General features: G+C 42.9%; 1 protein-coding gene across 1 annotated transcript; it reads right to left on the bottom strand.

Moving 5' to 3' along the window:
• Positions 1-70,352: 70,352 nt before the first annotated feature.
• Positions 70,353-143,596, bottom strand: DICER1 (dicer 1, ribonuclease III). The gene is given in 30 exon segments (XM_045561362.1): positions 70,353-74,778; positions 75,149-75,224; positions 75,312-75,474; positions 78,124-78,392; positions 80,080-80,965; positions 83,980-84,135; positions 87,526-88,309; positions 89,324-89,499; positions 89,945-90,050; positions 90,321-90,503; positions 91,741-91,894; positions 92,100-92,313; positions 92,552-92,731; positions 96,459-96,598; positions 97,471-97,546; positions 98,375-98,507; positions 101,011-101,165; positions 101,736-101,978; positions 103,605-103,737; positions 109,894-110,366; positions 111,026-111,194; positions 114,296-114,456; positions 115,802-115,936; positions 116,892-117,022; positions 117,932-118,094; positions 118,718-118,837; positions 118,839-118,906; positions 127,717-127,817; positions 128,760-128,825; positions 143,395-143,596. Coding segments are annotated over 27 exon segments (5,772 nt in total). The 5' UTR covers positions 118,866-118,906; positions 127,717-127,817; positions 128,760-128,825; positions 143,395-143,596; the 3' UTR covers positions 70,353-74,612.
• Positions 143,597-144,179: the final 583 nt, after the last annotated feature.

The following is a 144,179-nucleotide window of genomic DNA, read 5'->3' as shown; positions in this document are numbered from 1 at the left end:
GGCTCCCACCCCAGAACCAAACCCTAGAGTCCCGGGAGGACAATAAACACGAAGGGGACCGTCTCCCACAAAGTGAGGGCCACATTGCCCTTGGTCTCCCTGAGCCTCCCTCCCCTGCAGTCTTGTGGCGCCATTCTCAAGACTGAGCTCCAGTGCTGCTTCTTCCAGGAAGCCCCCATGGGCTGAGTCGATCATTCCCTGCCCTGGTTCCTAGAGTTCTCAGTTTGAGGGAGGACGGGGGGATAGGAAAGGCCAAGGAAAACAGGGCTCTGCTGAAAGGCCGAAGATAAAACTTGCTGAGTCCTTCTGTAGAAATGCTTCCATAGAGACGCCCTCTTCTGTGCTTTCTTCTAGAAGCGTCCAATCCATTTGGTGGGCTTTATCTGTGAAAGAAGCCGTGGAAAATACTTATTTCACACCCCACTGGGCCATTTCCTATGTTTTCAAAACATAAGCCAGTAACGTCCCACAACCTCTGGCACGCGGCCATGTAAATTAGTGACTATTTAAAGCCATGAAAATAGCATTTCTACAAATGCTTAAGTCACAGCCACGCCCTGTCGGGCAGATCCCCAGCCACACTGGGTGTCGGGCTGGGAGGAGCATCCTGGGCCCACGTGCATGGTGGGTCCCGAAGGCTCAGCAGCCAGGGCGTCCGCGGCTGCCCTCCTGGCAGCTGTTCTCAGCTGCAGGGAGATCGGAGTGGCCACCCCCAGCGCAAGCTGGGCTTGAGGAGTAGGATTTCGCCAGCAAGACCAGAGTAGGCAGAAAGAAAATGTGAGTCAAACCTCGCGAGGGTACATGTGCACGGAGAGTTCACTCAGCAGGACTGGCGCAGGACGGTGTCAGGGGGCCGAGGCGGGGTCTGGAGGCTGTGCCAAGGAGCTTGGGTTTGGTGCGATGGATGAGGAGCCATTCAGAGATCTGCTCAGCTGGGGACACAATCAGATGGGTGCTGGGGAAGATTATACAACACATGCAGAAGCAGCAAGAATTGATAAATTTGATTATGTAAGAAGAAAATTTATGTAAAAGCAAAAATTTCTGCCTGGAAAAAAACATGAATAACATCAAAAGACAAACTACAAAGTGGAGGAAAAAATATTTGCAACTGATATCACAGAGAAAAGGTTGAGGTTCTTCATTTCTAAAGAGCTTCTATAAATCCTTCAGTGAAAGAACAAATTCTGGATAGAAAATTGAACAAAGAGAGTGAACAAATAGTTCACAAAAAGGAAAGAAAAATGGGTTTTAAACATATTAAAAGGTGCTCAAACTCACTTAAAATTTTTTTTTTTTTGGTATGAAGGAGGGAAATAAGTAGGAGGGTTCAGTTTCCTTTTTTTTTTTTTTTTTTTTTATTTTGAGACAGAGTCTCACTCTGCACTTGGGGTAGAGTGCAGTGGCATCATCATATCTCACTGCAACCTCCAACTCCTGGGCTCAAGCAATCCTCCTGCCTCAGCCTTCTGAGTAGCTGGGACTATAGGCACGCACCACCACATCCAGCTGATTTCTCTATTTTTAGTAGAGACGGGGTCTCACTCTTGCTCAGGCTGATCTGGAACTCCTGAGCTCAAATGATCCTCCCGCCTCAGCCTCCCAAAGTACTAGGATTACAGGCGTGAGCCACCATGCCTGGTCCAAACTCACTCTTAATAAAAGAAATGCAAATGAAAGTACAATGAGATTCTATTTTATCTACTAAATTTACAAATACCAGAAAGTATATTTTTATATATGTTGAGGGAGGTAATAATTCTCTACCTTTGTGAAGAACAGTTCATCAGTGTGAGTTCAAAGTCAAATGCGTGTACCCTTGGTCCAACAACTCTCTTCTAGGAACTCATCCTGCAGCTATGCATGTGTGTGGGTTTTCATCTGTAACAGGAAAAGAGCGGAAGCAAAGGGTAAGCCCGTTAACCATCAGGTGATGGTTAAGAGCACTGTTATGAGTTCAGATGTGTCCCCCCAAAAGATATGTGGCAGTCCACATCTCCCGTACCTCATTTGGAAATAGGGTGGTTGTAGATGTAATTAGGTAAGATGAGGTGGAGGAGGAGGCCCTTAATCCAGTGGGACTGGTGATCTTCTAAGATGAGGAGAGACACAAAGAGACTGCCGTGCAATGACAGAGACACACGGGGGAAGATGGGCACGTGACAACGGAAGCAGACATCGGGGTGATGCAGCTGCAGACGAATGAGTATCAAGAATCTCAGCCTCCACCCCAGCCAGGAAGGATGCTCAGAACAGTCTACCCAGCATCCCAGAGGAAGTGTGGCCCTAATCTGGGACCTCTAGCCCCCACTCACTTCGTGGGACTTCAGCCCCAGGAAACTAACGCAAACACACACTCTGCAGCTGCACTACCTGGGTTCACATTCCTTCTCTGCCACTGACTGGCTGGGAAGCCTCAGTTTCTTGATTTCTCTGAGCCTCTGTTTTCTCATCTTTAAAATGGAAACAACACGACAACATGTCTCATAGGGTTGCATTTAGTTCAAATGAATTAATACCTGAAAAGCTCTTAAAGAGAGCCTGGCACATAGAGTGCAAGTATATCAGGATCACTAAATATAAATAGATACAGTTTTACATAAGATATAGTACATGTGTATAGTAAAATACTGTATGGATCTTAAAAGAATGCTTGAGCGCCATGTGAGCTGACATGGAGTGATCTCTAGGCTATATTGAAAAGAGAAAGCAAGGTGCAGGGCGGCGTGTGTAAGTCGCTCCCGTTCGTGAAGGAAAAGACAAACAGTGACTGCAATGACATGCATAAGTCATACAGACTTTAGGGTAACTGTTGACTGTGGCTCAGGGACAAAGATGGAAAAGTCTCTAACTTTTCACACACTCTTTGCACTTTTTGAATTTCGAATCTTGTGCACGTATCACCTCTTCATAAATTAAAAGAATCAAAAACTTTAAAGAAAGACCATGTTGTCAAACAACAGGCAGGGAGGACCAGAGTTCAGGGGCTGACTGGGGTCCAATGTCGACAGTGAACTGAGAGATGATTCAATCCTGGATCGGGGCAGGGGGTGGGGAGGGAGAAGCATGAACGTGGAGACAGATTCAAGACGTGCTGAGGAGATGGACTCCCGGGAGATGGCGGGGTGGGGGGGCGGGAGAGGGAGACGTCAGGGCAGCTCTGAGGCTTCCGGCCTGGACCAGCTGGTGGCGGGAGGAACCACCTGCGGAGACAGACAGTATCTTTGGCCATTCAAGCTGCAGTAACAATGTACCATAGACTGGGGGGCTTATAAATCACAAAAATTCATTTCTCATAGTTCTGGAGGGTGGGAAGTCCATGGTCAAGGTGTTTGGTGAGCACCTGCTTCCTCTTAGATGGCCGACTTCTCACTGTGACCTTATGTGTGGAGGGACGAGACGGAGCTCGAGGACGAGAAGGTCCCTTGCGTAAGGGCACTAATCCTATCCGCGAGGGCTCCACCCTCATGACCTAGTCACCTCCCAACGGTCCCACATCTTAACATCATCACCTTGGGGGTAAGGATTTCGACATGTGAATTTTGGGGGACACAAACGTTCAGACCACAGCAGGGAGCGGGTTGTGGGACATGGACAGCAGGGCAAGGAGAGGGGTTCGCTTGAGAACATGCCTTTTGGCTTCTCCTACATCCGTATTTGGTCTGAAAGGCTTGTTTTCCACTCTCAGGAGCAGGGGCCACTGTGGTGTTCCAGAAGGAAAATTCAGTTTGGACAGCGCCAGACTCGTCTCCCCGTCCCACTGCTTCCTGGATGTGTGAGCTGCTGTAAGTCACTCGGCCTCTCTGAACCTCATTATTAAATGAAGCCCTAGACAGAGCAGGAAGGTGTGGGCTACACAAGGTGATCAACAGTGGTATTGACTCCGGTCCTAACTGTTGCCATAAATATATACACAAGTCGCTTTTTTCTTCTCTAAGAACTTCATATGGGTATGCAAGCAGGCTTCTTTTTAAATCTGCTTTTGTTACAGTGAAAATAAAAGTTGGCTTTTGCTTCTGTAAAAAGAATCTTTTGGATTCCAAATAAAGAGACTCTGGAATTCAGGGATTTGTTTAAAATTGGCAGATCCCAGGAGTCTGTGTCTGCTCCCAGCATCACAGGCAGGAAGTCTCACTGTGACCGCCATGCCAGGCAGGCAGACACAGGTTTTCAGACAGAAATGGCTGGAGCTAACCTACCGGTAGCAACAGTGCTAACGGTGCCACCACCCCTTTCCCTGGGTGTCCCCTATGCTAAAGAGCTATGCTGATATCGCTGCCATGATTTCCAGCTGCAGCTAACAAGATAGGGCATAATTCCCAGCTCACAGATGGGAGCCTTGAGGCTCAGAGAAGTTACACGGCAAATCCAAAGTCACACAGCTGGACTAAAGGGCTGAGGCCAAGTCTGTACGCCTGCATTATACTTCCTCCCCAGGTTGCTTCCTGTGCAACCGCTGCTGGGAGCCGGCCGTGCTTCGGAGGTGGGGCCAGTTTCCCGAGCCCCATTACGATATCATGGCAATAGACTGGGCAGCAGAGGTCTGGGGACAGCCCTTCCCAGCCCTGGCTTTCCCTCACACGTTGGACCCAGCCAGCAATTTGTCTGAAATGCAGAGGCTCCTGTATCCTTTCTCCATAGCAATGACATAAGCCAGTTTCCCCCGTGTGTGGCCCATGGAACACCAGCCCCTGCAGCTGTTTCCTAGGGGACCAAGAGAGAAGGAGTTCTGTGGACGAGTTTGGGAAACACAGCGCATTATATTTTCCTTTGGGAAAATCGTGACAAACAGTGTATCCAGGGCTCTGAGAAAGTCAGGAGGAAAAACAAAACATAGGAAAGCAGATTAACTGTGTTTAAAGCAGCGTGTCCCCATCTTATGCCACCAAGAATCCTTAAAATCAGGCTTCTGCAGAGCCCTTCAGGGAGACGCTGGCTCAAGCGACTGCTCCGGCCCTTTTCTGAGACACAGAGAAAGTGGCCACAAACATTCGGCTCTCCCAGGTGGCTGGGAGGGACAGTGAGAGCTGACACTGGAGGTGGGGTGATGAGACACCTGGCCTCAGGGGCCGTGGGATGCACATGGCTAAGGGGGTGCTGCTTCTGGTCTGGGGATACCACATGGGCAACTACTAAGAGGCAGGAAGCAGGGACAGAAAGGGAGGTGCGCCCCTGCCAGTGAAACCTGGCTGGCTGCCAGCGGCTTGGCAGAGGGCCCTGGGTGGACACTTTCCCAAGCTGTGAGTAAGCGTCACTGGGCCCTTGGCACACGGTGAGGTCACCCCGACCCTCTCGAGCCTGACCCAGAGGCTGGGCCCTAGACCTGCCTCTGCCTTCAGAAACACCAGTTTTGAATCCATCTGTGGCTTCATTTCATGGCCTGTACCACGTCCCTGCCCTTGAGCCAGTTGTCACCTCTTCCTGATTGCTTCCTCAACTAACGGGCTAAATCAAATCTGGTCGTTTCATATTTTTATATATATTTACATTTATCTTATTTAGGCTTTACATTTACAAAAATTAGCCTTTAACATCCCACTTACAAATGTCGTTGCAAAAATGTAAACAGAATACCAGCCCTTTTTTCCCCATTAATATTTTCCTCTTGATTTCCTTGAGCTCACAAAGTACTCTTTTTCACATCTTTGACTTACACATCTTGCTCATTGAATTTTGTTATTTTTTATTCCAAAATTAAAGGTATTTTATGCTATGGATTTGTATCTGTAGAAGGAAGAAAAATGACCCCCCCCCCAACAAAAAAAAAGTTTAAAAAAAATCTTTATAAACCACAATTTTCCAAGAGGCTTGCCTGCAAGGAAGAGTTTATGGATGTTGGGATCAAATAGAAGCACCCAGTTCAGCAACTGCGCGGTCGGCCCCCTGCAGAGGGAGAGAACCCTGAGAGAGGGAGTCCAGGTAGATGGCACGGACCACAGAGAAGGGTCCCCAAGACCTGGCCCAGCTGGTCCCTCCAGTCCCCGGCCCATCCCACAAGCCGACAAGGCTTAGCAAGGATGTGAGCATGAACCCGTCACTCCTTCTGCCCCGGCTCAGTCTCGTCCCCTCAGTCGCCGAGCCGGGAGGCCGGGGGGTGTCTCACCATCCATCTGTCTTGCAGACAAATCAAATGCATTCAGAGAACTTCAGCTTGAGGATGGAAATAAGGAGGCAGGAAAGAACAAACTTCACCCACATGTTCTCCACTTACCCCCAAATGTCGTTCCTAACAGGAGGTGCATTAGTAAATATTAGAGCTAACTGCTGCTAAGATTTTCTCTTTTTCTTTTTCTTTCCCCTTTTCCTTTTTTTCTTTAATCTGGTGTTTATAATTCCAATTGGTGTAAAATTTCCTGATGGTTAACACATCACATTACTGACACTTTTGAATGAATGACTCATTCCCGAATAATTGACTAGCTTTGTAATTTGGGAAGTAAAATCACATTTACGAGTCCCCCGAGTGGAGGGTCTATATTGTTGTGCATAAAAAGTAGATAAATCATAAAAGCAAAATCTGCAAACACTCCCATTAGCCTCTGTCCCAGCGTTAAGGCAGTGCCTCTTAAACGTGCACAGCTGCCTGGAATCACCAGAGCGCTTGGAACTCGGGCCCTGCTTTATCTTGATGGTAAAATTACATGTTGGTCATTGTAATCTTGTCTGTGTCCCTCTTCCAGTCCGGCGTCTCATCCCAGTTCAAGCCACCTAGGCCACACTGGCTCTGGGTGCTTTGTGGCCAGCTGTGGAACCCCATCAAGAAGAAACACTTCCCAATTACAACAGATTCGATTACAAGCAGCATCCACAAATAATAAATAGGTGCATTGCCAATTTAGGGCTCAACAAACCCACAGCATGATCCTAATAAGATCTGACAAGGGTTTTGTTTTTTTTTTTTCCAGTGGTTGGGAGTCAACTATTATTACTTTTTTAACTACATACATGCATGCGTTTTTAAGTGTATCTATTCTTAAGGGCCAAAGGTACACATCTAACTGCAAAGGCAGACTCAAGCCTGCGCTGTTTTGTGCTGGACTCTAATTGTGTTTTTATGTGCTGTGGATTTGAAATCTAGAAGTCTTGGGATTTTAAGCCTCAGGTCCTTTTCCCACTTTTCCAGAGTACTGTAAATTAGTTTAGTATGCTTGAAAGAACCCCTAATTGTAACTGCTCTTGTTGACATATCAACTTGAGGCCGCACAGAGCTGGCTTTGGGACTGTTGCCCTTGGTTTTGTAGTTATAGTGCATTTCAAGGGCCTGACAGGTCCGGTGCTAAGATGTTCTGAATTAGATTTGAATTACAACCGCTAAATGCCCTTGTCAAAGATTGTTAGTCCTGACACTGGCCATATACCTTGAGCTGACTATTCCGATGCAAGGCCCACGGCTTAAACAAAGACATGCCCCCGAGTTTCATTCCGAATTGTCAAAACGTAATTGAGTTAAAAAGAGCAACTACAGCATAAGAATTGCAATCTTTGCTGCTTCTTTTCGCTTTGAAATAAATCCAGGGGACAATTTAGCGGCATCATAGGCACAAAATGAGAAGAGTGTTTTCCACCAAGATGTGGGGTTCTTAAAAAATAAAAACCCAGACCCATCCCTGTATTTCTGGATTAGAATAGCCAAAGGCCTTCTCAAATGCCTTTCAAGTTTTGGACTTAGTCCTTCCCGAATGAAAGAAGTAAAAATAGCCAGCTAGACAATTGATCCAGCACAGTGCCAGGTACGTGGCTGTCACTCAGCAAATGTTGGTCATGGAAACGAATGAATGAATTTTAAGAACGATCGACAGATCATGGGTAGAAAGATAGGACGTCGGAGTCAGGCTTGAATCCCCTTCTTGCTGCTGGATGTGTGATGTGACCAATGACTTATCTTTTCTGAGCCTCTGTGTCCTCCTCTGCAGACATGGGAGTGACCATGCCTACTTCCCAGGGTATTGATGGAGATCGCAGCTGTTAAAGCCACGTTGGCCCGTCAGCATCCCTTGGCAAATTTTCTTTCCTTCTTCAAGACGGTACCCATAAGAGGGCTTCATGAAGCTGCAGTGGGAACTTCCAACCAGAATCCATAAAGGAGCAAGGCCTAGAAAGGCTGGGATGGGAGTGCCTGGCTCAGAAGCCGTGAAAACCAGGCAGCACGTACAGCTGGGAAGCTGCTGGTGTCACACAAGGAGCCGTGGGGACCGTGGTGGCTGAAGAGTGCCTGCTCCGTCTGAAAAAATCCCCCAATTCACATTTCAAACACATCATCCAAAACAAACTTAGCTGCTGGAGGTTTCAGCCAGGGTCCAACAGTTTGCACTTAGAGAATTTATACCTTGATATATTTAAGGGAAACCAGCTGGCGCATTGGAAATAGGGCTGCCAGATAAAATGCAGGATCCCCAGTTATATTTGAATTTCAGATCAATAAATAATTTTTTAGTGTACATATATATATATGCTCCAAATATTCCATGGGCATATTTAAAATTATTCATTGTTTATCCAAATTTGAATTTAGCTGGGTGTCTTTTTTTTTTTCCCCTGCTAAATCTGGCAATTCTCATTAGAAAGAGCCTAGAATTGGGAGTTAGAAAAGATGCATAAGTTGAAGCCCAGCTCCACCTTAGTGATGCATCTAACCTCCCTGAGCCTTGGAGTCCTTGGCACTGAAATGATCACATCGTCCCCACATCACAGGGGAGGGCAGGAGAGGATGAATCCCTGTAGCACTCTGGGTGCTGCAAAGCGCCCTACTCCTGTTCACTGTGCTTATTATTTCAGAACTGGCAAGTGCCATCCAGACGCCAAGTGCAAGAGGCTGTTTCATGACCGGCGTGAAAAGTCCCTCCCTCCCTCGCTAAGAAAAGTATGCAACGTCTCAACTACACATGTATTTCTTAGCAGGGATGGAAATAGCAAGTTATCAAATTGCACTGTTGGATTCTTGGACTTGGAACAAGGAGCACAAATCTGGGCAGCTTAACATGTAAAAAAATACCCCAGAGAAGACGTTCCAGTGGCTTGTTTGGGGGATCCCCCGTCCAGGGGCGAAGGAGTGTGATGAAAGATGAGGTTGTCTTTACACATCTGGAAAGACCATCTTGTGCTTCGTGAGGGAAAAGCCCGAGGCGCCCAAAGAATGTTTGCCCTGGCCGAGACAGCAGCCCAGAGGGCAGAAAGAGCAGGTAGCAGACAGGGACAGAGAAGTCGCTAAAACTGGAGATTGGGCCTTAAACTCCGACCTGAAAGACTGGGAACAGCCGCCCTTTCCTCTTCTAGGCGGCACAAAAATCTCTTCCATGCTCTCAAGTAAATAAATGAGAGGAAGAATAATCATTTTTGTGGGTCGTGCATAAAGCCAAAAGCAAAATATCCTCCTTAAAAAAAAAAAAAAAAAAAAAAGCTGACATGATGAAGTATGTGTCTGCAATTACCTACTGGACGCCCCGTGGCATAAACAGAGTTTCATGAAAGTAAATGATTTCTCAGTTCGGAGAAGGCTCAAGACTGACGAAGGAGAGACGCTTGTCCCCAGACCCGTCAGCTCTAGCATTTAAGCCGCAGGTTGGGGGGAATTAGCTCAATGCAGCACCCCTTCGCCCCCTTTGTGGCGCTGATTTCCGATTCCTCGAGCAGCTGATGTGCTCAGGGCGGCCCCCTCCCCTCCCCGGCCTGATTCCGATGCAAGTCACAGCCCGGAGTAAAAGCTGCTGCCGCTTAAGAAGGCCTATTTTGACACAGTAATTACAGGGCTTGAACGATGCTTTACATTAGAGTATAAAACACTCATTAAATTAAAATTCTTCCATGAAATCATGAAAATAAACAGTCTGTCCAAGCTGGCATCAACAAATTCACAGGGCGCCTCTGCGTTTTCTCAGCCCCGGCCAGCTACGGGCTGCATTTAACCACGAAGTGTGAACGGCTCGCATTCCTTTGAAGGCCACATTCTGCTTCTTTTTAAGATTATTGCTTTAATTGTTTTTACAATTTGTAAGATTTTAAAGCTATTAAGCTTCAAAGTTGGGGGAGGGAGCACTTGAAATGGGGCTCCCTGTACCCTGCCCAGGGGTGGGGGTGAGGGGGCCGGTTACCACTCCCAGCCCCCAGACCGTTCTGGGACAATTAAAATGCAGGGAACAAGAGGGGATGGCAATTTCTCCACGGCCTCTTGAGGGACAGAATATAAACCTCACATTTCAAAGGTTTTAGACAGCAGAGAGGCGGTAGGGTTTCAGGGAAAGAGCAGAGGGCTGAGAGCCAGCCAAACTGGGCATGAACTTGGCAGCTGGCTTCTCCAAGTTCACTTCCCTTATATAAAATAAGAAGGATAAATAAGTATTCAGTGGATTCTCATTATTGCAGTAGTTCTATGGTAGTTCCATAAGGTAGCCACAAACACCAAATTAGCCAACACCAAACCATATGCTCCTAGGAGAAATCCAGGGTTAGGTTCCTGCAAGCCTCTGGTTACATTTTTGTCAACTATTCAATACATAACTGTGTTTTATGTGTGTTTCTGTCTCAAGACACCTTATTTAATACATGCTGTTGATTTATTAACAATAAACTCAAGGCCAACAGCACAGCCAACATATGCCTGAAGGAAGCTTATCTAACACACGTATTTTGTCTCTAAGGCACATCGCAGCCTTGCTGTGCTTAGGAGCACTAGACAGCACTTCCGTATTGTGCTTGGGGCCATTTTAAACAGCAAAATCACCAAGAAAAAGTGCTAAAATGCAACCACAACAACAAAAAGGAATTAAATAGACTGCAATGAAGACACTTGTTTGCAGTGCAAGGAATGAAACAAGAAGGTAGAGCCTCACCTCGTCTGACCCCCGCTGGGAACAAGCAGAGACTCAAATTTTTCCCCACTCTCCATGTGGGGGGCTGTGAATGACTGTGAAAACTCCTCTACAAATAAATTTTATCGGGGAAGAAATTCACAGATATAGAATCCATCAACTGTACTTTATAGGCATGAACAAGGAAGTGTCTAAAATAAAAAAAAGAAATCCAAGGTAGCTACTTTGCTTTCCAAGCAGGAAGGTCAGGGAAGGGAGTAGAGATTCACATCAGGGGAGAATCAGTCTTGGTACTTCTCTGCTGCCCACGGAGACAGGAGGGAATGAAGTCACAACAAAGAGTTTGATCAAGTTGGAGGAAAGACAGAGGTTAAGACCCAGGTCTCTAACATTTTGTTTGGCACAACATGTTGATGGGCCAAAGGCTTTGTCCAAAGGGTGGTACAGAAGTTCTAGAAACAGAATAAAATTGAAGCAAAGATATTTCAAGGTTTCTGGGGTACTCAGAAAATCGAGGTGAGGGAGGAGGAGGAAGAGCAACAAGGAAGGACATTTGGGGCAGCCTCAGGCAGGCACAGCCCAGACCAGGGCCTCCCTTCGCACGTCTGATATTCCACGTTGGGATGTGTGCCTCACTGTGCCATCAGGGCTGCCGCCTCCCTGTGCTCAAGCTTCCAAACCTGCCTTTCTAGGAATCCAGATCAAGGGAGAGACCACAGGAATGGGCAGAGCATATGGAGTGAGAAGTAGGTAGGTAATGGAAAATCTAGTGAAAACAGGAGCTTAGAGTTTTCAAAGATGAACAGATATGTACACCCCCCACCAGGATTCTCCAAAGAAATAGAGTGGAGAGTGATAATAAGGTCTCACCACATATAGGGTAGGAGTTCAACCCAGTCTCATTTATCGATTAAAAGGAAAGTCGAGCCAAGCCAAGCAGGGTGGCGCAAATCTATAGTCCCAGCTACTCAGAGGCTGAGGTAGGAGGATCACTTGACGCCAGGAGTTCAAGGCTGCAATGTGTTATGATTGTGCCTGTGAATAGCCACTGTACTCCAGCCTGGGCAATATAGCAAGACCCCACCTCTAAAATTAATTTAATTAAAATATTTAAAAAATGAAAGGTGACCCCAAAGGCAGTATTAGGGAACACCCAAGAGGCTAGTACTTGGGACTTACTGAGTTGCTAAGAAGATTTAGGATAATTTACATGAACAGCTCAATAAATAGTAATGAGTGTGACTGTTACCATTAAAACATATTATTTTTTCCCTCTAATTCTTCCCCCTACTTCTCACTCTATGGTAACTCTTCAAAACAGGAACTTAGTCTTCTTTGGATCTCCAGGGCTTAGAACAAAGCCTAGCACATAGTAAGTGCTCAGGAAACATTTGCCAAAGAATAAAAAAAAATGAGCACAGATTTAATGAAGATGGGACTTGAACTCGACTTGAGTTCAAGTTCTGAGTCTACCACTTTGTGACTGTGTGATTGCAGGCAGCTCAGTAGAGCACCCAGAGCCTCAGGCTTCTATCAAAAATGGGTATAATAGTAGCACTGACCTTCTGCTAGGAGTATTTTGAAGTTCAAAGCTGAGGCATAGGAAAGTGGTTTGAAAATTACAATGAACTCTACAAATGTTATTAATATTTATTTTAATTGCTACCCAAAGGTTAGGCCTTTGCACTAAGCAGAGGACTGTTAAGCCCAATAAAACCATAGAATCAATTCTCAAACAAGTTCCCCCTTTACAAAGAACCAGTGCAGAGCAGAAAAGAAACCCACATTCCTATGGATGCCTGAGAAAGATCCAGAACGGTGGCCCATGGGAGCTGGAAGGAACAGCAAAGTCTCTCTCCTTCCTGCTTCTCACTGTACAGAAGAGGAGACTGAGGCCATTATTAAAACCTTGTCACTAGGAGTAGAAATGCTATCATGTATTTAGGAGGGTTAAATTAACCCCACTTTTAAAATAATCATTTTGGGCTTTTCCCATCTGGCTCACCCTGGAGCTCCTTGTACTGCTTAGCTGTCAACAAAATGCAATTGTGATTTTAAAAGTGGTAATGATGTTCAGGGCTGTCAAGCATAAAATCGTACAGACATGTGCATATCTTGCTGTCCTGTGCAGGAATCAGAACAATATTTCTGGATAGAGTTATATCAATATCTATAATATATCAGGAACTTTTGACCCAGTAATTCCATATTGGGGAAGCTATTTAAAATATTATATGTACCAAAAGTCATGCACATAGCTGTTAACCATAATATTTTATGTAATAATGAAAAATCAAAAGCCCTTTAAATATTCAACAACAGGGGACCAATAAAGACAAAGTGGTGAAGTATTACCGAGCCGTTAAAAATAACAGCAGTAAAGAGTTTCTAATAAAATGAGAATATGTTTCTGATAAACTGCATTTAATTAATTTCCTCAATTTTTATGTGAAGCTACTATGAGCCAGGCTACAAGTTGAGCTTAAAAAGTATTCATTCATTTTCTTATGCATTCATTCAACAAAGAGGTATTGATGGCAGGTGTGTGCTAGACACTGTCCTGAGATCTAGGATACAAATGATCCATTTACTTATCCATTTATTGAATATATGTTTGTCAAATGCTTACTAGCCAGGCACTATTATAAGCACTAAGAAGCAAAATTGTATGTAAGTATGTAAATAACACCAATGTGGGAAAAAAAGCTGGAAGGAAGGCAGGGTGCGGTGGCTCATGCTGGTAATCCTAGCACTCTGGGAGGCTGAGGCAGGAGGATCATTTGAGCTCAGGAGTTTGAGACCAACCTGAGTAAGAGTGAGACCTCGTCTCTACAAAAAATAGAAAGATTAGCTGGGTATCGTGGTGTTCACCTGTTGTGCCAGGTACTTGGGAGGCTGAGGCAGGAGGATCTCTTGAGGCCAGAAGTTTGAGGTTACAGTGAACTATGATTATACCACTGTATTCTAGCTGGGGGGACAGAGCGAGACTGTCTCAAAAAACAAAATGCTGGAAGGAAATATACTAAAATGTTCACAGGCATTAACTCTGAGTATAGGATTCTGGATTATTTTGATGTTTTTCATTTTATTGTCCAAATTTTCTGCAATGGACATTTATTGTCTTGAAATCAGAAAAACAATTGTTGACTAGAAGGGAAATGTTAAAACCAGAAGTAGGGCACAGTTGTAAACATGAGTTTGAGGAGAACCTGTTGTAGGGGACAGTGAGCATTGTACGATGGCTCCAAAACAAGTCACCATGGGCCTCTGCTTCCACCTTCTGAACACCGTGGCATTTTTTTTCCTGAATGAATGGAGTTTGCCTTTCCCTCCACACTGTAGCCAGGTTTCTCATTAAAGCAGAAAGATCATGGCCCTGCTAATTAGACAGATCTGGATTTTTGTCCTAGCTCTGCCGTTTGATATTCATGAGACATAAAAACATTTTTTAAGTTCCCTGGGCCCCTAATTGATCTGTAAAATGGGTATAATAATACCTACTTCATTAGATGCCCATGATAGGTGTCTTGGTCCATGTGTGCTGCTATAACAAAATACTTCAGACTGGGTAATTTATAAACAACAGAAATGTATTGCTCACAGTTCCGGAGGCTGGGAAGGCTGAGATCAAGGCACAGGCAGACTCAGTGTCTGGTGAGGACTCACTCCCTGCTTCACAGATGGCGTCTTCTAGCCGTGTCCTCACATGGTAGAAGGGGCAACAAACTCCCTCTAGCTTCTTTAATAAAGGCACTAATCACCTCCCAAAGGCCCTACCTCCTAACACTGTCACAATGGGGGGGTTAGGATTTCAACACATGAATTTGGGGGAGGACTCAAACATCCAGACCATAGCAATGGGTAAGGGATATACTGTATGTAAGGCACCTGGTGTATACCTAAAGGACGTTTAGCATATGTTATTTTTCTCCCCTAAGCTTCCCCCACCCTGCCTTCTCCCTGGGAAATACAAGGATTTGTGATATGGTATTCTAAAATGTCTTTAAGAATGATTAACTCGTTAGAAGTATTCCAGGAGCTCAGAGGTAGGGTCCAGGGCTGATGTACTATCCACAATGTTATTAATGGCCGGGGTCTTCATCACCATCTGCTTTTTCAGCCTAGCAGGTGGCTTCCATCCTCCCGCTCTCAAAATCGCTCCTTTTCAAACCAGAAAGCAATAGTTTTCCCAGTAGCCTGAAGAGACAGGCAGCTGTGTGCTCATCACTGAGAGAAAGGGCAAACACGAACTACAAGGGAATCCGGGAAAGTCATTTTACACTGAGGACATCGGTACCCGAAATATCAGAGGTTGTTTCTAAGGAAGAAGAAGAACGTGGTATTGAATAGGCAACTGTGTTTGTCTGCTGGGAGTTGATACCTGTTACCAGAAATGTGGCTTTCAGACTCTGTTCTAAAGAAACAACCCCAAAAGATTTTCATGCATGTATAAAAATGTTTATTGATGAATTATTTATAACAGTAAAAAGTTGAAAGCAACTTAAGTATCCAAAAATACCAGGGGTTAATCAAGTTACAGGGTATATCCACTTGTTGAAATATTATGTAGCCATTAAGATTATTCTTAACAAAACATGACACAGGATGGAAACGTGTATGTTAAGAGAAAAAGCAGAACGTAAAATCATCTCTGCTTATGGCTGAAACTATGTGAAATATGCGTGCCTATGGAAAAATACTGAAAGAGACTACGAAAATAGTAGCTCTGATGAAGTGTCGTATCATGAACAATTTTTTTCTGTTTCAAAATTTTCTGCAATGCTGTTAGATTATTTTTTCCAAGAAAAAAGCTATATGTAAAACACTAGATTATCCCCAAAAAGCCTAGCCAAAAAAAAAAAAAAGAGAGAGAGAGAGAGAATCAGATATTTCTTAGATCCTGAAGGGGTGATTATTTTCTAAGCTTTGAAGCCAAAGAGAAAATTTCAAAAGAAAAAACATGCAAGTCTGATGAAACAAAATATAAACATGCAACTAAAGGCAATCCTTAACCAATCCACTTTATTTAGCGAAAGAAATTGTTTTAACGGTAGAAAAGCTGCCGGCAAAATAGCTGACAATGTTATGTCGTAACCCCGGGCCAGTTGGCAGGGAGAATTGGCATGACCTTTTGGAAGGCAATTTGGCAACATATCCCAAGAGCTGTAAATAGAATCCCAGCTTTGCGCTAGTATTACCACCCTTGACACAGTGTGCCAAAGACGTAATTCAATAGAAGATAAAGCTGTGTGCACACAGATGTTCCTTGCAGTGTTGTCTATAAAGCACAACATGTAAACTGTCCCATTACATGCTAGTGGCTTAGGAGAGCGTTCACATGCTCCATGGAATGCTATTCAGCCTTTGGGTAGCAACACTTTGAAGACAGTATTGCAAACTGGAAATGTGGTTTGACATAATAGATGTTTGAAAAACAGAATCACAGAGCCACAGAGCCCACTTATTCAACAAATATTTATTGAGCACCTTCTGTATACAAGATAGTGAGGCTACACTAATACTGAGGGGGAGTGCAGGGTTCTGGGAAGACAAGTAGGGCTGAAGTCAACCTAGTGCGATGTGTAACAGCCTGACTGTGTGCATATGTGTGAGCACACCTGAGCAATGGGTGTGGTGTGGAGGATGTGTATGAGGCTTACACAGGAATATCCAAGGTAGTATTACGGGTGATTTTTTTTTCTACATTCAAGTTTTGCTAAAGTAGTTACATTGCTTTAAAAATAAAATTTTAAACTTCCAGAATAAAATAATCCTGTTCTTGTTCTCTAAGCACAGGCACTTGAGAAAGGATATGTGTCTGAATTATTAAAAATGTAATCGTCATTCCACAAGTTGGGCATGTAGACAACAGCAAGCAAAAGCTCAGCCACCACAGTGGGAAATGTGACCAGCGCTACTGAGGAACTGGAAGGTTAATTGTGTTTAATTTTAATTACATTTAATAACTCAGGCAGTGGAAAATATTCTGTATTAAATATTTTATTACATACCTTATATACTAACATTAATTAATATTCAAGTTAATTTTACCTGGGTTTTTTTTTTCCTTTTTTATTGTGGCTACTAAAAATTACGAGACTAAATACACCGTCCATTGTATCTGCATTGCACAGTGATGTTCTACATGCTAAGTTTTTGTCAATTGTGTTTTATAAAAATCTTTTATAGTTTGGGGCTTATCGTTCGACTTTCCATAAAACCTTTTGATAATCAAAACTTCTATATACCTTCATGACCTCTGAGTAGGAACAGATTTCTTAAAGATGAATTCCAAAATCACAAGCCTTAAGAGAGAAGACTGATAACTTTAACTTCATCAAAATTTTATCTGAAATGTTAGAATTCAATGTCACATTCAAGTCTATCAGAAATTATATTTTATGGTGTGGGGTTAGGACCGAGTTCTTTTTATCCAATATAACTTACCAGTTGTCTTAGCCTCATTTACAGACCAGGGCAACCTTTCGTTCCCTTGTTCTTCCTGCCAACTTGTCACATACCAGGTCTGTGTATTGGGTTAGTCTGTTTCCGGACGTCTTTTCTATTCCTGTAGTCTACTTATCTATCCTTGTACATACACCACATTGTCTTAATTATAATCATTTGATATCCTTACTACCAGCCAGGTAAGTCATCCTGACTGCTGTTTCTTCTTCAGTAAGCTCTTTGCTACTCTTGGTCATTGGGTCTTTTGCATAAATTTTAAAATCCGCTGTCAAATTTCTTCCATGGAAAAAAAAAGCATAGGAAAAAAAGAAAACATTTCGAACAGTTTGATAGAAATGACTTTGAATCAATAAATCAATTTGGAAAGAACTGATGTCTATAAAATATTACATTGTCCTATCCATACAAATGTTATGTCTCTCCATTTACTATTTTTAATGGTTCTCAATACATTTTTATAGTTTTCTGGTTTGTCTTGAACTATTTTGCTTATTCTATCACTCAGTTTTTTGTACTGTTGCAAATGGTATCTTTTTATTGCATTTTCTAACTGTTCATTGTCGATATATAGAAATGCAATTAATAGTTGCATATATTACTCTTATATCCAGTATAGTAGTCTGCTAGGGCTACCATAACAGAATGTTGCAGACCGGGTGGCTTAAAGAACAGGAATTCATTTTATCACAGTTCTGCAGGCTAGAAGCCTTCAGGGTTGGTTTCTTGGGAGGCCTCTGTCCTTGGACTGCAGACAGTTGCTTTCTCCTGTGTTCTTACCTTTTCTACGTACACGTGGCAAGAGAGAGAGAGCTCTAGTGTCTTTTCCTCCTCTTATAAGGACACTAGTCTTATTGGATTAGGGCCCCAGCCTTATGAGCTCACTTAACCTTAATAACCTCATTAAAGGGCCTATCCACAGTCACAGTGGGTGTCGGGGTTTCAACATACGAATTTGGGGGCCCTTATCTCTCCTCCCTTCTCTTCTCAGTGGCAACTCCCCGACCCATTTCTTTATGTAGAGTCTTTCCACAGTCCCTCTGTTCTGCCTTTTCTTTTCAGACCCGATCCAAGGCTGATCTGTCACATTCAAGTGCTTCTTTAAAATACCAATGCAATTTCCACCCAGGAAAGAGAGTGAGTTTAAATGATTTTCCCAAAGTCACACGGCTAGCGAATGCTGTCAGGGGACTAAAACCCTCCCCTGGTTGAGAGCAGGGGAGGGAGAAGGGGGCAGGATCTGGTTGCTGGGGACCTCAGTGGCAGTAGGAATGGCCATAGGCAGGGATTCCTGGTTCCTCCGGTGGCAGGCGGCCTCTGCAACAGCCCCAGTGATCCTGCCTGCTGGTATGTTTGCCCTGTGCAGCCCCTTCCCTGTGAGTGTGGGCTGGGTTCAGTGGCCCACTTCCAACACATGAAACACAGCAGAAATAGTGGGATGGCACCTCCAAGATTAAATTATTAAAAAAGACTGTGGCTATCACCTTGGGTATGGGGCTCTCCTGCTCTCTGGGTCATTTGATGTGGGGGCAGCCAGCTGCCCGTACTGCAGGGCAGCTCTGTGGAGAGGCTCAGATGATGAGCAGTGGAGGGGACCCCCGGCCCACAGCCAGGCAGAGGCAGAGTGAGCTGGAAGCAGGTCTCCCTCCAACTGAGCCTTCAGACGAGACAGCAGCCGTGGACATGCTCAGATTCCTGACCCACAGAAACTGTGAGATAATAAATGTTTATTGTTTTAAACTGCTAAATTTGGGGAGATTACAGGTCAGTATCAGAAATGCAAAAATCCTAAACAAGATATTAATGAACTGGATCCAGAAATGTATATAAAAAATAAACTAGACGTATTCCAAATATGCAAGGTAGAGTCAACATCAGAAAACATATTAGGAAAATTCACCACATTAACAGCTTAAAGGAAATTAGCCATATGGTGATCTCAATATCTGCAGAAAAAGCATTTGATTAAATTCAATTCATGGTAGAAACCCTTACCAACTATGAAGGGAATTTGCTTAAGTTGATAAAGAGTGTCTGCCACTAAATTGTAACAAGTATCCTGCCCAGTGATAAAATGCTAAAATATTTCACTTTAAAATATTTCACTTTAAAATAAAAAATGAGACACAAATTTCTGCTATGATTGCTCTATTTAACACTTACTGGTGGTCCTAGTCAAGGCAGACGATAAGAAAAAGAAGTAAAGGGAGTGAGTATTAGAAAGGAAGAAACAGGAGCACCCTCCTTCACAGATGATGTTCTAGTCCGTCTGGAAAGCCCAAAAGAATCTGTGCACAAATTTATCACAATTAACGAGGGAGTTTAGCAAGTTTGCTAGATGTTGTGGGCTACATTGTGTCCCCCCCAAATTCATATGTTGAAATAACTAATACTTAATTTTAAGCTCTTTAATATATGAGCAAATGCCACTCAATAAAATCTGACACACGTGAAGACCATGGGATGTGTGTTCGTGTGTGAGTGTGCACACATGTGTAAACCAAGGGAAAGGACTAAGGTCTGCAAGGGCCCCGCGTGCACGTGCAGAACCAAGGGACAGCCGCTAAACTGGGTGCTGTGAGCACAGGTACCAGCTCTGGGCCTGAAGGCGACGTGGGAGCCTATGCCCCCAGAACCCGCAAAACCCGAGGATGGGCACTGTGTCTACACAGAATGTGGAGGGGAACTTGGGCCCATTTTTGTGGCGCTTTAGGGCCATGGAATCCTGGCTGACATCGCAAATTTTTTTGGACATCCCAATGCTCCAGTGTCTGAAGACGGTGGTTTTTCACTGGCCTTTACAGTTTATTCATTATTCAGCCTTTCTGAGGTGCGAAAGGAAAGATATGTGTCTCTCGGCATGTCTTACGAAGTCCCCTTCTCCCTGAGGTGGCGGGCTCAGGGCCATGGAAGTCTTTGGGAAGAAGCTCTTCCCAGGGAGGCGCAAAGGGACTTTTCAACTGTCGGGGGGAAACTGAGTCCCTGCTCCTGACATCGTCTTTCCTTCTTTCCTCTCTTGCTGGCTTTGGTGATGTGGACAGTCCTAGGAACCCCAGTCTCTCTTCCCCTGTGACAAAGGTGGACTGGGTTGGTGGCCATGGAGCAGGCAGAGACATCCCAACTTGGGGCCATAGACAAAGCTCTGGAAATCCCAGCATGCTCTCTACAGCGGAAGCAGCTGCCCTGTGGTCGGAAGCCTCAGTCCGAGATCCCTGAGAGTGGGCTGATGCAATCGCAGTGGTTGGGAACATTCTTGAAATGTCTCTGTTCCATCGGAGTCCACAATTATGGCTGCCGGGGCTCCGTCTGAAGCCGTTCCAGGCGATGGCCCGCCTTGGCGATTGCCCCGTTTTAGCTCCACATGCAGATCTGGCGCTCACGCTCCCAGCTTTAGGAAGTTACCACCAGCATGATGCTTTTTCCATTTGCATAGAGCAAATCTGAAACATACACATGCATATATTTTGTCTTGAGCTTGTGAACATGTATAAACCCCAGCAACTCCAAGAGCACTAGTCTCAATGTCTATTTTATTCACCCAGGTTGTGCATTTCAGACAGCCTGGAGTTGAGGGGGAGTTGTTTCTGCATACTTGTCATTTCATGGGAATGTCTTTGAGGCATTGGGGGGCGGGGGGCAGGGTTTCCCACACTGGTTGATGGTGGACAGCCCTGGAAGACAGCCACCTCTCCCAAGCCATGCCACAGCCATTCTCACATGGGGTCCCAGAGCTGACTGCTCATAGCCACACAGTGTCCCCCTCCAGCCCAAGACCTTTATTTTTACTTCCTGCTCCACAAACTTGTGAGAACACACAGCCCAGGAGCAGCACCATGTAGTCTAGCACTTCCCAATCCTATTCCCAAGACCTGGATTTATAGGATATTGATTAGTGGGCTCCAAAACAAAACAAAACGAAGTACTTAAATGCTCGGTTAAATAAAGTGGTTTTAATTTCTGATCCTTTCCTGCAGGACTTCTCTGAGCCTTTACTATGCTAAGGTGCCTTGTGAGTTTGTAAGACAGAGATCTAGTATATAGCATTTCCCAAATGAGGACCGTAAAGCCCACAGGTGAGGAGGGCAGCTATTGTGTTTGCTTGCCCGGGCTTCCCTTCCCTCTTCTTCCAGTGCAGGGGCTGGATGTGGCCCTCCCTCATCACTCTCATCACGAAATTGAACAGGTTATTCAGGCCTGGCTCCAAAGAAACCTCCTTCGAAATTCTCCGCTGGCTCTAATTTATGAAAAATTCCTCTTTTTGCCAGGGTTACTGAGCTGAAAGGACATGGGTCTTGAAGCCAAGGGGTGCATCCTACCAATACAGTCAGGGTCTTTAGATCCAGCCATGCCTGAAGCCATCTCTCCCGCAGACTTGGGAATGGTTTTCATCCCCAGGAGCAGAGAGAGTCCTGACCAACACACAAAATATCCTAGGGGGCAATTGTCCATGGAACATATTTCAGGAAGAACTTGTGATGGCCAGGATGCTTCCAAACGCAAAGCACAGAAACCCCTGCTCAAAATGACTTCAACAAGGAAGAGCGTGGATTTTCTCATCCAAATAGAAGTCCCTCTAGAGTGGCTCTGGGTTGGTGAATTCAGCTTCTCAGTGATGCATCAAGGAACTGGCTTCTTCCCGGTTTCCACTCAGTGCATCAGTGTGTTCCTGCCTGGCCCCCCTGGGCTGCCACAGCCTCAGCCATGCCACGAAGGTGTAACAGCAACAGAGGAAGAAGAAAGTCTGTCCCTTCCTGTATGTTGTTTATTAGGGCCAAGGACCCTTTCCTGTATGCCTCTTCCCAGACCTCTCCTGGCTTCTCGTTGGGATTATCAGGCCTACATCCAGCCCTAATCAGTTACTGGCAAGGAAAATTAGATTAACACAACCTGTTTAGTGCCATCAGGATGTCCTCCTCATTCATCACCATGAAGCAAAGATACCAGAAAGGGGAGACTGGATTTGGTCCAATAGAGTCTGGGACAGTGCTCAGCAAGGTCAGCCTGACCTAAAGAGGATGTTTTCATTCATGCATACATTCATTCATTCATTCCTTCATTCAGCAAACATCTTCTACGGTCAAGCTCTGTCCTAGATGAGAAGCTACAACAGGGCACAAGGTGTGGGTCTTCCCTTCCAGGAGTGGGAGAGACGGACATGTAAACCTTCTACTTCAAGAGAGCAGGTGGGTGCTGTAGCTGAGATATGCTCTAGATGGTAGAGGACCCCATTGGAGGGGCTTCCTGGAGAAGGCAGCATCTCAGTGTAGCCCTAAGAATAAAGAGGACTAAGAAAGTGGAGGGACCACCAGGGAGGACAAGGGACTGGCACGTGCAGAGGCAGAGAGGTGGGGGGAAGAGTAAAGCGTGGTGTGAGGGGCCAGGGCTGGCGAGACAGGCAGGGTCCCCTCATGGGGGGCCTTGAAGCCTGGTGCAGGGAGGAGGCAGGGGCTTTACCCTGAGAACAAAGAGATCCCAGAAGGGTTTTCAGCCAAGGAAGGTTGTATCGGAGAGAAGGAATTCATTTCTCTGGGAAGGAGGAGGCGTCAGATGCATTGAGTGGCATTTTCCCTTGGCCCTGAAGGATGAGCAGGAATTCAGAAGCCACAGGGGAGGACCAAAGGCCTCCCAGACTAAGGGGTTAAGATTTAACCCGTTAAGCAAAGGCGGGAAGGCCAGGAGTGAGCTGAGTGGTGCTGGGAGCTACAGAACAAGGCACAGTGGAGCAGGCTGAAGTGGGGCCGTTTGAGTGAGAATGGTGATGGCTTCCAAAACCGTCAATGCTTTCTTGGGTCCAAGCACTTCTTGCCACCCCTTCCCGAGGGTGGCTGAGTGCAAAGAAGCAAAGAGCCCTCAGCAATAAATAGTTCATTCACGTTTGCACAGCACGTGAGTGTTTGCTGAGCACTTTCACAGGATCGCCTCGGTGATCCTGGGCAAGGGGGTTATTCTTAGCCAGTTGACGAGCAGGCTGAGATTCTGGGCGTTCCATGGTTATAGTCACCCTGCCGATGAGTCCTGGAGCCGTGATTTGAACACAGGCCTCCTAGAGGCACATGGCCTCTCACCCTCGGTAGCCTCCCACAGTGCCTGGGAGGCGTTCAGGAAGAGCTGAGTGGGGGGCTTGAGGCCCAGAGCTCAGGGGGTCTCTGCATACTGTGCTGCCTGGGGGCCCACGGGAGTCATTCCGAGAGGGCTCTGGGCGCTCAAAGGTGGGGAGGCCTGTCATATTCACGTTGGTGGCTGGGGTCAAAGGGCCCTGGCCCCAACAGGTATGTAGCTCCCTGAGAACCACTGGTGGAAAACACAGGTCCCCAGCCAGGCCCCCTAATCTCTGCAGAAACTTCTGGACTGAGGGCTCCTAGGACCATGTCCTCACGGCAGAAGCCATCTAGGACCTGCTGGGGGGGCTCCTGCCTTCCTTGTTTGGGGACACTTCGAGGCACAGGGAGGGGGCTGGAGAAGAGGAAGGGTGGGAGGGAGGGGGAGAAAGGGAAGGGGAGAGAAAGACAGAGAGGACTCAAATGTTGCTTCTACAGGGTACTGGCTATGGGACCCTGGGCCAGATTCTTAATTAAGTCACCTAACTTTAATATTATTTGCATAACAAAAGTTTGTGGAGCACTTCCCAAGGGCGGAGTCCTGGATAGAGACGGGGAGGCACAGGCCCTGCCCCTAGGAGCCCGCAGTCTGTCCAGTGGCAGAGTCAGACACACAGACGGATCGCCTAAGTGCAATGTTGTGTGTTCATCTCAGTCTCTCTCTCCTGCTGGAAGCTTCTAGAGGACAGGACGCTGGCTCTCCCAGCTCTGCATCATCAGCTGTGCTTGCTGCTGAGCCTGGTGCCTTTCCCAATGCCCAGCACACATTCGCTGAGTATAAACGAATTGAATTCATCTTGTGGCTGGAGGTGCAGATAAGTTTAGACTGGGCACATGCAGAGAGACCCCTCATCCTCTTTCTCCCCTCCTTCCCCCCAGGGGAGGGCTGGAGCCAGATGCTGGCAGGCTGGTCCTTCCCAACACTGTCCAGTTGTTAAGGCTCCAGGAACATGTGGAGCCCAGAAGCCTACCTCAGTTTCCCCAGCAGGGTCTTTTCCCTGGCTGAGGCTTGGTGGCCTTGGGAGAGCAGGAGACAGTGTTGAATGGACATGGCTTTCCCGTTTTCCCACTGACCACCACGCTTTCCATTGGCCTGGGCTGGACAGAGGCAACGTGCTCACTCTTCCACCCTGGTGGCTTTGGGAGTGTGAGCTGCAGCCTGACAGAGGGAACCGCGCTGGGATTCTGCTGTGTGCGGGGGCTGCTTTCTCAGGGTGCCCCTGGCCACTTTGTGCTCCTTCTCCAGGGCCCTCCTCCCCAGCTGTGGCAGCCTGGGAGATCCTGAAGCTTCACGCTTGGCTCATTTCTTGGAAGCCCTCTGGCCACAGTGAGCTAGACCTGCAGCACCCGGGGTAGAGCTCCCACCCCACAAATTGGGGCTGGGGATGGGGCTTCAACCCTTCAAATGAAGGAAGAAATCCCCAGACCTCTTGGCTGCTCTTGCCTGGAATAGTCTCTGTGTTATGGAGCTGCTGAGGATGAGAAATGCTGGTGGCCTGCCCCTGCTGGGAGATAGTGTAGCCCTCCACCAGGGGCTGGGGGCAAAGGGACCCTGTGTTCTTGGCTGCATCCGCCAGAGCGAAGGGTCTGTCATGCTCTGGGAGTGGAGAAGAGGGAGCGGATTGTGGAACAGTTGTCAAAGATTTAGTAGATTTCCTTGAATTAATGTTTTTTCATTTGCTGGAGGCACTTAGGGCAATTTCCAGAGATTTTAATCATTGCTTTTTAAAATAGTTTTCACCTGTTATGGTTGTTTCCTGGGAGAGAGAGTCCTCACGGCCCCTCACACTGCCTTCCCAGAGGTCCTCTCTTCTCCCGGGGGCTTTGCAGCAGCCTGGTGGCTGGGATCCCTGCTTGCACCCTGTTCCCCTCCACCCACCCTCCACCCAGCAGCCAGGGCAGCTCCAGAAACACAGCAGGTCACGTCGCTGCCCCGCCCACCACTTGCCCAAGGCTTCCCGTCACCTTCAGAAGAAGCATAAATGGCCTACCTATCGTCTGCAGAATGTTCTGGCCCTCTCCCCCACCGCCCAATGACATGTCACTTCTTGCCTTGCTCCAGCCGTAGGCGCCTTCTTGGAATATGCCAGACTCTCCCTCCCCAGGGCTTGGCACTTGCTAGTCCCTATGCCAGGAACACCCTTCCCTCCAGCTGCCCATGGCCGGCTCCTTCTTACCATTCAGATCTCAGCTTAGGCGTCACCTCCCCGGGGAGGACGTCCTGCTCTGCTCTGTCACATTCCCTCTCCTCTGCCCGAGCCTGCGTGCCGGGGCTCTCCCTCATTATCCCGTTCGTGTCCTCCATGGCCCCCCTCCCCGCCTGAACTCCCCTGGCTCAGGGACGTGGTCACTTGCTCACCACCGGCTTTCACCAGGAGGGTGTCAGAGTTTTGCCATCCCATTGCCACTTACCCTCCAGTTCCAGGAATGATGCTAGGCACATCGGAGAGGTTTCACCACTAGGTGGATTTTACACTCCCTTTTGGCTGTCCGATCAGAGAGATGGTTAATTTTATGTGCCAACATGTCAACGTGGCTAGTCTATGGTCCTCAGTTGTTCGGTCAAACACCAGCCTTGACGTGGCTGTGAAGGTATTTTTAGGTGAAAATAACCTTCAAATCAGTAGACTTTGAGAAAAGCAAATTACCCTCCACATCCAATCCTTTGAAGGCCTTGAGAGAAAAGACTGGGGTGTTCTGCTTCTAGACTGCCTTTGGACTCGAGACCGCAACATCGCCTCCTGTTAGAATTTCAGCCCGCTGGCCGGCCTGTGTGTGGATTTCAGACTCACCAGCCCCCACGATTGCATGAGCCAACTCCTTCATATAAGGTAAATCTCAGAAAAGTAGGGAGGAGGGGCATGAAGAGAGGTGGATTAATGGGGCCAAAATACATGACGATAGGAGAAATAAGACCTACTATTTGATAAATCAGCAGAATAATTATAGTAAACAATAATCTATTGTAAATTTCAAAATAACTAGTAGAGAATAATTTGTATGTTTCCACCATAAAGGAAAGATAACTGTTTAAGGTGATGAATATCCCAATTACCCTGCTTTGATTATTACACATTATATGAATGTATCAAAATATCACATGTACCCCCAAAATATGTATATCTATTATATGTCAATAAAACAAATCAATATATCCTGCCTTAATCTTAATCAATAGACAGATCTATATCAATCTTAATCAATAGACAGATATAGATACACACATGCTATTGGCTCTGGAGAACCCTGGGGTTACACTATGGATCAGCTTATTTTGGGAGGACGGCAGTTCCATGAAGGCAGGAACCTTGTTCTGTCTCTCTGTGCCTCCCCCAGCAGCCAGGTGACATTGAGCACAAGGAGGTCCTCTGTGAGGCCTAACCACCTCTGTCATAAGTCAGTGAATATCTCTGGGTCTCCCTGCAATTTAGACCCTTTGCAGCTGTGCACACAAGAGAAAAAGAAAATCTATCTGTGCCCGGAGTTTCCAATCTGTTTCCTTTAAAACCAATGAAGTTTACATTATACTGGAGCCTCTTAAAGACAGCAGGCTTTATCCAGTTGAAATTGAGTCTGTAAATGCAAAATATTTAAAAAAATAATGAATTGGTATTTGATATTCCTATATTTCAATATTCCTTTGATATTTCAAAATGAAACTTAAACTGCTGGGGTTTTATGCATTCTTCGTCTTTCCTTTGATTTGGCGCAATGCGGTGCTTTGAATATGTTTGCTTTAATCACTGGACCATGGAGCAGGAGGGACGCGCATCTTGGTGGGGGAGGGGCTGGGGTGCAGCCATCTGGGCCCGGAAAATGACTGCCTTCTGCAAATCACTGGATCTTCCTGCTGGAGCCCGGCCGCGGGGGACGGCCAGGCCCATGCAGAGGGGTGGGCTACCCTGGCTGTGCTCCAAGGGGGGACACTTGAGCCTCTACCTCACAGTTCAAAGGCAGAAAAGCAAAGAGAGCAGCTGCAGCCGAGCCCCCGGCAGGTGCCAGGACCTGGGACGAGTTCCTGGGACATCTGATGGGCATCTGATCTGGAACTCGAATGGTCTGAGTGTCTGCTGCCAGGTTCTGCACTGGATGGGGGGAGATATGGGCGAAGTCTACCCTCACTGAGATAGCCAGCCCTGGTCCTAAAGAGAGGACACAGCCTTGATGACCGCAGTGACAGTGAAGGTGACAATGTCGATGGTGTAAAGAGGGCAATGATGACAGCTGCACTGGCCCATACTGACAAGGCACTCGCTGTATGGCAGACATTGGTGCTGGGTGCTTTAGGTGGACTGTCTCATTTTGTTCTCAAAACTGTCACTTTCTGCATCCCCCAAAAGCAGACCCTGAGACCAGGACTTGGGTGCACTCATTTATTTAGATTGTCCCCGAAAGAACACATGAGGAACTGGGCGCAGAGATGAGAAGGGCCAGTAACGGGTGTGCTGAGTTGGTCACCGCTGTATGCAATTGCAGCTCCATGTTGAGGCGACCCTCTGGGAAGCCGTGGAAAGCAACTCAGAGTCGTCCCACGGGAGGAGGCTGGTGCTTACATTCACTGCCCCCGTCCCCACTGGGCCACATCCCCACTGGGTGGAGGGTTTCCCCTGGGGCGGTAACTCCCCCCACAATCCTAAATTGTAATTGCCAGCTGGGGACAACCCCCTGGTGACCAGTGAGCCAGGGAACAGCTTCAGGCAGAGCCACCCAGGACCCTGAGAGAGAAAACTGAAGGGCCCACTGCAGCTGCCTGTGAGCTCCAAGATGGGCCAAGGAGATACAGGGCTGCACATCGATAGAAACTTCTACAGTAATTTTTGGATAAGTATTTATCAACTCCATTTGCCATAAATGAAACTGAGATTTGAGAAATGGCCAGATCTTGCCCAGGTTTGCCCAGCTGTCCATGACCCTCAGTGAGTGTTTTCTCACCACCTTTGATGTGTGTGACACAGTGTTGAATGCCGGTGGGGACAGATGTGACTAAGACGTGGTCCCTGTCCCCGAGGATGTTATGCAAGATGTAAACAGGCAAACCCCAGTCCTGCATGATAAATGTCACCTAGAAGTAAGCATACAAGTAACATGGGGGAGGCCAGGCGCGGTGGCTCATGCCTGTAACCCTAGCACTCTGGGAGGCCGAGGTGGGAGGATCCCTCGAGCTCAGGAGTTCGAGACCAGCCTGAGCAAGAGTGAGACCCCATCTCTAATTGTAAAAAAGAAAAGAAAAGAAGTAACATGGGGGGAAAGGGAGCTCCTAACCCAACTGGGAAGAGCAGGAGAGGCTTCTTGCACATCTGTTTTGGGGGGTGGATTTTGCTGTACATCATTTTCTTTATGTGAAGTAGTCCTATTTGTTAGAGAAAAATCAGAAAATGTCTCTGAGCAAAATGAAGCTGGTACGACATCAGGCCTACCCTAGCTCGTCCTGAGCACCCCTGCACCCTGCCTGCCCAGGCCACGGTGGGAGCTAGGACCCCCCCCTACACCCCAGACCGGGCCCCTCCCCGACGTGGAGTCAGGCCACCCATTTCCAGGCACAGGCCACTGTCCGAGGGACGCCCAGCCCACCTGGCTGTGGAGGGGAAGGCGGCCCAGGCTCTGCCTTGGGTCAGGGAGGGGCCAGGAGGGAGTTGCCACGCTGCCCCCAGAATGCCCTGGTGGCCGTGCAGGGGCCTCTCTCCTGGGCCGGCAGGACAGGAGGGGTGAGGATCTGCAGTGCGGAGCCCTGAGTTCCAGTCTGGCTTCACCACTTCGCCAGTTACGGAACTCTCCTCTCACCAAGCCTGGCCACGCTGGGCTCCCTCGAGCCCCCACCAAAGTGCCGCGAGGCCAGGCTCCCTGCTAACTCCCCACGGTATTGCTCCAGGTGCCTTTGGGTAGCAGGGACAGAAGCCCCACCCAAACCAGTCTGGGTGGACGAGGGGCTGACGGTGCCCGCGAGGGAGTCCAAGGGAGGTTCCCCTCTGGAACCAGGACCCTGAGCCAGGAGCACCAGGGTGTCAGAAAAACGTGTCCCTCTGTCTGGATTCTACACCCTGTGTGGGTTCAGGGCTTCCAACTCTGGACTCACAGTCCACCAGAGCAGCCAAGCAGGCGGCCTCTTTCCAGAAAGTTCCAGCCAAGGGCAAAGCAGAGCTCCCATTGGCCCAGCTGGGTCACATGTCCATCCCTGCACTGTGGCCACGGCCAGACAGAAGCTGGCCTCTGTTTGTCTGAGTCTGGTCACTTCCTGGGACCAGGGTGGGGTCAGCCCGGGTGAACCCTATGGGCTGGGACCAGGGCAAGGCAGGGCAAAAGAAACTCAGGCTGCCGTTACAGAGAGGGAGACGCTGCCACTCTGCACTGAAACTGGGGATGCTGCATAGCAGGGCTCTCCAGAGAAACAGAACCAACAGGACACATGCAGATACGTATGGGGGGTTATTATGGGACTGGCTCACACAGTTCTGGAGACGAGGAAGTCTGGCATCTGCAGTCTGCAGGCGGGAGGACCAGGAAAGCAGTGGTGTAACTGAGCCCAAGACCACAGGCCTGAGAACCAGGGGCCACTGGTGTACGTCCTGGAGGCCCTCGAGCCAGGAGCGCTGGTTTCTGAGGGCAGGGGAAGCTGCACACCCAGCTCCAGGGGAGAGAGAGCAGCCTTGTTGTTCTGTTTGGGCCACACGTTGGTGAGGGTGACTCTTCCTTACTCTGTCTACTGGTCCGAATGCAAATCTCTCCCAGAAACACCCCAAAGACATGCAGAAATAACGTTCTAGCAGCCACCTGCGCACCCACAGCCCAGGCAGGTTGACATGGACGCCCATCCTCACTCTTCCCCAGGGAGGAGAGGGGTGTGTGTGCCGGTGAGGGGAAAGTGTGTGTGTGTGTGTACACGCATGTGTGTGGGTCTGAGCCTGTGCTTGTGGGAGCGCACAGGAGCACGTGGTCATCTGTGGCCCTGAGTGTGAGCTCACGTGTCTGTGAGCCTGTCAGGTGTGTTTGAACGGTGTGGTTGTGTGAGTGGCAGGGAGTGGGGGAGCTTGGGAGGGGAGGCTGGGTGTGATTGTGGGTGCACACACGGTGAGTGGGGTCTGGCCAGCCAGGAGGACACACACAAGCCAAGTCCTGCCCTGCCAGCAAGTAAAGCCAGTGTGGGGACCAACAGGCCACCCAGATGCCCCTCAATAAACAGGCAAGACGGACTACACTGCCTAAGCCTGCATGAAGGTCAGGAGATGCCACCAGGGCTGAGGGGCTCAAGGACAGAGCCCGGACCTTATTCAGGGAAACACCTGCCTACCCCAGCCCTGTGCCCACATCTCCTGGGACATGCCCCAGGACAGGATGCAGGTTGTCACACATCCCAAAGAGGAATCCTGGGAACGGGGTGGTCTCTCCGGCTCCAGCCGGGTCAGGCCTGGCCCCGGGGGGTACCCTCATCACTGACGGCTGCCACTTTCCTAATCCCACGGAGGGTTTCAGCCTCTGCCGAGTCCAGGCACCTACTGTGCCCTCGGGCTCTTTGAGTGTTTATCCGACAGAGTTAAAATCAAGCAAACATTCTAGGAAAGGAATCCAGCCCAGGCTAGGGCAGGATCTAGAAGCCTCGGCCTCCAGGATGGTTCGGGAGCCAGCAGTGTGTGGGGGGGTGGGGATTGCTGAGGGGCGTGGGGGTCAGGGCAGAGACCACCCCACCCCACACCCACTGGACCTGCTTCTCTGCCCTGGGTCTGCACCCTCCACATGGGACCGCTCAGAGGCTATGGGAACAGCCCATGTGCTGTCAGTCGGTCAATGTATCCTGCCTGGCTCAGAAACCATAAAGGGTTTGGGGCAACAGGAAAAGACACGTAAAATGTAATATAAAAATGATGTGAAGAGACCAGCTGGGGGGAAACTAAGGCAGGAGGAACAGGGTGAAGCTCAGAGTGAGGTGAGCAAACAGTAACGAGGCTGAGGCCTGGGCAGGCCGGGCCGGCCAAGCGGCCAGTGCTTCCCAGGAGTCGTCCCCCAGAACCACAATGTGGAACACAGAGGGGGACAGGCTGCCCTGTGGGGGCGGGGAGCCCTCACAGCCCCCCAGGCCCCAGGTCCCACAGTCCGGCACCCTCTGCGCTGCGCGATCCGGTCTCCTGTGGGCTAACATCAGGCCCTGCCAGGACTGAGGGGGCCCCGTCTGTCGGGGACTGAGGCAAGAGTCCCAGCCCTTGGGTCCCCGGCCACTTCCCTGTCCTGCGAGGCCCTGCAGCACTGTGTGGCCAGAACGTTCAGCCTCGTTTAATCCTCTCCATCTTGTGACATGGGCCCTCTGGTCACCCACACGTCATGGAGGAAGACAGTGACAGCCCGGCACTCAGACCCACTCCTGGCACTGCCACCCTATCCCAGCACCTCTCACCACTCTGAAGGGCTGACCCTGGGCAAAGCGAGGGGCTCATCCAGTGTGTCCCCAGCCCCAGACCTGAGACCAGGAGAGCCAGCCTTGCGGGCAGCTGTGTCCATAGACCCCCCCACAGATGCGTGGGTGTCCTTGGCAGGTGGTGAGTTCCTTGTCACCCAGCGTATCCGACACCGTTGACCTGGAACGGCACAGGGAAGGGGAGGGCCGGGCGGCTGCCACCCACCCCGAAGCCCTGCGCATTCAGAATCCGAAGGGTTCCTCCCTCCGGCACAACCCCTCCTGCGCTCTGTGCCCTGTTGAGCTGAGTGTGGAGTCATGTTTTGTCGTCCGCCAGCCTGTCTGTGGCCACATCTAGAGCCTGCACCCACATTACAGCACAGCAATGGCCACCACTAAGGGGAGGAGGTAGGAGGGAAAGTTGCCTTAGAGCAGACAGCTCGCTTCTGTGTCCTTTCTACAGTACACAAGTTATCGACTTGAATTCTTTCTCATTTAGTGGTTTGTGTTGTCAGAGGGTAAAATCTGATGTGTAGCAAATGTCTCTGAGTTCACCAGTAATAGCGCCCCAGGAGACCACGCTGAGGAAGTTGTACGCTACCAAATAATAAAATATCTCCCTGTACTTTCAGAAGCTTTGGACAGCAAAGACAGACCGCCAGGGGACTCCGAAAACCTTCAGACAGGATCTGTCTGGCTCGTCCAGCCCTATTCACAGTGACTTAATACATCACGGGGAGGGGTTGGCAGGGCCAGGAAGCCATGCACAGCCAGATTCCCTCGGTACGAAATACCATCAATCGAAAGATTTAACAACAGCATCTGGAGAGGGGTGAGTGAACAAAAAAAAAAAAATGCTAAATTCCCTCCACCATGCTAAATATGCACTCAGATATAAGATGGATCCTGACTTCAACAATGTTAAAAGTAGGAGGGAAGACAAGGAACATCCACTTGCACAAAGAAAACATGGGGGCTCCTGCCCCTCGAGACCTGCAAAGTCATCGTTTCCAGCCCCTTTCCCTGGGGCACGCTGTGTAAAGCTCCACAGACCAGCATGTAGCATGAATCACCAACTCTAAAAGAGAAAGAAAGAACACTCCTGTCCCATAGATCTCACAGTCCCGGACAGCTTTCTTAGCACACACCACAGTACTCTGTGCTGCACACTGTCCAGCCTGTCCCCCGAGCCCTCACGCAGTGTCCCCACGGCCACCCAGCACTGCCCACGTGTCCCTGGACAAGAAGACTTGCAAGGAAATTCAAGGCAAGGGAGGAAATTAACAAGCCTGTATGAGCCCCAGCCCTGTGTCGGCCTTTGCTAGAAACTGTCATGACAAGGCTAAATGAGACCAACCCGACCCTCAACGAGAGCAGACAGGAAGATGATGTGCCACGTACATGAGGTCCCATCTGATCCTTGGGGCAGCTGCCCCACATAATGACCACTGCCATGCTACTGATGGGGAAATAAAGGCTGGGTGAGGCTACTTGACTCCACCAAGGCAGGCAGCCAATAATGGTGGAGCCAGAATGCTAACTCAGCCTCTACCCCCAGGGCCTGTCCTGGCACCACCCCCCCATGCAGCCCTTTCTGCAGAACCCACAGCCCAGAGAGGTGTCTGCAGACAAGACAGGACAAGCACCCACTGCCTGCACCCCAGCCCTCGGCCCCCCTCCGCATGCTGCTCATGCATTTCCACATCCTGGATATCGGCCCCTCCAATTCAGCCAGTCTGTCACTTCTTTTAATTTCCACTGCCAAGAATTCAGACAGGCCCCATGGTCATGGTCATGGGAGCCCACCATGACCTCCCCACAAGCTCCCAGCTTCCCCTCTCACTCCCTGCTACGGTCTCCACACAGCAGCCAGTTCGCTCTTTGTAAAACACAAACCAGAAAATGCCCCTCCCCTGCTTAGAATGCTCTAGTGGATCCCCTCTACCCTACGAGGACCCAAATGATTCACCTCCCCCTGCCTGGCCGACTCACCTCAGACCACGCTGCTCCCGGGCCAGGAGCACCATGCCGTCCTCGAGCCAGCACTCTCCTCCTGTTCCCTTCCACACCCGTCCGCCCCCCCCAAGCTACGTTCTTTCCCAGATCCCTGCTCTTTTCCCTGGAAGTTATAATTATGTATTGTTCTCTGTTTATTTGTTAAATGTCTGTCTCCTCCAGGAACTCACAGATACATGGAACTGGGTCTGTTCTGCTCACGATTGTGTTGTTCATGCCACACAGAGCCGATGGCCAAATCAATGTGTCGAGCAAACGTGTGAATTCGTGAACAGGAGCCGCACTGCTAGTCACCAGGGTGTTTCCCCTGCTGCCTGGGCTGGGGGTCATTCCTCTTCACTGAGTCCCAGGCAGCCACTCCCAGCTCAGTGGCGTTGACAGCGTTGCTGGAATCCGGGTCCAAGCACACTGCGGTATGTCCACACCACGGCCTACAACTCAGTGATAAAAGGGAACAAACCATTGCTACATACAGCAGCCTGAATGGCTCTCAAGGGCATCATGCTGAGTGAAAAAAGCTGGAATCAAGAGCTAACACACTGGCTGATTGCATTTGTACAGCTTTCTCACCTGGCCAGGCCATCCAGGTGGGAAAAGGTGAGTGGTCACAGCGGTCAGGCCTGGGGAGGGCAGGTGTGTCTGCAAAGGGGAAGCGCTGGGGAGACCCTGTGTCACAACAGAACAATCTCGACCTTGACTGTGGTGGTGGTTACACGGGTCTTACATGGCACAAAATGTCATAGAACTACACATAAAGACACACACCCAAATGAAACCACATGATCACGCGTAAAAACTGGTGAAATCCAAGTCAAGTCTGTCGTCCTGTTAATTACACGGTGGTGAATGATGTCTGGTTCTGATGAAGCGCTAGAGCCATATCAGACGTCACCCCCCAGAGAAGCTGGGTGAAGGATACACAGGGCCACTTTGTACTACTTTTGCAACTTCTTGAGAGTTCATAATTATTTCAAAAGAAAAAGAAAAAAAAGTAAGATGGAATCCACGTGCCACCCCAGGCTCAGACTCTCTGTCCCTACCTTCCCTACCTCCATCCTTGGGACGCCAGGTGGTCTCTGCTCCTCCCACCGCAGTGCCCCCCTTAATACCTGCCCCGGCCACTTCTCAGATGGCCTGCAGACAACCCAGAGCCTTGGACCAGTCCCACAGGCTCCTGCAGCCGAAGTGACTGGCACCCACAGCCCCTGCCCCTCCAGCGTGGGGTTGCCGTGCCCGTGGACAAGTCAGGCGCCCAGCCCAGGAGCCTCATTTTGCACCGCTTTGGAGGGAGAGTCCAGAATGTTTCCAACCTATCCCCCTCCGATCAGCTGTTCAACCCAGGCTGGTGCCCTCTCTCTACGTCTCAAAGGAGGAATTCGCAGAGACGGCAGATGGGAAGCCTGTGTCGGAAACCTTCCTTGCAGACCCGTCCCCAACAATCCAGGGATGCGGAATCTTTAATTGAACCATTTTGTCCCAAAGAAGCTGAACCTTTCTTCCATAAGCTGTGCCATAGGCCACAGGCAGAGAAGACGCTGGTTTTAGTTAAGGGTGGAAACGTTGCCCGTGATCGCTGCATTGGACCCCAAGATAGATGCATCAGGAAGCCGGCTTGGGTTTGCGGCTCAGGGATGGGATGGCGAGTCTGGTTTGAGCTCAGTCCAGAGTCTGGTGGGGGAAAGCAAGAAAAAGAAAACAATTCCCAACTTGCGGCCACACAGCAAGCAGCAACTGCATCTACAGTAAGACAAGACTGTGTGGGCACAGTGTTGTCTTAACCCTTGTCTAGCCCCTGAACACGGACTGTCTACACAGGCAAGGGCTGGGGGCCACCGGGGGTGTCTGCGGTGAACCGACTAACTGGATTGGCAGAGAGAAATGAGCACCAGAGGAGGAGTCAGTGGGGTCCTAGTCTTGGCTCTGCCCCTAACTCACTATGTGACCCTAAGTAAGACCCTTTCCCTCCCTGGGTCTCAGTTTCCCCATCTTCAAAGTGCACGGACGGCCGCGGTCCTCATCAGATCTATGCCAGGGGTTCTCAGCCCTGGCACTGTGGATACTATGAGCTGAGAATTCTCTGTGGCGGGCTGTCCTGTGCGCTGTGGGGCATTGAGCAGTACCCCCGACCTCTGTGCAGCAGATGCTGTGAGCAAGCCCCTCCCCGCCCCACAGCGTGACGGCCAACAACGTCTGCAGACATTGCCAAACGTGCTCTGGGGGGTAAAACTGTCCTGTGTTAGACTCACGCACCCTCCACTCGAGGTGGAGGGAGGAGGAAGCCCCACACCTGCCTCCCATCCCTGCCCCAGGTTTGCTCGGCAAACCTTTCTAACAATGGATGGCTGGTTTTTAGCAACCGCTGGAGATCCTTTGACACGGCTGCTACTCCCTCTGAGCCATGACTTGACGTGGGAGCCCCCAGACTCTTCCAGCAGCTGCCCAGTGAGAACCAGGCCCCCGGCCCGCACCCTGTGCTGCAGCCGGCAGGCCGATGGCATCCCTGCTCCTGCAAGCTGGCTGTACCTGCGTGGACACCTGACCACATGTCCCCCGACCTCCCCTGGGCTGCCCTCGCTCCAGCCTCACACACCCGCCTGTGCTCCCCCCAGCCTTGGGTGGGCTGTTCCTCCTGCCTGGAGTCCTCTGTCCCCAGGTAGTTACACGGATGCTGCCCCCAGCTCTTGAGTTTTCACTCCAAGCTTAACTGTGATAAGCCTTGCTCGGCCACCTTTCCTAAAACCTTAACGTCCTCAATCCCAGCACCCCATCCCCTCCTTGCCTTGTTTTCTCCCTGGTCCTCATCCCAGCCGGCATCCATGCACTGAGTTAGTAAGGAAGCCACAAAGGCGGGGACACTCCTTTGGGACCCTAAAGGGGCTCCACGGAGCAGCCACTTCATGAGGAGGCTGCTAGCCGGGAACTATTAAGTCCCCACAAGGAAAATAGAACAAGATTTAAAAAGGAAAGGGGAAGGACAGAGGAAGGGGACTTTCCTGAGTGCCTGACACTTTCTATTATTTCATCCATTCCTCTCGGGAGCCCAGGGACAGGTGTTTTTACTCCCACATCACAGGGGTGAAAACCAAGGCTCGGAGAGCTTAAGCTCAAGGTCCCAGGATCATTAACCGCAGCGGCGGGACGAACCTCAGGTGTGCCCCGCTCCGAAGCCCGAGCCCTTGTCCTGGCCTCGCCTGCATCCAGGAAGCACCAAAGCACAGGACAGAAACAAACCCTCTCGGGAGTCTGGATCTTGCCTGTTGGAGAGAGGTTGGCAGCAGGGGCTCCTGACACTCCGAAGCTGCGGGCTCGTGTCCCCAGCGCCAGGAGCCAAGAGCCCATGCCCCGCCCGGGTCCCACCCGCCAAGCTGTCCGCTCCCATCAGGACGGGGGCCCCTGACATACAAAACCCAGGCCCTGCCTCGGGCTGGTTTCGGGTTTCTGCAACACAGTAAATCCGTGTGTTTTTATTTCTCCATCTGTAAACATCTCTCCATCTAATATGGTAACTGCTGTTTATACAGAGCTATAAAAACAGAGGTCAGAGCACAATAAGATTATAGTCTTACTTCAATACATCCAATCCATAATAAAATAAAATCTTACAAACGATCCAGAGGAGCCGTTTAGGGGTTCTTTAAGAATTAATGTCTGTCATATGTAAGGATTCTATTTGGGCATAATATTTTCCACAGCTGTCAGGACCTATTTAAAAGGCAATATCCTTTTGCTGGCATTTGATTTAGACTCTGTTTATACCGTGTGGAGGATTGTTAATTCTGCGATGTCTGACTCAGGGGTGTTTGATTACACGGAGGCCACCCCCAGCAGGGTGACACATGATGTCGTGGGAGGCCGGGGTGCAGGGCGGCAGCCAGGCCCCTGCCCTGATGAGGTGCGTCTGCGGGGATGGGACCCCACGGTGGGGAACCGAGACGTCCTGCTTTCCAGGCAGTGTGGGCGTGAGGCCAGGAGAGCTCTGGGCTGAGATGAACAGGACGTGGCCCGGCCATGTGCCGGCCGACACCGGGCATGTGTGTCCCGGAGACTCAATTTCCCAGTTAGTGGGTGGAGCACGAGCCCTGTGCCTCACAAGACATCCTGGGCTGAATTGCGCTCCCCCCCCCATGTTGCCATCCTAACCCCAGCACCTCCAGATGTGGCTGCGTTTGGCGATAAGGCAGTGATTAAGGTGACATGAGGTCAAGTGGGGGAGCCCTAAGGCAATATGACTGATGTCCTTGTAAGAAGAGGAGATTAGGACACAGACACACACAGACCGTCCAACCCAGGCTCACCAAAACCCAACTTCTGAGCTCCCTGCCCCCTGCAAGCCTCCTCCCGTAGTGGCTGTCACTATCTCAGAAATGGCATGTTTCATGGCTCAGGCTAAAAATCCGGGAGTGCCCATCTCTGCTCTGCCACAGCCAGTTCACCAGCACAGCCATCCCATCAGCTCCACCGTCACATGTGTCCAGAATCCAGCCACTCTCTGCCCCTCCAAGGTTCCCATCCTCATAGAGCCACCACCACCTGTCGCCTCCTAACCCCTGGCTGGGCTGTATTCGATTCCCATTGCCACTGTAACAAATGAGCTCACACACTCGGTGGCCTGGAGCAGCCACACATCTATTCTCCTGTAGTTGTGGAGGCCAGAAGTCCAAAATGGGTCTCATGGGTCTACACTCAAGCTGTTGGCAGGGCTGGTTCCTTCGGGAGGCTCCAGGGGAAAATCTGTTCCCTGGATTTTTCCAGCTCCCAGAGGCTGCTGCACTCCCTGGCTCGTGGCCACGTCCTCACTGCAGAGTCTGCGGGACAGCATCCTCAATCCCTCCCTCTCTGGCTCCACCTCCTGAGCCGTCACCTCTTTCCACCTTTCTGCTGACTCTGCGTTCACTCTGCCCCCTGCAATCTGTTCACCTCCAAGCAGCATGAATGACCCTTTAAAAATGCAAATCGGGTCATGTCACTCTGTGTGCTGCGTGTCTCGTGGCGGCTCCTTGTCTCAGAGGAGTCAAGAGAGCCTCCCACTGGCCTAAAGGCCCCTTGTGCTCCAGCTCCTGAGGCCTCTGACCTCCTCTCCTGCCATTCCCTCCTTGATAACTCTCTTCTCCTCACACTGGTCTTCTAGTTCTTTCTGGAAAACACCAACATGTTCCACTCTCAGGACCTTTGTCCTTACTGTCCCTCTGCTTGTGTCCCCCCCCAAAACCCTTTCAGCCTACAGGAGTCTGCTGAGATACCGCTTTGTCAGAGAGTCCCTCCCTGACCACACTGTCTAAATTATAGCCCAAACCTCCACCCCATGGCCCTAATTTCTCCATCCTCTTCCCTGGCTGAATTTTTCTGCATGGGATTTATCATTGTCTGATGTATATTTATTTGCTGATAGTCTGTCTTCCCATGAGGGTGTGAGCTCCACGGGAAGAGGACATGATCTGTTTTCTCCCCACTGCAACCCTAGCTCTGGCTGGCACAGGTGGACATGCACACACAGTCATGGTTGAATAGACAGGTGTACATTTTGAATAATCAGTTGTTGAGGTCACTCCCATGGTTCTTGAATTAGAAACTGTTACAGTTGGAAAGCCCTTCAAGATCATCCTGTCCTACCTAAACTGCACGAGAACCCCCTTGGAGTTCTGCCCAGCAGAGGGTTTACCTGCCATCAGGTTGAAGAGCTGAGCTTCATCCACTGCTCTACGAGGCCCCTGATGACAAGGACACCATCTTCATCTTTTGAGTTTCAGGATTCCAGTAAAAAGCCTGATATATGTTGGGCTCTCCAAACATGTTTGGGGGGGTTGTGGATAGATAGATGGATGGGGAGATGGAGAGGCAGACCAATGGAATGGATGGAAGAAAGGATAGATGGATATATGGATGGAAGGATGTATGGATGGAGGAAAGGATGGATGGATGGTTGGAAAGAAAATGGATGGATAAAAGGATAAATGGATGTAGGGAAAGCAAGATGATGGATGGATGGATGGATGGAAAGAAGGAAAGATGGATGAATGGAAAGATGGATGGATGGATGGATGGATGGATGGGCAAAAGGATAGATAGATGGGTGGAAGGAAAGAATGATGGATGGATAGAAGGATAGATGGAAGGATGGGTGGAAGGAAGGATGGATGGATGAAAGGAAAATGGATGAATGGAAGGAGGGACGGATGGAAGGAAAATGGATGGAAGGAAAATGGATGGAAGGAAGGGTAGGTGGGTGGATGGATGATAGATAGAAGGATGGATGGAACAAAAATGGATGGATATAAGGATAGATGGAAGGAAGGAAGAGTTGGGGTGGATGGATGGGTGAAAATCAGTGACATAGATCTCATCCCCTTCTAAGGCAGCCTGTGGCCACTGGGGAGAACTGATAGACAAAAAGCCCTTTCTCGAGTTCCACTGGAGTCCATTTCCTTGTGTGACAGAGCTGCTGTTTCCCAAGAACTGCCTTCTTTTCATTTTCTATACATTTGTGGGCAGAAGAAAAGAGTGACAAGATTTGTTTTCCCCTTGGCTCTGTGCTCCAACCTAATACTCTGGTAGATTCCTGCCGTGCCTACTGGGCTGCCACTGTGGGGTGCATGTCCCCCTCGACACCACAGGCTCTCCGTTTCTAGCAAAAGGCCCAGGACGCCAGGAAACATCTGCTGAAGGAAGACCAAGGTCATAAAGGACAGCAATATCACAGCCCACAGCGGGGTCCCCACACCTGCCCTGCTGCATTAACTCAGGAGTGACTCCATTCCAGAGGAAGACTTTCACGGGGCAGCCGTAAAGGAACAGCCCTCGTGAGTCCCTTAAATGAAGGCAAAGTCATACACTTCATGTCTGCCCACTGCATGAGCTCAGCAAGAGATCCAGTACTGGTGTGTGTTTTAAGCATGTATCGAGTGTCGCAGAACGAACCAGCTGGGTAGCATCACCACCTCCATTCCGTGGATAGGGGAGATGGAAGCTGAGTTAAAACTGGTTTGCCCAAGTCCACGTAACTGGTACATGATGGAGCGGGATGGGAACCCAGGTCTCCTGCCTGGCTCTGTCTCCTGAGCCCCTGGCAATTGCGTGAAGAAGGTGCCAGTGGCAGGATGACATGGGCCATCGCGGGGCTCTGGTTTCTCCTTCATTCCTCTGAAGGTCACTGAATATCCAAGGCAGGGAGGTCCCCAAAGACCATCTAGCACGGAAGGAGACCTGTGCAGAGGGGAAGCTAAACGGCAGGGAATGGATAGGCCACAGCCACAGAAAAGAACGCGGTAGCAGTGGGCCTGGTCGAGGGTGTCCTGTCCCCTTCCCTGGAGCCCATGTCACCCCTCCTAGCTCCCTGCTGGACACTGCCTCCCCTCCCCCCGGGGCTACACCGCATGCCCAGAAGGGCCCATTTGAGTCAGGTTCAGCATGCTCAGTCCTGGGCTCTTACTCCCACTGACGTTTGCTCCTGAGAAGTGTCTCGGTCCAGGTTCTCCAGAGAACAGAACCAATAGGGTGTGTGGTGTGTGTGTGTGTGTGTGTATGTGCGCGCGCGCGCACGCACACGTAAGAAGAGTCATTCTAAGGAACTGGCTCACGTGGTTATGGGGGTTGGCAAGTCCAACTTCTGCAGGGTGGGCCGGCAGCCCGGAGACCCAGGAAGAGCCGAGGTTGCAGCTCAAGGCCATCTGCTGCAGGGTCCCCTGGCTGGGGGACGTCAGTCTTTTGTTCTATTCAGGCCTTCAGCTGGCTGAATAAGGCACAGCCTTCAATCCAGAGGGCCGTCCGCTTGACTCAACGTCTGTCCACTTCAATGTTAATCTCATCCACATACGCCCTCACAGAAACATCCGGAACAACATTTCACCACATATCTGGGCACTGTGGCGCAGACACGTCGACACATACAGTCAACCGTCGCAGGAGGTGAAGATGTCCGTCCAGCGAGCAGCTCCTGGGGTCCCCACCACCTTGAGCTCCGCACCTGCCCGCAGCTCCACCCCCGCCAGCTGAGAGACTGTGGCACGTCACCATGCGGGTCCAGGCCGTGCCCTCCCTGGAGATGCGAGTCCGAGTCCTGCACCTCCAGGCAGGGCTGGGGATCCCACACGACGGGCAGCGCAGTAGGTTTGTTTCCCCTGCGTCACCTCAAGCATGTGCGTGATGCGCTGTGCTGTGGTGTCACAGGGGCCGCCACATCAGCAGCCACAGCACTCTCTCAGCTCCGTTGTTATCTCATAGGAACACTGTTGTGTATTTGGTTCATCATGGACCAAAGCATTGTTACTCGATGCATGACGATAGTTCTAAATATTATACTATTTTGTTCAAAAACTATTTACAGACACCTCCTTGAGCCAGGCCCTGCCCACGTTCCTGGTGTACACAGATGAAAACAGAAAGACGCAGCGTGTTCTCGACATCATGACATCACCTGCAGGGATGATGCCGGCTGAGGGAGCACACGGATGCCCGGCTCAGGCCCGGGACATCCCAGGAAAGGGGCTGGACGGCCAAAGAACGTCCTTTCTCCACCCCCGTTACTGAGCTCCAGAGTGGCAGGTGGGGGGCGTGACTGAGCCACCTGAGAGCTTCCACGCGAGGATGCTGCTGTCCTGGCCGTGAGCTGCCCACTGGACAGGCCCCAGGGCTGCCCTCCCCTGTCCCCACATTGCTAGGGCCCCAGCCCCAGACTCGATTGGTCTGTGACCCAGGGAACACTTCTCCACAGAGCCAGAGGGGTGGCTTCATGGCTCTCAGGGCAGCAGGACCCTAACTCCATGTCATCTGTCACCAAGCCCACGTGACGGCTTCTCTGTGCCAGGCCTGCGGACACTGAGAGGAGCCACCATGACCCTGCCCTCAGAGGGAGGATGATAGACAAACCCGCCCGGGGCTGAGTCAGAGGCGCACACCCTCCGCCCCCCAACCCTAGCACAGGCGTCCCTGCCGGGTCTGGGGGTCCAGCTGCCTCCAGCAGGCCTAGCACCTTCCCTCCCTGCGTCCCCACGGATCACAATTCCCCGCAGCGGTGCCAGGCCACGCCACGGGCTGGTGTTGGGAGCTGCATGTTAGGAACAAGGTGTCCCCTGGAGACCCCTCGGTGAGGCTGTTGCCTTGGTAAGCCCCTGAGAACTGGGCTGCGGGAGGGACAGTGGACTCTCCACGGCCAGCACCTCTCAGTCCCAGGCATCGTCCCTGGGGAGGGAGGAATCGCCTGCATTAGTCCAACTGGCTTTTAATCCCATTTGTCACTGAGTGCACGTGTGGAATGTGAATGCAAAATATCACAGAGTGCAACTCCACCCTAAGTCCACAAATCCCAGTTCAGAGGGACGTGCTTGTTCTATGACGCAGGATGTGGTTCTACATGGGTCTACCACACACGTGTTCTGTGTTGCTTTTGTGTGTAAACGTGCACATAAAGAGCTTCAGCCACGCAGCCACGCCACGTGGGCTGCATTTATGTAAAATATCTAACCTCCCTGAGCAAGGTGACAAGGACTGCCTTGGAGGCCATCGCCCATGGAGTGTGAGGACAGCTGTGTCACTACTCTCCTCTGAGCCTGTACAAGGAGCAGATGATGGGAGGCCATCTTCGAGGCCTCTCCCAGCTCTACCTCTCTTACATACAGGGATGACACAAAAAGCGTTGTCCCAGACGTGAATTAGGGCCTCCGTGCTGCACCACGGTGGCTGACGGCCCCGGCTCTGAACTCAGAAAGACCTGGCTTCTAATCCTGGCTCTGCTCCTTGCGGGCTGTGTGACCCTGGGGAAGTCACTCAGCCTCTCTGGGCCTCATTTTCTTCATGTGCAAACAGAACTGATGACAATCACACTGATCGCACAGGGGTGAGGGTGAGAATTGACCAGACAAGTAAAGAACGTTCCGGCAAACTGCCTGGCACATAGGAAGAGCTTCGTCCATGTTTGTTGTTATTGTTATGATTGAAACGCATTCCCGGGATGCAAGTACGCGGCCCCATCCCCGGCGGTTGCCGGGCCACAGGGCTGGGCAGCACACAGCAGCGTTTTGCCTGTGAAAACATTTTGGTGCAATTTTCTGACCCACAAAAATATTTTTACAGTGAAAACGCACGTCTGGCTTGGAGCTGTTCAGTCTCACTGGCTTGTTTAGCTTCTCCAGAAAATAAACAAAAGTGAATTCGTGGACACCAGGAGATGGATTCAAATCAAACAAAGGTGGCCTTCGCCAGCCCCCAGCGTACCCCTGCCCTGTCCGTCAGGGCAGCAGAACCTCAGACCAGCTCACCAGACCCAGCAAAGTAAATAACCTCCCCAGGGCCAGGGAGGCCTCTGAGCACAAATCCTTGCACCCTGGAGGGCCGCCAGGGCCTGGGGGTGCTCGCCCAACCCTCACTTCTCAGAGAGAGTGACAAAGTCCAGAGAGGGAAGGGGACCTGCCCAAGATCACACAGCAAGATTGTCATTTGTTAGTTTGTTTACACATCTGATATTACCGATTGAGCACATGCTAATTCTCTAAGGAAGCGAGCGCCATCATTTTTTACAGGGAGATGAGTGTGGTTTGGAGACATTACCTGCTGTGCCCAACGTCACCCTTTGAACCTCAGGCTTAGCTTCCTTCCCTCTGTGCTTGGGAAACCCTTTCCTTTGCTTCCTAATCAGCTGACTTTGTCAGGAAAGATGGTGGGAAGTTAAAGAACAGGCACAAGTCCTGACAGGACACAGGGTTCCCAGGATCACCATTTAGTGGATTTGCAACCATGGACATGCCATGAAATATCACCACGTTCCGCCGTTGTCCTCTGTAAGGTGACAGGCCCATGCAATGGAACTCCACACAGCAACAAACAGGAGCCACCTGCCCGCACACACCCCAACCCGGCTGCAGCTCACAGACATCACATGGAGGGAAAGCTGCCAGGCAGAAAAGCACTCTCTGGGCGAGCCAATTCATGTGAAGTTCAAGAATAGACACGCTCCTGGGATGACAGAGAACACAGCAGTGTCTGCCTCTGGGGTGAGATGGGGTCTTGGACCAGGCACCAGAGAGTGAGCCCACAAGGGCTGGAAATATCTCACCTCTTGGTCTAGGAGGTGGTAACCTGGGGGCTGCATCTGCAAAAATTCATGCAGCCATACCCCAGAGATCTGCGTGCTTTAGTATTTGCAAGCTGGGCCTCCATGCAAATAATTCAGTAAAATAAAATGACGGTGACAGAAGTGCCTGCTTCACAGAGGTGAGTTATGCTGGTGACACACTGTGGGTCCGAAGGCAAATGCCTTCTCTTTTTTATTATCTTGATCAGCATTTTGAAATCACACATTCTCCCTTTACTTACAGACAGACTGAATAACTAGGTAGATTCATTCACAACCGGGGCCAGTGGGCTGAGCGGGCTGGTCCAGCAGAGAAGAGACTGGAAACAAGCTCCTGGGCCTTCGGCTGCTTCTTCCTGCATCTCTCCAATCAGATAACCTATGCGCTGAGGTTTGGGCGTGTCTGCAGCTAGCCCACCTCAAGACCCCTGCAGCAAGCTGCCCTGGTCAGTGTTCAGCCACCCAGATGCTCACTGAAGTCTCCTCATGGCAGAGGAGGCTACTGAACCACTGTCAGCTCTTCCCAGCCCAAAGCCTGTCTCTTGTGCCTCCAGGTGTGTGGACATTTGGAAGGACACAAAAGGTCACCTTGGAGAAAAAGTGGACCAGCCCGAGGCCACTCCTGCATCTCACCAGGCTAGAGCCCATGGGGTCAGTGCCAGAGTGAAAAGCAAGCAGGGGGAGTCCCCCTTCTGTACAAACTATCAACCCTGGTACTTTCCTTTCTCATTAATGGAACATGCAGCAGTGAGTGTGCTTCCTTGGAGGGACAAGCCCCAGGGCTGGTGACCAGGCAGGGCTTCCACAAGGAGTGCCTAAGTAAGGATGAAAACAGGGCAGTCCCTAAAATCAACGCAGAATACCAGCATTTGCAGAGCCCGTTAGGAGTGGGCACCCAGCCCCTGTCGAAACCCCAGCTGAGCCTAGAAGTACTGAAGAGGTGAGTCCAGGCCCCTTGCCACCTTCCCCATCCCCACACAGGCCTTCTCCGATGGAACGTGCATGCAAGTTGCCTGGGCATCTTGGTAAATGTAGGATTTCATTATGTAGGCCTGGGGTGGGCCCAAGATGCTGCACCTAACAGCCAAGGCTGTCGGTCCTAGACTACACTTTGAGTAGCACGCAGTTATGCAAATGCCTCCCTGGCACCATGGCAGAGACTTCACCACCCCAAGCCTCCAAGCTAAGGTAGAGCCAGGAACACAGTCAACACCACCAATTTTCCCCTGGCCGGTCTCCACCCTCTGCTTCTCTCTCCCAATCCTGGCCTCAGCTCCCCGGGGGGTCCGGTTAAATTGTCATTGACATTCTCATGACCACATCTTCTGGGCCACCAGGTAGTGTCTGCTCCAGAGCCCTGCAGTTTGGGGACATGGAGGCCTCTGAGGCCTAAAGGGCCACCCCAAAGGATCCCCCAGGCCCTGCTGCAGTGACAGGCACAGGTGGACGTGCCCAGGTGGCACTAGGGCAGATGTGGGCCTGGGCGTATGTGGAGAGCCCTAGGTGGGAGGTGCTCCATGAACAGATCCTAGCAGAGACCCTGGAGGTGGAGGGGTGCATTCGTTTCCTGGGGATGCTGTAACAGAAAAACACAAATTGAGTGGGTCTGGGAGCTGGAAGTCCAAGATCGAGATGTCGGCAGGGCCATGTTCTCTCTGAGGCTGGAGGGAAACACCCTTCTTGCCTCTTCCGGCTTCCGGAGGCTCCAGATGATCCTAACTCCAGCCTCTATCTCCACCTTCCACAGCCTTCTCCTCTCCATGTGTCTCGGTGGCTTCATGTGGCCTCCTTACAGGGACACCAGTCAGTGGGTTTAGGGCCCCCCCTTAATCTGCTATGACCTCATCTTACCTTGAGTACATCTGCAAAGACCCTATTTCCAGATAAGGCCACATTCGCAGGTATCTGGGGTTAGGACTTCAGCGTATCATTTTGGGGGGGACAAAATTCAACCCACGACAATAGGGGAACCCAAAGCAAGGAGTGGCCAGGAGCCCCCCCCAATGGCCTGCTCGCCAGCGCAGCACCGGTGAGCCCCAAGCTGTCTGGGCCAGCTGGGGGTCTGCCCTCTGCAGAGCCTCTCAGGACCCTCGGTAGTGAATTCCTTGCCTGTAAACCATGGTCCATTGGCTGTAAACTGTTTGCAAGGTTTTAAATAAACACTCACAGCCCTTCTGAAGTCTGGTGACTCACCACTTACTCGGGGCTTTGGCAGTTGTCAGCAAACTCCACAGTCGCAGACCCTAAAAACAAACCAGAGGGCAGAGCCACCCACAGAGGCCACAGGGAGGGTTCCCGTGGCGACAGCCCAAACCAGGGCACCTCCCACCACCCTGCCAGGGCCAGGCCAGCCGTGGGGGTGCAGCCGAGGAAGCCAGGGAGGGGGATGTTTCTCTACTGGTTCAGACACTGCCTGGAGGGTGGGAGCTTGGCCTCCTTCCCTGGCCAGCCTCAGTTTCCCCATGTTGTACAGGGAGGTCCGGTTCAGTCCTGTAATGGGATAGTTCAATGAAAAGATTTCATCCCCTCAGGGGGTCTGGGCCGGGGAATGGGCCCTTCCTTTTGCCATAATGGAAGTCAGGGGACCTCAGTTTCCCTTTTGAAAAGACAAACAGCCGATTTATCCTCTGCGGCGTCCGGCCGATCGCTCTCACTCTACAGCCGGGGCACAAGGTGGCAGCCTGTGGGAAAAAATTCCGCCCCCAGCGGGGGTTAGTTGGGCTACCAAAGGGTGGATTTGAAATGCTTCTAAGTAGTGGCCAATATTTAAACCGGAGAAATTTCATATGAAAATCTGGATTTCAAGCTTTTCTTGAAAATCGTAACCGGCTGTGTGGGCATGGCATTGCCTTCGGGGCTGGGATCAGCACCTCCTCACCCACAAAGGGTGTGTGCCGGGTCCCCTTCCCCAGGCGGCGCCCTGGGCCCTGGGCCCGAAGGCCAGGTGTGCTCAGTTTTGCCCCCGCGCTGCTGTTTCCCGCGCATATCTGTCAAGGGTGCGAGACCAGTTAGAAAGGCAGAGTGCTCCCGGGGAGTGCTCCAGGGCTGAGACTCCCCATCTGCCGCCGGCCAGCCCGGCATCTGCACAGAGACCTCAGTCCACCCAGTGCTCGCCCCAGTGCCCTGCTTCTGGAAGGTTCCACCAAAGCGCACTGGGTTTTGAGTGTGGACTCCAGGCTCCCTTAGGAGCTGGAAGCCCAGCCTGTGCTTTTGCTGTGAGGCCGCAGCCATGTCATTTAGCCTCTCTACACCTCAGCTTCCTCATCTTCCTCATAAACAGCACCGGCCGCACAGGGGAAATGGGAGGACTAAGTGAAGGCGGAGAGAAAGACGATTCGCGTGCCCGTCGGCAGCTGTTTGCACCGTTGTCCTGCTTGTCCTCCCTGCCGCTGCTGTTGGTAGACGGCTCTGTCCTAGCTGCACACCCCCAGCAGCAGCTCCCGAGACCAGGACTCAGGGCAGGTATTTGTGGGGAGGCAGTAGGGGAGTGGGGACATGAGACAGAGAAGGGAAGGCAGCCAAGAAAGTCACAGCCACAGCTGCGAGCACAGCAGACAACCCCAGCCCGGGAGCAAGGGTCTGCAGCACTGATACCCCACTCCCGTGTTCAATAGCTGGAGGCTGCTACCAGGCCTTGTTACCCTCCTGGCCCTTCTGGCCAGCAAGGGGGTGGGCAGAGTGGGCTTCTGCCACCAGAGAAAGCCCCGGAAATGCTGGTGCTGACTTTGCAAGCTGGGCGATGAGCCCTGACGTGCCGGGGTGAGAGGTCTGGACAGGGCACCGAGAGCGTCTGCTGGACTCATGCTTATCTTTCACACTGATGCAAAATTTGCATTTGATTCAATAGTATGCCAGTGTTTGGTTTGATAAAAAAAGTATATTGGGCCGGGAGCAGTGGCTCACACCTGTAATCCCAGCACTCTGGGAGAAGGATTCCTTGAGGTCAGCAGCTCAAGATCAGCACAAGCAAGAGTGAGACCCCCTTCTCTACAAAAAAATAGAAAAATTAGTTGGGTGCAGTGGCATGAGCTTGTAGTCCCAGCTACTCAGGAGGCTGAGGCAAGAGGATCGCTTGAGCCCAGGAGTTTGAGGTTGCAGTGAGCTATGATGATACCACTGCACTCTAGCCTGGGCAACAGAGAGAGAGACCCTGTCTCAAAAAAAAAAAAAAAAAAAAGAAGTATATTGGCTCCTCCTCCCCACCAAGAACTGGGAAAACTGATGTTGGAAGAAAGTGCCTCATGTTTACCCTGAGCCTTCTTGTACTCTCTGGCACACTGCTCTACACAAACACCTGGGATAGCCGGGCCCTGTTTGTGAAAACTGTCCCTCATTTGAACCTCCTATGGGTCTTGGGCATTAAGCATGTATTATCCCCGTTTCACAGATGAGAAAACTGAGGCCGAGGGTGTTAAGTGACCTGCTTAAGCTGGTAAGGAGGTGAAAACACTGGACGGTGGCCTTCAGCAGCAAAGACCCCATGGAACACAGGCTACGGGACGGCTCCCCTGCATAGCCTACTCAAGGAAAGAGCCCAGAAAGATCAGAGGGCTCCCGGGAGAGAGGAGTGGTGGGAGAGACTTGCACTGTGGAAAGGCCACGGAGGTGACCGCTGTGGTGACTACACAGGGCATGGATCCAAACAGACTGGACAGGGGCCAGAGAGCAGCAGGGAGTCGGCTTCACAGTCCAGGGAGAGAGGGGGCCGCCAGCCACACGCTCTGGCCGGCTGAGGAGGAGGAGGACCAGACCAGGAGCTCTGATGGAGGAGGAATTGGCAAGGCTCGCTGCATGGAGGGATGAGGAGAGAATGACGGAGGTGACGGGCATGACTCCCAGGTTTCCAGTTTGGGCAGATGGGGGTGGCGGGCCCTTGACTGAGACAGGAAGCAGAGGAGGAGGAGGAGGGGCTCTGCAGGGGCTGCGAAGACATCAGCTCTCGGTGAGCTGGAGTGGGCCGCCCTCCAGGGGGAGAAGTCCGGGACAGATACCTGGGTCTGGACGTGAGAGGAGAGCCCAGGACAGAGCCTGGGGAGCCCCCGTATCCAAGGTCGGGCAGAGGACATGCCAGTGTGGGAGACTGAGCTTCTGCCACAGAGGCCGAGGGAGAACCCCGAGAAAGGAGGATGCGGCAGCCAAGGGCAGAGCGTCGGGCCCCCAGAGCCTCCCCGGGGGCCCACACACAGTGGTCGCTCTAAAAAGATGTTCTTGATGGAAGGACTGCACGGGTGAATTGCGTTCTCTTAGTGCTTTGCAGCATGCAAGTTCTACCATAACAGCGCCCCGTCTGGCCCTTGTGAGAGGTGTGCAGGACTGATGCACGCTACCAGCTGAACCCGGGCTTCAGAACCCTCAGCAGTCGGTAGAAAGCTGAGTGTGTAGGTGCTTCCCGAAGTAATTTCTCTGGCCTTAATCCTGCCCAATAGCCAGGCCCTTCCCTGGCTCCCCATGGTTCGGTCTGGCCCTGGGGGCCAAATAGGGCAACTAATTGGTGGCCTGAGGTTAAGCACTTTCCCAGAGCCCAGCACCCCTTCCAGTGCCTTTCACACCCCTGAACGCTGGGCTAGCTGCTTGCACCAAGCGAGATACTTGTGTGTGAGAGCTGATTGGTCTTTGACAAATCCAGCATGGCCTCTTTTTAGCACCTACTCATCCCCCAGGGGCTGGAAACCTGATATTTTAATGATTTGCTCCAGACTCTTTGGGGGATGGTGCAGAGGAGGTCGGCCTGGCCGATGCAATTAGCAGGTGAGAGGATTCCATGGGCTGGGAAATCAGGTGCTGTCAGCACAGGCGGGCAGTGCCGTTAACCCGCTTCCATCCCAGTGGGGGCCTCCGCAGTCCAGCGTGGGGGGACAGCCCCCAGTCCAGGGTCCAGCGGAAGACCATCAGGAGAGGTCTCTTTTGCCTCGTGACTGGACAGAGGTTTCCTCTTTGTTCTGGTTTGGTCCCAACTTCCCTATTCTCCACCCCAATCCTTTTTCTTCCTTTCCTAAAAGATTTTTCAACGTCCTTCTGATCCTTTCTTAGAATCACAGAATCTCAGAGGAGGAAGGAGGCTGAAGTTCCAGCTCTTTGTTTTATAAATGGAGAAACTGAGGCCAGTGAAGACAAAGAACTTACCCAAGGTCACAACAGTGAGTTAATATGATCATCACCACCAACGCTGTCATCATCGTCATCATCACTACTGTTGGCATTACCGTCATCATCAGTATTGTCATTACCATCCCCATTGTCATCACCATCTTCACCACCATCATCATCATCACCACCACCATCATCGTCATTTGTTTGTTTATATCCAACGTTATTCCCCAAAAAGCCTAGGACATCTCAGCTAGCACGAGATCTTGGGTCTCCAGACTCCTTCCTTAGGGGTCCCCCGTCCCCATTTTCCCTCCGCCTCTCTGCAGGCCCCCCACTGTCACACCACCCCTTCCTGTCTCTCCCCTCCCCACACAGGAGGTGGCTCCTGTCGTCTAAGAAGATTCCCTGCTGTTCTCCCACCCTGTCGCGTTCCTCACGCATGTACACTGCTTTTCAAACTCCCCTCTGTCCTTCCTCCTTCCGTGTGCTCAGGGGATGCTGAAACAGAAGGATCCCGGAGGGAAAGAACACACCACACGGAGGTGGGGGTGGGGGGAAGCAGAGAGAGGAAAGTTGCCTGTGGAACGAAGTCCGAAAGTCCTGAGCCGGCTGTTGCCTTGTCTCTACAGGAGGCAGGAGGGGCACGTAGGACAAGCCACGTCCCCTCTCTGCACCTCAGTGTCCTCGTTTAGAAAACAGTCTGGGCGAGGGAAGGAGGCCTTGCTGGGGGAGCTGCAAGCCCCATACAGCTCTCACACTCCTGATTCTGGCAGTGCGAGGACGAGGACGAAGAGGAGGTCCCTGGTCGGCATTCCCTGCGGAGGGCGGAGGGCAGACGAAACACTCATCATGGCCCCAGACCCTCAAGTGTGCTCAGCCCCAGCATCTGGGCTGCAGCCCCACCCTCCACAGGGGGGATTAGGGCTCCAGCCACCAGCTCTCCTGACAGGTCAGTCCTTTATCTGGGCGGCTGTCACTGGGGCCTCATTAGGCGGGGCCAGGCTGGCTCACACATGGCCTGCGCCAGCGCCCTGGTATCTGTAGGGACAGTCACACTGACAGTGCCATCCTCCAGGCATGTGCCCTCCTTGGCCAGCTCCTGCCCGCCAAGTCCCCAGCCTGTCCTCTTCCCCACCCTCTGTCCTCCCAGCCTGGCTCTTTGCCGCCTGACACTTTGAAATGCAGGATCGACTTCCGCTAGGTTTGGCCAGAAAATGTCCATCCATCACAGCCGTGTCTTTAGGAGGAATTTTAAGTTCAAAAACCCTCCTCCGCAAGCTCCCAGCAAGGAGGAAGCCCAGCTCCCCTCTCCTTCCCTCCACTCCCTCCCCAGGGTGATGAGCAAAGGGACATAGATGACTTCAAGCCGCCTAAGCGCCCCGGTGAGTCTAGGGCGAGAGACTCGGCCAAGGCCTGAGTTCTGCCTGGCAGAGCGAGTCTGACGACCTGGCCAGACCGCCTTCCCCAGGGCTGCCTGATGAGGCCCTTCCTGCCACCAGGCCAAAGCCACGAAGACATCCAGGGCCCGCTCTGTCATGGAACAACTGACCTGGCCACGCCTCGGCCGAGCGATGTTTTCCCGGCCCAGCCGGGCCGTTCCGGCAGCTCTGTTGTTCCTGGCTCCAAGGGCTGGGACTTCTGGGAAAAACGAATCCGAGGCAGCCCCCAAATAAGTGAGGGTGCAGCCAAGAGCAGTGCCCCTTCCCCTCACTCGGGGCTTGGGAGACCGCTGGTGGGGACGTGTCATCGCCTGCAAGACCCAGAATGTGACTTCGATAATAACAAGCACACTTTGATAATACTGCACACATGCTATGCCCGGCTCTGTGCTGAGCGCTTGGAGCAACGTGGCAATGGTCATGGTCACCTGGCCGTGAGAGGGAAACTGAGGCCCAGAGACACAGTCTCAAAGGTCACACGGCTGCTCAGTGGCACAAGGGGCCTCCAGCCCAGCCCTGCCTGGCTCTAGTACTATTTGTTTCTCCATTACGTTTTTCACCTGACCTCAGTCACTCGCTTCAACCAACCCCCCGATCTTAGCAACACTAGAATGAAGCGTGCACGGGTCAGTGGCCTGCCCGAGGCCCCACAGCAAACGGAGCAGCCCAGTCCTGTGTGGTCCACGTGGAAGTGGGCAGGGGCTTAGGGGAGAGGCGGGGGACAGCTGTGGGGGACCAGCCAGGGACCTGGGCGAGGAGGTGGGCAGAGGGGTGGGGGGCACGCAGAGGGAGGGGAGAAGACACCACATGACCAGGGGCTTGGGGTGATCTGAGCCGTGTTTTCTGTGCAAAAATCCTGGTGGCTGCAGGGGACAGGGGTGGGAGCAGAGAAAAGCTGGATTCGGGGACCTCTTGGGAGCTGTGGGAAAGGGAGCTACACAGAGCAAGGGCAGGACAGGGCATGGCTGGGGGGGATGGGACAGTGGGGGAGCCATTTCTAGGGCAGCAGGGGAAGGTGGCCTGCGGTTTGGTTTCTGGAGACAGAGAAGCATCCTCCAGCCAGGCAGGAAAAGCCGAGAAAACGATAGGTCCTAGGTCCGCCACGCAGGGCAGGGCTTGGGAGAAGCCGGGGGGGCGCTGGGAAAGCCAGGCTGGAGACGTGGATTTAGAATCACCCCACACATTCGTCATCCGTCTGTCCATTTCTTCCGTGAATCGCATTGAAAATCTCCTGTCTCAGGATCTGGACTGGACACTGAGGAAGACAAAGGTGACTTTATAAGGGTCCTTGCACTGCAGGAGTTCAGAGCGTGCCCACCCCGGGGGAGAGAGTGCGGAGTCCTCGCCTCCCCTTCCTCTGAGAAGGGACCCAGGAGACGCCTGTCACTTGCCCCACCGTCCCACCCCAGCCGCTCCCTTCAGGTCCCAGGGCTTCCTTAGCGTCCCTGACGTTGGCCCCACGTCCCTTTTGCTTTGATCAAACCCTTCAAAAAGCCCTCGCCATTGCCCTGGGTGCTGGCTCCCCCACCCCGGCCCCCCTCACTTCTTTGCTCTCTGCCCGGGTGCACCCCACCCCACGGACTAGGGTCACCTCCATGGCAGGAACTAGCAACCGCCCCACCCCCAGCCCTGTGCACTCAAGGTGCTCCCCAACCAAGTAAAAACCTTACTTAGTATGCTGAGTTACCTTATAAAAGATCAAATCATCACAAAACAGTTCCAACTTTTCATTTTTTATTGATATATAATTGTTGTACATATTCTGGAGGTACATGTGATATGTTGATACCTGTATACATGCCATGTTTTAATTTTTAAAAAAAACAAATTAAAGCAACCCAACTTCCCAAAACCATGAAGACAGTTCTTTGCAATCAATGCCTCCGTTCTGCCTTCTAGCCATCCCACCACAGACTGTGGCCAGCCTGGGCACTACAGACATGAGTCTGACACAGAAACCACCCCAAACAGCTCACCACGGGGCCCCAGGAAAGTAAAGAATAAGGCTGATAACATGGGATGGCTGCACTGAGGAAATGGCCAGTTCTATCCAGATGAGGAATCCAGGAAGGCTTCCCGGAGGAGGCACTGTCTTGAGAGCTGGACGGGGCCAGCCAAGTGGAGGGAGGAGGCCTTTCTGCAGAGCAGAAACAGAGAGGCTGAAGCCATGATGACGTATGGATCAGCCCATTTAGGGGCATCTGACAACCTGTTCATAACATGTGAACAAGCTGAGCTATTGGGCTGATGAGACGCTGGAGTTTCCAATCACAGCGTTATTTCAGATCAGAGGTCCTTCTTGGCAACATTCCCAGGCCTTAAACCATCTGGCATTGGCATCCCATCGACTTCCCAGGTCCCAGCTCTGCCTGGAACACCCTGCCCCCACCATGGCCCCAGAGTCCTGCCCAGCCTCAGGGACCTCCTCCCTTCCAAGGTGCCTCCCATTCTGCCTCTCACCCGTCTCCCCAGAACCTTTCTCTATAATGTTGGGACAACTTCAGAACCTCTGTGGGTGCAACTGTGTTCTGGCTGGTCATTCTGGAAGTTCAAGTTCCTTCTCACCACTGGGAAGAGGCAGTGTGGCTCAGTGGATGAGCGTGTGGGCTCTGGATCAGAATGTCTTGTTGGCGGGGGGAGGGAAGAACTGGAAAGCTTCCTGGAGGAGGTGACCAAACTGTGTCTTGAAGGGCAAATAGGAGTTTGCAAGATGAAGGAGAGAAGAGGAAGGGAAACGTAAGCAGAGGAAGTAGCACGGGCAAAGGCTGCAGATAGGAAAATACTCAATTTGGCTAATGGTGAGAGGCTGGGTGGGGTGAAAGTGCAGGCTGCTGCACTAAACTGCAGGGCTGAGGTTGAAGAGGACGTGGAGTTTCAGGCCCTAGACCGAGGTGGACTGCCCATATAGTGCCCAAGACGGTGGACACAGCCCCACCGGGGCTGTAAACCACAAGGGCCCCAGCAAATGTCAGCTCTCCAGCCTCCTGGATGGCACCATGCCTTCAGTTCTGAAAGACAATGCGTCTGGAAGAGTCCCCCGACCTACCCCAGCAGGGAGGAGCTTTCTGGCTGGACCCAGCTTAGCCCTGTTTCTTCCCAGGGCTCCGAGTCTGCGATCCTATCAGCCCTCATTTTTTTTTTTTTTCATTCATTCACTCACTGATCATTATCCTCCACCCCTTCCGACACTTCAGACAGGCCGTCCATTTAATTTCATAAAACTAAACAGAACGCCTGGTTTTTTCAGGATGCACTCTGAGAGTGATACGTTCTGCAGAATGTTTTTCAGAGCAGTGAAAAATTTAATTTCTTCCCCCTGCATCAAGATGTGTCAAACATAATTTATGCCTGGACATAATTCATCCCTAAAGATAAATATTGAAACCCAAGAGAGGAGAGACGGCTGCAGAATTTCCAGGGGCAGGGGGGGTAGGAGAAGGGGTCTCTCTCCTGATGCCACCACCGAAGGGGTAAAAAAAAAAAAAAATGTGTAAACTAAATGAAAGTAAAGTAGCTAACGCCAGGTCTGATCCCAGTTTCCTTCTAGAACTGCTGCAGGACTTTTTTATTTTTTTTTTACAGGCCTCTTTTGTGTCTGTTGAACTGTTGCTCTGTCTTGCATAAAATCTCTAGCAATAGAAGTCCTCAATTAAAGTCACCTGCTGGTCTTTGTCAGCAGAGCTTGACGCTGTCAAATAATGCGGAGCTCCTTAAGCCAATACAAGTCATTAAGGAGGAGGTGAATTAGAGATCCGACATGGCGGACAGGAGCCATCCATAATCAATTGATATCTTCCTCCGCTGCAGGCGGGGTCCCGGGGAGCCCCGCTCCCCACTCGCCTCTTCCGCAGGGGCCTCCACCCCTGGATCCAATTAGGCTGCGGCTCAGCGGGTCTGAGGTTGCGCTGAAAAGCCATCAGTAGGCGAGCCCATTAATAACTCGCCAGTGCCCTGCGTATTGTAATTGTCAGGCTGCAATTTACAGTAATCCTCCGATGCGAAAGCCTAAATCGCTGCAGCTGATTGGAAATTCATACACCCATTTGAAAGAGAAAAACACAAGATGCATGGGTTAAAAGGCCAGAGCATGCAAGTGTGTGTGTTGAGTGACAGACATTTTAGTACTAGCCTGGGACCATATTTTAAAAGGTCACTGAAAACTCTTGGCTTGGGCCCTCTGACAAACAATGAACGTTCCATATATTTATTTGCCATCTCTTTGTTTTTACAGCAAGCAGAATAAATGAGTTAAATGACGTTGTGCGGGCCTGCATATTGTCAGCGCAGGTTATAAGTCATTATTAAACTCCATCAAATCAAACCAAACCCGGTCAAGGCAATGAGACTAAAAGTTATTTGCATTCCTTCTGTCATAAAAAATCATATCCCCTTACTCAAGACTTTCGTTTCTTTATTAAATGCAGCCACAAGAGTATTTCAGGTCTGGCTATATAAGCTCAGGAAAACCTTCCCGGTATAACTCAGTGTAACAGCTTAGACCGATTCCACTAAAAAGTCCCAGTTGAGCGTATCTGGGCACTCAATCAAGACATACATATTACTTTTAAATAAGATTAGCCTTTATATTTTGCTGCTTAAGTTAAAACTTTTCATGTCATTCTCTACTTTTATGTAAACTCCAACATAATTCTGTTTTAGCAAAATACTTCAAACAAATTAAAAACCTCAAGTCGAACGTGTCCTTAACAAAAACTTTCTTAATAGCATTGCAATGTGTTTGCTGACACTAAAACACTTTTAAATAAGATGGATTTCCCCCCCCATTTCCCTGCATTTGCAATCACGGCCGTGCAGCGTGCGCCTTTGGTTTCAATGACAAAAGCAGTTATCTGTCCTCCGAATGTTATTCGACCAATAACTTACCAGCGACCCACAGCATCTGTTTAAAAAATTGTCTTTCCCTGGCTGTCTCCAATTGGGTCCCACATTAATTGTGAAGTGGAAAGTGATCAGTGAGGAATATGTAAAGGGGGGGTCCGGGGAAGCGTGTATGGGGGAGTGCAGACTGTGGTCCCACGGGACGGCACTCCCATGGCACCTCACGGGACTGTTGGCCACAGCATCCGTCTGACCCTGAAGAGTGGTTGGGAGGAAACTGGGGAGGCAAAGCAAGTGACTGAGCAATGCTTCCATTTCTAATCCAAAAAAGATGTCGGTGCCATTGTTAGGGGTGTGGGGATTTGCAAAGGCAACTGTTGTGAGAAGAGAACTAGAAGCAGTTTCAGTGACCACTCATTCAGCTCTCTGGTGGAAGGAAAGAAAATGGACTTCACATCGCCCCAGTGTACTCCGTGGTATCTTCAGACGCAGCAGAAGTGCAGCCTTGGTAACAGCCCCACAGCTTATCCTTGCATCCGGTCCTTCCTGCCTGCTCGGAGCACGTAGCCCACTGCACCAGGAGCTTCCCAGCTTCCTCCCGATTTCAAACATCATCTCGTTGCAGCTGATGACATCCCTCCCAGACATCTCCATTTGACGGCCATCAACAGTAAAGCTCAAAGAGGTTGAGGTCACAGCTGTGGTTTTGCAGGCAGAATTCAAAGATGGCCCAGGGTTCCTGCTCCCTGGTCTACATGCCTTGCATAAAACCCACCTGTTGAGTGTGGGCTGGACCTGGGAGTATGACAGGATGTCACTGCCATGGTAAGGTTACCTTATAAGGCAAAGGGGAATGGATTTTGCAGATGTAATTAAGGTCGCTAATCAGTTGACTTTGAGTTCATTAAAATGGAGATTATCCTAGGTGGGCACGACCTAAACCAATGAACCCTTTAAAGGGCAATCCAGGCCTTCCCTGAAATGAGAAATTTGAAGTGGGAGAGAAGCTCTCCCGCTGGCCTTGAAGAAACAAGCTGCCAGGAGTTCTGCATCTGCAAGGAAGTAAATTCCACTAACAGCAACATGAGCTTGGGAGTATCCCGAGTGCGGAGGAGACCTCAGCCCCAGGGACATCTTGATGGCTGGGAGGCCCTGAGCAGAGGACTCCAGCTAAGCTGTGCCCAGACTCATGACCCGCAGAAAGTGTGACATAATGAATGTGTTTTGAGCCATTCAATCTGTGGTAATTTGTTATGCAGCAGGAGAAAACAAATGCACGTGGCCAGTGATGAACTCAGGGCCTCCTGGCCGCCAACCAAGTAGACTTGCCCCAGCGTCCACACTGTGGCCACGTGTGTACTCCTTCCCAACATTTACAGTCTAAACCTCAAACATAAGCTCACTATAAATGTGCTTTTATCCTACTATTTTCTTATTGGAAAATATATTCTTATATATACAAAAATCTACTTCTCGATTTGGCTACTACTCTGAGTATTATCAAAGCACTTTCTTACAATACCAAAAAGGAGACAACAATACCTTTTCTTTTTCAACAACCCTGAATGGCGGCATACTCAAAACCAGTATGAAATTTTGTTAAGCCCATAAAAATTAGTACCTTATGAGAAAAGCCATACCTTTAAAAACACCTGACTAAATATTTTATAAATGCAACACACAGCAAATTCCTACAGTAGATTCGCTGGATTTACAACCATCAAACTATATTAAACTTACACTATCAAGATTTATCACCTATTAAATGGAGTCTCGTTTTAGTAATATCTCACATTTGATCCCGAAGGAGCTCACATACCTTCCACCCTTCACCAGGGCACTTCACCGTAATTCATAACACGGTGATCAAAACCCTCATTGTAAGGCTGCCACTGCCACAGTGGGGGATTAGCTCACCTATCAAGGAAGGGTAGCCAGGTCTGAGACAGAAGGCAGCAGCTGCTTTGCAGAGTGCAGGAATGGTACCAAGATCCAACCGCCCGGGGAAGGAAACCCCACAGAACCCCCGGCGTGGAGTTGGGTGGTCCTAACTGGCTTTTGTTCCAGCGACTTTTCAAGCGTTAGTTTTTGGGGACAGCACCCTTTCTCTCAGCACAATGTTATATGAAAGGTCAATAAACAGAACAGGTATAATGGGAACAGCTCCAGCTGAAGAAGGAAGAGAGAAGAGACCCAGTTCCCGCGGCAACCCTCCCTTCTGGCCGCCTTGGCATTGGGCAGCATGCCATTGTGGGCCTTGTTTCTACTCCAGTGGTTCCCACGTTGGTTATGCATTAGGGTCACCTGGAAAACCTTTTTTTAAAAAGCAGATGCCCAGGTCTCACACCAGAGATTCTGATTTTGTTGGGCTTCACCAGTCTGGTTGAATCCCAGCTGATGTTTGAGGAACCTAAGACTCTGAGAGGGAAAAAGATTGGCTAAAGGAAGTTCAGGTTCAAAACTACAATCTAGAAAAACAGAGCCTGTCCTCAGAATGCTTGCAGCATGCCATTATCCATGTTGAAAGTGTAACTTTGGGTAAAATACATGAATTGATTTTAAAGATCTATAGTGATAGTATACCTTAAATAATTTCTCAAAAATATTAAGGGCTTTATGATATGGGCAAGTTACATGACTGACATCTTAGGAGCTTCTCTGGACCCATCATTTAAAGAATTCAGTCTATTGAAGAGACAGCAAATGTCCATGGCACCATGAACCAACAACTACTACAGCGAGAAACTCTGTACGGAGAACTCCTACTCATCCCTCAAAACCCTCAAATATCACTCTTCCTGTGAATGCTCCCTTCATCCTCCAGTCTTCTCAGAGAGGACACTGGATTGAAATTATATAGTTATACACAATCATCCCCACCATTATTTGAGCCCTGAATGTGGGGTCAATAATTCACTTTCAGGGATGTCTTCAACAGCCCTACATGTCTTTACTCATCTGTAGAATGGGAATGACAATTGTACCTACACTTACAGGAAATACAGGGAAGTGCTTAGAGCATTACACACTCAATAAATGTTATCTATCATGCTTAAACTTGGCCACACCTGTCACTTTGTTATATCACCCTATCTTATTATAGCAAGTATCATTCTCCAAGACAATCAGGCTTTCTTAGGATCTGTCTCCCTGCCCCATTCCCACCCCCCTGGAATGTAAGCTTCCATGCACATGATAGACGTGTCTACTGACTGAATCCCATTGATGCCACAGCGCCCAGAAGGGGCCTGACCGTGGCGGATGCCGGACTGATACTCGTGAATGGATGAAGAAATGATGTGTGCAGCAAAGGGCGAGAACACGACCCCGGTTTCTAGGAAGGTACAGTCTTGACCAGCCATGATTCAAATCTCTATTGCTTCTGCTTTCACAAATTGAATTTTTGAAGCTTTTTTTTTTTTTTTTTTTTTTTAATCCACAGATAATGGACCCTGTGAGCTAGCTCCATTTTATAGATGAGGAGATAGAGGCCATGGGAGGCCTATGGCTTGGCTGGGGAGTGGCAGATCCAGGCCACCCTGGGTGCGGCTCACTGGCCCCCTTCAGCGTCCCTGGCACAGGAGGGTTAAAGTCAGACTGTCCTGGGGGCGTGTCTGGGACTCAGAAATTCCAGAAGCCTAGAACGCTCAGCCCAATAGTTGACAGCGCCTCCCCTTTGTCAACAAAACTGGTTTTAGCGAGCTTCAGTTCTGGAAAGCCTAGGTTTTCTATTTATAAACTCAACCTCAAGTTGGAATTCTGGCTTTTTGGGAGGACTGATTCAGCCCTTTATTCCAAAATAGGTAAATATAAGTCAAAAGAACTAACCACCAAACAAAACCCAAAGTGGGTCTTATGGCTCTTAAAAAAAACTTAAAGCTCAAAAACACTTTCCCATAAAAGCAACTTAAGTCCCACTGTCTACCCACATTTGAGCCTGGGCTCTCAGTGGGAGAAACCTGAGAGCGCGATGCCCCCTGTTGCGTGGACAGCTGGCCGGCTGTCATCTCGCTTGTTGGCACAAACGGTGAACTGGGGCCAGCCCCACCGAACACGCCGGCCAGCCCACCGGGACCTGGCAGCACAGGCAAGTGCAAAGTTTAAAGCTGTGATCCCAGGGGGCTTTCTGCCTCCTCATCTAGGTTAGCTTCATCCCCAATGCTTAGTAGCTGCTTCATAAACATATTCTGGACCGATGAATATCATTGCATTTGTTTATAGCCCATCTCCTTCCTAACAGGATCTGTGGCAACAACACAACAACAGTAACAGCACAGATACAGTAACAGGTAGGATGGAAAGTTAGGGGAAGGAGGGCAAGGGGAAAATGAGAAACTGCTACTAATAAAAGCACTGGGTTTTATTCCTATAAAATATCCATTGACTTCGCTGTAGCCGGTCCTCCCCGCCAGGATGTAGCTGCCTATCGTGAGGGCAGGACTGTCGTGTTAGTCACTGGTCCATCCCCAGCGCCTAGAGGAATGCCTGCATGTAGAAGGTGCTAAACAAAGATTTAAGTGAATATTTGAACTGAGTTGCCTAGTAGTCAAAGCAAAAAGAGAAAAGGTCACCTACAAGGTTCGTAGTGTCCATTCAAACCGAATCTGTAGGAAAAGCACAGGCTTTTCTAGACATTTCTCCACTGAGCCCTCCCAATTCTACAAGTACCAATTGTGTCAGACTGACCAGGAGACCCACCCTGCACCTCAGGCTAGGACACACCAATATTCACGAGGGGCCCAGGGCTCACCCCACTTGGTGAAAACATTTTTAAAAACACCAGAAATTTTTCCCACCCTCTATTCTGCTAGTAGCCCTGTCACCCCCACGTCAGCAGACAGCAGGTGAAGGACAGCACAGCACACTGAGTGACGTGACCCTGGAGTCAAGTGGCCCTTGGGACCCAGAACATGCAGTGGCGATTAAGACACGTCCTTCGCATTCCAGTGGCTCCCAGACATGCAGAGAGATGGCGACAATGGGGTGAGATGTGCTGTGAGATGTGTCAGGGCCCGTGGTGGGGACCAGAGGACAGGCTCAGGCTGTCCCCCGGGGCTGCATCTGGGGTGGCAGGATTGGATGAGGAAGGGGGCGGGAGAGGGAAGGGACAGGCGTGGGCAGAGGCAGCAGCACATGGAAAGGTCCCCTACAAGCTGTGGATCTGGGACTCCTGGGGAGACAGTGCGTCATCCTGAGACAGGTGAGGTGCAAGTCCTCTGAGGGAGGGAACCTCATGAAGCATGTTCTTTGGGACTGTCAGGGGTCAATACCTGGACGGGGCAAAACTAGTTTTGACGGCAAACACACGTTTCAGTAGGAGCTTGTGCTGGTACCGTAAGATCATGACCGCTAGTCGCAAGCCAAGTTCAGCCAGGACCACAGGCCTAGACTCTCCCAGCATGAATGGGGAACCAAAGTGACCCCCTGAACAGAAAACCTTAGGGGTCCCTTGCAGTCCACCAACTGCAGGGACAGCTGGTCACCTTCAGATGTGACCATGGCCCGGTGGCTGATGAACCCCATGGTCAGGCTGGGTTCCCAGGTGCCCTTGGTAGGACATGTCCTAACCGCGTTGCTCAGGACGCCAGCACCGCAAGATCTCTGTGGTCTCACCAGTGTGGAAAACGCGGCCCTCTCTCAGAGTCTCGGTGCACTTTAGCGTAATAAACCACCTGATAAGTTCTGCAAAGAACCTTCTTTAATTTTGTTTAACCCGGGAATCACCAAACTTAGTTAAGCACAGAACCTGTTTTTGCCATATTGCATCTATTTCCCTCCCTGGACTCCACCCACATCTCCATCCCCGAAGGCAGATTCAGGCGCTGAGAGGTCAGTGAGATGGGGGTGGGGTGGAGAGTCTTACAGGGAAAGGCAATGTTCACAACAAACCGGAAAACGCTCACTATAAGTAAGAAATTTTCGAGATACGAATAGCATGCCAATAGCACTACTTTATCATCTAATAACTTCCGAATTAGATTCGTAGTTATGCACACACCAACCACCACCACCACCCCATCCCCCAGCCAAGAAAAACTCAGAGGAGGTTACCAAGGTCAGAAAATACCTCGTGTTCACTTTGCAGGGCGAAAATGCCACCACGGGCCACCCTGCTGCTGCAAGGCTGTGTGCCTGAGCACGTGCACACGTGTGCATGTTGTGTGCACATGCGTGTGTGTAAAGAGCACCCACTTTGAAGTGGAAGCCTCAACATCACCCGCTGAGTGGAAAGATCACCACCTTCGCCAAGTCACCTTGTCGACTGACTGCATGACTGGATAAACCTCTTTCCTTTTTGGTGCTGTTACAGTAACACCTCAACAGGGGTGGCTTTACTTAGGTAAGGGGGCTCTTCTTTTTTCTTCAAAAAAGAGCTAATGCCAAAATAAGAGGGAAAAAGAACAAAGAAGTTAAAGTAAATGCTTGATTTTTGTGGGCTTTGGCACAGCACTGTTTAAAATGAGGTAGGTACCAAGGGCTGATCTTCCCAAGACTGGCCTTGTACACACGGCCCGCAAGAGCACTGGGACTGCCCCAGCCGTCCAGGCCCATGTGGGCTGGGTAGCAGAGGAACAGTAGGTTCCAACCCCAGCTCTCCTCTAACGAGGATGATCAGTCTTTTCCTCCTTTGAAAAACAGGGAAATGAGGGACAAGGGTTACATCTAAAACAAAGAAACAAGGCCTGCAATTGCTACCCGTGCTGGTTAGAGGAGGGGCCGTCTGTTTTCCTTCTCAGCATGAAGTATCTACATAATACAGATGCATACGTATTTTAATTCCACCTTTATTTCAAAAGACCCACATAAACCAGGGAATTCTTGCATGAGAGTCGAAACACTTTTGTGTTGGGCGGCCATGGGTTCAAGGCACAGCCTGACTCTTACTGGGATCTCAAGCAAATGACTCCACTTCTCCAGGCCTCACTCCGCTCCTCTGTAAAATGAAGACTGTAGTGACCATTAGCATCCGCGTGGTCTCAGTTCAGTGTCAGCGCCGCACTGAGCATTTTAGACGCACCCTCATTTAATCCTAACAACTGCTGGCTCCTCAGAGCACAGACAAGGACATGTGGCTAAGACAGGTTAAATAACGTGCCCAAAGCCCACAGTGCTGGGGACCAGGTCTGACTCAGGTTCTCAGTCTGAATCGCGACGATCCACTTCCCACCAAGAGTAACCACTTTCATAACTGCATTGAGGAGTAAATGGCATAAAATAGGTAAAACAGTTCATGCAGCCTTGGTATCTATGACATATTAGCAAATCTTAGGATAAGGTCCACAAGCCCTTATCTGAAACCCTTGCCTTGAGGCCAATGTGTTTTGCAATTCAGCATTTTCATGAATTTAGTTAGGTAATTCGGTGCATATAGCATATGTTACACAGTCTAGCAGGGTCCACAGCAAGACAGGCAACGAGGCATGTTAGTATGTCTGTTGCGAAACCTAGGATTAGACATACCGAGTGGGCCAGACTATACACAGGCTCAACTCAGTACAGATCAAATAGGTTTTGCTGTCAAATAGTTCTAAAAACATTTCAGTGCTTTCTGGACATCAGAATTATGAACCTGTGTTAGTGCCTAAGATCAGCGCTGCGCTTCCATGTGCAGAAGTATGTGTGAGGACATGAACTACACCTTTGTTTCTAACAACAAATAATCGGGGACAACACACATGTCTAATAGGGAGCAGGCTAAATCCATGAGGGCACCTCCAAACGACGGAATAGTACGTACACGGGACAAAGAAACAGGCGGCTGTACAAGTGCGTACATGAAAGGGGCGGCCTTGCAAAACTAACAGGAAAATATCTAATCCTACAATTTCCTAGTAACAATTAAAGATCAGTCCTGTGAATTCTCTAGCAGGCACTCCATGGGAGTTCTGTTTTGCACAACTTCTGAAAAGAGCTGAACAGATGGGAAAAGACGTAAACCCTGCTCTTTCAAAATGGGCTTCGAGAATCTGCTTTTTTTACCATCTGAAAAGTTCCCGAGTGAACGGCAGAGTGTGAGCTTCGGGCCTCAGCGTAGCTCTAGGGCAGAGTCGCATCCGTCTCCAAGGAAAGGTCGGGGAACAACTCTTGGACTTTGACATTCTGACGCTGAGAAAAAGGAAGGAATTGGATGCAGCAGTACCCTGTTGATTCGGCTACAGCCATAGCCCTTCCTCACCCCCTAAATAAAAGGCCTGAGCGTCTGGTTCTCTCTGCCAACATTCTCTCCCTCCTTCACTTCCGTGTTGGCCCTTTTCTGCCCAAGGAAAAGTCAATAAACTCCTTCTTTCTATCCTAATCTTTGCCTGGAGAAATCTTCCTCGAAACCCGAGTGCACCAGCTCTCACACCCTGGCAGTATGCACACACACACAACACTCACATACATATATGTAAAAACTCACTGAGCTGTCTTAAGTGCATATTACTGTTTTACCTCAATTATAAAGAAAAAGGCAGATCTGATATGGAGCATTCTCACATATGTTAGTTAAAAAAGCAACGTTTAACTGTGGGTAGTATGCTACCACATAAACGTGGTAGGGACACAGCCATTTGCTTATTTGTGTAAAATGTCCAGGGGAAAAAAAAATACTCAAAGAAACTAAATACTATTGGTTGCCTTTGGGGAAAAGTACTGCATAAAGAGGCAGACTTTTCACTGTAGCCCTTTTTATATTCAATACATTTTTAGGTGTTTGTAACCATGTGATTGTTCTTCCTATTGTAAAAATACTCTTTAAAAAATTTACTACTTGTACTATCGAGACTGAGCTATGTAATTCCCCAAGTTCTCTCTCCCTGATCCAGGGAAGGACAAGATTGACTCAGTGGCACAAGGGCTATGATCAATTTCCAAACCAGGGAGACCTGGAGTTGAGAACATCCAGACAAACCGGAGCCTTAGGAGCTCAGGCTCGAAGATGCGGATGAGCAAGCGTGAACACCTAATCCAAACCGCGGGGACCCAAGACCGCGGTCAGGGAGGTAGGAACCAGGCAGGAGCAAAGTGCTCAGTGTAGCTTTTGAACAAATGCATAAAGGGGTGGTGTGCACACGTGTGCATGTGCACTGCTCCCAACTCCCTCCTCCCAGCACCCCAAAAGTGAATGCCAACCTCCATGCTAACTACCACAAATGGCTGGCTTTAAGGTGAGAGTAGAAGGGAATACAAATCATTTTTGGTTCCATGGTGATATAATGCTCCTTACTTTAAGGTTTGGTACAACGGGTTAGACAACTGAACACACATTCATTTCCTCACATTTGAGTTGGGTGCCAGCTATTACACCCACAGCAGGAAGCAAGACAAGGTCCTACTCTCCCGGAGCGTCCCCCCTCGTATGGTGTGGGGAACAGCTAGATACAAGGTGGTGCTACATGCCATGCTAAACCATGACAGTGATTGGGGGGTGGGGGTACCTTATATTAAATAAGGGTTGTCCTCTCTGAACAAGGAGCCAACCATGGGCATTGCCACGAAAGGTCCACGTGCCCTGCACATCGGGCCCGCACTAAACGCCTTCCCTGCATTCTCCCACTTAATCCTCATGACCACCTGCTTACCACCATGCCTATTGTGGTGGACTAGACAGACACAGAAACAGGAAGCGACCGGTCCAGGGTCACACCGTCAGTCAAAGAGCAGACTTCGAATGCAGCCAGTCTGACCCCAGAGCCTAAGGGACTCACCAGGATGAGCTTAGTGCGTAGTAAAACCTGCAGGACCCGTGAGGCTACGGTGCCCTGTGGGAGGAGGGCTCAGTGCTGGCGGGGCCAGATCACAGGGGGCTTTGTAGGCCACGGGAGGAGTTCAGAGCTACCCTACTTTGATAGATTCCTCCGGCGACAGAGTGGCAGCAGGAAGATCAGTCAGGAGGCTGTGACGCAGTCTCAGTAGAAGCCATGGTGGTTTCCATCAGGGTGGTGGCTGTGGAAATGGGATTAGGTTGTATCTAAGAAGGACAAATCGCCAGGATTTGGTAACGGACTGATAGAATGCAGGTCACGAGGGGAGGACAGGAACCAAGGGTGACCCTTGGGAAGCTTTCAGCTTGGGCAGTGACATGGGGGGAGGGACAGATTGCTCAGCACCACTTCAACAACAGGGCCCCCAAATGAGACCCGTAACAAGGAGGAACATTGGATTCTGCGGACTCCAAGCTTTCCTCATTTGAACAGTGTAAGCTGTGGAAGGGTACATAGAGCTCACCAGGCAAATACAGGCTTGGTAAAACGTATCCTCATCTTTATACATCTCCTTATACACATCATCCATGCTCACATGATTGAACTGCCCTGGACTGAATCAAGAATCCAAGAACCATCAATATCTTAGATTTCTCCTCTCTGGTGGCTTATGCTATCATCTACTCATATCTGTCCCCAATCCATGATAAATCGTCCAATTTTCTTGACCAATGTTGCTACCAGATTCATAATTTTCTTCTCCAAACCCAGTGCTATAATGACTCCAAGAAATTTCAATATCCAGGTGAAAGAGGCGTCCATACATCTGCAACTATCCAGCAACGGCTTCCAAATTCATAGCTCCAGATGTGTATTTTTTACTATTTAATATTAAATTTTAGCATTTGAGAAAGACTGGAGTGTCCAGACAAACAGTGCTAGGGAAACCAAACATTCACATGTCAAAAAAAAAGATGAGCCCATTACCTTACACCATAGATCAACAGTGCCCAACTTACGATTTTTTGACTTTATGATGGTTAGAAAGCGATACGCATTCAGTAGAAACCATACTTCCAGCACCTATACAACCACTCTGTCTTTCATTTTCAGTATTCAATAAATTACATGAGATATTCAACACTTTATTATAAAATAGGCTTTGTGTTAGATAATTGTACCCAACTGTATGCTAATAAAAACGTTCTGAGCACGTTTAAAGTTAGGCTAGGCTAAGCTATGATGTTGGGTAGGATAGGTGTATTAAATGCATTTTCGACTTAGGATATTCAACTTATAATGGGTTTATTAGGACATGACCCCATCATAAGCTGAGGAGCAACTGTGCAAAAATTAATTCAAAATGGATCAAGGACCCAACGTAAGAGCTAAACTATAAAACTCTAAGAAGAAAACAGGGGAAAAGCTACATGACATTGTATTTGGCAATGATTTCTTTGATAAAACACTAAAAACACAGGTAATAAAAAAAATAAACAGATAAACTGGATGTCACTAAAATTAAAAACTTTTGTGCATCAAAAGCCACTCTGTGGGTAAAAAGACTACCCACAGAATCGAAGCAAATGCAAAATCACAGACCTGATAAGGGTTTAATATCCAGGATATATAAATAACTTCTAAAGCTCAACAAAAAAGCAAATAACCCAATTCAAAATGATTAAAAGACCTGAATAGAGAATCCTCCAAAGATAGAGAAATGGGCAAATAAGCACATGAAAAGATGCTCACTATTCCTGATCATTAGGGAAACGTAAATCAAAACCACAGTAAGATACTTTACACCCATTAGGATGGATATTACCAAAAACACAGAAAACAAAAATTGTGAGGATGTGAAGAAATTGGAACCCTGAGCACTGCCAGTGCGAAAGTAAAATAGTGCAGTCACTATGGAAAACAATACGGTGGCTCCACAAAAAATTAAACAGAATTACCACATAACCCAGCAATTTCATGTCCAGGTGTATACTCTGAAGAACTGAAAGCAGTGACTCAAACAAATATGTGTACACTCATGTTCACAGCAACATCATTTACAACAGACAAAAGGTGGAAGCAACCCAAATGTCCACTGGCAGATGGATAAACAAGACGTGGTATATACATAAATTTTGACACATGCTACATGAGTGAAACTTGACATTATGGTAAGTCAGACACAAAAGGACACTGACTCCACTTACATGAGGTACTTCGAAAAATGCAGAGACAGAAAGTCCCTCATTAGAGAGAAGAGAGAAAGCAGAGTTAAGTGTTTAATGGGCACATTTCAGTGTGGGATAAACAAGTTCTGGAGACAGAGGAAGGTAATAGTTGTACACAGTTTGCTACTAAACTGTACACTTAAAATGATTAAAATGGTAAATTTTATTTATATTTTACCCCTATACACACACAAAATATCTAAGGGTTGTTCACAAACTGCCTTGTAGACAAGTTAGGAAGCATTCTCCTGGCCTGCACATCTATCTGCTCCTTGCATCTTTGCAAAGACAAGCAATAGCACACACCTGAGCTGCTGTGACCCAGGATCCACCATTCCACCTAAAACGTGCATTATGCTCATGGATCTGCGCACACACAAAACTTCAGATCCATCTGGATTCTTTTCGCACACATCACAATCTACGGAATGATACACTTGCCCGGCTGTGCTCTTTATTGCTGGTTTTGGGAGCCGCAGACATGAGTAGTTGCTTGCCTCGAAGGGTGTGGTCAATGGTGGCAGGAAGGACTTGTGGCCCTGAGGCTTGGCCTTAACTATCCACAGAATTCTGGACAGTAACACCAATACACACAAGCATGTAGCACTTACCCATATTCCTCAGGACTAAAATACATATTTTTTTCTCCTTTAGTTTAGAGCAGTTGGAGGAAGAGGAAAGGAAGGGATTACTTTAAACTTACAAAGGAAAACTAAAATTTCTTCTCATTCTAAAAAAAATTCTGCTTACCACCTTATTCCTACTACCAAGTAATTCCCATTCACACTTGGTTTACTGAATTACAAAAGGTTGGGTCAAAAGCTTAAAATAATAGAATTCTTTCTTAGCCAACAATATTGCAAATAATGTCCTAAAAACCTGGAAGCTGAACATTCTGTACACTCAATTTCAGAATACCCAAGTTCACTTGAGGAATGTGTCAAATACAGCACAAATAATCCAACACCTAGAACACATCAATGAATGTGACAGAATTTCCAAAAACAAACTGGTATTATTTAACTCTTCAAAAAGGACATTGCTGCTATGTGATTCTACAGGTATACATGAAGAACTTGGTAAACAAAATTGTACTGTATTAAAATATGCATTTCCATATGATTCACCATGGAATTAAAACATTTTAAAGATCATGTCTGCTACCACTATATTTAAGTGTTATTACCCACCCACCAGAACTCAGTCAAAACAAGAAAGGAAAAAGATAAAAGGACACAAAGTGAACAGACCATAACTTTATTGGAGATTTACTCGGCTACAATTATTACAAAAAAAAGGTAATTATGATCCATAAGGTGCAGACTGCACATTTCTGCAGCAGGATTGCCGTGTGAATGAGTTACAGCATGTTCCTTACAAAACAGCTGCAGCATGTGATGGCAAATATTTTATTGTCAATCAAATTACATGTTAATTTTACTTGATTTTAGTCATTTTCCTTCACTCTATTTACAGCAGAAAAGCCAGAAATTTACTTCCTGTCCCCCTTTGCATTTTTGCTATGTGCCTGCTGCTGCAGTGAATTCTGAGTGTGCCTATAAAATTTAAATTGCCTGTGGTTGATGTCCAAATAAAAATGGACTACAAAAAAAAAAGTAATGATTCAAATATATTTACAAGATAGTTGTGAAAGACCATTTTCACTGCTAGTGGAAAATACAATGGTCTCAATGCAAATTTCCTAGATATTGTTACTGGCATCTCCAAAAACCTTTAAATTCATTTTAATATTCTTGCTCTTAAACATATCTTTAAAACTTTACAATATAAAGAAATTTATTTGGAAATAATTAAGTTCCTGAAAAGTAATCAGTGGTTGGAAAAACATACTTTTTTAAATGTAATTAAAAAACCATGTAGGTAATAAACATGAGTTTCTCTTCCACAGAGAACACAAACTAGTTAAGGACTCTAACATAATTTCAGATGCAGTTAAATAAAGATATCGAGGTCTTGGTTAGGTGGCTTAAATGTTGTGTGAAAGGATCACATCAGCTGCCCCAACAGAGCAAGATACAAAGCTGTTTCAGTCAGCGGGGCGTCACATGCCAGCTGCGGCAGGTCTGGACGCCAGTGACTCTGAGCTCCGCAGCCACCGCCGGACCCCAGGGAGTGACTGCAGGAGCCAAATGCCAGGTGCAGGCCTGGACTCATGAACTGACCCAACAGAACCAAAGCAGTCTCCAGTCTCTTGCTGTCTAGGAAGGGTATTTGAATTTTTGAGGGTAAGATATTATTAAGGAAGTAAAAATATCAGTATTTTAAAAAGTAATTACAGGAGTGTTATAGGTCATTCTAAATTTAATCACTTCACATAATGTAAAAGAAAAAAAGAAATGTAACAAATCTTTGTCATACTTTCACAAACAGTAAAAAATGCCACAGACAAAAATGACCTATTTAAGTTGTGTGAGTATATGACACATTGCAGGCATTATAATTATCTTTTTCAAATTCGGTAAATCAAAACAGCAGCAAGGCCAAACCACATTTTTTCCTCTCAGTTAAGCACATTTTCCTTGAAATGAGGTAAAGCATGGTACCAAGTGCAATGCTCATCTGTGCTACGTGAACAGAACAGAGGGGAAAAAGCTATTATAAAATGCAGCATAGTTAGGACTGCAGAAAGTATATTATAAAAAGAAATAAAAAACATTTACAATGAAGGTTCATGCCAACTAAACTGCACACAATCATCATAAGGAATTTCTGCAGTTGCTTTTTCAAGATACGCCTCCTCAGTCCTTTACACAGGTGCTCGCAGCACAGCTACTCCCCCACAATAGGTTTCCATATTACATTCGGTCTCACATTGCAATCACAGGAACAAAAGAATGGCATACAGGGTTGTCAAGTGGGGCAACATAGAGAGATTTTTTTTTCTTAATTGACAGATGCAAAACATTTCAACAAGATAACTGGGGAAAACTTTACAGCATTAAAAATCAGCAGCATGAAAGCATTCATAACCATTTCATATGTCTAACTCATACTTTTTATTTATTAACTTAATAACCAGGGGATCACAGAATGCTTCAAACTGTGAGTCAAATTAAAATCAGCTATTTCCCAACAAAAAGTGAAATGCTACAGTTTGCTGTTGATAAAACATTTTGAATGGTAGCAGAAAATTTGAACCCCTGAGAATGTATGACCTAATCATGTCCACATCTGAACTTTTTAGTATTAACAAAAAATATTCTTCTTAAGGTTACAAAATATATTGAGGCATTTTTCTCCCACTGGGAATCCTAACTGTGAAACAATCTGATTTTGGTGCCAGGAGTCGAGAGAATCCTGTAACACTGGGATAAATGCATTAGACACAATGCAAAGCCCTAAACTCCTGGCATCAGGTAGTTTATAAATTATCAAGAGATTCATGATTTAACTTTATCACAAATCACGCTCCAAACAAAATTCACATCCAGCCTTACTTGTTAATTGTACACTTTTACAGTTATATAATTTAAGAATTGCTTTGTTTTAACTGGCCATATCTTAAAATTAAAAAAATAAAATAAAACAGACATCTAAGGTTCCACATCAGAATTAAATATTTTAAAAATGAGTCACCTAAATTAATTTGCTCAAAAACTCATTTAATAATTTAGATTTCAATTTCAGTTTGAGATTGGAGATAACAAATAGCGTTGGAGAAGCTCAATATCCCCCTCATTCAGGGTTCCTTAGAAAGCAGAGCTGACGGGTTTCTGTGGTGCACACACACAGAGGCATTTCCCTGTGGGTGGATGGTGCAGATAAAGCAAAAAGTACAGTATTCAATTGTAACTTAAAACATAAATGCAGCATTACATGAAACATCAACTTCAGAATGATGTGCTGGAAAATATGAGACACCTCTGCTCAGCTTTCTTAAACTTCAAGCATAATTAATGGAGCAAATTGCAGCAAACCTCTACTGGTATGTTGGTGGGAGTGCAAGACTGACCCACAGCTTTTAGAAAGGTAAATTAAGAGGTATTATAGTTACAGTGCAAAAAAAAAATTAAAATTTCAAGCATAATACATAAACATAGCACCAAACAGGGGAAAAATGCATGCAAAAGAAAAGAAGAACTGAGGTATTTAAGTGAAGAGTGCCTACAAGTGTAATTAAAGAAACTTAGGCAAATGCCTAAAAATGGTTTTTTTTCCTTTCCCAAAGATGGAAATAATGAGCTAGTTTATCTAAATTAATGATCTAAATCACAGATGTATCAAAATTACGGCAGTTTATCGCAAACGTTAAACTTTCATGGCATTAACAGCACAGCTTTGGTAGGTGAAATATGCATGCAACAATGTTGAAAAGTACAGTAAGAAATTTATGTGAGAAGACTAAGGGTAAAGGTGCTCTGTTTTGCTTCTTTAAATAAGTAACCAATCAATTATAAAATCTGCAGCATATTTTAGGTGTGATATGTCTAAGGTTTATTTTGTTAGAGCAACAGCCTAGAGGGCAAAATTATTTGCCATAAACATTTCCATCAGTGAAACTACCTAGCAGGAGGTTTTTAGTAAAATTGAGTATTTAGCCAAAGATCATTTTTATTACAATAAAAAATATCCATAGACTACATATTCTGGTTTTCAAAATGTCTTCAGTACACATGACAGAAATTCTAGTATGATCCTTTAATAAATTACAACTATACTAGTGAGTTGTAAATATCACGCTGTCTCAACATCTAACGCATAATAAAATGAAGGGAATGTAAAACAGTTTGTTCCAAAAAGATCAGAAATTAAAGAATATCCGTGAAGGTTTTAAGGCAAGAACCTTTTTTATGCAAGACTATGTGGCATCAGAAAACTAAAATGTGATTCACCAACATGCCAGCCAATGTTAATTAAAAATGTGTCCCTTACTATCAAGTGCAATAGCGACTAGGAACATCATCTTACACAATATAATATGGAAAGAAAGACAACACTGGTGCACTTCTCCTCTCAAAACCCTATCCTTCTATTCGGCTCATCCACTACTGTAGGACTGGCACTACCGCACACACTGAGGGATGGTAGGAGGACTCTACGCAGCTCTAGGGACTTTTGGAGGTGTAAGTTCCATGGCCTTCTAACACTAAGCAAAGCTGACAGAAATTAAACTAACAAAAAAAAAAAAAAAAAAAAAAAAAAACCAACAAAAAAATTCAATAATTATTTTGAACGCTTGCTAAATGTCATTATTAAAGCACTCTTGTGATTTAAACAAAGCAGAAGTGAGGAAAGAAGACAAGATTGTGTTTGCGCAAAAAACTAAAACTACAATTAGTTCCAAAATTTTTATACATTATGTTAAATGTTTTATTTTGTTATCTATCTTGTTTATCAAACTTTAAATTCTGCCTTCAATTCATTCCACTCAATATCAACTTTAAGTCACCCTTTCAATTTAAGTATTTTCCCCCTTAATTTTGTTTTTTTTTTTTGTTTTGTTTTGTTTTCTTTTTTGTTTTTAGTTTTAAAAAGGGGTTTCAGCTGTTGGGAACCTGAGGTTGATTAGCTTTGAGGCTTCGTAGGGCTCTTCTTGCTGCTGCAGATTTGGCAATCCTGTAACTTCGACCAACACCTTTAAATTTCCCCTTTCCTACTACTTCCACAGTGACTCTGACCTTCCCATCATAAGTTCTCTCAGCCGGGCTGTAAAAAATCCAAACAGCTAGAATTAGAAGTCAGAAGTATTTATTATTATTGTCAATCAGCATTTAGTATGCAGTCTCAGGCCGAGAGTCCCATGTACAAGCTGAGCTGACACCACACAAAGGAAATGTGCATTATGACTTATTGCATACCACCGACAGACAGGGCTGCTGTTTCTTCTTTAATTCAGCATTACTTTATAAAAACGAAAAGAAAAAAAACAGAAGTCAATCAGATTACAAATGGAAATTGGATAATAGCATGCCCCAGTGTAAATATTTTTCAGAATCATTAGTTTATGAGATAGTTGAGAATTTTTTCCTTTGTTTTTGAGCAAGTTAAGTTTCTTCCACGTACACTTCTTGCTTACCTAAATTTGGCAGTTTCTGGTTCCATTTCAAGCAATTCTCGAACAGGGGAACGGGGCACGTTTGCAGAAAACTTCTCTGTAATCAAAATGAAAGAACAATGTGAATAATGTCCCTGAAATTGTTTTTAATTTTGTTATTCTTTCTAAAGAGAGCCAACAATACCTATTAGTGGCCGCATCATAGGATAGTACACCTGCCAAACTGTCTCCAGTGACATCCCACTATCCATATAAATGGCACCAGCGAGTGACTCAAAAATATCCCCCATGGCCTTTGGAACTTCAATATCCTCTTCTTTCTCTTCATCCTCCTCAGATCTCCTAAGCTATTACAGAGAGAAAAGTGAATTGTAAGCAAAAAGCCCACTTTCAAAGGCAGTTCACAGATGTGTGTTTCTTTTGCTGGATATGACTTTATTCTTTCTTTAACAAGGGGGGCCAATACCAACCATTTATAGCATGCCTATTACATTGCCATAGGTTCTCTGTAAACATTATCTTTAAAAAAATTTTTCAAACTTCTCAAGAGAAAGAAAGAGAGACACAGAGAAAGAGAGAAAGAAAGGAAGGGAGAGAGAAAAGAAAAGAAAAGAAAAGAAACACTACCCCATTTAGTATTTTATATCCAGCAAAGGAAAAAATATTACTTCTAAACTAAAACAAAAACAACTTTAACACAGAATTAGAAATAGTCAATAAAGGTATGGGAAAAAAATTTCAAATTCCCTAGTAATCAAAGGACTATGCTTAAAGTAGTTCTACTCCTGCAGTTTGGCAAGGATTAAACAGAATACTAATTAGTACGGTGCTGCTGGCAAGGGTGTTCACTGCTTTGAGGAGTGGAAATTGCTACTTTTTTGGTAGGGAAATTCTATGTGGAACAGATTTTCCTCCAAGCTCCCTTTTCATGAAGCCACTTAATACATATTCACTATAATAGAGTACCTGACACATAGTAGGTATTCAAATTAATAAAATAAAATGTTACATACATATCCAAAGCTTTTTAGAAGTTCACAATTCTTTGACCAATTCCAATTTTTAGGATATTCCATCACTAGGAATTTATTTTAAGGAGGTAACTGGATATACAACATATTTACCATATCCATGGTTATTAAAAATCCTAACTAAAAATCTACCTAATGAGCCAGCCATAAAGAACCACTTAAATAAATTAGCCTCATATTGACTAGCACGTGGCTACTGAAAATGCCAATCAATACACAGAAAGTTATCCACAATACATTAAGTGAAAAGAACAGTGCTTAATATAATTCCATTTTATATGTTACATATATTTATATCTATACACATTAACAATACATCCTGAAATGTTAATATTGGTTGTTTCTGGGGTAGCATAATTGGGCAACTTTAATTTTCTTTTTATTTGTACTTTCTAATTTTTCTAAAATAAACACAAATCATTTGTGAAAAAGAAAGAGAAGGGGAAATATTAATTTCTAAATAGACTGTTCGGCCACACAAAGTTCCATATAATAATGCTGATTACTAAAAACAAGACATTTATTGCTCATATATCAGGGTTTTGATATAGAAATTTTAGAACTTATCAGAATTAATTCTCTTTTTATAGCAGAGGGAACTGAGGCCCAGAGAGCTTAAGAAAGTTTGTTAAGATCAAACAGTAAGTTAGAAAAGCCAGACTATGACATCTTCAATCAGTTTTTGTAACTTTTATACATATGTTTATATGAACAAAGGTAAGGAAAAGAATAAACAAAAACTCACAGAACCAGTATGCCCCTGGCATCAAAAGAGAGCTTAAATATAATTTCAGCTGATTTTTCAAATTTTATGCTTAAATATTTCTAAAGTATGAGACCAGAAATAGTACTTGAATGTACATTAGATGGTTCCACTTCCTCGTCTCACTGGCAGCTGTGCTCCAACTAGATTGTTAATCTCAGAAGGGTGCACAAAGGCGCAGGCAGAGGGAAAGCGCACTGCCTGCTCACGCTCCTTCAGCGCACATCTAGGCAGCTGGCAGGCTCTGACATTTTGCCTTGGGGCTAAACTTCAAAACCCAGACTCTTAATTTTTCTCATAGAAAGTTAAAAAAAAAAAAAAAGAAAGTCAAAGAAATGCACCACTCCCCAACAATGGTTTAGTGCAATTTAAAAAGGGAAAGTACAAATTAAAGCAGGGACAGTTAAAACAGCTGCCAGGGTTAAGAATAAATTCCTTGAATCCTTATAAGAAATCTATAAAAATAAGAAAATCAAAGGAATCAGAATGGGAAGAATAAGAAATGAAAGTGCTCTCCTGGGGACACAGGTATGCAGATGAACGTTAGTGAAGGATTACAGGAGACTGGAAAGATCTAAGCAATACCCTTTCCTACCAAAATTCAAAATAGCTCACAAACACATTACAATTAGGTCCATCACCAAAGAACCTTTGGCTGAACTTACAGTAGAAGCCTCCCAAATTCCAATGGTTAAAAACTTAGAAGTTTGCTTTTTAGATGAGATTTTCCCACTTCAAGTAGAAGCAGAACGTACATTTGTGATGCTTACCTGCGATATCAGCAAATATTTCTGATCCATTTTTAAAAGACAGGATGGAATAAACCACACTGAGCATTTGCAGTGTGGTTTAAAACTTGCTTTGGGGGCAGGAAGAAGAGGTGCACTTCTTTGCCGTGCCTAAACACGGGAAGCCCCGATGAAGGACTGGGAATAGTAAAGGAACTGAAAACCCCCGGCTCCTTCTCTTCACCGGAATGACCACACAGTCCACAGTGTGGGCAGTCACGTTCAAAAGGCCTCCCTGCAACTGCAGCTCACTCACAGTGCTCCCAGAGAACACACAGCTCGCTGGGTGTCACAGCCCTGGCCTTCCACTGTCCCTTTAGATAGCTATGAAGTCAGAACTCTGAACCTACTGACACCTCTAGCTGCACGGCAGTCTTCAATATTGAACTCAACGTATTTTTAAATGGTGCTAACCTCAGAATCCATTCCCTGCATTTCATTCTTCTCGAGCTGAAACTGCACAAAATCATCGATGACGTGGAAGAGCTCAGGAGAAACAGCCTTGAAGTACTTGTGGTAGTCATACTTCACAGCCAAGGACGCGAAGATGGTGTTGTTGACCAGGGCAGATCGCAGGTCAGTCAGGACCCCCGGGGAGTGCTGCCGTGGGTCTTCATAAAGGTGCTTGGTTATGAGGTAGTCCAAAATCGCATCTCCCAGGAATTCTAAGCGCTGGTAACAATCTGAGAGAGGATCCAAAGTGGAATCATGAGCTGTGCCACATTTCCACTATTTCCACACACATAACTGACATAAAGATCTGATATCCAAACCTATTTAAAAGATTTTTATTTAGGATCATATTCATATATATTCCTCAATGAGAAAATTATTTGACATATTAAATTAATACGGAAATTAAATTTTAATGGCAAATTGAACACAATTCTTATATATAAATTGGGGTCATAAAATCTTCAAGTGGCCAAAAGATTAATGCTTGCTAAGAAAAAAAAAATCTCGCAGGTGGTATCATTATTACTGAACCCTTTCCTTTGGCACTGAGCTGGCCGGCAGGTGCTTAGGCATTACTCTCAAGTCCCCATCACACATCATCACTTCAGTAAAACCAGACCCCGCACACACATCTTCCACACGCCTCACGCTTTGCTGACATCGTTACACACTGTCTCTCACACTCTGGAGTATGTGTAAAAGTGGTACCACTCCTTGCCACTCCTGGGTTATATTTGATACACAGGGTCACAGGAAAAGAAAACCCTCTTCTCACCTTGAGCTAGAAATGCTGACTTTGCCATAAACCAGAGAATGAGAAAAAAGTTGTGAAAGTGAGCAAATCTTAGGCAAAAATGGTTGTTTGTCAAAATATGAAAATTATCAATGCTAACCAACATTTCTATTTTCTCCCAGTGATTAAAGCAATCGATTCAGCTGAGGAAACTGAGGCAGAGATAGATGAAGTGGCTTGTCCTAGAACACCCCAGGAATTAATAGGCAGAGGCTGAGATGAGTTAGAACCCAGGTCTCATAACTTCCAGCAGAGTGTAGCAGAAGGCCACATACTGTTTCTTCTCCATAAAGAAAACTACGTTTTAGTTTCATCAGTCTTTCTAGTATACAGTCAGATAGTCTGTGACTTTTTGGTTTTACATTTTGCTGATCATCCTAACCTACATTGTTTTTATTATACAAACTTTATACTTTGCTTTGGTATTCTGGACACACGCACTTAATACTGATACAGAAATCAAAATGTGAACTTCAGCTGTGTTTCACAAGCTGAGGCTGATTTTGGTTTGTGGGACTTGTTCTCCCTTCTAATCTACTGGATTGAGAGCCTATTAAATAAAGGAGGGGAAAAACACAGAGCACAATGAAAAGTAGAAGATGACAGCAGAGGCAAAGCAAGGACCATGTAACCTTCCTATGAAATCAGTTCTTTTAACCTGTCCATCTTTACACTTTAAAAAACCCTAAGAAGGTGGCCTTTTTGTCCAGGAAGAACAATAAAAAGGATCTGGAAATACATTCAGAATATATGAATAAATCAAGAACCAAACACAGCACCGAATGGGCATCAGAAAGGTATTCTGGTAGGATAAAATGGGGAAAACACACCAAAATACTTAGGCTCAAACTTCTCTAATTATACATCATATAAAATGACATTTATGAGAGTATGTGAGATAGCTATACTCCCAAATATCAAAGGTACGAAGCAGTACTTGCTCCTCCAATAGTGAAGAAAATAAAGGACTCCTTCTTTTCCTTTTGCTCCCCCACCCCCGCCCATGCATATCAAGCACGAACACTGTACATGCATAGATCACTTTTCACAAGGCCAAAACAATGCGATCAACACAAAGTCTCATTTTCAGAGAAATGAAGTTGGGTCCTGGGGCTCCTTACCAGTAATAGTATTGTAGTGGTAGGAGGCATGTGTAAAAGCCTGTAGAAGGTAAGCCTTATTCTTGAATCTGTAGTTGATTTTCTTTTCGAAATTTTCAAAACCCGATATAAGGTGATTCAGTGTTTTATCTGCATCTGGATGATCAAACATGCATCTTGGTGGAATCTTCAAACAACCATACTCCAAGTCTTTCAACACAGAAGAGCGCGAACTGGCTACAGCAGCAGCACAGCTCACTGAAAGGTTCTTTTGTTGGCTGTTGAAATTCTCCCGAGTAGGGCACATGGCCTTTTCCCGATCAGTCCTTTTAATTACCGGGAGCACCTTCAGCCCCAACGAACAGAGGAAAAGCTGAGCAGCCCTCTCCCCACAGCTGGTTAAATAGCAGCCCAGCAGGGCCTCCACACAGTCCGCTATGCTTTTGTCAGCAATGCACTGCTCAGTGTGCAAGTCGTAAGAAATGGACTGTTTTCCTGTGTCAACACCACAGTTTTCTTCTGATGGATTCCAGAAGCCCACCACAAAGTCATCCTCTTCAACAGCTTTGCTAGGATCCAGATAACACATTGCATCCCAAGAGCTGTAGTCAAAATCCTCAAAATCTGATGAAAATGGCATACTACCTAAGGAGGATTTTTTGGGCATTTTCCATTCATATGCAGAATCAGTGGTTGAAAAAGGAGAAAGAGAAATTTTCTTTACAAAAGCTCCTGACCCCATTAACATGTTATCTATAAATTTGATGTGTTCCTGATCATACTCCAGAAGATCATCTTCATAGTCGGCCTCCTCCTTTGGAGCCCTCCACATCAGGCTCTCTTCCTCCTCTTCCTCCTCCTCATAGTCCTCGTCCAGTTTGCCATTAGCCAACATGCAGTCTTTTGTCTGAAACAGGGGGAATGGGAAGGAGGGGAGACATAGCTGCTGTTTTTAAAAGGGTTTGAAACTCAATAAAAGCAAGGGTTATGGATAATTTCAAATGACAACCACAAATACTAAAAGGCAACTTTAAAATCATAGCCATTTGTTTTCAATTAACATAAAATAAGTTATTTAATCATATAAACAAAGTAAAACATGTTCTTTGAATGTTCATTTTCTAAGTTAAAAAAATGACCTTTACCCAGTATGAAGCTTTAAGTTAAGGATTTTGAACACAGATATAAAGTTAAAATTAAGGTCCACAATGTAAAACTTCAACTCCTCAGAAGTCTAACTCCAGCAGGACACACCATGAAAGCACTCAAATGCTGATCACAGAGATCTTCAATTTCGTTGACGTTTTTAAAATGTGGTGACTTGATTTTTAAAAAGATTTTCAAATTAATAAAATGAAATCCCAAATGTAGAAAAAGCATTATCTTTGCAATTAAGAAAATGAAAAGAGATAAAACTAATTTTAAAACAAAAAATGTATAATAAGTTTTTATAATAAAGTTTTTGTCCCTATTTCTACTTCAAATCAAGCTACAATGATTTGTACAATGTAGAACTAAATTTCTTTGCTTGGAAAATAAAAGTGATCACTGAACTAAGCTATGAATTTGAGGAATTATGCTTTCCCCCTCCGTTCTGAGCTACAGTAATCAGGGAAACAGATTATAGCATAACTGACAAAAATAAAAGAAAATTTAGACTAACATGAAACACAACAATCCAATTTCTGTCAAAAGACCTTTGCTAATTCCAATTTCTTTGGCAAAAGCTTATTTGTGAATGACAGTCTTAATAATGGGCTAGAATTCAGCAATGATGTAACTTTTTTGCAATGCTAGAAAGATGCCAAATTTCTGTTATGCAATTAAAACAAAAAACAAAAACTTTGTTAGGGGAGAAAGGCAGGAGGGCATACTTCAATTTTGAGTGTAACAATTTTCCAGAGTATTCTGACAAAAGTTTTTCAAACTGTCTAGCAGTTTTTAAATACTCCAAACATTTAATTTTAAACCAGACTCAGATGCAAACACTGTTTGAAAAGAAATAATAGCAGTGAGCCAAGCCAGGTATCTATAACTATGTATCAATAAGGAAGAACACCCAACAAAACTCGAGTGGCAGAACCACTGGTTCTCCAGTGGTTCCAGACAGGAACCATTTCCTATTAAAACCCTACCCTTTTCCAAGGCAATAGGAGATGATTTTGATTATTGTTTGGCCCTTAAGACAAAAAAGGCCAAATTTTAATTTTAAAAAATCGGACTTAGTAATTTTTTTAAAATAAAAAAAAAAACGATCTTTATATCTCTTCAGTAAGGTGCTACCACACTAAAATTGGCAGAGCACAAAAACACAGGTACTGGCTTTTACCACAAATAAACTGCATGATCCTGGGTAAAGTCCTTTAATGCCTCTGGGTTTCAGATTCTTCATCTGCAAAATAGTGGAGTTCTATCTCATAAAATGTTTTCCAAGAGCATTCCGCCTTTTAAGAAAAAATACCAGCATGAAACCCTTTCTTCTGACAGTCCAAGTCAACTTTCTGAGTTATTGCCTCACTCTCTTCTAAGAGGCATTTGTTTGCAAAAGTTTCACTTAAGTCTACTTGCTGAAGGACAGGTGAGGAGTACTGGAATGGAACAAGCCAAAAACCCCAAAACGCGTGCTCTTGCCAATATCATGTAAGGACCTATTGCAATAAAAATAAATTATTAAAAAAATATATAAATAGTATTTTTAATGCATTTCAAAAACCAAAGTGCCAAGTCATCAGAAACATTAAGAAAAATAAATTGATCTTTGTGGTGTTATCTTAAAAAAAAAAAAAGGTCAAAATTACATGCCAATGCCACCTTTATGCTGCAAGTTTTTAAAAAGAGCCAAATATATTATAAAACAGTATTTACAAAGAAAGATGACTATTACTGGAATGTTTTTCATAGAAATGCAACATTTTTTTTCTAAAGCTCAAAATCTACACAATGTCCTCTAAGGTTCTACATATTTCTAAATAATAAATGTAATTTTTCTGACCTAACTTGCATTAAAATATTCTCTTAGCTTTTCCAGGTAAGTTCCATTTCTGTAAAAAGTCAAATACTACATAAGTGAAAAATATACCCAATAAGCAGACAAAAATCAGAATATTGTCACAGAGCACGCTACATGAAGAAAATGTATATTTAGAAAATATAACCTGTGAAAGAAATGATATTATCATTGTTGGCCTGAACTAAAAATGAAGTAACAAGGAGCCAATTTATCTTTGATGCAAAACAAATCTCCGGGAAATGAAACTGCCTGAAGAATTGCCTTTAACTTTGGAAGACGCTGGAGAGTTTTCCCAGCCAGCGACCACTGCACTGACTGCTTCTCCAGCTCCGAGGCCCTCCGAGATGCCCTCTGGTGGCCTTCAAGACAAGACAAAACGAAGCAGATGTTGCTAACATTTGGAGTCCTCGTAAGTCACTGGTGAGATTTAAATTATTTCCAGAAAACTACAACCTTTATGTATGATGATTTTATTTACATTTATGGGAGGAGAAATAAGCCTAACTGGGAAAATCCTGAGCTGCAAAAGCAGGATTTTATTGAAATTAATTATTTCACAGATAGACTGGAGATCATAAGTCAATGAAAAGTCATTTCATTAAACAGAGCTAAGGATCTAAGATAAACTGTAATACATAATAGCAAAGTGAAACGATAAGTAAGGAGCTTTATCTTTTTAAAATAAAAAAAAAATCACTCTTCTGCCCTTGGAAAACGAAGATAATAAAAATAGAAATTATCTTCCATCAAAATTACACCACTATTTCTGAATTCAAGGAAAAGTCTATACAAAGGAATTAATTCAATATATCAAATATCTAAACACACCAGGTAAAGGAAACAAAAAATGAACAGAACAAAAATCTCTGGCTCACCAAAAAATAAATCCCTCCAGTTACCAAAAAACTTACCATTTCATCTTTTTCCCATTTATCTGTGTTACTTTTGTCTTGATTTACTATATAACCAGGAGGAAGCCAATTCACAGGGGGATCAAATATTGACACCACCATGCGGCTGGGTAGTCCCTTTTTTTTTCCAAGACGATACAGATTACAGTTGCTGACCTTTAGCAGAAAATATTTATAAGACACTTATCCATAAATGATCACTGCTGGAATTCATACAAGGCATATTAATAAACCCTTAGCTAAACAGCTTCACATTACTTTAATCACCAATTATAAGGGCCGTACAGTTTTCCTGCCCATTCATGATAGGAAGAGAATATTAAATTCCTAAGTATTCTATATCTTTTAGTACAGTTAAATATTTCTGAACATGAAATACAGAGCACAAAAAACTAATGTATATAAATATACAAATTCCCTGTAAGTCAGAGGAAATAGTTCAGACAATTTCACAGTTTTCAAAACACAATCTGCTAATACAAAATGCAAACTGCTAATTAGAATTATCAGAGTAGGAAAAAATCCATATAAAAATTAAAGATGTCACAATATTGTCAATGAAATAGGGGGAGAAATGCCATCAACTCTAGCTACAAAATAAAAACTGACACTGAACAGAACTAAAACAATTTTACACTGCCAGAATCTAAGCCACAAACGTGATTTCAATGGTAATGTTCTCTCAAATATTCTTTCTGTTTTGGAGGCATTTCAAGACATTTTTGTTCAACTATTTTAAAATGAAGCAAAAGGTTTTTGTTTATTCACATCAATAAAACAGCTTTATTGTCTACCCTCTCGTCTATTTGTTTTTCCTAATGACTCTATCTCCTTTCTAATTTGCACAAATCATTGCATTTCTGTCTAGTTTTAACTTGGAAACTAGGGCTAGAACTGTCAATCTCATTTTCCTTTTCTAAAAACTGAGTTCCTTATTATTTAAGTACTTCACGAATCCTTTTCACTGTAACTCAACTACTATTTAACAAGCACCTACCATGTAAGAGGCACTTGTTCAGGCAACCCCGAGGGAACCAAGTCAGCAAGACAGAGGAGCGGTCCTTGCAATCAGCACAGGCTGGCAGGGAAAGGGAATCTACATAGGACAATCTATGGTGGAAGTACTCTCCCGTGCTGCCTGAAACCTACAGGCTGAAATAAATGCTAGTTTCCCTTCCACACTACCAGAATACAGCATCACAAAAGCCGAGAGGAGGATAAAGTACGACGGGGACTTAAAGAGGAGGGAAATCGTATTCAAAGTGGACAGAAATGATCAGTAGGATAGAGAAGGAAGAAAGAACTAAGTAAGGACTCAGAGATGGGGCAAAATTCAGGCAGGCCAAGTTCAACAGGTGGGCATGGGGGCAAACACGCTGAGTGAAGGAACGACAGAGCAAAAGCCCAGGGGCCTGGGGCGTGAGTGTGGAGTCTCCACAATGAGCGGGCAGGGGGCTTCAGCCTGCCTAGGAGCCAAGGGACGCTGAAAGGGCTTGAGTGTCAGGCTGAGGGAGTGATCGTTCTTTCTGCAGGAAATAAGGAGTCAAAGGTTTCTGAGCAGACAAATGGATGAATTTTTGCAATACAAAATAATCTTTCTTATCTAATAGAGTATACTATTTCTTTCTTCACATTCATTCTCAGCCTCTGATATTTCCTTCCTGCAACCACCCCGTAGAAATCTCACCCATTCTCAGAGCTTCAGTTCTCACTCTTCAGGAGACTACTCTCCAAAACTAAATTTGAAGCCTACATCTCAGTTATCTGAGCATTTCACTGACCGTTTCTACCCATGTTCCACAAGGTCTAAAACTGCCAACCCTAACCCTGATTGCCCACATTTCTACCCCCCCCCCACCACTGCCCTGTCCCAACTGCCCCGTTTATATGGTTGTTAGGACGACATCTCTGGTCTGCCTCAAGATCATGCAGGCAGGGGGCAGAAGAGAGTGGTCAGGGGTGTGGCCTTCAGCCTCAGACACACAGACAAGCTAGGTGAGCTCACAGGAGCTAACAAGACTCTCTAGGCGTGACTCTCATCTCCAGAATGGGGGCGTGTTAGCGCCCTCTCAGAAGCTTGCTGAGAAGATTAAATAAGATAACGTCTGGAAAATGCTTGGCGCAGTGCCTGGTGCAACAGAGTACTGTCTGAAGCAGCTGGTGTAATGTACAGGGCAAGGTCTCCAAAACTAGACTGTCTGGGTTCGATCCCAGCTCTGCCACTTACTAGCCACGCGACCTTACGCAAGCTGACTTAACTTCTCCTGCCTCATTGTCCTCACCTATGACATGGGGATAATAAAATTATAGTAAGAATTAAATTAGGTAATACATATAAAGTGACTATAGTAGTATCTGGCAGAGTAAGCAATTATTACTACTTCTTAAATTATCACTGACCTCAGCCCCTTCCTTACCACAACCCCAGTTCTATCTCATTTTCTGTTTCTGCTGTTGGTTTGGTTTTGCTTTCCAACCCACACTACATTCTGTTATCAGATTAATCATTTTAAACTACCATTTTATTAATATTAATAGTCCCTTATTCAAAATTCCTTCAACTGTGCCTATGACATTCAAAACACGTGCAAACTCCCTAGCCTAGTATCCAAGGCCTTCCACAATACAGCTTCACCCCCACCTGCTTTTCAAGCCTTTTCTCAGGTATCTCCACATTTCCGACTGCTGCCATAGCTTATTTACCGAGCACTAACATGCTCTGCCATTTGTCCGTTCTGTTTGTGCACTGCAAACTCACCTCCTCCATTAACGGCTTCCCCGATTCACAAGGGACACTCCTTCCTTCTGAGTGTAGAAGGTAATTAGCAGTGTTGTAAGTTATTTGTCAAGGAGGCTCATACTGTCTTGTGACATCTCTTTTTTTAAAATCACCATTTAAATATTTTACCTTCATTAATTTTCTTCCCTGAGTCTTAATTCTACACTAAGTTTAAGAGCATGCTCTTCCTTTGGGCTGTCAAGTGATTATCACTCAGAATTTTAGTATCATCTCTTCACACTGGAAAGTGACTGAGCTATGTGAAGTCTGTTACTTTCCCTTTCCTGACTCTCCAAAACCTTGAAGAGTAGATCCCTCATGAGAGCCCTATGTCTTACTCCTATCTGCACACCTTGAAAGCCAAAACAGTACCCGCTCAAATAAATGTTTAACTCACCCACAGCACAAGTTCCTTGAATGACTATGCTGCATATTTCTTTATATCCCCCTTAGGATCTAGAGGTGCACACACCTTCACAAATAGTTTTATTTGAACTGAATTTCTATCAATAAATAAGGAACATACTGATCAGCTAAGCCCCAAAACCTGAGTGTGTCATCAGTGTAAAGTAGATCCACATCAACTACCAGGCGGTTCTACCGCAGGCTTCAGCTTGGCCCTCGGGGAATGATGGAACGGCTGTGCTTGGACACTGCAGCAATCTCTGCAGGTAATTCTTCCCATACTCTGAGATTATCCAATACTTCAAACCACTTTCAAGCATACTCAGTAATTAACTGCTCAAAATAAAAGAATCCTACCTTACCTTTTTGCTTCTCATATAGGAAAGGCGGCCCTCATGAGCATCAGGGTAAGTGCAAAATAGATACGTGGTGATGGCATGCTTTAAAAAGGAGTCACCAAGCATTTCAAGCCGCTCCAGGTTAAATCCATCACTTGCATTTGACAGAGTCAAAGCCTGAAGAATAAGTCCAGGATTGGGGCCAAGAGTCCTCGAGGAGTACCCAACAGAAGGGCTCTGCTCAGAATCCATCCTGTCCTTGAGCACTTTAACAGCATCTGTCGTACCGGGCATTACGACTGCCATGGGACTTCCATCTGAGGTAGATTTGTTAGCATTTCCATCAAGGTATTTATTACTCAGGAGAGTACATTCATCGCTGGGCTTGGGCTGGTTCTCATAATTGTATAAATTCTGAATGGGATATGAGGTAGTTGGTTGTACAGGTATTTCCTGCTTGTAGTAATTCAGCTGATTTCCTTGGCAAAAGTCTCTGTTAGCTAAATCATAACTGCCATTGGCAAGATTTTTATTGTAAGAAAGACCATTAATTGCTGTAAGATCTGTTGAAACTTCAATTTGGAGCTTACCAGGTGACTCATTGAGTAACATTCTGCAGTTCACAGACATTTGGTCATGATTTTCTAGAGAGGAGGTTCTATTAGCACCTTGATGTGCAGCATTTTCAGGGACTACAATTGTGCTGTGCTTACAGTAATTATCATTTTCAGCTGAAGAGGAGTTAGAAATTGAGATGAAAGATTTGCTGTCGATAGATTTCTTCCACCCGAAGTCTAAGTTAGGGTATCTGCAAAGACATTTTTATAACTTTTTGTCAGATCCTTCAAAAGGGCTAGGCTCAGAGCAATAGCAATTTGAATTAAAAAAAAAAATCCCTATAGATATACTCCTACTGTAGAAGAGAAACAAGTTTTGAAGCCAGAAATTACCGTTATTTGGAATTCTGTATAATGTAAGTTATAAAGTGGGACACAGTTTACTCTACTGCTTTAATCCCTTGCCCTAGAGGATAGGTAGTTAAGAAGATCATGAAGCCTGGAAACAGACTGCAGGACCTGGAGCCACAGGCTTCATGGGTTGGAATCCTAGGCATTCTGATTAACTAGCTGAGTAACTTTGGGCAACTTACATAACCTCTCTGTGCCTCACCTTCTGCACTTGAAATTGGGGCTAACAATTCCCACCTCATAGGATTGTCCTAATGATTAAATGAGTTAATACAGGGTACAGCATTTAAACTAGTGTTTGACACTACAGTAAGTACTCAATAAATATTGTCGTTATTACTATATTTTAGTAGTATATTTAGGTCCTTCAATGCCTAGAACCATCTTGGTATTGTCAACTGGATAACCAAAATTAATCCGAGTAGTTAAACCAACAATTTCTTTAGAATGCAGAGACTTTACTAATGGGAAGAAGTTAATGAAGACAAAGAACATGCTCAGGCAGCTACTATTTTCTAATACATATTTGGTTTTTTTAGAAAGAGAAAGCAGTCTTAAAACGCTGGCACAGTAACAAAGAATTATTTTCATTCTCATTTCCATTGTTATCACTAAGTAGAAATGATTATTTCTGGCTTTAAGAGATCATCTCCCTCTCAGAATTGACAAGGCCATAGGACTTAATGACCCAACATACAGATTTTCACTTAGGAAATATTTAATGTATTTATTTCATGTATTAGACATCCATGTTTTCTTTTTAATCTTTTAGGATTTCATACAAAATTAAATTTTTAACTTAATTCTATTCTCTTGCAAACCTTTGTTTCTTTCTGGTGATTACAGAGGCATACCTAAAATCCGCAGGAAGTGATCTGACTCCCACGCCGGCATCGCTGGCCGTCTGGGCTCTTAGCTCCTCTGCAGTCAAAAGGCAGTGAAGGCGATAAAGTATGCTGGGGAGACAAACTGCTTTTCTCCACAGTGATGCTGGAATTGGGTGTATAGCACAGAGCTCTGGAACCAGTATCTTTAAGGAAAAAAGTTGATAAATATAAAGCACACATAGTTTATTCACTGAGCACTAACATGCTCTGCCATTTGTCCATTCACAAAAGAACAAAAAAAATTAAAGACCAATTTCACTAATGAATAAAGAAAATCATAAATGCTAGTAAAACCTGATTTTTAAAAACATTTGTAAAAATAATCCTCTAAGGCCAAATGGGATTTATCCTAGGATTTGAGAGGATGATTTCATGATACAATTATATCAATGGACCAAGTGAAAGACTAAAACTCTCAATATTTACCAAAAAGAATGTTGAAATAAAATTCAAACATAATATTGATTAAAACAAAGCAAAATCTAAGGATTGGATAACTTCTGAAAAGATTCACAAATCACTCAGTTAACTTGATAATACAAAATTCAAACAAATATTAAGCTATGATAGTAACAATTAATTCATTACCTGTTTATTCTGCAGACTTTCCCATTTGGCTTTCCTCTTCTCAGCACTGCTTAAAGGAAGAGCTTTCCCCTTCTGATTCAAATGTCGAGGTGTCAAAAGATTAAGTCTATAAAAATTCCAAAACAATTTTACCAAACAGATAAAAGTAAGTACACTCTCACAGTGTTTCTCCAACTTGAGTGTGCCTAAAAATCACCCGAAGAGCCCATTAAAGTGCAGAGTCCTGGGTCCCCTGGGCAAGTCTGTGTGCAAAGGGTCCCCTGATTTCAGATAGTCCACAGGTGGGCAAGGTGGACAGTGACCTCTGCATGTGCCTACTAACATCCAAAAAGAACGCCTCAAGTGCAATCTAAATGTCATTTCTGAAGCTCCTTACCTTGAAGATGTGTGGTCCACATCCAGCAGTGGCTGGTTGAGATTGGTCAGGTCAAGGTTATACTTTGTTTTATAATATTCTGCAAAAGTTTCATACTCAGGGGAAGGAAATTTACTGAGTGGGGTAAGATCAGTGTACACATCAGCTACATAAAATCGATGAGGCTGATCAAAATTGCGGTATCTAAAAAAGAAAAATAATCACTTGCTTTTTGGTTTAAATCAACTATTCTTAAAACTATTTTTTAATTTGAAAACAAATTATGATTAAGAATTCAGGCCGGGCGCGGTGGCTCACACCTGTAATCCTAGCACTCTGGGAGGCCGAGGCGGGTGGATCACTCGAGGTCAGGAGTTCGAGACCAGCCTGAGCAAGAGCGAGACCCCGTCTCTACTAAAAATAGAAAGAAATTATATGGCCAACTAAAAATATATATAGAAAAAATTAGCCGGGCATGGTGGCACATGCCTGTAGTCCCAGCTACTTGGGAGGCTGAGGCAGTAGGATCGCTTAAGCCCAGGAGTTTGAGGTTGCTGTGAGCTAGGCTGACGCCACGGCACTCACTCTAGCCAGGCAACAGAGCAAGACTCTGTCTCAAAAAAAAAAAAAAAGAATTCAAAACATTGGAGGTAAATAACACTAAAGAAAACTTCAATTCCAAAGAATATGTTTCAAGTGTATTTGAGACAGTAAGAACAATATTTATCAAGCAAAAACTGACTCTCTATTCTCCCCTACTTTATTATTCTTTTTCTAATTATACTTTGACAATACATGAAGCTACATGGCACCTTAAATATCTATTTCATCAATATAACAGTATAGAAAATTTATAATACCCAAATAACTGAATAAATATTTTGGACATTACTAATGCTAAACATAAAAACACTTGCCACACAAAGTGTATTACTGCATCATCTATTATGGTGATAGTCTTGATAACTTAAAGTATGGCTATAAGGTGCCAAAAAAAAAAAGATCAAAGAAAGATTGAATTACTTCTTTGAAAAGTGCATGTAATTTTATTCCCCCAAAACTTCATTCCCTAAATTTTTATAAAATAAGGAAAAAATCAATCTGACTTATTATTTTCATTGAGCTTAATATTATTCCTTATAACATTTTTAAAAATTAAACTATTATTTATGACCAAATTCTTTAATAAGACTTGAGAGAAAAGCCTATCAATACTTTTAGATTAGCCAACCTTCACAAAGTAAAAATCTCTTTACCTGCAGTGTTTTGGGTTTTGCTTTTAAAGCAAGTAAACTGGAGAGAACAGTCCGCCTCAAGATACCTAAATTTTCTAGCAGTAATAACAATGCTAAAGTCACAGGCCACTTATATTCCTAGGTTAATAGGTACATCTTCTGAAATAAAGTATCACCACCATTTTCCTATCCATTTAAATACCTACCTTGGAATGATAACTGCATCTTGGTAATCTTCTAATTTAAAAACAAAAGGTGTTTCTTTTGAATACTTTGTGCTGGGAATGCCTATGCGAGCTTCAGATTTCTCAATATCTTCCATGAATTTAAAGTCAATATCCAAAGTGCCGGAGTCATTAACTTGGGGGAAAAAAGACTCTTTAGCTTGTTAAAACGTAATGCAGAAAAGATTCTTACTTAAGCTACATATTTGTCTATGTGTCTAATTAAGAGTTTTCAAAGTAAGAGCTTTTTTTAGTATATACAATAAGCTAATTGCCAAGCAAAACTTTAAGTTGTAGCTATTATAAATAAATGATCACTTTAAGGTCTGGGTCCTTCTTACCAACATTAAGAGGTAGAACACAGTATGCTGAATCAGCGTCTGTAGGTTTAAACTCTAGTGCAGGTTTTTCAAGCCGAAGAATATGAGAGAATATATACTGGTGAAGTCTTGTAATCAACTCAAGCATTTGCAGAGACAACGTGAAACCAGATTTCTTCAACTCAATGGATATGGTAACCTCTCCAGAGCGTGTATACACAGGAAAGTGTGGAATCTTAGCAAAAAGAAAAATAAAGCACCGCCCAAAGTTAACAAGCATTTTACTCCATTTTAGTTAACTTCAGAAGGAATGATGCTTCCTACCGGAGGAACAGAAGAGGCAACCTTAATCTTCAAACATGAAACACACTGAGGTAACAAAAGGCACGTACTACTAAATAATTTTCTTTTTTCCTTCTCTTCTTTTTAAAACAAGATATTTTTAACATAAACAATTATTATGAAGTATCTACCTGAGGTATCGGTTTGGCTGTCAGTATTCCAAAGCATCTTGTGGTATCTTCAGGAGGATAGAGCTTTCGCCTTCTGAAGTTGAGTTCATCAGGTAAAGGAGTAGTTAAAACCATTCCTATCACATACAGGTAACAGGGCTGATCAGGTTTGGGATAACTATCCCTCAAACACTCTGGAATCTAAAATTGGGAAAAAAAATTAAGCATCATGCTCAAGTTTAATAGGCTCTTTTCCAGATGTCAGCAAGAAAATTAATTCCTATCTTTACTAAAAGCTTATGAGAAAAAGCTAAGAAAACACGCAGGACATGAAACCTCCTAATTACTTAACACTCCTGGGAAAGTCAGCATATCTCAGGCCTGGGCTGCCAATAGTGGCCCAAGTTCATGTACATTATAATGCACTGTTTATAATCAGACACTGTAAGGTCTTTTTAAAAAATATTATCCATTTGATCTACTTCTTTTAATGAGAAAACTCTTCTTCTTTGGGCTATTTAAGTACTTACTCACTCTAGAGTATCAAAAAATAAAGGTAGGTAAAATTTTTAAAACCGTATATAATCCTATCACTCAAAGATAACCATTAACATTTTGATATACTGTATAATTAAATATAAACACATACATTCATATTTTTCCCTACAAATAGAATCACACAACATTGGTGTGGGGAGGGGGAGAAGGGGGAGGGGGAAGAGAGAAGGAGGAAGAGAACCTTATTTTTATCCCCAGTTACTATAATATCTTTAAGGGTCAATATGAATTAATATTATTTTTAATGCCTATCTCATTATGTGAGTGAACCATAATTAAATTGAGATTATTACTAAGCTTTCAATATTAACACAACCCTTCATATTAGGGTCTTGCAATTTCTGAGGCTCAATGACAAACAACTGCATCTGTAATTAAAAGGTAAAGAAATGCTGGCTAAGACACAGTTATGATTAGTAGAATATCTGATAATACAGAATGTATCTATTAATTAAATAGAATGTAAGGCAGAACTATGCTTTTTGGAACAGTTATCATTAGTGACCTTTATCATGTAACCTTTATCATATAAAACTAGTCCAATAGGAAAATTTGAGTATGAGAGACACAAGCATTTAGGGAAAATGGGTAACATTCATGATTGTTAAAAAAAAAAAAATGTGATTTTGAATCTTGAAATGCTTAGCTGGCCGCAAATATTTTTAAAGTAAAAACTTAGTAAAACTGCAAAAACAATCACACATGTAGGCTAAGGTGAAAGTACAGTAGTCCCCCCATATTAGAGGTTTTGCTTTCCGTGGTTTTAGTTACCTGAGGTCAACGGTAGTCCAAAAACAGGAGAGTACAGTACAAGAAGATATTCTGAGAGAGACCACATTCACATAACTTTTATTACAGATTATTGTAAATATTGTTCTATTATTGTTCTTTTAGGGTGCCTAATTTATAAATTAAACTTTATCGTAAGTATATATGTACACATAGGAAAAAACTTAGGTTGATGCAAAAGTAATTGGGGTTTTGGACTGTGAATTTTAAATCATTATAACTAGGCTCAAACGTATCTTTATTAATCAAAATAGGAACCATTACAATCAACACATTTTTGCCAATGAGAAATAAGTTTGTTTATTCCTGTAGTGTCAAAATCCCTGCTTTGGGATTGGATGAACTCTTGGAAAGCATTTTCTGCATCCTGCTGGTTGTGGAAGCATTTTCCCTGCAAAAAGTTGTCGAGATGCTTGAAGAAGTGGTAGTTGGTTAGTAAGACGTCAGGTGAATATGGCAGATGAGGCAAAACTTCATAGCCCAATTCCTTCAACTTTCGAAGCATTGGTTGTGTGACGTGCAGTCGGGTGTCATAGTGGAGAATTGGGCCCTTTCTGTTGACCAATGCCAGCCGTAGGCCTTGCAGTTTTTGGTGCATCTCATTGATTTGCTGAGCATACTTCTCAGATGGAGTAGTTTCGCCAGGATCCAGAAATTTGTAGTGGATAAGAACCGCAGCAGACCACCAAACAGTGACCATGAACTTTTTTTGGTGCAAGTTTGGCTTTGGGAAGTGCTTTAGAGCTGCTTCTCCGTCCAACCACTGAGCTGGTTATCACCGGTGGTCGTACAAAATCCACTTTTCGTTGCCCATCACAATCTGACAGAGGAATGGCTTGTTGTTGTGTACAAGAAGAGAAGACGACACTTCAAAATGATGATCTTTTGATTTTCAGTCAGCTCATGAGGCACCCACTTACAGAACTTTTTCACCTACCTTTCCAATTTGTTTCAAATGCCGAACGACCAGTCGATGTTGAGTTCTTCGGCAACTTCTCATGTAGTTGTAAGACGATCAGCTTCGATGATTGCTCTCAATTGGTCATTGTCAACTTCCGATGTCTGGCCACTGTGCTCGTCTTCAAGGTCCTTGGCAAAACTTTTTTTTTTTTTGCAAAACTTCTTGAACTTCCAATGCACTGTATGTTTGTTAGCAGTTCCAGGGCCAAATGTGCTGTTGATGTTCCAAGTTTGTCTCCACTGCTTTGCGACCCATTTTGAACTCAAATAAGAAAATCACTCAAATTTGCCTTTTGTCTAACATCATTTCCATATTCTAAAGTAAACAGCAAGTAGTAAGTCATTAACAAAAAAAACATAAAGTGAGAAATGAGCATTAAAATGATGTATATCATAACCACATTTATTTAAGAGTGTATCCCAATATCAAATGGCAAATGTCAACAATACTAAAACCACAATTACTTTTGTACCAACCTAACATGTACAGCAAGCCCTCACTTAACATAATCAATAGGTTCTGGAAACTGTGACTTTAAGTGAAATGACTAGAACGAAACCAATTTTACCATAGGCTAACTGATATAAACAAGAGTTAAGTTCCTATGGCATATTTCTGCTCACAAAAACATTACCAAACTTCTAAATAAAGTCCAAAACACTCCTAATATTAAACATTGAAATAAACGTGAGCTACACATGCAATTAAGGTTAATAAAAATGAGGTAATTATTTACCTACTTATTCTAGTTCAGGGTGGTAGGTGACCAGAGCCTATCCCAGCAGCTTGGGGAACAAGGCAGGCACCAGCCCTGGACAGGACATCGTCCTAGAACAAGGCACACTCACATCCACACGCACACTCACTCATACAATGCAGACAATGCAGACACGCCAGTGAACCTAACGTGCACAGCTCTGGGATGTGGGAGGAAACTGGAGGTCCCAGAGAAAACCCACGCAGACATGGGGAGAATGTGTAAATCCCACCTAGACCATAGCTCCAGCTGGGAATCAATTTTTTTTTTTCTTCTCATCAATGTTGTTATCATGAAATAACCTTAAGCTATCTGATGACCTGTTGTCAGAGTTCGGCACTATCTGTGGTTTCCACTTGGGGGTCTTAGAATATATCCCCCAAGGATAAGGGGAGAGTGCTATACGTAGCAAAATTTTGCTTTGTTTGGATGCTTATGAGGTAACAATAGTGACAAATATTTTAAAGGCCATCTTTTCACTTGCCAATTTTATCACACAAATCCTCTTTTGTCTTAGCCCCAAATCATAAGTAAAGCAAGCATCATACCACTAAAATGAATGAAACACAGAATGTCTCTTTAAGTGAAATAAACTCATTCTGGACAGAATCTGACAGATGGACCCAAGAATCCTTTTGAGAAGAAAAACAAAAGGATCATCTGAAGTGGTAGAGCACACAGTGTGCATACAAAAGTAAAGGGGCTGATCGGAGAGGAGTTGTGAACTGGAGAAATGAGCCGAGATTCAAAATGGGCCAAATAACAAGGGTCTGGGAAGCCAACCAAGCAGAGGAATTTAAATTTGATGTAGCAGGAAATAAGTTAGAAAGGCTAGATTTTTATTTATTCTAACCAATACTAACTGCTTTTGGGTAGCACTGCCTTCGTTTTGTAGACCCTGGTCTTCCTGGAACACTGGTCTCCTCTTCATCATGTAAATCAAGCTCTTCTTCATATTTAACAGTCTCTTTCCCAACTGGCATCAAATGGTCATCCAGTTCACCTAAGAAATTTAAAAAGAATTAACATAATCCAGATTTTGCCTCTCTAGGGAAGAGGAATAAATGTTATGTAGTCTCAAAGCATCTCCCTGTGTAATATTTACTAATTATAAAAGGGGTAAAAGGTAACTTAACAGTAGAAAAGACTGGCAAACCTTACTCAAGCCATCTAAGTTACCACCAGTAAGGGCACAAATCAACATGGTGGGCCACCCAGTAAGACAGGAGAAGAACACAGATAGCTTCAGTGATGTGCTAGCCAAAAATGTATAACCCGAGTCTAATCATGAGAAAATATCAGATAAACCCAAATTAGTAAAGAATCTAGAAGAGTACTATGTTAGGAAGCAGCTGGAAAAGGAAAACTAAAGCATCTTCACCTGTAATAATGTAAAAGTAATCAGACATAATATTTCAGGCAAAGTGTATTTTGGCATTCATATATTCAGTATGAACAGGATTGCAAATTTTGTTCTAAGGCTCAAAAATAAACACTTTTAAATTAGAAGGACATGGAAAATGAGTCTTCTTATTTAAAAAAGGATTAATTTTTACACTAGTATAGACTAATTTGAGAGGCTGATATATTAAAACACAAATGCTCATGCATGATTCAATAGTTATGAGAAGACTTATTTAAAAGGAATCAGTAAAGACAGCAAATAAATGACAGCTGTTTGCAGTTAAGCTGTGGAAAAAAAAAAAAGAAGTCCCCCAACATTGTAGGATCTTCAAGTTACATGATACTTAAATTTATATTCACCAAAGAACAGCAAGTTCACAGCTCTACAAAATCCTCAGAGTCCTCAATATGCTTTTTTGTAAGGTGTTTGTAATTTATTTTTATTTGTATGTGCTTTTCAAACCTCCTTACCAATTTTGTGCAGTTTTTCACAGCAAATGAGAGCTACAACTCTTTCAGCCAATCTCATACAGCTCATTGGTGGACCCTGAAAATAACAGAAATACTTTCCATTATATACGCATGTAGCTATATTATCAACAGCACCTAAAACATCTATGAAACCTCTGCCAACATCTGTAAAGTTCAATTTACCAAAACAAAGATTTTTATTTTAAAAAATGGCAGCAAGTTTTTTAAAATCCTAATCTCCATTTTCAAATATACATCTTTAAAAATCATGCCCAGTACAAACTAACTCATAACTAAGATTTTACAATTTTGATAAATTTAAATTTCAGTAAGATTTTAAAGTATCTATCTTATTTTCACTAATCTACAAATACGTAGCAAAAAAACAAAATAACAGGATATAACTGTAGCATAGATTAATAGTACTGAGCAGCTTTTTAAGTACAATAGAAATGAGTCATCTTGAAATATCTGGAAATCAACATTGTTGGGACCAACAATAGTAGTTACAAAAGGCAGATTTCTGAGTCACCAACAAAATAACTAGAGCAGCCCAACTACATTTAATGAATTTTGTGTCACTGTATCTAAGTCACAACTGAATGATTCTTTCAGAAATGTATACATTTCACAAGCAGTTACAGATTCCTTAAAAAAAAGTACACATTAATAATACCTTGGAGGAAACTTCAGAGGTTATCTAGTCCAATTCTAAGAGTTTGTAAATTAGACAGTCTATTAAAAATCTGAACATGTAGATGACTACAAAAGAGATTTATAAATCTACTTTTTAAAGTAAATTTTAAAATCGAATTTACCTATAAAACTCTGTTTTAGAGAAGCTGAAAAAAATCCATTAAGAACATATTTTAAAAGAAACAATCATGTCTTTTTCTAAACTTACAACAATGGAGGCTCGAAGAGGTGAGTTAATTGGCAGATAAAGAGTTGAATAAAAGGTACCATCAGGCAACTCCTGGGTCCTACATTTAGGAGCTAGATGAGTAAATGGATCGCTTGGTAATCTAGCACAGTATCTGTGAAGAAAAAGAAATTCTGAGGCTGAATCTGTAACTGAGAAAAGACATGGAAAAATGTGTGTTGATATTCACAACGTAGAGTTTGATTTCTTATGTGTCTCTTCCCCTCTACTGGATTGGTATTTATAGGTGGAATCTGAACATCACTGCTTCAAACTTTCAATAAGATAGAACAGTGCTAACAGAACTTCTGCAAAGATGTGTATCTGTGATATCCAACAGGGCAGCAACTGCTAAGCACCTGAAATGTCACAAGTGCAACTAGGAAACTACATTTCATTTTATTTTAAATTGGATTTTGAATTTAAATAGCCAATGTGTCTAGTGTTACTATAAGGAACAATTCACAAAGTATCGTTCTGATTCCATTAAGGGAACATACTGCCAGTGTTTGTTCCTTAAGCATCTTACATTTGCCAGCCACTATTTGGGCATGTGTAAAGAAGGCATCAGAAGGCAGGACAGTCCAGTGTTGACACAAGGAAGGCATCAGAGCAAGAAGCTCACTGAGCAACAGCACCAGGAGAGCGCAGGTGCAGGGCAGGAGGTGAGCCCAGGAAAGCCGAGCCCACTGAGTAAGGAGGACACCGGGACAGGACTGAAGTGAGGAGGGCAAGGGAATGGGCAGCAGCCCTGCCAGCTTAGGGCCTGTGCAATTAGGGCACCCAATTATGGTGGCAACCCTGCAGAGTAGGAGGGCTGGCTACATACAGAAGACTGAACATGTAAGTAATTATTTTGAGGACAATGGGAGCCAGACTTCTCACTATTGGAGAAGGGAGGTACAAAGACAGAAAAGAGGAAATCTAGAATGAATCCGCTAGTGTCACACAGAAAATGGAAGTATCAACAGAGAGGTAGTCAGACATAAAAATAAAGATGTAAATGTGTACGTGAATATATATAAATAAATATAAATACACAACATAAATAAACTTTCTAGCTCCGTCCACTAAAAAGTCTGGCTGTAGCAATACCTCAGTGGCAATAAATATACCTAGTGTCTAGATCTTGGTTTCTGACCACAACTCATTCTCCACTAAAAGGACGAATAGCTAACATCAAGGTTGGGGCAGAGAAGATATCTGAGTTGAGTCTAGAATGTCTTGTGCCATAAAGCAAGAAAGTAGTCAAAGAATGATGATGACATGTTAAAAAGATGCAGAAGCAAGGGATTCCCACTGGCCAAATATGAGACAATTTTAACATCAGAATAAATAATAAATGATAGTAATAGATTATAACCCAACAGGAGTCCATAAATTCACACTGAGATAAAAGAATAAATAAATGGAGATATGATAGAATGCCAACTAATAAATATGTAAAGAATAATGGAATTAGAAAAATCACCACATAGTAGCCATCACAGTAATAATCAATTCAGGCAAGAAGTATCAAAGAATACTTAGAGCAATGAATCAAACTAGGGAAGAAGAATAAATGTTACATAGTCTCAAAGTATCACCCCGTGAAATATTTACTAATTATAAAAGGGGTAAAAGGTTAACTTTGCAGTAGAGAAGACTGGCAAGACCTTACACAAGTGATCTGAGTTATCACTAGTAAGGGCACAAATCAACATGGTGGACTGCCCCATAAGATAGGATGAGAAGACCACCACATCACTTCAGTGATGTGCTGGCCACAAATGTATAACCTGGATCTAATCATGAGAAAATATCAGATAAACTCAAATTGAGAGTCAGACTACAAAATGTCTGGTTTGTCATCTTCCAAAGTTTCAAGGTCATCAAAGTCAAGGAAAGACTGAAGAATGGCTCCAGATTGAAGGACATTAGGGAGATGTGACAACAGGTCATAACTACCACTCGTGATCCTGGAGTGGATCCTTTGCCTACAAAGAACATTCTTGTGAAACTTCAACAGATCTCTCTGGGTGAAGGGCACATGGGAGTTCTTTGTAGCATTCTTTCAACATTTTAAAGTTTGAAATTGTTTCAAAATAAAAGGTTAAAAAGAAAATCTTTCATACCTGCTCATTTATTTTGCCTCTGAATGAAAATTATCCTGATACATAATCTAGGTATGTATCTGCTTTTCTTAGCTCTTAGAAATGTTATCATCAGCTCAGGGACAAGGTAAATTAGAATATATTCAAAAATACAAATTAGTTTATCATAATCTTACTTTATTGCTAGGGGAAAATTGAACATTACCCACTATTTATGGCACAAAACAAATTTCAGAATTCAGAAAAAAATTAGGATTATAAAATTAAATTTAACCTAATTAAAATAAGCATGCCTTCATTATGCCAGCCCTGTCAATGAGTATTAAACACTTATTACTGCACAATAAATGGTTTTTGCCTTTTGACAAAAAGAATAAATGAAAAAAGCAACTTTTCTTTCATCAAAATATCATAAAGCTTTAATGAAAAAAATCAGTGATTGTAAAATGTAAATAACACTTATAGATTTAGACTTAAATCTTGCAATACTCATAGGTTTTCCAGGCAAACGATTTGATGTCATACCTATTGATGTGTCCAATGGCCGTGTTGATTGTGACTCGTGGACCACCATCATCAGGCCTCAACACATATGGTGGAAAAACATCATCATCATCCACAACAGGATCAATGTCAGTCTCTCCAGTATCAACTGACTTAGAACATTTGTTTCTTAAGATCTGAACATTTTAAAAACAGAACTTATGATGAGAAAAAAAGTCTTCCTTGCCATATGTTAGCTGTCGTCCTCTGCACCTATAGAAAAAGCTCTCTTGATATGAAATATCTCTCTCCTAAACATACTTCAATATTCCAAAGTCACCTGCTGCAGAAAACGTCTCCCAGTGATCCCTCCCAGCCCCAGTCATGTTGAGCCACTCACCATACAGTACATGATCTACACTGTATCGTATCCACGCACACATGACCATCAGTCTTTCATGAGTCCAACTACTATGTCATCATTCTCTAATCATTCCACAACTTAAGCAATCGACAGTCACTATTGGTGTCTACATTTATAGTACACTTTCCCAGTTATCCTTCCCCAATAATCCATATGATCATTTTCACTGCTATTTTACTGTGACCTTTCAAACTCTGGAAAACACTGCTGGGTCTCTATAATCATTCTCAACTTCCTTATAATATGTAGCCCTTTTGAAACTATTCTCTGTCGATGAAACCTTTTCTCTATTTCTATGTACACAAAGAATAGCACAGATGCCATATTAATGTTTTGACCTTACCTTTTCAATAGCTTTGTAGGTTGTAAGGTCTTCTTCAAAACTTTTTATTTTGTCTGTATCTGCTAACATTATATAATTTGAGATTGGTGCCCTAGCTCTTCCTTTAGATTGAACATAGGATCGATACTCTGTGGGCAAATCAAAACGAACCACCAAGTTGCATTTTGGGATATCAACACCCTCTTCTACAATACTTGTTGCAATAAGCAGGTTGGTCTCATGCGCTCGAAATTTCCTAAGTACCTGGAAAAAATCCACCAAGAAAAGCAATTCTAAGAAAATTTCCAAAGAAAACAATATAGTAAAAATAAATGACAAATGTCATTTCTGACACCTACTCTTTCCATGCTAAATCTTTAAGGCAAGGCTAACGATGACACTATCACAGAAAACTCAAAATACATGAACAAAGAAACTTTGATTCAATGACAATAGTTTTCAACTGAACATGACTTGAAAATCAAAGTGGCTTTCTACTTTATAGAAATACTCAATGTCACAAATCACAGAAAGCCTTCAGGTTGAAGGAGCTGGCTTCTTTAATGATCACAAGCGGATCTAACTAAGTGACCAAATGAGTCCACATCTGGAGTTCAGTTAATGCTCTTACCCTCCATAATGATATCTTAAGTCTGAGAGACTGTGCAAACATCCCTCCAAAGATATCGAAACTCTATCACTAAAATTGACTTGGAATTAAGAATTACAAGCAAGACATCACTATTTTCTGGCATCTTGGGAAATTTTCAATTTAATCAGTCAGAATTGATTAAAACATAAAGTGAAAACTTTTTTCACGTGAGATTTAAATCATGTCACTCCCCAATCCAAGATAAATTAAATGATAACATAAGCTGGTTTTCAGATAGTTAGATCTGTCAGACTGGCTCCTAGACTCCCCAAACCTGTCATATTATCAAAAAGCTATGATGTAGAAGATGCCTTTAACAGGAATTATTCTGCTAATTTTAAGTTAAATAATAAACTTTAAATAAAAGGTTTTTTTTTTTTTTTGAGACAGAGTGTCGCTGTGTTGCCCAGGCTAGAGTGAGTGCCGTGGCGTCAGCCTAGCTCACAGCAACCTCAAACTCCTGGGCTTAAGTGATCCTACTGCCTCAGCCTCCCGAGTAGCTGGAACTACAGGCATGCGCCACCATGCTTGGCTAATTTTTTCTATATATATTTTAGTTGGCCAGATAATTTCTTTCTATTTTAAGTAGAGACGGGGTCTCGCTCTTTGCTCAGGCTGGTCTCGAACTCCTAACCTCGAGCTATCCACCAGCCTCGGCCTCCCAGAGTGCTAGGATTACAGGCATGAGCCAAAGCGCCCGGCCAATAAAAGGTTTTTATTTGCAAGTCAAAACACTGTTTTAAGTTTTAGCATCTTTAACAATGCTATTTCCCATATTAAGACCTTAAAAAGCATGAAAAAATTTAAACAAAAATCTGCAAAAAATATAGTGCTATTTTTTTTAAGTATTCAACCAAGGTAGGACTTTAAATGAAAAAAGAAAAGGAAACATCTTCAAGGAAAAGATTTCAGTTTGTTGCTTCATTGTTGAATCCATTGTCATACAGAGTCAACAGAAGTTCTATGAAATGTAGTTGTGTGACATCAATCTGATAAAGGAAAATGAACTGGTTGATGACAATCAAGACACAAAACTGATCTGCCGGACAGCTATTCTAATTCTGAGCATATAAATCACTATGCAGCTACCTCAGGGGAGACAGCTTGTCTATACATGAACAAGTATTCTTTATTACCAAAAAATGCTGGGGAACTATGAAGAAAGGGAGTTCCTATGGGCAGTTTGTCCGCATATGTTCTGAAAATTGTTATTGTACAATTATTGTGATTCAAGTTACCTCTTCCTGTTTTCTGAATTCTGCTTCCATCTGTTTGTTACGAGGCTGGTTCTTTCCAATGCCGTGTCCAGTTATAAAATTGCTGCTGATATAAGCCAGCTCTGGATCTTGTTTGCCAGCTTCCTTTATCAATCTAAGAAAATTATGCACATTTGGAAGTTAAGTATTTCTGAGAGAAAATAAACTTTTGTTTGTAAGGGCTCCTTTAAAATGGAAATACATCTAATTTTTGCCAACATACCTAACAAAGTAGTCTTGGGGTCTTTTTTTTTTTTTTCCCCAACTAGCTTAAACAGAAATCACTGTCACTCTTCGTCACATAGATCTGTAAACCAAGTACTTATAATACGAAATACAAGGCTGGTTTATACTGACAAATGAAGTGGTCACATTACCTCCAGCTGCTGATTTGGTGACGATGACTTAACAGAAATGTGGCCCTGGATGAGACCGAGCTAGTCAGAGAGAAACACGGGTCCTCATACATCTTGGCTTCGGGATCAGACTTCCAGTGAAAAAAGCTCCCTTCCCTACATCAACGCAGCTTCAGTGGCAGGCCTGCTCTTTCCTCTGCTTACACAGAGCAAGGACTAGCAAGCCCGACACCAAAGGAAACCTCCTGCCCTGCTATATGTAACAAAAGGGTTCCAGCTGTATTTCTTTTCCTCTTACCCCACCACCCTGTATCACTAGAATTAGAGGTCTTGGGAAAGAAATGCCTTGTCATCTCCATTCCCAACACTTTCTGATCCCCAGCCGCTGACCAAAGTTCTGCATGGCAGAGTACTGGCACAGCAATGCCAAAGAGCTCCCCACAGCATCCTGTCATGAAAAAGAAGACACTCCTGAGCTCCGTCCCTCTTCCTGCCTGCTTCTTGGTATTAACCCAGAGTGCTAGTAACCTAACGCTGGCCTTCTAGCTAAGAAATGGCAAAGAGCTCCAGGATGAGATCACATTACATGGGTGCAGGAGGTTAACAGTTACTATTGCCATTACAGCTATTTTGGAAATATTCACATTCAAAAACTCAGCACACAGGATAAATGGTTCCACACCTGACATAAGTGATTCCATATGGTTCCTCTAAAGTCACACTACATAGTATAAATTCCTAACAGAAAATTGCATTTTTAAATCAAATCATTCTTTTTCTTAATATACATGAAACAGACTAATATCAAAGAGCTGGAAGAAACCTTGAGTAGTCATCTAGAATATCTGCCATTCCCAGCCAGCTAAACAACTGCATGTCTAGGTTAGTCTGAACATCTATTCTACAGTTCAAGTACTTAAAATGTCCAGAATCAGAAACTCCCTCATTATGTTCCAAGGTTTATTTAACTATTATAATAAACTTGTGAGGGCAGCAACAGAAAGCAGTGTTACACGCAAACAAATAGCATGCCCAAAAGTCTAAATTATGAAATGAAATTACCTTAGAAATAATATTTACTTCCAAATTTTAGTTTAAATCAATTTGTATGTAATAGAGATAAAAAAATGCATTTTAAGTTACTCCTAATTAGGCAAAGAATATATTTTACTTTGCCAAAATTATCAATTTGGCAGACCAATTAGCTGAGAAATGGCAGGACTAATAGTCAATTTATTTCTCCTAAATGAAACCTGCATCAAAACCATGGAGAACAGAAGAGATAACATGCACATTAATAAAACCTCTTGTAAGCAATAATACTATACATCTATGCTGATAATGTTTAGAGACAAAAATGTATTTCTCTACTCGATGAATTTAAGGGACGCCTAACCACGTTCCCCCAACAAAGCTCCAGGCTTTAAAGGAAACAAAACAAGTGTCTGCTGTTCTCAGGGAGTACACACGTGACTAATACAGACTGCTTAAAGATTTTATAACACCACAAGATGGATAAGACAAAGTTGTATTTGTTTCTTTTGATTTTTATGCTGAGTTTATAGGAGTTGTTCCACAAGCAAGCTATTTGATAATACTGTTTCCCAGAGCACAGTGCTTCTGAAACTATATGTAGCAAAAAACCAGGCTTTCTTTTTAAATTTCTAATCCATCAGAGACCAATATTTTTGTAAAATTCCATAAAAATGAAGAAAATGAAACTTAAAATGCATTAAAATTTGAAGGTGAGTTATCTTGATTGTTCAGTCAGTTGCAGATGGAACTCCTTGTTCTACTCTTCCTCCCTACTCACTACCGTACTTGACTAGTCTTAAAAAAAAAAGATTTAATTTAAAAAAGCATTAAAATCCAGGTGCCAATTTTATTATATTCAGTAGACAAAATTACTGTTATACTGCTACAGGGGTTTCTACATGCTTACCTTCAGACCCTATACTTTAACTCACTGCAGAGTTAACCAGTCCACAGAACACAGTGTGTGTGTATATGGACATTGCTTCCCCAATTAGACCAAAAATAATGTGACCAGAAACAGGAAATATGTATGGTACGTTCAGAAAACTAACAGATGTATTATGGACAACTGTGATTTTTACTAAACATGTTACTTAATGCAGACAACCATAAGAGGAGAAAAATTCAAAGATACAAACACATCATTTGAAATTTCTGCCAGGTACTTGAAGCATATTATCAAAAATACCTTTAACAGTATCCCTTACTCCTTATATTTTCTTGGTAATGTGAGAAAATCAAATATAATTCCTTTATGATCTTACCCCAAAATCACCGATGGTTATAGCATATTGATACTGCACCCTCTAAATGTGTGCATAATTAACCTAAAAATTAGCATCTACTGTGTGCCAGGTGATAAAAGCCATTTTTGTATACCTGGTCTTTTATTAACAAACCAATAAGAGAGGGAGGCATTATTACTATTTTACAGATGAAAATGCTGAGGCTTTAAAAAGTTAAATAATTTTCATAAAATATATACTCAAAAAGTGGGAAGAAAAGAATCTAGGACTCCTTGGCAAAACAGATGATTCTAGGGCTGGGGCAGGGAAACATATCAGGGCCTGCAGCATCTAGAGTACCAAAAAGTAAGAAAATATTCAAAAAACAAAAAGATGACGGTATCTCAAAGGGACACAAGAACTAACTGCAAACAGCTCCCAGTGGCCAAAGCTGGAACAATGCGAGCAACAAAATAAATAACATAGTATTGGATTATAACTCAAAGGAAACATAAACATGAATCTATACTGATAGAAATACATGATTCAGTTAATAAATATAAACAGAAAGGCAAAGAAATAGTATGAAAGAGACAAGTTTTCCTCACAAGGAATTCCAAATAATTTGTACAGATATACTGCTCTCTAGAAAGTAGAGATTAATCCTGCTCTCCCAGGAGAGCTAGACTTAAGAGACTGGCTTCCAAAGAATAGAGTAAGAAAAGGGAAAAATTGTAATTTTACAGTGGAGAAAGCTGGCAAACACTACCATAAGTAAGTGATGAAATTTAACATCGCCAGGGATGTTACATGTTGAGAGTCCTCAATATGATATGATGATATGACGGCCACATCAACTCTGTGGTATTCTCCCAAATCTCTAGTCTAACCCTGAGAAAAACATGAGACAAACCCAAATGGAGGAGCATTCTACAAAATACATGACCAGTGCCCCTAAAGACTGCCAAGCTCATCAAAAACAAGGAAAGACCTGAAACTGCAATAGACCAGAGGAGACCAGGGAGACATGACAATTAAATGCAAACATATTACCTTGGATTAAAAGAGGACATTAGTGGGAAAATTAGCAAAATCCAACTAAAGTCTGGAGTTTAGTTAATAGTGATACACTAATGTTAGTTTTCTTAGTTGTGACAAATAATGATATAAAATATTAACAATGGGGGAAACTAGGTAAGGGGTATATGGAAACTCTGTGTATTATCTTCCTAACTGTTCTGCAAATCTATTAATAAAATTATTCTAAAATAAAAAGTTACCAGGGAAAAAAAAAGGGTGGGACAGCAGAGACAGATGTAAACCCAGGTTTGTTCAACACCAATATCACACAATACTAGCAAGTTACATGGTGAAAAGAACACTAGACTTGGAGACTCCAAGCCATTTAAGCCATTTTCTGCCTCTTGATAACTGTGTAATTTTAGGAAGGTCACAAACTGATTCTTGGTTTCTTTTGTCTGTAATATGGTGAAAACATCTATCTTCCTCCCTTATGGAGTGTTGTGAAAAATGTTTAAATATATATAAAAGTAACCTATAAACCCATATATATATATATATATATATATATATATATATATATGGTAAAGGGAAAACTGTAAACATAAGACTGTGTACATACCTACACTACATATAGAATTAGCTGTGATTTATTTTTTAATTAGGAGAGTAGAAAACTGCATGTGCATTACAATAGCTTATACTCCAATGAAACTGTTCACTGAAGAAGGGTTTTTCCTCCCATTAAACTGATGGAAGGAAAGAATTTGGATTTCAGGAAGTTTTTCTAAGCTTATTAAAAAGCCTACTGGAACAAGACTCCTATTGTACATTTAATTAGCTGCTCATAAAGTCAACCCTCAGACCACTCTTGATTCATCATACAGCACTAAATTCCAGCCACATTTTATGAAAGTTGATCACAATTAATCTGATCTTTAAAGTCAACAGGAAGTAACTGGTTGATTTTGGATAAACCTTTTAAGACTAATATTCCTGCAATGAAAACTGGCACAATATCTACACAAAAATACATGCAGAAAGCAGGGGAAAGGCAGAAAATATACCCCCATTTTTTTCTCTCCAAGCCCCAGAAAATTTATTTAATCCTTATACCATCCTACACAGAGGCAGAGAGTATGTCCATAACTAGGATTAGAACTGCGCCAGCGTTAAACTTTTTTGACTCCCCAAATGCCTTTTCCCCATTCTAAGAAATAATCCCTCGTCATGCATGCTTTCCCAGCTCTGTCTCCTGGCAGTCTTCCCACTGTAAAGCACAGGTTTTTAGCGTTCTGTGATGCCCAGGGGTATTACAATTGTAGAAAGAACTGGAAACTAGGAGTTAGGATATTAGGATTCTAGAATTGTCTCTGCCACTGACTAGCAATTTAACTTATAGCAAATCACTTTTCCTCCTGAGGCACTCTCTCGTTTTTATAAAAATAAGTGGGTTGGATTAGATAGTAAGGTCCCTTTCCAACCTTAAACTTCTGATTTAATGTAATTCAGTCCCTAAAGTTATTTTACTTCATATTCATCAGAAGGATCAGGCTCAATGACCATGAAAATTACCAGACTAAAAACTGCCAGATGACTACTCTCGAGTCCAATTTCTTGTTACTCAAAAAAGTTTTTAAAACCCCTAAACATTCAGAAGCAGTTAAGAAAAAAAAAAAAAATCCCAAATTACCTCAGGAAACAAAACTTAATTTTTCCTCAGAGATCACTACTTGCAGAAAAGGCTCTTAGGGATCAACTTTGGCCAATTAATGGATCTCACAGAAAAGTAGATTGTCCTAAGTACAAAATAAGGACCCTTTTCTGGCAGAAAATAATAGAGCACCTATCCACAAACCAAATGGACACATTAAGGGACCACCTGACACAAATGTGAAGTGTAGCTCCTCGGTTGGGCCTACGTTCATGAAAAATAAACTTTCACTGAAGAAGGGGGAAAGAGATGGAATCTACAATCTAAACGTCAGATTCACTGTCACCTTTGCAAATATTCTCAGAACTCTTCCCTAACATTCTCATTCTCTTCTGATTTGCAAAATGTTAATCCCATAGTCTATGAACCAATCCAAATTGCAAATCCAGTTGTTACAGACTTTTTCCACTGTAGCCTTGAGAATGTGAATCAATAGTTTTTAAGACAAAAATTTAACATAAAGAAATTAGCCATAATACTCAGATAAAATTTATCCTAAAATTACCTGAAGGAGAAAGCTTGGTGTGAAATGCTTAACACAATGCCTAACACATAATTAAAGATTAATAAATATCTGAACTGAATCTATCAATTGAATACAAAGCAAAGAATGCTTTACTTAAATGTAACAATTTTTCTACACTGTACTTGCTCTCTGTTTCAAATGGATTAGAATGGATTTGCATCCTTTAAAAAAAAAACATTTCAGTCTCTGTCAAAACTAGCCTTTTGGAAAAGCTATTGTATTTATAAACATCCTCTCTGTCAATTCCACTATAGCATCACACATGAACTACGATGGTTCCAAGATACTTATTAACCCTCATATTAGCTCTTAAAGCTGTTATAGCATATTACTCCACAAAACAAAAAGCTGCCTTGTTCTAATTTGGAAAAAGATGTTAATCTTAGAGATTTACCTGTTTAAGACAACTGCTGTATATCTTCTTTCCACAAAAATAATTCCACATAAAATATTGGTAAATGGAGAAGGAAAATTTGTCTCTGGCTTCTCTTTTTCTTCAATTTCTTCATCCTCATCATCATCCTCTGAATCACTCCAAGACACATAATTATCCTGATTCCTATTATTATACCACTCAACGCTTTCAAACTGCTGTCGCTCATATGGTTTATATTTGCGTAAGATTTCAAGCAGTTTTATTACTTTAGGAGTTACAAATTTCAGGTCAAGTGAGGCAGGTGAGAAGTGCTCTTCACATAGTGCATGTATTTTCCTTAGGAAAGTGTCTGTAAACAACAAAAATTTCCTGTGCAGCTCTTCTTGTTCATGTTTGATATATTTCTGTAGTTCTCTTACCATCATTCCAGCTACTTTATCTGCACACCAGGGACCCAGCACTACCAATACTGCACGACAGTCTGATAGTATCTACCAAAAAAAGAAAAAATCAGCAGGAGAGAAACTGAGACCCACATTTAATACAGTGGTAACATTCACAGGGGTTGCAAAGTCCTAGGGCAGTGCTTCTCAAGCTTTACTGCATCAGGTCACTGGAGGGCTTGTCAAAACTCAAACTCAGGACTCAAATCTCTTAACTCAGTTCTGAGGACCCTACCCAGATGCTGATGCTGCTGGTGTGGGACCCACACTTTGAGAGCTACTGTCCTAAGGAATCACTTATCAAAGCTGCTCACTCAGGGACAACAGGACCATATCCAGTTACACATACTAGGAAACAGCAGAAGAATTCACTTAGTCCAAGGGTTTGAACAGGCACTAACTCACCTGACCAAAAACAAAACAAAAAAATTGGTCTCAGTCTTTACACTTAAATAGCCATGACATGAATCCTAACTTGTCTCCTTAAATAAAGGAGGTCTATACATAATAATAAAAATGTCTGTCAGGCAACAATAAACCCAACCTAATATGGTATGCTCAATGAGAAATGTCCAAGGAGATAAAAAGATAAGACCTTAAACTAAAATGTATTTTTAAAAAAGCCCCATTAGAAGCATATTTTCATTTCAATATTAAAAATAAACAAACTTTAATATACTTACTGTACTTACTTTGTATGTGCTTACCTGTTTAGAAATTAAAGTAGAATCTCTTTCTTTTGAATGTACAGATATATTACAGTCATTGATAAAATTAAGTGCTTCTTCTAATTCCATCAGCAGTCTTTCATAAAGCCCACTTCTATCAGTAAACGGTCCACAATCTACCACAATCTCACATGGTTGAGAAGTATACCTTTAAGATAAGCAACAAAAGTTGTCAATATTGCTAAGAGTGAAAACCTAACTTTTAATTTAAAAAAAAAGAAAAAAGTTTTTCAGAAACCAAGGAAAAGAGTATAGATACCAAGAAAATATGCCAAAATGTCAGCAGTGGGGTGGGATTTTAGGTGTTTCTTTTAATTATTACTTTTCTATATTACCAAATTTCTTGACAGTAAGTATGTAACATTTTTTGTAAACTAGTAAAGCATTATTTAAAAGATGTTTTCAAAACGAAAGGGGAGAAAAAGAGAAAGAAGAAAACACAAATTGAGCATCTACCACATTCCAAAGCATTATGCTGGGAACTTTACATACCTCCTAAATTAATCCTCACACAGGGAGGATTATGAAGGTTTAAAGACATTGATTTTGTTTAAACAGAACTCAGGATTGCCTTCCTCTGAAGGTTCTTTCAGCCAAACTCCACTGCCTCCATCAATACCTTTTGTTTAAAAACTAACTACAGCATTATGATCCACTTACATATCTAAACCAAAACAAAACAAACAAACAAAAAAAAAACAACCTCCCTAGTTTCAGTTTGTATACCTAATCTGGATAAAAGGCAGACTCAGAAATGTCTTCCTAAAGTGGTACTCACGTTTATCTGTACAGGTTGAGTACCCCTTATCCAAAATGCTTGGGACCAGAAGTGTTTTGGATTTCAATTTTTTTTCAGATTTTGAATATCTGCATATACATAACGAGATATCTTGGAGATAGGGACGCAAGTCTAAACACAAAATTCATTTATGTTTCATATACACCTTGTACACATAGCCTAAAGGTAATTTTATATAATATTTTTAGTAATATTATATGATATTTTTAGTAATATTGTACATGACACAAGTTTGACTGCATTTTGACTTCAATTCATTGTATGAAGTCAGGTATGGAATTTTCCACTTGTGGTATCACGTCAGCACTCAAAACACTGTGGATTATGGAGCATTTTGAATTTCAGATTTTCTGATTAGGGATACATAATGTGTACTGTCTGCCTGTCAGGTCTCAAGGAATGACTCTATGGAACTGATTACTCAAAGACTTTTGCAAACAGATTTCATTATTATCCCATGTTTGTTTGTTTTGTTTTTTAGGTTTAGACTTCCATTTTTTGGCCTCTTAGGCATCAGCCAGAATGAGGAACAGGGACATTCATGAAATCAATGATTACTTCTCAACAAAGATGGGAGGACAGATTATGGACGCAGCGGGCGGGGGGTGGGGGGGTTAGGGGAGGTATCCTTAAATTTATCCATTTCCATACCACTTGAAATTTTTAGCAAGTATCACTTTTAATATTCTCATAAAGATAATTCCAACTTTCGTGGATTTCTGATATCATTCCTTGGATCTTTCATATCTTTCATAAAATATGATGACAAGAATGGCCAATAATATTGTAAAAGCACATACAATGATTTTAATTAAGGAAAAGAAATATAGTAAAAATACACTTAAATACTATAGTTTTCATTTTTCTTAACCCAAATCAGAATTTATACTTAACCAAAGAGCCACATCTGGAGAATTAGGTAATGCTTATCCAATAGATTACTCACCAGTTTTACTTAAATGTTCTAACATCTCGACTTCTTCCCAAAAACTTCAAGTAATATAGGCCAAGCACTCTAAGTCAGGTCAGACAGAAGCACAAGTATAGCCTTTTACTTCTACATCAGTGTTGGCTCAGGTAAGTCAGAAATAGTATGTCCTAAAGGTCACGAGATTTGTATTTCATACAGTATTTGGATACCTATGTTTGATGAATTCGAAATGTTACCTTTTCTTCTCACTCCACAAAGAGAACTTTTCCCAAATTCCTACTAATGTCAAGGTGGTCTCTATGTGTCAATGTAATTAATCATCAAAGAATCCCATGAAACCAGTGTAAATGCCATTTTACAGGTTTAGGGAAGTGACTCACCCAAGGTTGCACAGCTTACAATTAGTATTCAAACCCATGTCTAACTCAACTCCATAACCTAAGGCATCCCTCTTCTCTATTTATTATAACTATCCTAAGAATCACCTGGGCCGGGTGAGGTGGCTCACGCCCGTAATCCTTGCACTCTGGGAGGCAGAGGCGGACAGATCATTTGAACTCAGGAGTTCGAGACCAGCCTGAGCAAGAGCAAGACCCCGTCTCTACTAAAAATAGAAAGAAATTGGCTGGACAACTAAAAATATATATAGAAAAAATTAGCTGGGCATGGTGGCACATGCCTGTAGTCCCAGCTACTCGGGAGGCTGAGGCAGTAGGATCGCTTGAGCCCAGGAGTTTGAGGTTGCTGTGAGCTAGGCTGACGTCATGGCACTCTAGCCCGGGCAACAGAGTTGAGACTCTGTCTCAAAAAAAAAGAATCACCTGGTAATCTTTAGCCTTGTTTAAGACTACACATATAGAAGACTATTTTGATATGAACTGAATTACATTTATTTAAAAATCCATTTTCCTACTAACTTATAAAGGGTTCCTTCTACCAACTTAAACAAATGAATAAGGTTCTGTATGTGTGTGTGTGTTTCAATGAAACTCAAAAATAGTAACTCCCTCAAAGAGAGTCAAACATGGAAATCATAAACAGCATCTTTCTCAGAGATCTATAACCCATTTCCAAAACAACAGGGTATTTCCAAATATGTTAAAGTATATTGCCAAATTCTCTAAATAAATTGATGTTTTTTCAAAGCTTCATGCTCACATGTTTTGACACTTAGGTCAAAACAACAAAGCATGCCTACTGACAGAAAAAAAACCACAAATTTACTGTCAAAGTTCCCAGCCCTTGGCAGTATCAGCAAATAGGAAAAGCTGACACCTTATGCAACATAATCTCTTAAGGCAGAAATGCCTCTATCTGCTACTCTCTGTGGAAACAAGGTTAGATTCTTGAACTTGCAGGTAACTATACTCATAAAGAATTCTTAGTCTTGCTCATTCCTTTAAACAGCCATTTGTTCACTTAAACAGGTACTATTTGCAAGGCACTACAAAAGATACTGAAGGCTAAAATATTGATTACAACTAATCTCATTAAAGCCAAGTCTATTGTAAGTGCATACCTGTCTAAGACCACCAGGTCAGTTGCAGTTTCAGCATTACTCTTAAGAATTTTCTCCAGTTTCTGAATCTTTTCTTCCAATTCCTCTGGATCACATTTCCCATTTAAAATGGAAGCAGTTAGTCCCAAAATGCGAGGACATGATGGACAACTTTCACAGAGCTAACAAAATAAAAGATACTGACAGTAAAGACTTAACTTTGCAAGGTCACAAGAGAGACATCACCATATTAAAACAAATCAAAATTCTTAGGCAGGGACCAAATCTGCAGGCGGCAGATACAGGCCAGGAGGGCAGTTCCTAGGAGTGGAAAAGCCGGGCAGGGGAAGGGACTGTAGGAAAACACAGCTAACAACTGCAAGCAGGAACCTGAGCTTTTAAGACACACACACTCACACACACACACACACACACACTGGAACTTGAGGTTTTAAGACACACACACACACACACACACACACAGGAACTTGAGGTTTTTAAGACACACCCACCCACTCACCCACCCACCTGTGGAGCTGCAACTTTGTTACAAGAACACCTGTCAATCATGTATATCAATCATCTGGTAAAGTCCCACACCTCCCTTAAGTCCTCCTCCAGATCAGGCCAATAAAAGGAAACCACCTGAGAGTCCTCAACATCTCTTTCATGGAGACTGACCCATTCCTCTCTGGAACGTATTCTCACTTTGTATAGCTCCCTTATTTTCTGCTATGAAAGCTGTTTGTGTGGAATTGCTTCCTGCCTGTGGTCACTCTGTCACACCAGCCCTGTTTGTGAATTTTCCAAGCAAGAAGCCAAAGAACCAGGACAACGGTCCACCAAGGGGCCAGACCTAACAAAATCACTAACAAATACTAAAAAACGATTCGTTTTTTAGTACATCAACATACCAAGGACAACATAACAGTACTCATGGAATTACTATAATTTCTTTAAAAGTTCTGTTTTTCTGGCCGGGCGCAGTGGCTCACGCCTGTAATCCTAGCACTCTGGGAGGCCGAGGCGGGCGGATTGCTCTAGGTCAGGAGTTCGAGACCAGCCTGAGCAAGAGCGAGACCCCGTCTCTACTAAAAATAGAAAGAAATTATCTGGCCAACTAAAATATATATAGAAAAAATTAGCCAGGCATGGTGGCACATGCCTGTAGTCCCAGCTACTCGGGAGGCTGAGGCAGTAGGATCACTTAAGCTCAGGAGTTTGAGGTTGCTGTGAGCTAGGCTGACACCACGGCACTCACTCTAGCCCGGGCAACAAAGCAAGACTCTGTCTAAAAAAAAAAAAAAGGCACAACTAGATATACTACAAAAGATTATTATATGTAATTTATTTTAGTATGATATTTAAATTTATTACAGATTTAAATGAACATTAATATTCATTCATTCATACACTGGAACCAATACTGGTAACTAATATTATTGCTTTTGAAATCTAAAAAACCCTGCATTTACTCAGTAATTTATTAAGTAAAATTATTAAGACTGATAAAGTCTAAAAACTTACCTTCATAATTTCTCGATAGGGGTGGTCTAGGATTGCAAGATGACACTCATCAAACACCAAAAGGTTAATGTCTGACAGTGATAAGTAACCATTTTTCAAAACATTCAAGGCGACATAGCAAGTCATAATGAGAACCTAAAACAAAATCGGCATCAGTATACAAACATTCCATCCACCTGCCTGGATATACTTTTATGAACCACTGCATTGTAGGTGAGGACTAAGAAATTCATTAGTCAAAATTAAAATAAAAATTCTAAATGTATATAATTTCATACATTGAAACCAAGAAGAAAATTCAGAAAACATGGGGAAAGACTACAGGAAAAAATTCTTGACAATGGAGACTATGTCTTTATGATAAATCTACTAAATCTACTTTAGGATTTTTGGTTCCCACAGCCATATTTTGACTGATGAGACCTGTCAATTTAGGCAAATCAAAGAATAATTTACACTGTTTTTAATTTTTTTTTTCTGGCAAACTAACAAGGTTTTCTGGAAGAAGACACAGACTAAATGTTCTTTTCCTAGTTTATCATTGTGTGGACATTTAAATGCTTTATTAATGAACTTAACACAGTATGTGAGACAGACTAGTAGACTGTGGGCTATTTAAGGTTAGTTAGAAAGCATCTCTTCTCAAATACTTTATATCCTCCAACACCAACACACAAAAAACTCTCAACATTCGCTGGCTACATGGAAACGTGAGTTAAAGTCTCAATCAAAGACCCAAAGACCTCAACCAATAAATTTCCTCAGTTTCAAGATGTTAACTCAAGAGTAAATTTTGTGAAATTTACTGCAAGTTGGAAATAGGTCATATGAATGTGTTTTTCAAGCAAGTAGATCACACTGAAAACTGTTTCTTTTCTACAAAGTAACAGCAATAAAAATTAGTAAGTTTATTTGATTTTAAGATGAGAATTTTTAGTAAAATAGAGTGCCTAATTTCTAGGCTGATAAGAGTACAGGAAAAGTAGAGTTTTCAAACCCTAACTCTGACAACCAAGGTTATAGGTCATCTTACAAACCACATCAAGGACTTGTAGGGATTTATAAAGTGAAATTTCTCTACAAGTCTTACCTGATGCTTAGTAAACTCTTGGTTCCATCTCTCTTTTGTCCAAGATGCATTTACTTCTAGGTTTGAGTATTCCCCAACCTTGAGATCTGAGTGAGTTCTGACAGCTGATACTTGTTGAGCAACCTGGTTTGCTGATTACAAATATAACACGCCATGTAAATAAAAAGGAATCTTACCTAGTTGGCTCTCTGGACTACTAATGATTAACAGCTATGGAAATCATTATTATTTATCAGTTGTAACCGCAAATTTTTTAAGTAGCCAATTTAAAATCGGAGTTCTAAAGTTATCCTCCAAAATGTACTTACTAGACTCGCCAACTCATTGTTTTTGTCACTCATTTCAGAGAACTTTATACCACCTCCTTTCTTCTTTACAGTTGACTTCCTCTAATCCAAGACTATACCTTCCAGGCTAGAATGGCAACCACTCCAGACCCACCCTCCTGCTTTATTCAATAAAACCAGACCGTTTCACTCAGAAATAAGACATTCTGATACATATTTAATGCACATAGCTATGCTGAAGCAGTCTAAAAATAGGGAGAGGAGTGACATGGAGATATTAGGACCTTCTTAGCTTAGTTCACATTTTATATTTTTTATTTTGATATATAATCCCAAACATATGAAAATCAGAATTTTAAAGTCTTATTGAATATCTAAGTTTTAAGAACATATATAACTTTCTTTCTATAAATTGTATAGCAAAATCATAAATCAAAAGTTACCTATCCATAATTAAGCACCTTTTGACATACTTTGACAAGCTAAAACCTCAAGAACAAAAATAACAGCAACAACTTGGATTATGTTCCAAAAGTAACCCATTCAAAAGAAATTCAAATTTAGAACATTTAAGAGAAATACTATAAAGAAATAGGACAAAATTATATTTCTGCTAGCAGAGCTTCAACAAGTACAGTATTTGTCAAATGCTCTTCACTTCCAATAGTTTAACTTAATACCCAGAGAAAATTTGCTTAAAAATAAAATCTCATCAAATTTCTTCCACAATTTGATAAAATAACTTTTTATTACCAGAGTTGACCAAGAACACCGTCCTTTTTCCATTTCTGTTGAAGTCTCCCCTGATCTGATAGGACAGCTCTTTAGTGAGTAGTACTGCAATAAATGTCTTCCCTGAGCCAGTGTTTAAACAGACGATGGTATTATGATCCAGAGCTGCTTCAAGCAGTTCAACCTGGAAATATGGTGGAAAAAAAAGATTATATACTTCTTACCTAAGTACAAAATTTAGAAAACTGGATTCTGTTTTAAATCAGGGAATTTCATTGTTTTCTAAAATCTTCCTCTAATAAATTTACCACAAAAACATACTTTCTACATCTTTATACAAGAATATTATCAGAGGAATAAAATGTCTATTATATATAGCTATCCTGTGTAAAAATATGTTGAAATGGAATTTATAATTTCTTTAAAAATTATTTTTGCCCACACAGAATACTTCTCTGGAATAATATGAAGAACTAAGAGTACGAGTAGTTCTACCAGTTCATGGGTTGAACATTTTCAAACTAATCTAGATTCCTACCCAGCTCATTAGGACAAACACACCCAAGTGTATATTAAGGAACAGTAAGGTTTTCAGAGGGGAAAAAAATAAGGAACTTCACAAATAAAACTATCAAATCCAATTACCCAGCAGATGTTAGAAAAGAAAAGGACTATGAAGAATAAAAGTGTTTTGAATGAGAAAATTAATCAGAAGAGGGAGGCTTGAAAAGGTAAATGAGTTTTATATAAGTTTAATGTATTCCATTTTAGTGAAGAATGCTCCAGTATTAGTGTTCGCATTAGTACCTGATATTTTCTTGGCGTATAAATGTTATCATGAATTGCTTCTTGTTGCCATGGCAGTCCAAAGAAAGGACCCATTGGTGAGGAAGCAGGGGTCATGAGCTGCAGGCCTGCCATGCTGAGGGGTTGCAAAGCAGGGCTTTTCATTCATCCAGTGTTTCTTTCATTGCATTTTTGTTCTAGCACAGCTTACTACAAAAGGGAAAAAGAATACCATTACACAACCATGCAGGGTTAAAAACAAAAGAAAGCACAGAAACAAGAGAAACATCAGAATATCACTCCTATTAGCCTTTTCAAACTCTTCCTATAATTGTTTAAGCTTTTTCTTGATGTAAGAGGATCGCTTTAAAAGTCAAGCATTTTACACCTGACCCAGCAATTCTATACCTAGAAACTTGTCTAAAAGAGTCAGAAAGCTGCAGAAAGATATAAGTACACAAATATTTGTTGTTGCATTATTACTTAAAAATAAGAAATAACTTTAAAACCTATTTGTAAAAAACTAGCTAAATTAGGGTATAGCTCTGTAATAGAATACTTTGAATCCATTAAGATTATAATACATATCTATATTTACTGATACAGAACAGTGTCCATGATATACACTTTAAAAGCAAATATGTATAGTATGATGCCTTATTAAATATATATGTATATATATAATACATAAATATATACATAAATATATTTCAAACATTCTTTATTATATGACGCTACTATTGAAAAAATGGTGACACGATGTATGGAAGGCAGTTAGCACTATGCCTACAACATAGAAAAGATTCAAATGCCTGCCAAAATTATGTCATTTTATCAAAAAACCATGAACACAAAAGGTCTTTTTTCTCAACTGACAACCTATCACAACTGCACAGCTGACCAACTATTTAAACATGTATCTTTAAAATTATACATATCTTAGATAAATTAAAACAAAGTACATCATTCTATGAAATGAAAATTTTTTTCATGGTATCTAAGCACTTTTCTGTATTTCATATAGTTTTTCCCACACATAAATTTGACTTGGTAAAATGTCAAAAATTGAATTCCTAACCTGTGAACAGAGGGTTAGGATTTCCAATCTCTTTGTAAAAGTCTATCACCAGCTTTCCTGACTATCAGCAGAATTTACTTGCCCCCAGTAGGGAATTTTCTCCCTTGTACTGCTTTGGAGTATTCATTGCTATTACTCTACGAAACCAGAAGACAGAATACAACTCTGTTACTTGACAACCAAACCTTTTGAATCTCCTGACATGTTAAATCTATAACCACAGTACAACACATAACTTAAGTTGTTGCATCTAATTCAACAAAAAATCTTTAGAGTCTCTTCTATGCAGAAGCACAATACTGAATTCTAATTTCAGAAATTAATTCAGTGGACAAGAGTTCAACATCCAGCTACTACAAAGTGCTATCTCAAGTAATTTGTGCAAGGGCACACCACTGCAGGAGCTCAGGACCTCGGCAAGACAGCTCTGTGGACCAGGGAGCACAATTACTCTCATACTCCTTCTCAGAGGAAGGTGGCAAGCAAAGTTTATGAGAAACTATCAAGCCATTATTTTGCCTGGATCAAAGAGAACTATGTTCTTTATGAGAAATAATCTGCTCATTCTCTGCTGAACCAAAGCCCCAATAGCCATTCCTTTTACCCCATACCTCGCAGCCACTTTTCCAAATTCCTCAGGCCCCCAGGACTTGCAGGCCCCTCAGGCAAATTTTTTTCTCAACACAATGGCCAAGAATACCATGTGGAAGTCTATTTTGCCTAATTTCCGTAGATTAACAGGCCACTCTGAAGGCCCTAGGTTAAGATCTGCAAGCTCTTGCACTGACCTTCCCCCAGGCAACCACTCTTACAATACCTCTATAATTCTCCCTCCTGGCTACAGACTGCCGACTGTCTACGATTATTCACCCTGAAGCCTGACCCCTCACTTTTCATCCAACCCAAACACTAATCAAAGCCTGACCCCTCCCTTTTCACCCAGATTTATCAAAGACATGGTGGAAGGCATCAGAAAACAAACATAAATCCTACTAGTAGACAGAAATAGAAAACAAAGGAGAAAAGAGGGCAGTGATGTATTAATAAATAACCAATCCATCTCCCCCTACCTTGACAACCAAACCTTTTGAATCTCCTGACATGTTAAATTTATAACTACAGTACAACCAGGTATATCCAGGAACTAGCAGCACCCCTCCCGAAGATCATCACCATTTCTTCTTATATAGATAATATTAATAACAATAATTAATAACTCCAGAAAAATAATCTAAAAAACAAATGAGGAATGTCCTATTTTTTAAAGGGGGAGAATATATTCTTCAACAATTCAATGTCGTAAAATACAAAGAAAAACTATGAAAATGTTCCAGATTAAGGAAAATTATAAAAAAGACATAACAAATATAATACTTGATCTCAGACTAGATCCTGTACTGGAGGAAAACAATGCCATAGAAGACATTTTTTAAAGTTGAGATTGGCGATACTGAAGGCATACAGTGTGATGCTTTGATACACATATATATAGTGAACTATTATGGTCAAGCTAATTAATATATCCATCCCTTTACACACGTATCATTTTTTGGTGTGGTGGGAACACTTACTATCTACTCTCTTAGCAAATTCAAGTATATAACACAATATTATTAACTACAGACCCCATGCTGTACATTGGATCTCCAGAACTTATTCATCCTACATAACTGAAACTTGGTACCCTTTGACCAACATGTCCCCATTTTCCTTTCTGCTGCCTTGTAACCAGCATTCTACTCTCTGCTTGTAAGAATTCTGCTTTTTTAGATTCCATTTAAGTGACATTATGCAGAGTTTATCTTTCTGTGGCTGGCTTATTTCCCTTAGCATAATATCCTCCAGGTTTATCCATCTTATCACAAATGGCAGGATTTCCATCATTTTTTAGGGCTGAAAAATATTCCTCTGTGTGTGTGTGTGTGTGTGTGTATTACAATTTATCAATTTCTCTATTGATGGGCAGATGGACACTGACGTTGTTTCAATATTTTGGCTACTGTGAATAATGCTGCAATGAACATGTAAGTGCAGGTATCTCTGAAGAGATACTAATCTCACTTATAAAGAACATTAGTCCCTTTTCAAAACTCTAGATAATAGCAATGCTAAAATTTTCTGAAGTTCATAACTGCACTATGAGAATATTCTTATTCTTAGGAAATATACACTCAAGTATTTAGGGGTAAAGGTCCATGATGTATGCAACTTAAATGGTTCAGAAAAAGAATCCCACAGAGAAAGACAGCGAGCAAGTGAGCGCACGTGCACGTGCATTTGCTCCAGTGGAGCAAATGTTTATAAAGCACATATCCTTCATCCTATTCTTATTCTTGCAACACAAACCTTTTTCTTCATTTCCTACTTAAACACAAATAAACATTTCATCCTTTATGTATTCAAAGATACAACAACAGCTGACTCTATGTCTAACTCTCAAACATCCACTCTCCACTTCTTCCATGGGTAACAGCTGTGTCCAACTCGGCTTGATCTCAGCCAAATGTTGGCTCACTACAGTCATCAAGGATTCCGTTTCTTATTTCTGCTGTGAGCCAGTCATACAGGTCTAAATCGATGGGTGCACAGCTCTCCCTTGGCCAGAGGAACTGGTTCATGCTAATTCAACAGTAAAAAGTTTAGGACTTTCATTTGATGGTTGAGAGAAGAAATTCTTTCTTTCCCTCCGAACATGCTCAAGAAATGATCAGCCCCATTTGCTGCTGAAATTACCCTACAACCATGAAAAGACCTAGCCTTAGGATAAAACTAGCTCTACATATGGGATGGCAAAAATAAAGAAACTGGGTCCCTGTAGACATCAATGAACCACTGGATCAACCAACCTCAAAGCCCAGCCTGACAACAGACTTTCCAACTACCTAAGCCGACAAATTCCTTCACTGTCCAAGCTAGCTTGAGTTAAATTTTCTGCAACTCATGAATAAAAGAAAATGAAATGATACTCTAAATCACCATTATCTGTTCCTGAAAAAGGTCTAGGTAGAAAAGAAGAAAGAAATGAACAGAAGAAAAGAAAGGGGAAAAGGAAGGAAAGGAAAGGAAAAAGGAAAAGAAAGTCGAGGACCAAACAGAGAAAAAGACCATCAGACCAGAAATATGGAGATAATGAAGTGTTGCTGCCAGATCACGGCAAAGCTTTGTAGGAGAAAAGTGAAGAGTCTATCATCATTTACACACTGCAAGAATCCAAGGAAGCTTCTCTATCTAGAAGCTTCTAAACATCTGAAACTTAGAAATTTTCTCCTCAGTTGTCCTTATGAGTATTTTTTTCACTTTTTGCTATCAAGAAATCCTTTCTAAAACTACAAAGATGCTTATTTGAGAAACAATCAAAGTGGGGGGAAATCTGGGCAGTTTTCCTTCTGTACAAGACAGTAAGAGCACAAGGGAAATCAGGAAGGCCAGGGAAGCTGGCCCAAGACTAACAAAGCAGACCCAAATTCTATTTGGAAAAGAAGGCCCTGGCCGGGCCTTGTCTATAATCCCAGCACTTTGGGAGGCTAAGGTGGGAGGATTGCTTAAACCCAGGAGTTTGAGGATCAGCCTGGACAACATGGTGAAATTCCATTTCTACAAAAAATTAAAAAATAGCCAGGCCTGGTGGTGTATGCCTGGAGTCCCAGCTACTCAGGAGGCTGAGACGGGAAGATTGCCTGAGCCTGGGAGTTCTAGGTTACAGTGAGCTGTGATCATGCCACTGCACTCCATCCTGGGCCACAGAGGGAGATCCTGTCTCTAACAATTTTAAAAGAAAGAAAAGAAAAGAAGTCCTAGACTTCCACTGTTCCTCATGCCCGGTGTCACCTTAAGACACCAACTTCATCCAGGTGTGACAATCCTATTCTTATAAACCAGCAGATGAAGAGCTTGGGAAAGGAGGAGTCACAAATTCACTCATTGCCGGGGCTATGTTCCTGGCATCTCAAAACAGAGATAATTTTTTTCTTACAAAACAAGACATGTCTTATAACTTTCCCTATTCCACACTAAAACTTGCACAGAGTCTGGGAAAAAATGATAGGTGGTTGGCTTCTAGGTATCAATTTGAGAATAAAAGTAAAGAAAACATCAAACATTGAAATGAAAGGTATGTATTTATCAGCATTTAGGCTCTAAATAAAGGGAAAATAGATACACATTCATTGTAAAAAGAACTGTCAAAAATAAGAGAATACAGAAATTAAATGCTTAACTGTCAAAAGATAAAGATTCTATCAGCTTTCGCAAAAAAGAAAATAATACAAACTATCAGAAGGGAATTCATAAGGAAGAAATTTGATACTATTCAAAGCAAACTATAGATTCAATGCAATCCCTATCAAAATATCAATGACACAGAGAATTAAAAAAGAAAATTCTAAAACTTGTCTGGAACCACAAAAGACCCCAAATAGCCAAAGCAATCCTGAGCAAAAAGAACAAAGTTGGGAGTATCACATTATGAATTCAGAATATACTACAAAGCTGTAGTAACCAAAACGGTATTGTACTGGCATAAAAACAGAAATGCAGACAATGGAACAGAATACAGAACCCAGAAATTAATCCAGGTATCTACAGCCAACTGATTTTCAGCAAAAGCACCACGAATATACACTGGGAAAAGGACAGTCTCTTAAATATATGGTACTGGGAAAACTAGGTTTCCATACATGGAAGTATAAAACTAGGCCCCTAATCCTCACTCTATAGAAAAATCAATTCAAAATGGATCAAAGACCTAAATGTAAGACCCAAAAGCATAAAACTACTAGAAGAAAACATTGGGGATCTGCTCCAGGACACTGGTCTGGTGGTCTGGGCAAAGATTTTTTGAGTAAGCATAGGCAACAAAAGCAAATTTAGACAAATGGGATTACATCAAGCTAAAAGCTTCTGCACAGCAAAGGAAATAATCAACAGAGTAAAAAGCCAACCTACAGAATGGGAGAAAATATTTGCAAACTATTGCTCTGAGAGGAGATTAATATATGAATATACAAGGAACTCAAACAAATCAGCAAAAAAACAAACCCTCTGAGTAAAATATGGGCAAATGATTTGAGCAGACATTTCTCAAAAAAATACATACAAATGGCCAACAGATAGCTGAAAAAATGCTCAACATCACTAATCATCAGGGAAATGCAAATCAAAACCACAATGTGGTACCATCTCACCTCAATTAGGATGGCTATTATCAAAAAGATAGAAAACAATAAATGCTGGTGAGTATGCAGAGAAAAGGGAAATTTTATACACTGTTGGTGGGAATGTAAACTAGTACAGCCACTATGGAGAACAGTATGGAGGTTCCTCAAAAAACTACCATATAATAAAACTACCATATGATCCAGCAATCCCACTACTGGGCATTTATCTAAAGAAAAGGAAATCAGTAGGGGGCAGCAGCACCCCTACATTTACTGCAACATTCTTCACAATAGCCAAGAGATGGAATCAACCTAGGTGTCCAAAAACAGATGAATGGATAAAGAAAATGTAGTGTATCTACACAGTGGAATATTATTTAGCCACAAAAATGAACAAAATCCTGTTATTCACAGCAACATGGAAGAAACTGGAGGACATTATATTAAGTGAAATAAGTCAGGCACAGAAAGTTTAACACTGCATGTGCTCACTCATGTGGAAGCTAAAATAAAGTTGATTTCACAGAAGTAAAAAGTAGAAGAGAGGATACTGGAGGCTAGGAAGAGTAGGGAGAAGAAGAGAATAGGGAGAACTTTGCTAAAGGATACAAAATTACAGCTAGATAGAAGGAGTAAGTCCTGGTGTTCTACAGCAGCAGTCCCGAACCTTTTTGGCACCAGGACCAATTGCATGGAAGACAATTTTTCCACGGACAGTGGGTGGGGCACTTGCTCACCTGCCCCTCACCTCTTGCTGTGGCGGCCAAGTTCCTAACAGGTACCCATGCATGGCCCAGGGGGTTGGGGATCGCAGTTCTGTAGCACTGTAGGATGGCTATAGTTAACAACAGTTTCAAGCAGCTAGAAGGAGATACTGACTGTTTCCAACACAAAGAAATGATAAATCTTTGAGATGATGGATATGCTAATCACCCTGACCTAATCACTGTGCACTGTATGTATCACAACATCACTATGTACCCCATAAATACGTACAATTATGTGTCAATTTAAAAAGTTTTTTTAAAAAATTCAATATTAAAATAGGAAATTAATCAAATCACATCTCTGCGATATCTGGTCCCAAATGCTGCTCTGAACATTACTGTCCCCTATTCAAGATGGCCTGACCTCAGTCACCTCTATTCTTTCACTTGGCTCATTCACCTAGCTTAGAATGCTATCCTATCACTGCCTCATCACCATTCACCAGCAATTTGCGCAAGTGAAGAGAAATCTCTGCTGGCTGAATGCCTATGGCATATTATACATCCTCCCTAATTGGCCACCTAAAAGTGTTTAATGCTGCATTTTCAACCTATGTGCTAAACCCAACTGACCTCAACAGTCATACTATGGAGGCTTGGGGTATATTGCCTAATATTCATAAAATAAAGTATACTTCTATAATTTTTAAACAATTTCTATTTAATTTCTCTTAAATCTCCATTCTCACTTAAATATGACCAATTAAACTATTACTAGGATTCCTTGAGTATAGGAACTGTATGCCTTACACTTACTCGTATTACCCACTGTACCAAACCATACCCAGGACATGGTAAACAAACAATGCACTCACCTGACAAAAAAACCTCAAACAGCTTCCATCTGTCTTTCATAATTTATATCATATTACATATATTCACACAGACACATACATATACACCTTATTCTTTTACTGGAACACATGCTCCGTAAGAACAAGATGTGTGTCTCATTCTTTGCATCTCTTAAATTTCCAGCTACAATGTCCTATATATACGAAATACATTTAAATTAACAATTTGATAATCTGAATCTGAAATTCATTAATGTCCACACAATAATGTACACAACAGAATCATGGATAAGTCAAGATGTATTTCTATTTGGTTTGCAAATACACATCAACCCCACTCCTACCAGCTCTGACAAGAGAGAGAATTAAAGGAAATAAATAAATAAACAAGGAAATAAAAGACACCAATTTAGCCCTTCCAATTATATTTTCCATAAGGTTATAATACATAAATTAATTTTCATTCATTTAGTAGACAGTGGCTAGCCCCAGTAACACACTTTCTATTTAGGGAAAGCAAATCCAAGAGGTAATATAATAATGTGAAAACAGAAAAACCTATAATTTTGCCAATTTTAACTTTCTTTGGCATGTTTAAGTAGATTTTTTTTAACTTGGCCTTAATGAAAAGCTCTAAATCCCTGCTGGTAAGTAAAAGTTCAATAGTTTCGTAGATGCTTATAGTTAACTGCTTTGGCAGAGCCAAAAGAATAACTCCATTTGACTGTTTTTCAACTACAGATTTTAAATTTCTCATCAAACAATTTACACATATAAAATTAGTAAGGTTGTTTCATAGCTTCCACAAATTATTCACTTAGAAATATAGCCATGTACTGAATGACGACATTTTGGTCAACAATGGACTACATATACAACAGTAGTCCCACAAGATTATAGCACTACATTTTTACACTACCTTTTCTATTTAGATATGAATAAATACACAAATAGCACAATGTTATAACTGCCTGCAGTATTCAGTACAGTAACAGGCTACACAGGTTTGTCATCCAGGAGCAACAGGCCATACCATATAGCCTAGGTGTGTGTAGGTGCACTCTATGATGTTTGCACAATGAAATCACCTAGGGATGCCTTTCTCAGAACGTATCCTCAGGATGTATGCCGATGTTAAGTGACACATGACTGTAATTTAGTAATAGACAAGAAAAAAAGAATAAACTCTCTTCCTCTTTCTACATATGATAAATCACAGATTTACCGTTTTAATGTTTGAGATCTCTGTGTTGCTGTTGTCTGAACTGCATTTTGACATTGTGACAGCAGTTTATTGGAAAATCACAGCATGCCCAAGCTTCTGCTCTAAAAATAAATGCAAAAATAGCCAAGTTTAAGATTCCTGTAAACTGAATATAAACAAGAGAGCCCTATTGATATGAAGAGTTGAATAAAAGGCCATTTTTTTAATTAAATTTTAAACAAAAGACATTTGTGTTATTTTAGGACACCAGTCTTATCCCAAAACAAAGAACAAGAGAATGAGCTACAACAACAGCATGCTTAATTCCCAGAGATCTGGGGAAATAAAAAGCTATGGAAAATTTCAAGAAAAGATTTCAAAATGGTTTACTTTGTTTGATTTCCTTGTAGTCAAAGCAAATAAATTCTAACGATAGTGCTTTATAAAAAAATGAAAAAAAAAATCACATGTTATTTCCCAAATTCACATGGACAAAAGAAATAAAGAAGGTCACCAGAAGAGGTACTTGGCTGAGAAATCCAAATAACCTAGTAATAAGGCTCTAATACATGTATAAAATCCATCCGCAATTCCAATTTCTCAAAATGGAATTAAAAACACATATTCAAAGAACAGTTAAACCTATACTATAAACTTTTATAGAATTCGTTTGTGAATATAAGAATTCAAGAACATAGTTAACAATATTAATGTTGGGGAAAAATTTTAATTTGGGATGGCTCTCTAAATGAGATTATAAACCGAAAACTAAGAAGGCATAAAGCATAGATATGAAAAGACTGCTTTAATCAAAAGGATGATTTTGTTAGATTTGACACCAGGTTTAGTTTGTGCTCATTAGCTTGCTGTAATGCATCTACTACCAAGCTCAGGAAGAACAAATCATCAGAGGTCTCCTTTCATCTACTATGAATACTCCAGTCTTTTAAGAGACATTCATATGGAAGTTACACTTTCTCATTTCGTACACAAATTTGTTTTGCTAAGAAGTTAATAAAACTGAAGGGTCAACCTTAACACTACTTTAGTATGTACATATTTACCTCAAAATGCTGATTCTAAGTTCTTTCAGAGTTTCCAAGTCTGTATTAATTCATACCCTAGGTAACCTAAAAGCAATCAGAGAGAATATTTTAGAAGAGATAACTCATTTTTAAAAACCAACTTTAAGAAATTTGCTACTTGACAAAATTTTCGTATTCAACTTAGAATAAGATCCCTCATAAAATAATGTATTTATCTGTTGGGAGACAAGAAAATGCAGGTTGGGCATGGTGGCTCACGCCTATAATCCTAGCACTCTGGGGGGCTGAGGCAGGAGAACTTCTTGAGCTCAGGAGTTCAAGACCAGCCTGAGCCAGAGCGAGATCCCGTTTCTACTAAAAAATAGGAAAATTAGCTGGGTGTTGTGGCACATGCCTGTAGTCCCTGCTACTGGGGAGGCTGAGGCAGGAGATCGCTTGAGCCCAGGAGTTTGAGGTTGCAGTGAGCTACAATGATGCCACTGCACTCTACCCAGGGTGACAGAGTAAGACTCTGTCTCAAAAAAAAAGAAAAAGAAAAAGAAAAAAAGGAAGAAGAAAATACACGGTCTAAAACTAAAAGAGCTACCTTTTTAAATGAGTATATTATGTTCTTATACAACTAAAAAAAACTTATAAGTACAATCTGATTAGATATAAGGGAGAACTCTTGGCATTAAATTACATTTTCCCCTGGTAAAATATGACTTTAAAAATACTTAACAAACCCTAAGGTAAGTCAGTATCATGTGTTACATGACGATATCTTCCTATCTCCCAATATGTCAGAGTCTGTGTTTTCTCAGGCTACCTCATACTTCATCTGACTTTTAATTCCATTCTATACTGCTACCTAAACAAGATGAAACATCACACACATCATCACACTCTAGATTGTTCCTGATTCAGATTCACCTTTTCTGGTAACAAATAACCAAAATAATAAATGATAATTATTTAAAATTCAATGAACTTAACTATTAGAAAATTATTGCTAAGTTATCCAAATTATTTCCCTAGACAATTCTGTATATACATGAGAAAGGTAATAATATGCGAAGTACAATGCCAGTAAGTCATTTTCTAATTTTAATTGATGTCCATGACTTAAATTACAAACCTGTGAAATCCTGCTTCATAGGCACCTTTAAGATAACTCTGAAATAGACATGCCACCACATATCAGACACTCAATCAAGTTTGGGTTCAAACCAGCAAACTTAACCTGCATTAAGGTCTAAATGCAGTAGTAAGGCTAGTAGTAATGAGAGCGCCTAGAGCTTCCTGGTTTGAATTTTCAAAACTGATAACAGAAAACTCTCAATTCATCCATTTTATCATGAGTCACAGATTCTGATACTATTTATTTTACAAATATCACTGTCCAGATTTCATTTCTACTCTCATAAAGCCCAAAGTGCACAATTTCCATAAAGTCCCAGGGAAAACAAGAGGAAAAAAATATAAACATTGTGACATTAAAACACTATCAAAAATACTGGCAAGCTAACACAGAAAACAAAAAAGATCTGAAGGGCTCTAAGTTCCTAGTAAGAAAAGTGCTATGAGAATTTTAACTGCAGCCAAACCGAAATCACTAAAGGCAGCCATGGAATGGATACAAAATAACAGATTTATATGGGGCAAAATTCTCCCTGTTGAAAACAACGTGAAAGAGACCTCTCCCCCTTTTCTTTTTTCAGAATTTCTTTCTCTTTCCCTTTCAATGTATGTAAATCTAAGCCTCTAGTCTTATAACTTGGTAATATTTCCTAAAAAAAAACCTGAAAGCCATCGCTGAAGTGTAATCAAGGGAGATAATACACAATCTCCTAATTTCCTAATTTGTCACCTGACTCCAAATTTTAAAACCTACCTCTAGTCATAAAAATAAGATAAAATTAGCAATTTTTATCTTGAAAACATGGATATAATGGATTGTAACCACTTAGCTACAGAAAAGAGTACAATTTCTGTCTTTGCCAACTCTTTAGTGACTGCCTGTGATGTGCAAAGCAGTCTGATATAATCCTTATTCAATTATTAATATAAAACTGTTTTCTTTCTCCACTCTCATGGAGAGAATTTCTGGGTTGACAGATTTTGTTCATTATATTTCCCAAACATTGGCTTTTTTATTTTTTAAATATAACCCATTTCTCAAATAGTATTCATGCCAAATAGCAAAATTCCATTTCTTGGAATTTAAATACAGGAGAAATCCTAAAATATGCTGTTCAACTACACTGGGGAGAGGAATTTTAAAAATGAAGATGCAGCTAAGTAAGCAAACAGCTACGTTAAAAATGAAGCCACATAAAGGATCCAAGTTGTTTGAAAGCAACTCCCACCTACCCCCCTTTCATAGATTATAGCTCATGTTTTTAGCTAACTTCCTAAGTAGAGCTGATGCTCTCGCCTCAAACACCACTCCCTCCTCATGAATACCCTCCTATGTAGGAGGCACTGAGTAAGGCAACTGGGCATACACACAGCAATCTCTTTTTTTTTTAAGTTTTTTTTTTTTTTTTTTTTTAGAGACAGAGTCTTGCTCTGTCACCCAGGCTGGAGAGCAGTGGCATGATCACAGCTCACTGCAGCCTCAAATTCCTGGGCTCAAGCAATCCTCCCACCTCAGCCTCCTGAGTAGCTGGAACTACAGGCATGTGCCACCGTGCCCAGCTAAATTGTGTGTGTGTGTGTGTGTGTGTGTGTGTGTGTGTGTCTGTTATGATTATCCAGGTTTTTATTTTCATTCTGTTCATTTTTATTATTATTAATTTCAGAGTATTACAAGGGTACAAATGCTTTGGTTACACAAATTACCTTTGCACCACCCAAGTCAGAGCTACAAGTGTGCCCATCCCCCAGACGGCACCCACCACACCCATTAGGTGTGAGTTTACCTAACCCCTCCTCCCTGCTCCCACCTGCCTGACACCTGAAGAATGTTACTTCCATATGTGATGCCCAGCTAAACTGTATTATTTTTTGTAGTGACGAGGTCTCAGTATATCCCCCAACCTGGTCTCGAACTCCTGACCTCATGCAATCCTCCACCTTAGGAGATCTTAAAGTTAGTAGACAGAAAATAAAGTGTTCAGAACACAGAAAATGCTCAATAATTGGTAGTTTTTAAAAACCACACTACCACCTCTACCTAGAACCACTATTTACAAATAATTCTTCAACTCTTGAAATTTTAAGAAATCCCCCTTCAATAAAACCTAAATGCTTTATTAATCCTAAGATTCAGCATAGAAAATGCATTTTCATATAAAGTATACAAGTATTTTTAGCCAGATTAACTTGAAGAACCACGAACTCCTGAAGGGGATCAAGGCATGCTATCTCTCAATATACCATGTTCGTATACTGATTATTTTGAGCTGAAGGCAATTAAGAATCAACAGATTCAGTTCAAGTTCTCCGCTCTCCCATCTTCTACCGAAAAGTAAGGCATAAATCCCCCCTTCTACATCAGGAAGAGAACAACTCTTACCACAGCAGACAGGTGGCACCAGGACTTTCTGCATGAAAAACCTTACTAAATAACCCTTACCTACCATTACTTTCCTCTATGGTAACTACAGCCTTCCCACAATTTTTCTGCCCTAGAAACCCAAACCCCCTTTCTTTTGTCATTTCATTACCTATCACCCTTTGTTAGGATAATATATGAGCCTCTGATCTAAGTGTTTCTTTGGGGTTTTACTTCTTTTCTTTGAAGCCTTCCTCCACTGCTGAGCCCTCCCATGTAAAAATATTAACATCAATACAATTTGTAAGCCTTTTCTCCTGTTAATCTTTTATTGGTTTAATTCACAAACCTCAGGGATAGAACCTATAAGGGTAGAGAAAAAGTTTTCCTCCCCTACATACCAAACAACTTAGTAATTATGAATTTACGTGAAGATGAAAATCAAACAACTTAAATCACAAAATATGGTATACAACATGAAATAAAATTATTAATAAATAGCTTTGTATTCATTAGTTCTCTTTAAAGGCAAAATAAAAAATACTATGTACTACTTACAGGCTACACAGACATCACTGAAAACATTTCACCAAGCTGTTTCTTAGACAATGAAATGTTTCAAAGATGGACAAGAAATGATAACAATCAAGTGGATGCATTGAAAATACAAAATACGAGAGAAAATAAAAAGATAGAAAATATCCATAGTATATATATATTTCAAGGATTTATCAACTATTATTTAGTGAACATAGATTACAAAAAGACTAAGGTCAAACAAACCAAAAATTGAGAGACTAAAAAGAAGAGAAAAGGGATAATAATTTCAAAAATTTAAACACTGATAAATTTAGACAGCTAAAAGAAAAAGAAAACATAAGAGAAATGTTTACATTTTTACTTTTAATTGTCATTATCTGTCATTATTAATTTAAAAATCCCTGCACACTAATTTAGCTTACAATAATACCACAAACAAAAAAACTTCATACAGAAATGATCCCTTCACCATTACCATTTATAATAGCAAAGAAATTCCCCCTCCACGTCTAACAATGAATGAGGGGATGGTTTGGTAAACCATGGTTCATTCTACATGACACAATTCAATTCAGCCATTTAAAATGACGGTAGTTTATAATGAACAAAAATGCTTTGTTATGGTATTAAATGAAAAAAGCAGAACATTTTTATTTATAATAACACCATGATTATGTCTTAGTTAAAAACTAAGCAAAGGATAAGGAAGAACAAAAGAGTGAGGAAAGAGGAAGGAGGGAAGAAAGAAAATTCACCCAAAAATTGATGATGGGATTACTACAATGAGTAATTTCTTTTTCCTTTAAATGTTTCTGCCTTTTAAAATTCCCTGTAACTTGATCACGTATTCTTTTTAGAACTGTAAGACACAAATTAAGTAATAAAAATCTCCTCCCTTCTTGAGCCACTAAATGTGGTAAAATTTACCCAGGTATATGAGTGGTAAAAAAAAAAATGAACTATTTTTCCTCTGCTCTCATACGACACACAAGACTTCTGTGACCAAACGTGGCAATTTCTCCACACCAACAGCAAGCAATCAATTTTGCAGCAGACACCAGCTGGTGGATATCTTCTAATTCAATTCCAGTACTACCTGCCTAGAGGTAGCATCAAATCCCACAGATTGTGGGCTCAGTCCAAGACTGTCCTCCATTTCAATGCCAATTACAAGCCCCAGATTATTCTGCCTGTGCTTCTAAATTGGGTTTCCCATAATCCTCTCCCCCTGTTCGATTAATTTCCTAAACCAGCTCACAGAACTCAGGGAAACATTTACTTATGTTTACCACTTTATTATAAGGGACATTACAAAGGATACAGATGAAGATATGCACAGGGCAAGGTACAGGGGGAGGGGTGTGGAGCTTCCATGCCTGGGTCCATGCCCTTTCTGGACCAGCCATCCTATAACAACATTCATATGTTCAGCTACCTGGGAGCTCTCAGACCCTGACCTTTTGGGTTTTTATAGAGGCTTCATTACATAGGTAATGATTGATTATGCCATTGACCTTAGTGATTCAACTTAACCTTCAGCTCCTCACTGCCCCACCGGAGGATGGGGGGGGGGGCGTGGAAACCTTCCAATCCTGCCTTGATCTTTCCAATGATCATCCCCCATCCTGAAGCTACCTGATAGCTGCCAGCTATCAGTCACATTAGCATACAAAAAGATATCACTTTGGAGATTCTAAGGATTTTAGGAGTTATATACCCAGAAAAGAGGTAGAAGACCAAATATATATTTTATGATATCACAGTATCTATAATTTAAACCACAAATTCATTAGTCTCCATTTCATGCACTATTCTATGAACCAAACAAATTTCTGGGTTTCTCTAAATCTGTAACATAAATGTATAATGTTTAGATTTCAATATAATCATGCCCAAAATTAGATTTGTCCAACACTGAAGTTGAACATAAGTCAAATACCATTTTACCAAATTCCACCTACCAATATCTCCACATAAAAAGTATCTCTAGGCTGCCAGCCAATGGTCCACTTACTTGGAGTACTTCTCAGACAGAAGACATTCCAACACATCAAAATAACACAGATACCCAACCATCCCCTTCAAGTTGCCTATAATGACATTTACCCTGTAGTTTTGTTTCAAGAGACATAAATATTTAATATACCACTAGCTTTCAAGGTGAGTTTTAAGGTTAATATTTGATTCCAAGTTTCTGTACTTTATGCTTTTTGAGACAGAGTCTCACTGTGCTGTCCAGGCTAGAGTGCAGTGGCTATTCACAGGCACCATCATAGGGCACTGCAGCCTCGAACTCCTGGGCTCAAGCAACCCTGCCACCTCAGCCTCCTGAATAGCTGGGACTACAGGCACGTATTAATACTTGACTCTCAGCACTGTGCAACATGTGTGAAAATTTTATTCAATTCATGACTATCTTCTGCCTATCTTTTACATCAAGTAAGAACATCCATGAGGAAAAAGGAGTCACAGTTTTTTACACAACAAGCTATTTTAAGACAATATAACATGAATACTTAAATACCAAAGAGAGATCAATCCACAGACAAAATGAACCTAAGAGACTGCTGAGTAAGATGGATGTTTAATAAATGTTGAGACAGGAAAGCAAACATATTAAAAGTTCCAGGCAGGGGGTAAAGCACCACATCAGAGCTTCTGTGCAACAATTCATGTTATCTGCCTCCCTATACACCAAACCGAGTGTGCACCAACAGACGGTGCTTCTGCCCCTGGCCCCCACCTCTCACACACCCCACCCCTAAGCTTTCCCTAAAAGCCCTGACCACATGGCTTCCCTTCCATTCAGCACACATGGGCTGTCTACACCACCCAAATCAGGACTTAGTTACATCACTGCCCCATATTAGCTGTTACTGCCATTTCCCTCAAAAGACCTTTGAAAGAAAAGATACCTTCAAACTTTACTTACATTCATATTCACATTATATATCATAGTTTGTGATTTAATTTGTTTTTCATCTTATTGTAAATTCATAATGACTAGGTAGTTTGGAATGTAGGTGAAGAAATATTCATAACTACATTTTCATCAATTAATTCTAAGTTGAGAATAAGCCTTATTGATCTAACCTTAAGTTAACATCTGTTGAGTCAAAAACAGCTTTTGTAGGTCAAATATAAAACTCCAGACTAGGCTCCAACTTCTGGCCTCAAGTGACCCTCCAGCCTCAACCTCCCACGAAGCTGGGATTACGGGCATGTATCACAGCATCCAGTTCTTCAAGTTAGACATTTTCGACAGGAGACTGAGGTAGGATGATGGCTTGAGGCCAGGAGTTCAAGACCAGCCTGAGCAACATAATGAGACCCTCATCTCTACAAAAAAAAAAAAAAAACCTAATAAAATACGTTAAACAACTCATATTATTTTAAAAACTTAACGATCCTATTCTTGGCACCCCAAGCTCCAAAGAATAATTGTGGGCTCACTAGAAATTGTCAGAGCTAGAGGGATCAGTTTGTATAAAGATAACTTTGCTATCATCCAACTATACCTATTCCCATCCTAGTCCTTCTCAGATGACTGCCAATCACTACAAAATTCTCTTCTACGTTAATGGAAACTAATTTGACTCTAAATTTGAAAATGTTTCAGAAACAATTTCAAGTTCTTAAAAGTTACAGGTGTAGGCTGGTCCGAAGGTAGTGAGTTATCTCACTTGATTGTTCACAGTCAGTTACAGATTGAACCCCTTGTTCCACTACTTTCCCCCCTTCTCACTAGTGCACTTGATTAGTCTAAAAAAGAAAAAAAAAGAAAAAGAAAAAAGTTACAGGTTTAACTGGGAAAACCCAAAGACTCAGACAATATTTATCAACTTTTTCATTTTAGAAATTGTATTTTGTTAGTTTTAAAATTCAGGTAAAACTCTATTCAATGTCAACTAATAAATGTAGAAGGAATGATAGAAAAGTCACCATTTTTAACCACCACATTAGTAACTGAAGCAAGAATCATTCACGGATGCTAAAACCACTGGGTGAAGATTACAGAAGAATATTTATGTAGTCTGAAAGTATATCTGCACAGATACTGACTAATTATAAATGAAAATTGGTATTTTTACACAGTGGAAAAACCTGAAAACCCGACAGATACCAACTTAACCCAACAACAAAGTTAAGATCCTCAATATTAGGACAAGCAGGAGAGCTAGAGCCTGTAACCCCAGCACCATGGGAGGCTGAGGTGGGAGGGTCTCTTGAGTCCAGGAGTCAGAGAACAGCTGGTCAACACAGAGAGACCCTGTCTCTAAAAAAATGAAAAAAATTAGCCAGGCGTAATGGTGTGCGCCTGTAGTCCCAGCTACTTGGGAGGCTGAGGTGGGAAGATCTCTTGAGCCTAGGAATTCCAGGTTGCAGTGAGCCATGATCACGACACTGTACTCCAGCCTGGGTGAGAGAAAGAGAGACTCTCTTTAAAAAATAATCAATACTGGGACAAACTGATATATGCCTCATGTAGTTTTCCGGCTAAATGTGTAAAATCTGAATCCAATCATAGTATACATAAAAACCAAATCTGAGGTTCATTTTCCACAACAACTGACATGTAATCTTCCAAAATGTCAGTATCACAAAAGACAAAAGCTGAAAAACTAAAAGTGTAAAAAGACATGACAGGTAAATGCAATGTACCATCCTGGATTGAGTCTATAGAATGACTTATTTCTCTAGTGAAACGAAAAGTACTACCTTAAGAGAGATTAGTATCATAAAGGGATCTCACAAACAATGAAATAAACTAGGTAAGGTTATACTACAGAAATTACAATGTACCATGTAACTTTTTCTTCAAACAATATAAACAACACAGGTAAACATTTGCCAGAGCATTTACTGCTTAGACAAGACACAGATTTCATATGTGTGTCTAAGTGTGCTGTACATATTTTATATATTATACATTTTATTTATATAGTTTATTATAATTATTTTATATCTATTATATATAAATATATACACATACTATATATATATATATTTTTAACATCCAAGATACTAAACTATGCTAAAAAGGATTTAAGAAAATTATTTATCTCCACACTCTTGGCCAAAGTATGGACTCAACTCATACATTAAAAAAAAAAATTCCTGGACATCTAATGTTCAGCAACAAAAAAGCTAGAAGTTTACAAAGACGTAGCACTACAGTCTCTGTAAAAATAATATTCTCCTTCAGAAATGTGTTATATGTCCACAAAAACTTTTTTTATAAACATATCCCAAAAGGAAAGCAATGTTTGGCAATGCTTTATTTCACATATTTTATTGAAGAAGAGTTGGAAATTAAAGTCCATATATTACATAAGCAATAAAGAATTACTCCTCTTAAGATACTAATAGCATTAAGAAATTTCAGCTTGCTTTAACTCCAGTTGAATGTTAATTTTCACTTACATCCTGCATTTAAATGCCAATTTAGATTGTTCTATTATTTGTTCACATATTAGTATGTTTAGTCGACATAATTCTTTACTGTCCTTAAAACACTCAAAATTATGTTTGGCCTATGATTAATAAATTACTTGAGTTTACTATATGTTAACAGGTATGTATAAAGATTTAGAAATTGGGTTTTTTTCTTTTTTAATGTTTAGCTAGCTATACTTATACATGACCCTGAAAAAAAAATAGGTAATCTTAGTACAGTGTTACATACAAAATATAATAAACTTTTAAAATACGAAGATGCCCATCAGACACTTCTTTCTTCACTAACCATGCCAGACACCTCTCAATGGGTTACTTGCTCTTCTCTACATAGATCAGACCCAAAACCTCAAAGAGTTTCTGTCAGATTCTCATTCATTAAAACATGTTTACTAAGCTGTACTAGATGTGGAGACAGAAGGTGAAAAGACTCAACCTGCCATCCAGTCTAGGCAGAACCTGATTTTAGTTTTCAAGCCTTATTTCCCAAGGTTTTTGTCTTATATCTCCTGCTCAGAACATCTTACAATTCCATCATCTCCTTTCTTACGGTCATTAGGGAAAAACCTTAATGCAGTCTCTCCTTTCCACGTCTCATAGTCTCAGCTTGAAGTGGAGACATCTCTAAATTATATGGGTATTTCAAAGATCACTGAGACTATAAAATATCTTGGAGATTTAGTAAATTTTCTGAGTAAAAGTTCTCATTTTACTAGTGAGAAAATTAAAACTACATCTAGAAAGTCAAGAGTGATTGGCCTTTAATCACTAGTTAGTGAGAAGTAAAGCCAAACTAGAACACAGATTTCTTAACCACTGATTATTTTACACTGTTCATTCAGTTCCACAATCCTGTCTGCGTCAGTTACCTGGAATTGTATTGTTCCTAAACTAACCTATTACAGTGCTTGTCTTTGCATGTGTAGACACAAGCCTAAATCAAGCACCTTTACATGGGGTTCTGGCGGGGTCCCCATACTTCCTATAATTTTTTGTAAAATTACGAGTATGTACGTGTGTATTTTTCTGGGGATAAGATTTGTATCTTTCATCAAATCAGTAGTCTCCAAAAAGTAAGAACCATTGGTCTATATATACCAAATACATGACATATGTAAAAAGCTTATGTTCGTTTGAAGTATAGTTTCAAAGATAACAGATGAAGAATGGGTTATTTAAGGAAAGTTAAGAGATATTTAAGGCACTATTACCCTTGCTTTCACTGTTATAGAGACCCCACTAAGACAGCTAAACCAGTATGGATAATCCTCATAGAAAACTTGTCTGTGACGTGCTGACCTCAAGCTCTCCTTTTCTTTTCCTTTTCCATTATAAAACCAGACATATATTTCAACATTAATAATTTTGGGGGGGAAAAAAAATCACAATATAATCTAATCACATTAAGAATATAGCGAAGTTTTTTCTAGAGCACATATTTAAAGGAAAATAATTTCATCTAAATTTTATCAAATGCTTGTTATGTGCCAGAACTGGGCTGAGAGTTTAACACACTGCCACACTAGGAAAAAAATTTTTTCCTCAGGGCCACAGTGTTTTATCACAAAAATAGAATAAAAGCTTCGAAAAAAAAATGATCCTTCCTAATTTAATGAAAAATTTGTTATTTTTTATTGTTTTCTGTGCTTGAGTTATATGCAATTAAATTGTCAATATTAATTGTAATAATAAGAACACCAAGTAAGATTTTCACCAAACAACTGCAGGGTTCTGCCCATGGGGCCACCCATCACGTAACACGCATGCTACAGCATGGCAGCATGAGCTGCCAGCCCACTACGCAGCTCCCAAGGGGAAAAGACATGAGTGACGTACACTTCACGAGGCCTGGTCTCAAAACTAGCATGAGTTAAATACAGCTCACATGGCAGTCAATGTGTTAGGAGACTCCTTTTTTCTTCGAAACCTCAAAAGGTACACACTATTATGATGACAGTTTACGGATAAGGAAGCTGTGACTCAGAGAGGTTGCCCTAGGCCCACTGTTCCTCAGTTACAAAGTGGAAGCATCAGGATTTGAATTCTAGTCTCTCTGACACCAAACACGTGCTCTCAAGCATCCCTACAATGCTACGATAAAATATTAGTATTTAATTTTGCAAAGTGTAAAAAGCTCAACAATACCAAGAATCGGTGCCGCCCACAAGTGATGGCTGTGCAGCAGGATGCGTAAGAGGCAGAGAGGCTGCAGGTTCATCCCATTAATCTTGTTCCCCAGGCTGTTACTGAAAGAGGGAAAGCAGAAATCCTGGAATCTCAAAATATCTCAGATGATTCAATATGTCTACTGCCCTCCTTTTTCCCTTCGAATAGGGTTACTGATCTAACTTCTTAATCAAAAAACCTTCCTATATCATTTCAAAGATCAATTTGTAAATGGAGATCCTTCTCTCATTATTCAAGTTTTGTAAGTACAGTATTTCTTTTAATTCTGAAAATGGTTAATTGCCCTTATTTTGTAAACCTCAAAAAGGATTTTTCAAATGTGTTTTAAAAAATCCCTTCTTTATTGCATACATTGAGCTGTCACTTCCAGAAAGGACTATCACAACATCAGGTTAGCCTGCTTCAACAACGAGAATGTCTGCAATACCGGTAAAACTCCCAATTTTTACACCAATTTTCTTCCATGATTCTTATCACTTTCCTCAGTCTGCAATGTTTCTATGCACATAATCATACATACCTCACAAATGGAGAAGGATCAAGCAACATAACTTATCCAAAATCAAAATAGTAATGATCTTTTTAAAAGCCTTAATATGTAAACAATATTATTTTTCATACAACTCTGTTAGCTTCTGAACACTTCAAAAAGTAGTATAAGCTAATTTATTCACTCAACAAATCTGAGTGCCACCTCTATGCCAGGCACTGTATCTGGTAGCATGAAAGACTTAATCCTTACTAGTCTATAAACCTTAACACAGCCAAGAGCATTTTAATACCTCAAAAATCAAAACCCTAAGGCCAAATTTAAGCCTGTCATGTCTTATTTCTAGTTACAGCCCTACTGACATCCTCAGACAATGTTTTGGGGCATCTTCTTAGTCACTTATTTAAAATGTATAATACAGTAACCATATGTTAAAGGAGTACCAACAATTCATTGATAATTTTAGATGAGAAAGCCATTTTGTACTCAGAATTTATTTTAACAAAGGCCTTCTTACATGACTGAAAATTTCATCAGATATGCCTCAAAAATGATGCTTTTCTCTCTGCATTAATTCATTGAGTTCACACCACCTTACAAGCAGTCCTACTTTTCAGACCAACACACATTCCTAAAGACTGGCAGAGAATCACTATTTGGAAAATCCTGAATGCCTATCCTGAATGTCCAGAAGAGAGCTCATTCCTGAATGGATTGTTATTTGGCATCTGTCAAAAGCCTGAATGAGACAAGTGACCTTTCAAGGACACCACCTGAGAGGCAAATTAACTAAACTTTAATGAATCAAATCACTGGCATGGTGTACACCTATATTACCACAGCTTTTCTTCTATACCTTAGGCTTTTATCCAGTTTCTCTAAAATGGCATGTGAAAAATGTACCTTCTATCATTTGTAAAATGTAAAACATTTTCTCCATAAATTGTTAGTTATTTTACTTAAAAATCCAAATGATCTTCACACATGAGAAAAATCTGCTTCTCCTAATTGGTATATTTCCTTTCATTAATCAATGCCAACTTTAGTTACATGTAGGCACTGAGTTGTCCCCGTCCTAAGCTTCTCAACTAATTCTCACCCTCCACACTCTACCCCCAACCAACCTTTACCATTATTTTCATAGTCCTCTTGAATACCTTTCTATTATTATAAGACCATTTCAAACCCTTTCTCAAAGTAGACAGATTATAAATTATTAAATCATGGTTGTCTCTGCATAGAATGTACTAATACTAAAGTCTCTTCAGCAGAAATTAGTAAGAACTGAAAACCAGCTTTATCATGCAAAGGATTTGGTTAACATCAAAGAATCAGAAAATAAGAACTAAAAGGTCCAAGCCCCACAGGAAAAGGAGGTAGAATACCAAGGAAATAATGCTGCCTCAGAAGATTACAATCTACTTTGGCAAGTCATAAGTGCACAACAAAATACTGAAAAGAAACCTGTGAATAAGAGTAGTGTAACACATATGCATCCACTGAGCGTTCGGGATGAGCTAAACTCTTAAATGTCCAAAAAGCACAGCACAAGGTAAACAAAAGGAATCGCTTGGCTCCAATTTTCTATTTACACAACTTGAACATAGGCATTACCAATATCTTCCTCTGGCATTCAACAAAGCACATCACTCCATATTGATCAACTGAATGCATTTAGTTACTTGAATACCCACTTGCCAGATACTGTGATAGGAACCAAGACCATAAAAATGAGTAAATCCTGGGCTTCAAGAAGATTATGATCTTTTATCGACACAGAGGAACTGTTTGTAGGAAATTACCACTGTTTGGAAGAACCCTGAGAAAACTCATATTACAATAAATCCTGAGTCTAGTGTTTTGCTGATCAAAACCCAATCTAACCACTTCTGGCTATATACCCAGTAGAAGGGAAAGGTGACACTCAAATGGATATACTTATGTTCACGGTAGCATTATTCACAATAGCCAAAAGATGGAAGCAACCCAAGTGGCCACTGACGGATGGATAAAGAAAATGTGGTGTATATATACAATGGAATACCTTTCCCTTAAAAAGGAAGGAAATTCTACCACATCTACAACATGGAGGAACCCGGAAGACACTATGCTAGGTGAAATAAGCTAGACACAGAACAAATATTGTATGATTCCACTTATATGAGGTTCCTAGAGTAGTTAAATCCATAGAGATGTAAAGTAGAATAGTGGGTGCCTAGCGGTGGGGGTAGGATGGAATGGGGAGTTAGTGTTTAATGGACAGAGTTTCAGTTGGGGAAGATGAAAAATTATGGAGATGGATAGTGGTAACTACTGAAAAACAATGTGAATGTACTTAATGCCCCTTAATTATACACTTAAAAATGGTCAAAATGATAAATGTCATGTATATTTTACCACCCAGATAAAAAATGTGAAATACTCAGATAACCAGAGGTCACCTGAACATTTAAGGTTAGACAGAGCTTCATTAATTCCACAAGAATTTACTGAGGACTTACTATGCGTTATGCAGACTTTTCTCCTACAATCCACTTGGAACAGCCATGCAATGTAAAGAACATGAATGCAAGGACTCTGAAATCAAACCATGATTCAATCCTGGCTCTGCTGCCACTTCTAGATTCATAACTCAGGGTTATAATCAGAGTCTTAGTTTCCTTGCCTGTAAAATAAGGACAATATTGAGTTTGTCTCAGGGTCACAGTGAGGACTGAATGAGAATGCCTGTAAAAGAACCTGAAACATCTTAGCACATAATAGGGAGGCACTCAATAAAATGTTTCCCTTATCTCCTTTGCCACAAGTGGAAACAACGTTAAGGTCACAAGTGAGAGAATGTCTATGAAATATCGACTTTCTCAAATGAAACAAGCACATCACATGTCAGATGGGCAGAGAATAAAATATCTCAATGCCACAAAAGTCATCCTCCCTAGAAGGTAGCACCACAAGTACTGTAATATCCATTATATAACACCACAAAATCACTATCAAATAAGAATAATGAGCCACATCATAATAAAATGTCTTCTAAAACCAAGATGATAAAGTCCAGCAATAGCAAAACCACCCAGCTCTAACAACTCAGACACAGAGCCACAGGCATAACACAGTAGTTAGAACTTCACCTTTCATGATGAGACGGTAATATAAAAAGTAAGACAAGCACTTACTAAAGTAACTGCGGGAAAAGGTCTTTTCTCCCCAAATTAAAATTGACTAACTCATCTTTTCTTAAAACATTTTGGTGCCATGACTAAATCCATAAATCTATGTTACTATG

This window comes from Lemur catta, chromosome 1, assembly GCF_020740605.2.
Source record: "Lemur catta isolate mLemCat1 chromosome 1, mLemCat1.pri, whole genome shotgun sequence".
Lineage (NCBI taxonomy): Eukaryota > Metazoa > Chordata > Mammalia > Primates > Lemuridae > Lemur > Lemur catta.
Note: the sequence above shows the minus strand (reverse complement) of the source record. Positions and strands in the feature narration are given on the sequence as shown.